Raw genomic sequence first — 144179 nt, 5'->3', positions numbered from 1 at the left:
TGCTTTTCTATTATATTTTTGATTACTTCAATTTCTAGTTTTGACAATATGTATTTGGGTATGATATTTAATTTTGATAGAAGCAAACTTTCCGCAATATTGTTAACATGATTAGTAAGAATGTCAATATTAAAACTTATACGATTTATATATTGTAACAGGTGGATTTCTTTATGTTCTTGTGACAGTTTTTTATAAACGTCTTTATTATGATTGTTGATATATTCGTTAATTGTTTCTTGTTCCCTATTTATGTGTTCAGTAATGTTTTTGAATCTAATGAAAACTTCGTCATTTATTTCAATCTGACGGCTTAATCTTTCGGATACTTCTAAGTTGGTCTTGTCTAATCCATTTAACTGGTTTTTAATTTCTCTATCATCTGTGGCATCCATGTTTCCTGTAATTATTTTAACTATACTTCCTAGGCCATTAATTAACCCCCTTCTTGCTCTATTTTTTGGAATCAAAGCTCCCAGTTTTTCCCATACCTGTTGTACCTTAGAGTTTAGGATGTGTACTGTTTCCCCTGAAAAGGTTATGGTTCTGAGATTATTTAATGCTAATTGGATTTTATCAATATTTTCCTGATAGTCTCTTAAGTCTACCACATGTGACAGTGTTTTTGATGTCTTGACAAGTGTAGCTTCCCCTAAGTTGATGTTAACAAGTGGCGTATCGGGTTGGAATTTTATCATTTTATATGACTGTGTCGTCACGTAGCATAGGGAGAGGCTGTAAGAGTTATAGGACAAGGTAATTGTTAAAAAGAGTCATTATTTTCATTGTGTATTCGTTTTTTAATTTTGGACTTATGTAATTTTTGACGTTTCTTAGTAATAAGAGTGTCTCCCAGATCTTCTAAAACAGTATGTTTTGTAAATCGTGCCGTTAATTTGTTTCGGCGATTTTCTTTTCTAAAAATAATGTCGTCCGGCTTTGTTTCTACGGGTTTGGCTCGGTTCAAATTTAGGTTTTGTGTTCTTGATGTTTTCTGCTCAATTGTGTCTTTCTGCACTTGAGCGTATAGTTTTTCCCTAAAGGCGTTAAGCTGTTGTAAGTAGTCGTGTTCGTTGTTAAATTTTATTTCCTTATTGAATGTGTGTGTTCTACCAGTGAAAAGTTCGTGTGGGGTGTGCTTGGTTGCTGAATGTATAGAATTGTTGTACGTTATAAATGTTTCCGTTAGTATGTCATCATGATCGACAGATAGGTTCTCTAGTTTTTTCTTGTTAAGGATTATTCTATTAATTTCCGTTAAGGAGGAATGAAGTCTCTCTACTGGAGAGTTACTTGAAGATTGCTGGAAGGATGTTACATGGATTTCCATGTTATATTGATTACAGAAATCCCTGAACAATTTTCCCGAAAATTCAGCACCTTGATCAAAAATAAGTTTTTGAGGAATACCATATGTGTTAATGAAACTTCGAAGTGACCTGGTTGTGTTAAGGCAGTCTCTTGTAGGGATTGTATATCCCGCTGCGAATCTTGAAAATTTATCAATTGCGGTTAAGATTGTCTTTCCATTTATCGTATATAGGTCTATGTGGACTATCGAAAGGGGTTTAGGTGGTGATTCGGTAATTGCATACTTTAGTTTTTGAGGTTGTCTATCGTATTTTAGCGTTTGGCAGATATCGCAATTGTTAGTAAACTTTGATATTGCTTGCCGCATTTTTGGAAAGTAGATAGTTCTTCTAAGATGATTAAAGGTCTCTTCAGCTCCTCTGTGATTGGATTTAATGTGATAATTTTTAATTTCTGCTTCCTGTTCTTCTTCTGTTAGAATATCCCTAAGAATTTCTTTACAGCGGACCACGTTATATTTGTTTGTTTTGGTGAAATGTTCTTTAATAATAGGTCGAATTAACTCAAAAATTTCGTCCGAAGTTAAGATTGCACAAGCTTTTTGTGGTCTTAACGTATCGTTGAGAATTTCTGATAGCTTTTCGGTGGTAAAATTCGGTTCTGCGTATGTTTTTCGTGTTTTATTTTCAAACAAGGTCTCGTCTTTTGTTGTTGAATTGGGGTTCATTAAAATGACAATTTGGATGTTAAATTCATTTAGTGGAGTTTCCGAGTTCTTTATCTCGTATTTCCCTACGTCTACACTATGGGTGTTAGCTTCTAAATTAACTCGACTTAATGCGTCTGCTACCAGATTTTGAGATCCTTTCTTATATTCGACCTCGTAGTCATATTCATTGAGTTGTAACTTCCAGCGGACCAATTTTGAGTTTGGTTCTTTGAAGTTCATTAACCACTTCAGTGGTTTGTGATCTGTCCGTATTTTAAATCTCTGTCCGAATAGGTATGGTCTAAAATATTTAGTAGCCCAGATAATGGCCAACATTTCTTTTTCGACTGTCGAGTAATTTAGTTCCGTGTCGGACAGGGTTCTGCTTGCGAATGAAACGGGCCTATCCGAGTTTTCGTTTCCCTGTGATAATACCGCACCAATGGCTACGTTACTAGCATCTGTTGTGAGTATGAAGGGTTTGGTAAAATCCGGGTAACGTAAAATTGGATCATTACACAATAAGGTTTTACACAATTCTACGGCTTCCGTAAACTCTGCTTCGATTTTTATCGGTGCTTTTCCTTTTAATTTCTGGGTTAGAGGCTTAGTCAGTTTCGCAAAATCTCTAATGAACTTCCTATAATACCCCAAAAGTCCGAGAAAAGATTTGATTTCCTTTCTAGATTTGGGAATAGGAAATGCCTTAATGGCTTCTATCTTCTTTGGGTTAGGTCGAACACCTTCATCCGTAACTACATGTCCTAGGTATTCGATTTCTTTCCTTAAAAATTCGGATTTTTCTGGTTGAAGTTTAAGTCTAGCTTTTGATAGTTTTTCGAAAATTTGGCTCAAGTGGGTCATGTGTTCCTGGAGAGAGGGTGAGAAAACAATTATGTCGTCTAGGTATATCAGACAGCATTTGCCGTTTAGGTCGGCTAATACGTTATCCATTACTCTTTGAAATGTGGCTGGGGCGTTAGTCAAGCCGAATGGCATCCGAATGAACTCAAAGTGGCCGCCTTCTGCTGAAAAGGCGGTTTTTTCAGTATCTTCGGGCTTCATTTCCACCTGGTGGTAACCACTTGCCAGATCTAGAGCTGTAAAGTATTTTGCTCTTCCTATTCTATCTAGTACCTCGTTTATATTTGGCATTGGATATTTGTCTTTAATTGTCTTCTCATTAAGTTTTCTGTAATCTACTACAAGTCTCCATTTCTTTTTGTTTGAAGCGTCCATTTTTTTTGAGACCAAAAAGACTGGAGCACTCCATGGGCTGTGGCTATGTTTGATCACTTTCTGTTCTAACATTTCGTTTATTTGTCTTCGCAGTTCCTGTGATTCTATGTGGCTGTACCTAAAAGGTTTAGTATATATTGGATTTTCGTCCGTTAGTTTAATTTTATGTTTTACAAGATTTGTAAAAGTAAGAGGGTCGCTTTGTTGATAGAAAAGATTGGGGAATTTCCTTGTTAGTTTCTTAAGTTCTGTCTTTTCTTCGTCGTTTAGATGGTCTGTCCTTAAGAGTTCGAAGCTATTTGACTTATAACTTTTCCCTTTAGTTATATAATCAAGAGTCGGTCTAGCTTCCAAATAATCAGATGGGGCGAATTCATTCACCTTTATTCGAGAATCTTAGTAAGAGGAACTGGCTAGTCGGGAGTAGGGACTTCAACTTATACAGTAAGCCATCGTGCCACACGCGGTCGAAAGCTTCCTTAACATCGAGAAAAATTGCAGAGCTGTATTGCTTGTTTTCAAAAGCATCTAAAATGTGCTGGACAACTCGATGCGCTTGCTCTGGGGTTCCATGATGATGCCTAAAACCAAACTGATGGTCGGGAATGGCATCCTGCACGCTTCTTACTCCCATGATTCTGCTAAGAAATATTCTTTCGAATATTTTAGAGAATGTGGGTAGCAAGCTTATCGGTCGGTAAGACTGAACAAGGTTCTCCGGTTTTCCTGGTTTTGGTATCATCGTTATCACAGCACACTTCCATTGAGAGGGAAAGTGGTGGATACGTAGCATTGAGTTAAACAAGAGAACAAGGAACAGGATTCCCTTTTTAGGCAAGGCCTTGGCGATTCTGCTATCAATGCCATCAAAGCCCGGCGCTTTTCTAGGATGAAGCTTTTGGATATGGAGATACACTTCTTCTGGGCTCACGTGTTGAATCGGCAAGGCATCCGGGGAAGGGGCATCAAGGAAGGCAAGAGTTTCTTCAACATCCGCGCGGCTCGCGAGTTCAAATGGCTGGAAGCGTCTTTCAAGTTCGTCTGCAAAAGCTAAAGAAATTTCTGAGTCGGACCTGCACCATGTGTCATCAGATTTCTTTATGGGGATCTTTCGTAGGGGCTGTCGTTTCATATTCCGTGTGCATTTCCAGAGGTTAAAGCCGTAAGGTTTGGTGGGGTCAGCATTCAGGAGCATCTCATCAAAGTATTTCCGTTTGGTTTCATAAAGAAGCTTTTTAAGATCATCCTCCGCTCGTCGATATGCACTTTTGTCGACAGGATCTTGAGATCTCATATATCTGCGACGTAGGGAGCGTTTCAGCCTTACCAGATCCATAATCTCAGGTTTTAAAGGAGCCTGAGGTGGACTGGAGGGGCTTGAGCTTGAGGTTGAGGACTCGGCAGCGATATGGATGTTCCGGACAAATAGCTCGACGGCGTCGTTGATGGCGTCAGGAGAGCGTAACACCATATTTAGGTTAACTAGCCGGTTGACTGCTTCTTGAAAGCGTGGGAGGCTCGCATTCCGAGGAAGGATGCAAGGCCTACGGGAAGTTTTTTGCGCAGCGACTCTTAGTTTCACTATCAATGGGATGTGATCAGAGCTTAGTTCAAGACTTTCTGAGATGGAGAGACTCTCGGGCCGAATCCCTCTGTAGACAGCAAAGTCAATGGCGGTTGGCGTTCTTTGACTATACGGATAGTGTGTAGGCCCTCCGGTTGCAAGGACCTGGACATTTGATCTTTGAATATAGTCAGCTAGTGCTCTCCCGCGGGTGCTTGAGTTACGGGATCCCCAGAGACGGTGGTGAGCGTTCCAGTCGCCTGCGATTATGAAATTTGTTCCCAGATCGTCGAAGAGTTTTTCAAAGTCGTCAGCAGTACATTGAAAATTTGGTGGACAATAGATAGACGCAATAGCTGTTTCACCAAGGTCTGTTTTAACTTTGACGGCGACACACTAAAAATCATTGCCAAAAGCTATCCAACTGCGTCAGATGTGGCCTACAACACGGTTTGGAGGCCTGCGTAAAGGATGTTCACCCAGTTAAGTGCGTAAACTGCGGCGGAAACCATACAGCAAGCTATAAAGGCTGTGTCGTCTATCAGCAAGTTGCATATCGACGAAAAAGTATCGCATCCCATCGTAGCACTGTTCCCCAACAGTCAAATAATTCGAATGTTCGGTCAAACTTTGTGGGTCAGAACTCCTACGCAAACGCCGTCCGTGGTCAAGTTAGTCGTCCCCAGCACCAACAAGCCCCTATGACTTTCCCACAGAGTCAACAGTTTCCTCCACTGGGCAGCAACAATCGAAAGCAAAGTCAGCTACACCATCAAGTAGTACCACCTCGGCAGCAGCAGCAGCTATCACAGCAACAACAAAGGCCTCAACAACAGCAACAACAGCCAAGTCACCAGCAGCAGTCTTCCCCCCAACAACCGCGACGCAGCTCGCAGCAGATGATCAACGACCAGCAATGGCAGCGCCAGGAGCAAATGTTTTTGCAATCTAACCAAAATCTGTCGGTCCTCGTCGCTCAGATGGACAAGCTGTTCCAAATGATGGTGTCTATGATGGGACTTGTCTCAAAACTTTTGCCTCTGAATTCTCCTGCAACTGCTCAAGCATTCGCTGAGCTTCTCCCAGTCAATGTTGCACAACCATGAGTCAAATCGGCCTCAACATTGGTGTGTGGAACGCTGACGGACTTGCCAACAAAGCCCTTGAGCTTGAGCTCTTTGTAAAATGTCATAATATTGACATTATGTTGGTTAGTGAAACACACTTCTGCTCGAGGTCGTACTACAAGTTGCAAGGATACGATATACATCAAGCAACCCATCCGGGTGATCGGAAACGCGGTGGCTCTGCAATTTTAATTAAATCCTGCCTTCAATGTTACCAGTTTTATAGTCTACAAAGCCCAAATGTTCAAATGTTCAGATCTGCCGTGTCCTAACAAGCCGGGCACGATTCTGGCTACATACGCTGACGACACGGCCTTTATTGCGAACGCCTCTTGCCCAATCGAAGCGTCAAGGATTACCCAGGAATTCCTCGACTCTTACGGGAAGTGGACAAATAGGTGGAACATATCCATAAATGGAAAAAAGTCGCAACACTGCAATTTCACCTTGAGAGGAAAGATCCTTCCCAGAGTAGAGCTTCTGGATATCACCATACCACAATCACCCCATGCGCAATATTTGGGTTTGATCCTGGACAAGCGGCTCACCTGGAAGCAGCACACTACCAAAGTAGCAGCTTCATGTAGAGCTAAGCTGAGAAAACTGAACTGGTTGCTTAAGCCAACGAGCAAGCTCAGCCTTGGCAACAAAGTCTTGCTGTTCAAAGCAATTGTGGTGCCCTCAATGACGTATTGCATCCAACTGTGGGGCATGGCTTCAGACTCGAACGTCATGAAAGTCCAAAGGGTCCAAAACCGTGCGCTGCGCATGATTGCAGACGCGCCGTGGTACATCAGGAATGACGCCCTAACAAATGACCTTCATGTTCCCTCAGTCAGGGAGCAGATAAACCGGCACTCTAGTCGGTACAATGATCGGCTCACTGCACACGAAAACCACCTAGCAGCTTCCTTGGCCCACCCAAGGACTAGAAGAAGATTAAAGCGAAGGCACCCCGGTGATCTCTGGACAAGAGGACGTCAGGTCTCTCGAGTCCTAAAGCAATAAAATTGTTTTTGTTCATTTATTGTAAATATTGTTAATCACCTTTTCTGTTATGTATCCACGTTATTATTTCTCTTCGTACACAACGTTTTATAGCCATTAGGTTGGCTGATCAACGTTAAATAAATGAAATTTGTTATACTAAATTTGTTATACTAAAAAATATTCGAGAATCTACAAATAGGTTTTGTTTTTCTTCAGAGTAGTTAACGATTTCCATTAAACTATATCCGTCTTTTGCTTGATATAAGCCCCCGTTTATGACTAAGTCTTTGTTAACGTCGATGTTGTCGCACAAAAATGTGCCATCGGTGACAGTAACTGGTAATCGAACGAGGGTTTTCGACTCCTCGTCGATTACGTGTACTCCGGTGGCCACATTCTGTTCTTGATATAATTTCAGGTTGCCGACTATTGATTGGAGTTGTAGTTTTGGAATATCAACAACTGCGTTAATCTGTTGTAAAATATCCATTCCTATAAGTCCTTGGAAGAAATCGTGGAAATGGAATATAAACATATCGAATTTTCTTTCCTCATTTGAATTGTTAAAAAGTTTGACTTCTGTTTTCTTTTCAATAAAATGGACTTTCAGTACTGTTTTGATTGGAATAGGGGTATTGAGTTTTTTTTGGTCTTTTTGCGGAATTATTAACATAGAGTAAGAATCTATATAGAGGTTTCAATTGCTCTGCCCGAACCTCTGCCCAACCTCTGCTAAGAGCCCATTCAAGGCCAAGTTTGAAGCTAACTTAGGTGCGAAGCAACAGCAATAGGGATTTCGATTAAAAACAAAAACAAAACAGTGAGCAAGAGCGGTGCAGAATGAGGTGGGAAGGAATTACAAGGTCGATCGAACTTGTCAAAAAGAGGGGAAATAAGCATTTTTCGCCTAGGTGGCATCATAGCCTCATTATCTAAAGAGAGCGGCAGAGCAATTGGCGCCTCTATATAGTTCATTACTCTATGTTATTAAGGGGTCTATGAAGGACATAGTTGCCCCAGTGTCTATTAAGAATTTCAATGGTGTGCCATCTTTGAATGGAGTTAGGACAATGTAGGGAAGTAGGCACCCATGGCTCACTTGGTTTAAGTATCCCGTTTGGACTTTGAGGCTCTGTCCCAAAAATTTGAATCTTCATCAATATTATGTACTTGATTATTCTCCTGTTTTTCCTGTTGTTTGTTTTCCTCAATGTTGTGTAATCTGGCAGTAGATCTAGTGTTAGGGTAGCTTGATCTACCGGTTGATTCCTGCTTCGGCATAATTGCCGGAACTTCCCTATTCCTGCCACTAGAATTGCTGCGTTCTGTGTTCCGTCCAGAGTATCGGTAGTTTCTGTTGTTATAACTTGTATATCGCCTTACCTCGTCTCTCCTACTATTTCTGTCGTTATATTGTAATCTATTGTTGTATTGGGGGTATCTTTCCCTAGGCTGATAATTATTACGTTGGTTAGTGTTGGTCTGTGTTCCCTGCAAAAATATGTTTCTCTCCTGTATTGCCCAATCGTATGCTTCCTGCAGATTGGTTGGTTTCATAGCCCTAATCGTCCCTCCTAGTTGGCCTCTCATACCCATCAAAAAGGTGTTTAGGCAAGTTCACGCAAATATCGATTTTTTTGCTCTAGCTAGGTTAGGGTCAGTTTCTTTAGTGTCAATAAGTTTGAAAAGGAGAGTTTTTATATCTATAATCTGGTCGAACAACTTTTGAACTGACAATTGTTTGTGTATCAGTCCGTGAAGTTGGATAGAAAGGGTGTGTTCATCCCTTTTGTCGGAACAATGCAAAATTAATGCCTCTTTAATTTCGTCCCAACTAAGGCCAGCCTCTGAGGCCGTTAGTATATCTTTGGCTTTCCCTACTATTTTGTTTTTAATGGACCGTAGCAAAAATTGTCCATACGGGGTCTGGTCTGTGCCCCTTATGAGCATTAAAATTTCTTCTACGTTATTAATAAAATCGCTTAGTAATTTCGAGTCCCCATTATATTCCGGTAAAAATTTAATTGCGTCCGGGATGCGTAAGGACGCATAAACCTCGGCCGAATTAATGCTGGTGTTAACCGTAGACGTGTCTGAGGAACTCATACTAACAGATGGAGGTCGTAAAATTATCTGATCAGCACTAATAGGTTCTTCCCTAATGTCTGGCAAACTTGTACTCTGTCTAGTTCTGATTCTGCTACCTGGAAGTATGTTTTTTACTTTATTGAGTTTCGACATCTACTCTTTACTTTCTTATTTCGGTAATTTCTTAGAAATTAATTTATCGCTTACGTATTAAGGTTTACTTATATCGTATTTGGTGATTGGTGGTGTGGAGGTGAAGATTCTCTGAAAAAATGTTGACTTTAGTTTTTATGGACTAGCAGTGTGGGCAAAAATAATGTGTAATTGTTTTTCTATATATATACTTGCAATCGTGTGAGTGTTATGTTGGTGTGTGTGTATATTTCCTCGACGTAGGGTAGTCGGACAGTGTGAGGGTCGAATTTCACCTATAAAGAGAACTTCTTTAATAGATTCCAGATATCGGATTTTCTTATATATTTGTTTATTCTTAATGCTCTTATTTAATTTACCATCACAACCGTAGCTGTAGAGATGTTAAATTACTGCACCCTTGTTTTTAATTTTTTATTTTTATTTTTAAATGATTTGGCTTTCATCACAAAATAATTGTAGAGATGATTTACCATTCACTTTTTGAACATAGCACTAAGTTCGCCCTGAACTTTTTGGGTTGTTTGCATTTTAATATTTATTCATCTTTGTTATTTCCGTGTTCGCACTGAACAACGGAAAAACTTCACTTTATATGTATTTTTATATATATTTTATTTCCTTTTTTTTTTTTTTTGTGTATTGCATATTTATATATATTGTTTTTCATACTGCACCATCACTGTTGTCTTTTGCTATCCATATTATTTTTCTTTTCACCTCCACACTTGTTCTATTTCTTTTTGGTGTATTTACTTATATTAACTTACACTAAAATTATCTTCATATTCCTGTGGGTTCTCCCTTCTGGTCTCCTGATCCTGGAAGGGCCGTTCGACTGCGCCAGTTAAGTATAGATGAGCGTAATGCCAAGTGTTTGGTTGTTTTCCGACAGAAAATAATAACGCTGCCGCTCAGTTTGAGTTTGAAATTCAGATTAAAGTTTATTACTCAGCTTGGGTTTATGTATACCCTTGCTGCACGAAAATGTCTTATTCAGCTAAATACAATGTTCGTAATTCTAAGAGTAAGTATATGTGTGTGTAAGTATGTGTGTGTCTTTGGTGTCGTCAACCGATGTTGCGACAGAGCTACATCCTGCTTGTTGTTGACGCTGCACTTTCTGGTTGTTATGGGCGGCCACTGACCGATCGTTGGCCGCCGTCCAGGGTAGCACGAGGTGGTTTGGTTGGGGGGTCCGTAGGGTAGGTAACTCGGGCAAGACCTTTGGGCATGTTACCCATAATAGCTGAACCTAAGATGCATTGTAAGGAAGCTAGGGCAGAAGATAAAGAGAATTTGGATAAAAATGCAAGAAGTGATAAAAGTAGAGTTGATCAAAATAAGGCAAAAATTGTGAAACATGGGATTGGCGATCATGTCTTGCTACGAAGTGAGGAACGGCATAAAACGAAATTGGATCTCAAGTTTAAAGGACTGGCTGTGGTAACAGAATTGCTGGAAGGTGATCGTTACCTATCGAAATCATTGACTAGTAAAAAAAGTTTTAAGTATCCGCATGAGAGCATGCGAAAATTGCCAGATAAACGAGTTAAATCTGAGTTGGTCGAAGAGAGTGATGGCGTTGAAATAGACACAGGAGATGACTTCAGACTTGTCACCTAAGAGGGGTGCACAGGACATCACACACAGAGGCTATATTTGATCTGATGAGAAATTGTGGCACTAAAGGTGCATATCGTCGCAAGTGGCGGCAAGAGCCTGTAATGTGTTGTGATAAATTGTAAGCCAAATGGTCGGGTTTTCGCAGAAGAGTACAAGCTAGCCGTGTCGAGTGAATTAATAATGATAATATTTAATGTAAAATAAAATAAATGAAACTGAGAGAAACCTGTCATTGGAAATAGCGTGGGTAGGTGGGAACTCACCTTAGCCGAGTGTGGCTCAATTGTTGTTCAATAAGCAGAGTAAAATTAAAGGTAGTAGAGAATAAACTAAAAATGAGAAGTGACTACAGAATGACAAGAACACGATAGAGTTGTGCAGAGTATTAGAGTGTTTAGGACTAATTCTTTCGAGAACCTTCGAACGGGCAACACGAACAATTGCGACTTGCTGCGCATCTTAGTAAGAAAACCCAAGTGAAAGTAAAATCATGACGGACGAATCACCGTGCGAAGCGGCGAAGAGACCCCTATTATAATAATTATTTAATATAGTTAATAGTATAACATAGATAAATCTTTAATAATATAATGGTAAATAATAAAATATTAAGAAAATGACTTATATAAAGGAATGGGGTGTAAGTATTATAATTATTATTCTTCTTTCTATTCTTTCATATTAATTTGTAATTTTTCATATTAGATTAATACAATTGTAATATTAATATTAACCAGTTTTGATTTTACCTTTTTTGTTTCTTTTTAAAAGTGAATATTAAAAACCTTTTAAATTTTTGTTAAATTATTTATTTTCAATATCGTACGGGATAATTACAAACATACATCGGGGATCTAGCATTGTATGGCCGATCACTCTGAACTCGGACCACTCTTGTGGGTTTACAACAGCGCCAGGGAGTCCTTACTCCTGTCCTCGATAGATGTCTCCCAGCGAAGTAATGGACGCCAAATTGGCTTTTCGATGTTACGTTTTATATGAAACATATCAAATTGAATCGAATTCATAACAACATAATACGAATTCATATCAAGATAACACGAGCTCATATCAATATGATACAAAATCATATCAATTACAAATGTTGATATGCATCCGTTTCATGTTGATATGAGTTCCTATTAATTTGATATGAAAAAAAGTGATATGTGAAAATTGAGCAGACAATATCAAGTGGCTATTATTCCGTTTTTTCTCTGTGTAGGCATAAAGGCAAAGATAATAATAAGTTAAAAAGATGTCAAAAAGAAAAAAAAGATTCTGCGCACAGTGTTTTAAAATGCAGCTTGGCTCCTTGTCAGGACCAGCTGAGTATGAAACGTCAATAGAGGACATTTTTTCCAAAACGACGGCTGTATATAATAGGGATACGGTGTAGCGGTGTTGTAGGGCTCAGAAGAATAAGTTGACTGGAAAAAGATGCAAGTAAGTTGGAAATCTCGGGACCCATTAGACCAATATAATCTGTTTTCCGAAAACATTTTATGGGACAAGTTGTTAAGGAGGGCAATTTGTAAGATTGGTTTTAAAGCTCAACAGATATAGATTAAGTTGGCTGATAATGATCTTCAAGAAATTGCGTTGACTCAAGAAACTGTTGCAAGAGCGGCGACACTATCGAACACGAGGTCCAAAAGTCTGTTTCGATTATTTTTAACAGAGTTGACTTGAGCGAGGGGCACTTTTGTTATCCCATCTATAAAATCATGACAAATGTTAAGCCTAGTACTCAGAGCGGCTAAGAGTTTCACTAGTCGAAAAATCTTATTCTTTGTAGTGTGACCGTAGTTTTCAAAGTTCACCCGCAATACATGTAGCATGTACTGACAAGCAGCTGGGTATGTTACCAAACGGAAAACCAATTAATTAGAAAAATTTTAAATGGATAAGTCTGCTTGTACACAAAGCAATTAAATTAAACGAATGTTATTATTTATGTAAATTAGTAGCTTAAAGCTTCGTTCTCGTCCCACGGATGCTCCGCCATCTTTACCGAGCCACCGCAGCCCAGCTCCGAGTCCCAATAGGCATATTGGACCTTGAGAAAGTGGGAGACCGATTGGGAACGGGGTTGATCCGCTGATGCTGCAGGAAGTCGCCCAGCATCCTGGCAGTGGCTGGCTATGGCTTATCCAACTGTTCCTTAGCGGGCGCCCTAATTTCCTCCTCCCTATAGAAGCCAGGGGGTCCTATAGCTCCGCTTAAGCTGCCAAGTAGGTGGTGGTGGTGAATATATTTTTCTTGTTAAAGACTTAAGCGGAGTTCTAAAAGAGGTAAAAGAAAAAGGCAGCAGGCAAAAACCCCGCATATAACGTCAAAGTGGATAAAAACGAAGTGCTGAAGGAAGGTGCAAAAGAGATGCAGGGAGAAGCGGCGATCGCGAAGAAAAATAATTAATCTCGCCAAGCAGAACAATCTCAAATTGTTGGCCGGAGAAATCATTTCTTTTTTTTGGTTATATGTAAGTAATTTTTTTATAGTTTTTTTTTAAAGTGAGCTTGTAGTTTGTCTAAAGCGTTTTGGTTTCCTTGTGAGCCGGCCGAAACTCCCGTATGGTTTCTCTCAGTGAAAGAAAAAGGGTTACCGCATATGGGACGGCCAATGGAAGGGTGGGCTGAACGCCGCCTCATTAACAGCTGAGGTGGAAATGCGCTAGACCCGATCGCAGGTGAAGAGGACTCTAGGCCCGACAATAGCCCAAGCGTAGGAGTGCTTTCTCTTCCCGGCTTAAGTTTTCGGTTCGAATTTTGTATTAACAATCGAATAGGCCCTGAAGGATTACAGCAAGAAAGGTAATTTGGTTTTTGTCCCTCTTTTTGTATAGGAAAATCCGAGGTTGGTCCACTGTTAGGCGAATTTCTTAAAACCTGTGGGTCTGATTTTATTGAAACATTCTAACAAGAATCTTGAATTAACGCCTGGCTTAGCGTGCATATTGGCACATCCTCTGTGAGTGTACCAGTTACAACAAGGAAGAACGCTATAGTCGAGTACCTCGACTATCAGATACCCGTTACTCAGCTAAATGGAGATGTGCAAGCAGCAAAGCGAGACTAAAATGCGCCACCTACCGGCGGTAGACAGATTTAAGCGTTATGGGCGTTAGAGTGGGCTTTGGATCAATCAATAGGTATTGACGAGACCAATACATATCAGTTAGAATTTTTTATCTAGGATGAAAATTGTGGGCGTCACAGGCTTGGGGGGTTTGTGGGCGTTAAAGTGGGCGTGGCAAACTTTTTTTTGGGTCAATTGATAGGTTTTGATGAGAACAATATATTTCAGTTAACATTTTTATTCTAGCATCAAAACTGTAGGAGCCACAGTTTTGGGCGGTTTGTGGGCGTTAGAGTGGGCGTGGTTGCGCTGCGTAAGAAGCTCAGGAATCTGCACGCCAAATCTCAATAGCCTAGCTCTTATAGTTTCCGAGATCTCAGCGTTCATCCGGACAGACAGACGGACAGACGGACATGGCTAGATCGACTCGGCTAGTGATCCTGATCAAGAATATATACACTTTATGGGGTCGGAAACGCTTCCTTCTGTATAATCTAGTATACCCTTTTACTGTACGAGTAACTTTCAACAACTTTCTGCTTTTAAACTTTTAAAACATATTAATTTTTGGAAAAGTGGCATTCAAAAAACGAGTCGGTCATACCCTACACTCCCCTACACTAAAAGTTAATAAAAAATATGTGTCCAAAATAAATCGGTCTTGTCGTAAACCAAAAAATTGGCTATCGAGGGATACAAAAACACATTAAGTTATGGCTTTTAGGTGGCAGCCCTGTTCCTAAAATCTGATGAGCTAGTAGGCCATTCGTTTTCCTGTGACAGCTGAATTATTGCAATCGGAACTTATCGACAACGTCAAGCTCTAGCGCCTTTCTATAAAAAGTAAAAAAATCTATACAATTTCGGCATATTCTGTTAGCCACAGCCATGGCCCCAAAGAAACGCATTTCGATGATCGCACCGGGGAGCGTGGTACGGGTAGTGCAGACGACCGAGACCGCGTCCCGGCGTTCAGTTGGCACCCAAACGAATGTCCTGGCAATGGGTCCGTCGAAGCGCAAGAAGATGAATGCCTTGCAGATACCGCCATCCCAACATTTGGCCACGCACCTGATGCCGGCGGTCAATCCGCAGGCAGAACCGTTGGCCGCTTCCATCCTGATATGTAAACAACCGGCGGCTTGCCCACCGTTTGTTCCCGATTTGAAAGAGAAGGCCCGCCAGGCGGTGGACGACGGTACTCTGGATTCAGCCGACCGTGTGATCATCCCGAATAAAGGCAAGCAACCGATTGAATATCTGCAGTCCCTGATGACCAATCGAAGCGAAAATACCAATAACTGGGATCGTAAACGTCTGGAAACTTTGATGACCCTAATCAACGACAATCCACCGCCGAATTGGCTTCTGGCGTCCCAAATGTGGCTGGAGGTCGACCAACTGGAGGAGCGTATAGAGGCCTACGATCAGAGGGAACTGCTCAATGCCAAGAAACATAAGATGGACGAGGAGCTGGCCAATGGTCAATACGGGGGGCAGAACGGGCAGCAGGGTGAGCAGCAGAACGAAGAGGTTCATCAGCCTTCACCAAAGACTTAGGAAATCGAGCCATATGTTCTATGCATAATTGTTCATATTACATCAGCAAAATAATATATAACACATCCATTAAATGTCTTATTGTCTTAAAGGAAGCGCAAGGGAGATGGAGAATGCAAGCAGCAAAGCGACTTTTTTCGAGATTTCAGGGAGCCACCTAGCGGTGATGACTTGAACAATTTTTAGGTAAATGGGCGAACAAAACTAAATCCCATTTTCACCTTTACAAAATCTTTAAGACGGTGGGGAACAGTCGGACTCAAGCGTTAATAGCGTTTGTGGGTGTACCAAACTTTTTCTAGGTCAATCGATAGGCACTCTTTTTCAAAACCGTACAGCTTATTACCTACACAGGTATATTATACAGCGGCGTGCCAAATGAGAAAAATTTAGAAAGTGAATTTTTTTAGTAGATCGTATAATACATTTTCGTCAAGAAAGTTGAGATTAGAACTTTTGTATGTTGAAGGTGCGAATGTTTGTTTTTGTTTGATATCACAAGTTTTTGAAAAGTGAAGCCCGTTACTCGTGGAGTAAAAGGGTATACTAGGTAAGCGTTGGAGCAAAATAAACTTGCGCTGCGCAAGAAGCTCAAGAATATACAGCGGTGCTCATAAACTTAATCCACAAGACTTTAACCAAAAATTTAAACGAAAATTAAGAAAAGTTTATATTTTACAGCTTCAATTTTTTGTGTCACATTAGTTCTATATATCAGTGTTCTAATAGAAGAATAACCAAGTTATAAAAATATATATTCAACGAAAAACTTAAAAAATCTGAGACCATCTCCAAAATGTCCTGCTCACATACTTAAGCCACCTGGAACATATTGGTTGAAAAAGTTAAAATTTTCCCAATATTCCTTGAACTTTTAATAAATTTACTTCAATATTGAGTGGGATGACCTTTCTGCTTAAGAAGAGCGGAGCAACGCTTTGGCATTGAGTCCACAAGACGTGCGCACTGTTGATGGGTGATTTTCTTCCACTCTTCTTGCAAAACTCGCCACAAATCGTTTTTATTTGCTGGTTTTTTTTGGCCAACGACTTGTTTAAGAATTCCCCACAAGTTCTCTATAGGGTTAAAGTCGGGGCTCTGCAAAACATTGATTAACGGGACATACGCCCGATGCGATGAAACAGCCCCAGACCATAATCGAAGCGCCACCATGTTTAACAGTCTTCTTCGTGTATTTGGGGTCCAATTGTTTCTTGGGAGAACGTCGTACATATGGTTTACCATCACTCCCAAAGACATTAAACTTGGACATTAAACTCGTCGCTCCAAACAATCATGTTCCAAAAATTGGGACCTTTTTGAATATGCTCTCTGGCGAATTGAAGGCGCTTTTTAACATTTTTAATTGACAGCAATGGTTTTTTTAGGCAATGCGTCCATATAACCCGAATTCATTTAGCCGTCTTCTTATGGTCTGAGTTGACACATTCACGCCATAATCTGCCACCATTTGACCCCTGATTTGCGTCCAAGTCAAGAACGGATCGGCTTTACTGATTTTGGAAATCCGTCTATCGTCGTTTAAAGTGGTTTTTTTTAGGCTTTTCACGTGGAACACTTTCCCAGGTTCCATATTTCTTATAAAATGCAATCGCATTTCTGACTTGGCCACGCGAAAAATGTAAAGTCTTACAAATTTGTAGAATATTTGTGTTTTTTTCGTAATATCCCATATTAGCTTTCTTTCGGCCGAATTTGAATTCTTATTTTTAGCCATAGCGGTCAAATTGTTTTGCGAAACGTATTTAGTATTCAATATTTTAGTTTAGAAATTAACTAGCACAACTTTCCCGGAAAAAACACAAGTTTGACGATTTTAGCTCAAGGTGGCTTAAGTATATGAGCAGAGCACAATACTCCTTTTTGACATTTAGTCAATTTTTTGGAATATTCCGAATACCTACTTGTCATTTTTTACTGTGATCAGATGCTTAAATAACAGTGTTGCAAAATGCAAAAATTTCAGGCCGAAATAAATATGTTCAAAAAAGTTATTAAGAAAACAGTTTATGGTAGTGGCAGTGGCTTACGTCTATGAGCACCACTGTACATGCCAAGACCCAACGTTCTAGCCTTTATAGTTTCCGAGATCTCAGCGTACGGACGGACCGACAGACGGACATGGAAAGATCGACTTGACTAGTAATCCTGATCAAGAATATATATTATTTATAGGGTTGGAAACTCTCCCTTCTACCTGTTACATACTTTCCGACGAATCCAGTATACCCTTTGACTTTTTACGGGTATAAATACTTTCAAAACGTGCTTTGGCTTTTTATATTCTTTTGTGCATACCTAAAAAACTTGAAAGTGAAATCGTTGTAAGATATACATATGCCAAATATAAATCCAATTTGTCTTCTAACTTTAAGTCGCTATAATAAGACTCAAGCGCGATCTAGGCGCATTCCAATAAACCTGAAGAGTTATTTTCTCTGAACTGAGTTCTACACTCAGACAAATAATGAACCAAATTTTAGGTCATGCATGCAATTTAAAATGGACTAAAAGTTCATTTTTAGGTCACGCACTGTCTAAAAATTTATATTTTTAGACTTTTTGCCCTACTTTTAAGGACACGAATGGTCCAATACTTTAAGTCATCGTGGGCATTATTTTTTATTGAATTTTAAATTCTTTTCTTGTTTTTAACTTATGTTCAATATTTTGCATTTATTTTTTGGTTAAGGGCTTTGTCCGCTCGTAGACACGTTCCCTGGCATGTAGAATATGCTGTTGCATTGCTCAACAATGTTCAGCTCCGTAGACATAAGACATTTACTAATAGTCATTTCTAAAAGAAACAAATATTATGAAATATGTGGAGAATCGTTGGATGCTCTCCGCAGTTACACGCCAAGTAATGTCCACAGCTAGTTTGCCCGTAAATAGCTATAAATAACACCAGTTAACAAAAAATAAGGAAGAACGCTATAGTCGAGTACCTCGACTATCGGATACCCGTTACTCAGCTACCGAGACTAAGGGGAAATGGAAATATGCAAGCAGCAAAGCAAGATTGAAATGCGCCACCTACCCGTGCTCTCAATATATGGTTATGTGGGCGGTAGACAGATTTAAGCATTATGCGCGTTAGAGTGGGTGTGGCAAATTTTTTTTGGATCAATCGATAGGTATTGACGAGACCCATACATTTCAGCTAACACTTTGTATCTAGCATGAAAATTGTGGGCGCCACAGGCGTGGTCGGTTTGTGGGCGTTAGAGTGGGCGTGGCATATTCGCGTAACAAACTTGCGCTGCGTACAAGGCTACGGAATCTAAATCTGGAAATCTGCATAACAACTTGCACCAAATTCTTACGTTCCCCAACACTGAAAATTTAAAATAATGCTTAATGGCCGCTGCTCCCGAATACCGAACTTGGGTATATACGTTTAAAAATGTGTAAAAAATTAATTTACCAACGGATTGTCGTGATCAATGGCGCATGTTCTCCTTCAAGGTTCAGCCTTCAAGAAAACAACATAAAACTAATTTAGGTTTTTAGGCGTTTATTTTTAATGAAGCCATTTATGCCAGCGTTTTTGAATTTTTTCAAACTTTTTCAACTTTGACGAAGGGTAGCTTCTAAACTTATGAATGGAACTCAATGATAAGTATAAAAAAGTTAAAGTTAAAATTACCTGTAAAATGAGTCTTTGATGACCGAATTCGGTTTATCAGAACTCAAGTTAGAAAATATTTAGAAAGTGCGAAAAACGTTTTTTACACTTAAAAAAAAATTGGTACCATAGAAAAAATTTTAAGTGCTCTTTTCTTAATCAGGGATATGTACCTTACGGGAAAACAAAGGTTTCCTTGAAGGCGTATTTCATCAATTTTTATACCCGTTACTCGTAGAGTAAAAGGGTATACTAGATTCGTCGGAAAGTATGTAACAGGCAGAAGGAAGCGTTTCCGACCCCACAAAGTATATATATTCTTGATCAGGAGCACTAGCCGAGTCGATCTAGCCATGTCCGTCTGTCCGTCTGTCTGTCCGGATGAACGCTGAGATCTCGGAAACTATGAGAGCTAGGCTATTGAGATTTGGCGAGCAGATTCCTGAGCTTCTTACGCAGCGCAAGTTTGTTTCAGTACAGTGCCACGCCCACTCTAACGCCCACAAACCGCCCAAAACTGTGGCTCCTACAGTTTTAGTGCTAGAGTAAAAATTTTAACTGAAATGTATTGTTCTTATCAATACATATCGATTGACCCAAAAAAAAAGTTTGCCACGCCCACTTTAACGCCCACAAACCGCCCAAGCCTGTGACGCCCACAATTTTCATCCTAGATAAAAAATTCTAACTGATATGTATTGGTCTCGTCAATACCTATTGATTGATCCAAAGCCCACTCTAACGCCCATAACGCTTAAATCTGTCTACCGCCGGTAGGTGGCGCATTTTAATTTCGCTTTGCTGCTTGCATATCTCCATTTCCCTTTGAGTAACGGGTATCTGATAGTCGAGGTACTCGACTATAGCGTTCTTCCTTGTTTGTAAACTGGTGTTAGCTATGAATTGTACCCTTGGAATTACTAATAGGAAGGCAGGCAAGACCTTTGGGCATGTTACCCATAATAGCTGAACATAAGATGCATTGTAAGGAAGCTAGGGCAGAAGATAAAGAGAATTTTGATAAAAATGCAAGAAGTGATAAAAGTAGAGTTAATCAAAATAAGGCAAAAATTGTGAAACATGGGATTGGCGATCATGTCTTGCTACGAAGTGAGGAACGGCATAAAACGAAATTGGATCTCAAGTTTAAAGGACTGTCTGTGGTAACAGAATTGCTGGAAGGTGATCGTTACCTATCGAAATCATTGACTAGTAAAAAAAGTTTTAAGTATCCGCATGAGAGCATGCGAAAATTGCCAGATAAACGAGTTAAATCTGAGTTGGTCGAAGAGAGTGATTGCGTTGAAATAGACACAGGAGATGACTTCAGACCTGTCACCTAAGAGGGGTGCACAGGACATCACACACAGAGGCTATATTTGATCTGATGAGAAATTGTGGCACTAAAGGTGCATATCGTCGCAAGTGGCGGCAAGAGCCTGTAATGTGTTGTGATAAATTGTAAGCCAAATGGTCGGGTTTTCGCAGAAGAGTACAAGCTAGCCGTGTCGAGTGAATTAATAATGATAATATTTAATGTAAAATAAAATAAATGAAACTGAGAGAAACCTGTCATTGGAAATAGCGTGGGTAGGTGGGAACTCACCTTAGCCGAGTGTGGCTCAATTGTTGTTCAATAAGCAGAGTAAAATTAAAGGTCGTAGAGAATAAACTAAAAATGAGAAGAGACTACAGAATGACAAGAACACGATAGAGTTGTGCAGAGTATTAGAGTGTTTAGGACTAATTCTTTCGAGAACCTTCGAACGGGCAACACGAACAATTGCGACTTGCTGCGCATCTTAGTAAGAAAACCCAAGTGAAAGTAAAATCATGACGGACGAATCACCGTGCGAAGCGGCGAAGAGACCCCTATTATAATAATTATTTAATATAGTTAATAGTATAACATAGATAAATCTTTAATAATATAATGGTAAATAATAAAATATTAAGAAAATGACTATATAAAGGAATGGGGTGTAAGTATTATAATTATTATTCTTCTTTCTATTCTTTCATATTAATTTGTAATTTTTCATATTAGATTAATACAATTGTAATGTTAGTATTAACCAGTTTTGATTTTACTTTTTTTGATTCTTTTTAAACGTGAATATTAAAAACCTTTTAAATTTTTATTAAATTATTAAATTTATATCTTTCGGGTCAATTACAAACATACATCGGGGATCTAGCATTGTATGGCCGATCACTCTGAACTCGGACCATTCATGTGGGCTTACAACAGCGCCAGGGAGTCCTTACTCCTGTCCTCGATAGATGTCTCCCAGCGAAGTAATGGACGCCAAATTGCCCAGCTCCTCATCCTGGCCAGCCATTAAAAGCACGTTGCGCAGGAATTCTGTCAAAAAATATATTTAATACCATAATAAATACCATAATTATGTTCCGTTTTATTTGAAACATATCAAATTGAATCGAATTCATAACAACATTATACGAATTCATATCAAGATAATACGGGCTCATATCAATATGATACAAAATCATATAAATTACAAATGTTGATATGCATCCGTGTCATGTTGATATGAGTTCCTATTAATTTGATATGAAAAAAAGTGATATGTGAAAATTGAGGAGACAATATCAAGTGGCTATTATTCCGTTTTTTCTCTGTGTAGGCATAAAGGCAAAGATAATAATAAGTTAAAAAGATGTCAAAAAGAAAAAAAAGATTCTGCGCACAGTGTTTTAAAATGCAGCTTGGCTCCTTGTCAGGACCAGCTGAGTATGAAACGTCAATAGAGGACATTCCTTCCAAAACGACGGCTGTATATAATAGGGATACGGTGTAGTGGTGTTGTAGGGCTCAGAAGAATAAGTTGACTGGAAAAAGATGCAAGTAAGTTGGAAATCTCGGGAGCAGAATTTTATGTTTTATTGAGATAGCGAAGGGTAGGAGGAAATGCGTTAGATTTTCGTTTAGAGTTAACAAAAGAGAAAAATTGTTCTGGATCGGTGCCAAAGCTTTCTTTGAACTGTGAAAGGTATTGCTTATAGGATTGCCCATTTTCAGTAAGGAATTGGGAGCGGATGGAGGACCCATTAGACCAATATAATCTGTTTTCCGAAAACATTTTATCGGACAAGTTGTTAAGAAGGGCAATTTGTAAGATTGGTTTTAAAGTTCAACAGATATAGATTAAGGTGGCTGATAATGATCTTCAAGAAATTGCGTTGACTCAAGAAACTGTTGCAAGAGCGGCAACACTATCGAACACGAGGTCCATCTATAAAATCATGACAAATGTTAAGCCTAGAACTCAGATCGGCTAAGAGTTTCACTAGTCGAAAAATCTTATTCTTTGTAGTGTGACCGTAGTTTTCAAAGTTCACCCGCAATACATGTAGTATGTACTGACAAGCAGCTGGGTATGTTACCAAACGGAAAACCAATTAATTAGAAAAATTTTAAATGGATAAGTCTGCTTGTACACAAAGCAATTAAATTAAACGAATGTTATTATTTATGTAAATTAGTAGCTTAAAGCTTCGTTCTCGTCCCACGGATGCTCCGCCATCTTTACCGAGCCACCGCAGCCCAGCTCCGAGTCCTAAGAGGCATATTGGACCTTGAGAAAGTGGGAGCCGGAATGGGAACGGGGTTGGTCCGCTGATGCTGCAGGAAGTCGCCCAGCATCCTGGCAGTGGCTGGCTATGGCTTCTCCAGCTGTTCCTTAGAGGGCGCCTTAATTTCCTCCCCCCTATAAAAGCCAGCGGGTCCTATAGTTCCGCTTAAGCTGCCAAGTCCTAATGGAGAGGTCGTCGGAGATCATATTATTAGTGGTTCTGCTAAAGATACTTCTATTAGTACAACGCAACAAAATTATTTTGGCCAGATCTTACTTGGTTTGCGAAGAAACGCCTGGCAGGATGTCCATGTAGAGAGCGAAGTCCCACTTGGCATGTTCCTTCCCACAGGGATTCTTCAGTGGATCTCCTCCAGCACTTCATTATTGCTTAATATTGCTTCCTGTCAGTGAAATCCCACAATAAAGGGCAACGGTTTGGACTAGGCGTCCTATTTCATCTGTACTAACCTTCTGCAGTAAATTTTGTGGTTTATTTCCATTTTTAATTTTAAGTTTCGCCTTTGCACGAACACCGCCAAAGATTACATTTCTTATTCTTTGGGCCGCGGCTAACGGCGTTTATCGAAATTCACTCGCTAAATCTGGTATTTTTCTGGTATTTCCTTAGCTTATCTGAGTACCGCGCTGAAAAGCAGACCCGACGAAAAGCGTTAGCTGCGTATTTGCCTCTCGCTCACTCCTATGGTTAGCTCGCGGTTTTCGTCGATGTGAGTACTAGGCTATTTGGTGAAACTGTGCGGCTTATGAGTGACATCGAAGAAGATCAAAATTTGGAGGACCTGCTCCAGGATTTTAAACTAATAAAATCCCTGCCGTATTTACAGGGTAAGTAAAATGATTTGGGTGAACTTTCGTTTAGCTCCAACGCCCGATTTCGTACAAACTTTCAATATCCACGTTATTTGGGGTCTTGACTACGGGAAAAATAGTCAAAGTTTGCGCAAATAGCGAGATCATGGAAAATAACGGTAAAAACTGTTTTACGTAAATATCTTCGAATATATTAACTTAATCGAAAAGTTTGCCAAAGAGAAATGAAAGCTATTAAAGAAATAAGTAATGTATGTTTTCCACAATTTTTCTGTAAAACTAATAGTTTTCGTTAAAAACGATAAGTAAGATCACATTTTCACAAGGTTTGAAAATAATAAGCCGTTGCACACTTGCGTCTTTTTGCCCGATATATCGTATGAATGCTTGCTGTTATATCTGCGTGTCGATATCGATATCGATGTTACACGTTGTTTTACTGATGGTAAGACCGAAACACGAGAACGGCATTAAAATTTTAAAGAATACGAAATTAAAATAATAAAGTCTAAATGAAAAGTATCAGCAAAATGTAAATGTTGGCAAGAGCATTTCAGTTGTCGTAGTTCAAAATAAAGGTAAGAAAACAAAATAAATAAATTCAAATTATATAACGGAAATGGAAAGTATTAACAAAAATTATATAATAAGCATTTCTAATGTCACAAGCAAAATTTTTTTTGCCGCGGTTTTGTTTAAAAAAATTTTTGTCTGCAGCGCTTTACTTACCCAGGTCACAGTACTATCTTCGGTATGTATATGTGTACCTTATTTTATTTCTTTACTTGTATATTTCGCTAAATGGAAAAAAGGAACACAAGCCCGATATATCGTAAAAAAAGTCGAAAAGGGTCCATCACCTAAAATGCTGTTATCGATTAATCGAAACTATCTATTTTTTTGCGGGATATTGCCATATTTTTAAATGTTCACCTCCTGTTTAAAATATTTCTTTTAGGTTTTTTTCGAAACCCAATAAGTTTTTGGAAAAAGTGATAATAACAAAAAAGATCAATTTTAAAAATATCTTTTATTTTTGTCTGAAACATTTTTTGATTTTCCTTATATTTTCGGAAAAAACAGCAAAAAACCAAAAATTTTATGGTTTTTTCCGTTATTTTCCAAGATTGTCTATTTTTTCGGTAATTAGGATCCAAAAACAAGACAAATTTGGCATTTAGAAAAATTAACCCTAAAAATATTTTCTATGGCGATTTTTCCTACACCTAGGACTATTTTCTTAATTTTAGGGCGATTTCATTTTTGGGTCTAATTTTCTAGTCTGTAAAAAAATAATTGTTTGAGTGTAGGGAGATTCTTGTTCAAACTTATTATAAACTAGCTATACCCGGCGCGACTTCGTTCGCTTAAAATTAGTTTGAGCTACGGTTTTAAGGACTATCTCATTTCCATTTAATGTGGTATCTCCAATTATATCCATTCCACTGAAACTGTCTTAGTTTAATTCTGTTAATTAATATGATTACTACAAAACCTCAGTGTAAACAACATTTTCAGAAGATTCTTTAGGAGCGAGAATCATAAGGCTACTGGCAGAACTAACTCTAGAGCATGTGACTTAAAAATGTCCATGAGAGAAGCAATCTTCTCTTAGATCTAGTCCAGCCAACTTCAAAGTCTGTCCCTGCGATTTATTTGTAGTTATTGCAAAGCAAACTTTTAGAGGAATTGTAGCCTTTTAAACTGAATCGGCAGACCGGACGGTATTAATGGGATCCTGGGTATAAACGCCGTTTCCCCCTGGTGATTCGATTACGTTCTTATTGAGACATTTTATCTGCAATCGTGTCCCATTGCATAACTTTGCTCCAATCTTAGGACAAAGACTATGCTATGCTATGCGATTCAAATAATTTTAAAATTCGTCATTATCAACATCAGTCGACCGATTTATAGGAGACTTCTAAACCATCAAATGAGTTAAGCAATAGTTTATTGATTCCGGTTGCTCTTTCATTTTTCGTTGTCAAAATGGCGCGCTCAGATAGCCAATCTAAGCTTTTACATAGTATGTTAGAAATTTCCGGATATGTTTTGGAGGTGAGGTCTTGAACGTTTTTCACTACATTTCCTAAGAGTGATGTTATTGCTATTTTTTCATCAACAGTTGGATGGACGCCAATTTCTATTTTTAAAAGTGTCTTGGATAAAATTCCTGCAGAACTATACTTTTCGTGAGCGCTTACTTTAAACAGTACGCAGATCCCCTAAGCCACCGATGTAACATATCTCAGCGTCCATCTCGACAGACGTCTAACCTGGAGGAAACACATTAAATGCAAGAAAGTACATCTCAAACTTAAAGCTAGCAGCCTACACTGGATTATAAATTCTCGATCACCCATATGTCTGGACCTTAAGGTTCTGCTCTACAAAGACGTAAATCCTCCCGAAAGACTCCGCGGCTATTATTTTTTTTGTTTATTTTTATAAAACGGACCCGCAAATTTGTTCATGATCGCGGTTTATTTATATGTATATATTCTGCTTTCTGAAGAATATAGCTCCCAGCTCACAGCTCACAGCACTCAGCGCCCAGTTTTACTAAAGTAAAAGATATATTGTGCTACAGTGAAATTTAAAAAAAAAGCTAAATCCGCGTTGATATTGTGTTCAAAGTATGCTGAGAGTGACGCGCATGAATGGCTTAACGACGGACGTGTGTTTATCGTGCTCCTCATTATTGTGGTAAGTCGGTGGATTTGAACACTAAAAAGCGTATTAAAATTTGCGGGACTTCTCTCGCGCTATCAGCTGTGCTAGCGGGAGTGTGCATCCGCTAAGTGGTTGCTGCGATGCTGCCAGATCGAAAGGAAAGCAAGGAAGAACGCTATAGTCGAGTACCTCGACTATCAGATACCCGTTACTCAGCTAAATAGAGATATGCAAGCAGCAAAGCGAGATTAAAATGCGCCACCTACCGGCGGTATACAGAATTAAGCGTTATGGGCGTTAGAGTGGGCGTGGCAAATTTTTTTTGGATCAATCAATAGGTATTGACGAGACCAATACATTTCAGTTAAAATTTTTATTCTAGCATCAAAACTGTAGGAGCCACAGTTTTGGGCGGTTTGTGGGCGTTAGAGTGGGCGTGGCACTTTGCTGAAACAAACTTGCGCTGCGTAAGAAGCTTAGGATTCTGCACGCCAAATCTTCCGAGATCTCAGCGTTCATCCGGACGGACAGACAGACGGACATGGCTAGATCGACTCGGCTTTGTGGGGTCGGAAACGCTTCCTTCTGCCTGTTACATACTTTCCGACGAATCTAGTATACCCTTTTACTCTACGAGTAACGGGTATAATAACTGTGTGAGTGGCTTTGCTAAGCATTATTTCTTAGTTAGAGAAGTTGCCGGTAAATGTCGCCTAGAATGGACGTTGTCGAGTCGGCGAAGAGTCGCAGCAGCAGCGTTAGTCGTCGCGGTAGAGGCCGTGCTAAGGGAAAACGCAGCCACCAGGCTGCAAGAGATACTTCGCGTGCCAAGGTATTATATATTTTTTATCAAACGTTTTCTTTGTTTAATTCGTAATCAACAACAATTCCCGAGGAATGGATGATATCTCTTTTGTTAATCTCATTATATTCATTATAATCTCATGTAGTTCTTAACTTTATTTAATTTATAATCAACTATATCAATATCATGTAATTCCCGAGGAACGGATGATCTCTCTTTTGTTAATTTCATTAAAATCATTATTATCTTAACTGGTTCTTAACTTTAATTTATAATCATGTTTTCGCTTATAATTATAATCAATAAAAAAACATGTTTATGAAATGTGCTTGGTTTTTCATTAATAGTTTTAATGTTCTCGATTTTAGCATCAGAAGGCAAACGATAATGGCTTATAACGACTTTTTAAAGCATACGAGAATTTTTAAGTTTTCTAACTTATGAATAAAAAAAAATATAAGTAATTATTATATACAAAATCTTTTAAATTTTTAACCTATTTGTTTTTATGTGTGTTTAATAGTTTAATACATTGTATATATCGATGGTTTGGACTATCACTATCGAAAACATCGAGTAGGGGCACTATCGATGTTTTTACAGCTCTACTGCCGGGCCTTGGTGCGCACTTATGCGTGCCATAGTTGCGTCGGTTTCGACCACAAGGTGTCCAGTTGTAGGATGAACGAGAAGAACAAGGTCTGCCGACAGTGCGGGCAGGCTGGCCACAATGCGCGAGGCTGCATCAATCCGGTGGACTGCCGGAGTTGCCGCTTCAAGGGCTACCCATCGACGCACCATATGCTGTCCCCCGGGTTCCCTGTGTATGCGGCGGTGCTGGCGCGGGTGACATTAACAATGTATAGCTTCATCCAAGCCACTTGTGGCAAAGGACGAGCTGCGACCATCGAGCTCGGAGTCTGATTGTGAGAGAGCAAGAGCCTGTTCGCACTGGTTCAGGAGCCATATGTGAACGACGGGAGGATGGATGAGCTGCCTGACGGTATAAGGAGTTTTACCGATCGAGGAGGAAAGGCGGCCATCCTAGTTAATCACCAGGATGTCACCTGCATGCAAATGGAGCTCCTCACCACGGAGTACGGCGTATGTGTGAGCATTAAAGGAAGATTTGGCTTAATCTTTCTATGCTCCGCATATTGTCAGTTTGAGGCCGACTTATCGCCGTACCTCGCGTACTTGGATGCGGTCCTGCTGCTGGCCAGCAGAACCCCCGCAATCCTTGGCCTCGATGCGAACGCAGCATCCCCCATGTGGTTTAGTAAGCTCCCTCCTCACGCTGAGGGACTTGCCAACTACAATCGGGGTGAGCTGCTGTCTCAGTGGATTGTGGAGAAGGAAGCCATGGTTCTAAACCAGCCAGGTTCGGTATACACGTTCGTTTCCAACAACGGACGTAGTGACATCGACGTGACGATCGCCAACGTTGCAGGATCTATGCTAGCCACATATGGGTGGAGAGTGGACGATTGGGAGTTGAGTGACCACAACATTATTACTGTTGTGGCCAACCCAACGACCGATACAGCCGTTGAGAGCCTAGCTCTCAATGCACCAATGCACGTTGGCGTTTGTTCGAGCAGGAAATGGTGAGAAGGGCAACCGAACTTCCGGAAGTCTTCTCAGAATCGCCGCTGGACCAACTGGTCTCTACCCTTCGCAGGATCGTCCACTAAGTGTGCGACCTTGTTCTGGGTAGGAGGACTGCAGGACCGCTGACCTTAGTGCGACAGGAGACTTAGGCGCCGACTTCAGGATGCCAGACGCCGTCGCTATGACGACGTGGCCGAGCTTGTTGTGCGCGAGCTGAGACAAGCCTCAGCCGCCTACAAGAAACTCATCCTGAGGACAAAGGAGGACAGCTGGAGACGCTTCGTGGGAGAGAACTCATACGATCCCTTGGGGCGTGTCTACAAGATGTGCCGAGGTCGCCAGAAACTGACGGAGATTGGGTGCCTTCGCGTAAATGGCGAGCTAGTCACCAACTGGAGTGACTGTGCGCGTGTTCTCCTCCGCAACTTTTTCCCAGTTGCGGAGTCCGATGCACCGATTGCCTCAGCGGAGGAATTCCCACCGGCCCTGGAAGTTTCTGAGGTTGGTGCTTGTGTCGCTAGGTTGAAGAGCAAACGCTCGCCTGGCATGGACGGCATCAACGGTACGATTTGCAAGGCTGTGTGGCGCGCCATACCTTAGCATCTTACGGCGATGTATTCCAGCTGTATCCGGTCGGGGTACTTCCCTGCAGAGTGGAAATGGCCACGTGTGGTGGCTCTGCTCAAGGGACCCGACAAGGACAGGTGTGAGCCATCGTCGTACCGCGGGATTTGCCTGCTTCCGGTTTTCGGAAAAGTGCTTGAGACCATCATGGTAGATCGTGTGAGAGAAGTTCTTTCGGAAGACTGCAGGTGGCAGTTCGGTTTTTCGCCAAGGACGTTGCGTGGAGGATGTTTGGATGCACGTGAAGAGCAGTATTCACGCCAGCCCGGCGAAATACGTGCTCGGGATTTTCGTGGACTGTAAGGGAGCCTTCGACAATGCTTACCGTACGTAAGCAGCTGCCGGTACCTTGGCATCACAGTCGGCGAAGGCTTAAGATTTCTCGAGCACGTCGGGAACCTTTGACAGCGTATGGCTAGAGTCGTTGCAGCATTGGCGCGTGCGCTTCGAGCAGACTGGGGTTTCAGTCCTCGAGCTAGGCGGACCATTTATGCCGAGCTCATGTTGCCCTGTGCGCTATTTGGTGCCTCGGTATGGCAAGACGCGGAAGACGTGTTCGGTATGCCGAACAGTGTCCACTGTGGCACTGCAGGTTCTTGCTGGCGTTCCCCCGTTTGATTTAGCTGCCATGCAAATGGTAGTTACATAAATACAAGCTTAAGCGTGGATACCGCTGGAGGAATACGATCTGCTGTATGCCGAAGACCTCATGAGTCTGAGCTGGGAAGAGAAGATGGTGCTTAGAGGTGGAGTAACATCGATGTTCACGGACATCGATGTTTTTGGCGAAAAATATATATGTTTCATCGATGTTTTGAACAAAAAAATAAGCAGTTTTTTTTGTGTATTTAAACTTTATTTTAATTCGTAAGGCTTAAAAATAAAAATCTAATTTTAACAAAAAATGATTTATTTTATTATTCGTTTTTTAAATAAAAACGAAAAGAAAAACAAATTAAAATAAAATTGTTCATTATATACATGGTCCACTTTTGTAGTATATTGTACTATCCTTACTTTGTAAATAAAAACTAAAAAAAAAACAAATTTAATATCAGTGTTCATTATGAACATGGTCCTTACTTTACTATCCCTAACTCTAGTATATATATTTACATATTTTTTACGTTTGTTCTTGTTTAAAAAGAGGAGCTTATCAACAACGGTCGATGATCTTACACGAAGAACGCAGAAGTATTTTTTAGCTTACGTTTTAAACGCGTCGCCATCTGTAGTCATATAAATATTATTTATACAATAAATGAATTGGTTAAATTAAATTACATATGTACCTACAATCCGTCAATCTTCCTCTATGTGCCTTAGAATTAGAAAAACATCGATTGACCCGGTAAACATCGATGTTGCCGATGTTTTGAAAACATCGATGTCATCGCTGTTGGCATCGATGTTTCTCCACCTCTATCCAGGCCAGTGTTGCCATATTAGCTTATTTTAAGCTAGATTTAGCATATTTTAACATCAAATAGCTTACAAAATAGTTCAAAATGTTTATGGCTTGAAATCTTAGTTATTTTAAATTTCATTTCGCTTATTTCCGCTTAAAAAAAATTAGAGCGAAGCAAGTTTTGTTTTATGATTGTATTGTCAGTTTTTTTTAATTTTATCGATTAATCGTACAGAAGTCATATTTGTTGCTCGTATTTTGGTAGTTTTTCGGCTATAAGTTTTGGTCACCCTGAAATTTTGAACAAATTAGAAATAATGCCGAAAGTACTTAAGCCTAGTACTCAGATCGGCTAAGAGATTCACTAGTCGAAAAATCTTATTCTTTGTAGTGTGACCGAAGTTTTCAAAGTTCACCCGCAATGCATGTAGCATGGTCTTTCCGTCAAGCAGCTGGGTTTGTGGACAAACGGAAATGAAATCAACTGGAGTAATTTAAAAAAGAAGAGTCTGCTGGTGCACAAGGAAAATAGCCAAAAATTAAATGGAATATTCAACGAAGGTTTTATTTATGTAAATTAGTAGTTTAAAGCTTTTTTTCTCGTCCCACGGATTCTTCGCCATCTTTCCATCTGCACTCCGGCTCCGAATCCCAATAAGCATATTGGACCTTGAGGAAGTGGGAGCCGGATTGGGAACGGGGTTGTTCCGCCTGATGCTGCATGAACTCGCCCAGCATCCTGATAATGGCTGGTGATGGTTCCTCCAGCTGTCCCTTAGCGGGCGACCTTAATTCCTCCTCCCTATAGAAGCCGCGTCCTCCATCTCCGCTTTAGCTGCCAAGTAGCTGGTGGAGGTGGAGTACGGTGGTTCCTCAATGGAGAGCTCCTCGGAGATCGAGCAAAGTCCCATTCGGCATGTTCCTTCCCACTGGGATTCTCTAGTGGATCTCCTCCAGCACTTCAACTATTCTGCCGACTTGAAATCCCACAATAATGGGCCACAGCTTGGATTAGGCGTCCTTTTTTATCTGCATTGACCTCCTTTAGGCGTTTTTGGGGTTTTTCTTCCATTCTAATTTTTTAAATTCCACGCCGCTTTTGCACGAACAACGCCAAAGATTACATTTTTTATTCTTTAGGCCGCGGCTAACGGCGTTCATCTAGCTCATCTGAGTACCGCGCTGAAAAACATTCCCGACCAAAAGCGTTAGCCGCAGTTTTCGTCGATGTGAGTACTAGGCTTAAAGACCGAATTCGGGGAAAAACATAAACTTTTCGTGTCATTCTAGGTGTAAGTCTCTAACAAAATGCCGAAGGGAACGGAGTTAAACGTTTCGCAAAAAAAAAATATTTTACACCTACAGTCCCGCACTTAAGTGCTGGCACACTTGCATTTTTTGACTTTAAATGTTATTTTCAGGCTTGTGTGTCATTTTTGTGATTCCATATTTCTTGTATTTGGTTAAATAATAGATTATTAACTGAATGGCACTATTAGTTTTTTATTTTTTATAAAGTGAATGAGTTCGGCATGCTTAGGTTTGAGGCACTTTTTTTAATGTTGTCCCTCAAAATATTGAGGTAATAAGTCTTGTCCATGATTCCTTCTATAAGTACCAACTGCCCAACACCCGCAGATGACATGCATCCCCACACCATGACTTTTCCGCCGCCGTGTTTCACTGTTGGTGCCAAATTTATTTTATCCAATGCAGTTTTTGGCTTTCTCCACTCGTTCTGACGGCCATCGGATCGAAAAATATTAAATTTGCTTTCGTAGGAAAACAACACCTGATCCCAATATACCTCAGCATCTGACGGCGATGTATTCCAGCTGTATCCGGTCGGGGTACTTCCCTGCAGAGTGGAAATGGCCACGTGTGGTGGCTCTGCTCAAGGGACCCGACAAGGACAGGTGTGAGCCATCGTCGTACCGCGGGATTTGCCTGCTTCCGGTTTTCGGAAAAGTGCTTGAGACCATCATGGTAGATCGTGTGAGAGAAGTTCTTTCGGAAGACTGCAGGTGGCAGTTCGGGTTTTCGCCAATGACGTTGTCTGGAGGATGCTTGGATGCACGTGAAGAGCAGTATTCACGCCAGCCCTGCGAAATACGTGCTCGGCATTTTCGTGGACTTTAAGGGAGCCTTCGACAATGTGGAATGGAGTGCTGCACTGCGCCGCTTGGCCGAGTTAGGATACCGAGAGATGGGCTTATGGCAGAGCTTCTTCTCAGGCAGAAGGTCAGTTATCCGAAGCAGTTACGAGGAAGTTGATGTCCCCGTAACTAGAGGCTGACCGCAGGGATCAATCAGCGGTCCATTTATTTGGGATCTGCTGATGGATGTACTGATCCGGCGCCTTGAGTCATACTGCACACTGAGTGCGTATGCGGATGATCTGCTGATTCTTGTCGAGGGAAACTCCCGACTCGCGCTGGAGACAAAAAGAGCGCAACTAATGTCCATCGTTGAAACGTGGGGGATGGAAGTCAGTGTTGACGTATCCACCAGTAAGACGGTAATTATGCTGCTTAAAGGAAGCGAACACTTTACGTCCAAGTCGCCCCCCTGCGCTAAAATTTAAACTATTTCTTTCAGGATTTTTTCGGTAACCATTAAGATTTCGGATTATAACAAAAAAGATCCGATTTATAAATATCTTTTGTTTTTGTCTGAAACAGTTTTTGATTTTCGTTATATTTTCGGAAAAAAACAAAAAATTTACGGATTTTACCGCTATTTTCCAAGATTCCGTTATTTGCGCCAACTTTGATTTTTTTTCCCGTAATCAGGACCCAAAAACACGTCGATATGGAAAGTTTGAACAATATTGGGCGTTGGAGCTAAACGGAAGTTTACCCCTTCGTCTTGTTTTTTTTTGGCATAAATGTGATTTTCACAAGTATTTCAAATTTCGATATATTGATGTTATCGAATTAAGAACAGATCAAAATGTCATGTTACATAACAGAAATGTTAATTTAACAGCCCACTGTTAAAATAACAGCTGTCAAACTCAGCTGCTACAAGCTGAAAGAACATGTTAGAACATGTTCTAACAATTTAATAATTTAGGGGGTAAAGTCTTCGTGTAACTTTTGGAACAAAATTTCAACTTTAAAGAAAGTTTTCAAAAAATGTTAAAATTTGTTGAGTAAGTGTCCTAGACCATGTTGTAGACTGATTAATTCCTATTTGAAAGAATCCAGACTTAAACTGCGATTTTTGCGACTTTTCGCGAAAATTAAATTTGTAGGTAGCAACCTCTCGATTGGAAATGCGGCCCTGTTAGATGTTTGGCGCACGCAAAAGTGCGGCCGTAACAACCAGAGTGCCGTATTCTTTTTAATTTGTGAGCACACCAACGACAGTTTCCTTCAAATGAATGAAACTTGTCTGAAGAAGAAAACACGAATGTTGTCGGTAAATTTATCAATACTATGGCAAAAATGCCATAGAAAAATGGACAAGTTCACAGTGAAATATTCAAATTGGATGGAAAGCAATCTAAGCTTAGGTTTAATTGGAAACGAAAGCAGAGCAAAGCCGAAAAGAAAATTAGCTGGACGCCCAAAATTGACATTATCTTTAAAAGGTACAAGAGGCCAGAAGAAGGATGCAGCAGCCTTCTCAACGGCGCAGAAATATAATTCAAAACAAGGAAGAACGCTATAGTCGAGTACCTCGACTATCAGATACCCGTTACTCAGCTATATGGAGATATGCAAGCAGCAAAGCGAGATTAAAATGCGCCACCTACCGGCGGTATACAGATTTAAGCGTTATGGGCGTTAGAGTGGGCGTGGAAAATTTTTTTTGGATCAATCGATAGGTATCGACGAGACCAATACATTTCAGTTAAAATTTTTTATCTAGCATGAAAATTGTGGGCGTCACAGGTTTTCGCGGTTTGTGGGCGTTAAAGTGGGCGTGGCAAACTTTTTTTTGGGTCAATCGATAGGTATTGATGAGAACAATACATTTCAGTTAAAATTTTTATTCTAGCATCAAAACTGTAGGAGCCACAGTTTTGGGCGGTTTGTGGGCGTTAGAGTGGGCGTGGCACTGTGCCGAAACAAACTTGCGCTGCGTAAGAAGCTCAGGAATCTGCACGCCAAATCTTAATAGCCTAGCTCCCATAGTTTCCGAGATCTCAGCGTTCATCCGGACGGACAGACAGACGGACAGACGGACAGACGGACATGGCTAGATCGACTCGGCTAGTGATCCTGATCAAGAATATATATACTTTGTGGGGTCGGAAACGCTTCCTTCTGCCTGTTACATACTTTCCGACGAATCTAGTATACCCTTTTACTCTACGAGTAACGGGTATAATTACTGATTTAAGCGACAAGCATAGCTTCTCGCAGACGGGGGCTCATCGATCTAGCTGCCGTCCTAAAAGTACTTCCCCTTAGTCCAACAAAAGCCAAAACTCTTAGGACATTTTTAAGCAATCCCGTACAAAACTATGTCCGTTGTACCGCTAAAAAGGCTTTGGCTTTAATTCTTGATCAAAGTTTCACAAAAGATCAATATTGCAATTCGAGAGGACGCAAGGACCAGAAATGCAGACATTTATACACACTATAAAATTGGAGCGGAAAAGAAAAAGCATTGCCGACCCGCCAATACTACAATAACAGATACCGTTGCAAAAGTTGCCCTGCAAGATCTTCTAGATCACGGTGAGAATAGTGGGTCATCAAGACTATTGTAACGTCTATAAAATACCAGAAAACAACCCTCTCATCGGCCGAACTAATATTGAGCTATGGGTTTGATGGCAGCACGGGACAAGCAAGTTACAACCAGGCATACAGTAACTGCCAGCCTAATACCGACGATTCATCACTGTTTGCTTCGACTGTTACTCCTCTTCTCCTAATAGATTCGGCTTGCAATGTTTTGTGGAATATTCGTACCCCGCAAAGCATATGATTTTGTCGACCCGTAAAACTGGAGTTTTTGAAAGAATCAAGAGATGTTATTACGAAAGAAAACTTACATATACAAGAGGAAATTAAAAATTTAATACCATGCAAGGTAATCCATGACAAGCAAATCATTGTTGTAAAGTTTAGTCTCTATCTAACAGTGATTGACGGCAAAGTACTCAATGCATTAACGAACACAAAATCATTCCAAGCTTGCCCCATTTACAATGCGACACCAAAAGATTTTCTGATGAACAACAATTTTAAATGCTTTCAGTTCGTACCTGTTTTGGACAATTTAAAACATGTGGTAAGTCCGCTGTACACCTAGATTCGATTTTTTGAATTTGTACTCCATACTGGTTACAAAATCAGCGTACGAAAGTGGAGAATTACGAGTCCAGAGAATAAAATTCTGGTTTCGCAAAGAAAAAAGTACATCCGGAAATTGTTTTCGGAGAGACTTACGTTAAAGGTGGATCAGCCAAATCAAGGCGGATTCGGAAGAATGAATGTTGGAAATACTGCTCGCCAAGCATTCAATAACGATAAAGTTTTTTCAGAAATTATAGGCGTTGTCATCCAAATACTTTTGCACATGAGGATAATCCTCATTAGCTTATCATGTGAATTACCATTAAGCCTAGACAAATTTGAAGAGCTTTGCCATAAAACTGGAGCACTCATTGTGGACAAATATCCCTGGCTTCCAATGACAGCGACAGTACACAAAATTTTAGTGCGCTCTAAACAACTATTAGAAAACACAGTTCTTCCAGCCGGGTATTTTGGAGAGAAGGCAGCAGAAGCGAGGAATAAAACTTACATGTCCGAAGACTTCATCATGCAAGGAAGCACAACGGATTTTGTGGATTCACAGATGTGTTTCAATTCATCTTTACATTTAAATAGGTGCATTCAAAAACATAAGCGATTTTCCCTTCCACATGAAGTCATTGCATTGCTATCATGCGACTTTAAACCTGCAAAGGAATTTGTAGACGGTGCAGATTATTATGAAGAAGACGATTATGACTTCTTTTATAATATTGAAATCGAAAATGAAGAACATAAATTTCGGCGACACGGGGGTGGTGTGTCCACCACTAGAAAAAAAATTATCAAAATGCCTTGCGTAGTTCAGGAGTTATTAATTTATGCCAAAAAAACAGGTCAAAGTCCCCATAGTGCGCTGTTTGCATGCACGCACAGTGCTACACGACAACCTCAAATGTACACATACATATGCGTATGCAATATATGTATATGTACATATGTAATAGATTATGATTGTTATTCGCAGCCATCTTAAGCACGACATAAATGTAAAATTATTTCTTGTTTTAGGTGCCGGGGCTTTTTACGAGTGCCTTCAATACATAAATGACGATGAAATTAAAGAGGCCATCCCACCGATTGGGCTCCGCGTGCTCTTCAGGTTCAGGTTGACGGGGTGGAAGAAAGCAAAGGTAAGAAATACAGATATTTTAAGTTAAATTTTTCTCTTTAAAATAATCTTACAGTCTCAAGTGCCGATCGCTGTTCCGAACAAGTATCGAGTGAATTTTTATATGGAATCTCACCTTATTTAAATTAACTTTTTCGGAAAACAAATTATGCAATATTTGCTAACAACAAATTTCATATATTTCAACAAAAAGTGTTGACGGAAAATCAAAGATATATTTTAACAAACATAACTATAGAAGAGATTTTCCGCAACATTATTGTTGTTCAAACCGCAGATTTTTCAAAGTTGTTGGACGAGATTTTTCTTTGTGAAGCGAAAAGCCGGGTAATACTTAAACCCCAATCAAAAACCACACAATTCTATTTTTACACAATCTGCTTTTATTTTATGGACTATTATTTTATTCCTCGGGGGAAAAAACATAGTAACATAGTAACATAGTGGAAAATCTTATTCTAAGTATAAGAACAGATGTCGCAAAGTTTTATCTGGCAAAGAACATGATGAAAATATTCCACACGATTTTGAAGACTACGACAAGGGACTATCACTCATCGGATTGGAGCAAAGTCTGTAGAAACTGGGAAAAAACTTATAAAATTAGCCAAGAAGATGTAAAATCGCTAAGCTATTTGGAATTCATGCAAGACTGGCCAAAATTAGGTCATTCTAAACTTTCTTCTTTGGTAATCTTACATACATACGTTTATTTGATTGTCTGTTTAGTTAGGTTTCTTAGTGGTGATTGTCTATTTTACTGTTTTCTTTTCAAAATTATAAGAGTGATTTATGTATTGTATATTTTTCCATAGATCGAGATTGATTTTGATTTCCTTTACCGAGGGAAGACACATCTCCTGTTCGATAGGTGGAATAGCTTAACGGACAAATTTCTGTTATATTTTAGACGGCACATCCACAACGATGACTGCAAGCGACAACTACTTGATGTAAAACACGCCAACGTTGGTAAGTTTTCTGTTTACGCAGAAAATGTTGTCATAACTACATAATTATTATTTCGGCTTTCAAGCTTGAATGACTATGAAGGTCGTATCAACAATATAGTCAGGTAAAAGTATTTAAAGGGATCAACCATACAGCCATCTATAATTATCGTATTCACGCACCGTCTGGGCTGGAGTTCTTAGATTTCTTTGTTTACTTTGACAAGTCGCTGGTAAAGTGTGACTCCTTCCTGAAAAGCATAGATTTGTGTTTTAAGTGTTTCATGTCTTACTCGTTGAGCTACCCGGAAGCCTCAGAGCAAGCTTGGTACGCAGTTCAAAAGATCATTTTCGAAATAGACACCGCTTATGACATTAGATCATCGAATTTACAGAATTTAATCGATTTCATAAATAAAAATTAATTATTCATAAATAAAAATTAACTATTTATCCTTCCTATGGAAGCTCAAGGATATAGTGGTACGATCTGGCCAATTTTTGTATTATTGTACCCGCTACTCGTAGAGTAAAATATATATATTATAAATTATAAATTATAGTTTATATATATTCTTGATCAGGATGACTAGCCTAGTTGATCTAACCATGTCCGTCTGTACGTATGTATGAACGCTGAGATCCCGGAATTTGTAAAAGCTAGAAAGTTGGGATTTGGCATGTAAATTCTTGACCTTTTCGCGCAGCCCAAGTTTATTTCAGCAGGGTGCCACGGCAGATGTTCCATGTCTTGGGAAAAAGTTAATGGGATTTTGCTTGTATATATCCATCACCCCTTAGCTGAGCTACGGGTATTTAATAGTCGATGGCATGGACTATAGCGTTCTCTCTTGTTTTGTGTTAAATACATAGTTAATTTTGGTGGCCAAAGCTGCAAAGTTGTGCTTTAAGCTGCAGCTTCTAGGGCAGCTGAATAATGCATCAATGTATTACAAGTTGAATTGGTTGTGGTCGCTCTATTTTCGGTGGACTCGGTCACACTTTTGGGAGCCAAATATAACACCTAGGTGGCGCCACCTGGCCGCTGGCTCCGGCGTGATTTATATGTCTGACAGTTATCGATTGTCAGTTAGCATTTATGAGCAACCTGAAGAGCACTTTGTGGGATTGCCGTATTCGAGGCTTAGGGCACCATTCCCGGTCATCCTGTTGCAAACTTTCTGCTTCCATAATTTTTTTTGCAGAAAAACTTTCGACCAAGTTGTGGACGAACATTTTAATTGAAAGGGTTGGTAACAAATTGAAACACGAATTAGGTCTGGACTTTTGTTTAGTTTGACTATATAGCTTATGTCGTCAACAGTTGCGACCGATTTTTCACTAACACAATTTTAACAAGAGAAAACGCTATAGTCGACGGCCTCGACTATCAGATACCCGTTACTCAGCTAACAAAAAAGCCCCATCTATCGTTCATTCCGATCGGCTGTTTACGAGATTTCACTAACACGCCACATAAAGTGAAACCTAGGTGGCGGTAGTAAAATTCCGTAAGCAGCTGATTTTCTGTACATACCCTTCAGTTCCAAAAAAAAAGTTTCACTTGTGAATCACCTTGTGAATCCCGTGGGACATGTCCTCTTGCACAAGTGAAGAACAAGTGACGCTCCATATAGAAAATTGTATGGGATGTCCGCATTTTCACAAGTGAAAATTCAAATGAAAATTTTTCGAAGTCCTACGGGATTTCACTTGTTCCTTATACTCATTTTTCGTATGGCCTGTCACGTGCCGGTGACTCGTCCCAAGTGAATCACTTGGGAAAATCAGAATTTTTCCTTGAGTTTTCACTTGTGAAATCACTTGCAAGGGACACGTCCCAAGTGAAACACTTGGGAAAATCAGAATTTTTCCTTGAGTTTTCACTTGTGAAATCACTTGCAAGGGACCCGTCCCAAGTGAATCACTTGTGAAAATCAGAATTTTTCCTTGAGTTTTCAATTAAAAAAATATAGAATTTAATTCATTTTATTTTAATTCATTTTAATTATATGGTACTATTTAGATTTTCAAAAATTGTACAATTATTGTTTCTGTTTTTTTGCTTCGTAAGCTTATTTTTAACGTTAGACATCGCCGTTCTTAAACCTTTGTCCGGGTCCTCTGAATCCTTGGCCAACGCTCCTGAAAAAACATATGTTTAAAAAATGCGTTTTATTTGTTTAATTGTATATTTACCTTTTATAGCTTGTTGCAGAATTTTTATTGGCACAAAACATTTCGTCATCCACTTTCGGCTAACGGAACCCATTGAATACCTTCAAAATTTACGTACTTTAAACTAAGATCAATGCACAACATCTTAAACTTAATGTAGCACTTACCTGTGTTTGTTATATTAACTAAACGATTAAAGTAACTCTGCTGCGCACCATTAAAATGGATGCTTCCCTTTCAATCACTCAAACAGAATGCACCAAGTCTTCTCACCCCTTTACTAGATTTCTTTTGTTTTCTCTTCGCTGTTGGCGCGTGCCACTGCACCTATACCCTTTCTAAAGTGAAATATATCCGACTATATAGTTTTTACTTCTTGAGTAAAAAATACAATACGATTTTTTTTTAAATGTTAATACTTAAATGTTTTAAATACTTAAATCAATTTTAACGGACTAAATTTCTATAACTTAACTATAAAATTATATTGTAATAAGAATGTATAATAAGTAAATATAACATTATAAGTAAATTCAATTTTCTAAATTTTACTATAATCAAATAGTTTACTTTTATAAAACAATATTAGTTGTTTTTTTCTATACACAATAATGCTCCTTAAATATTAGGGCATTCACATGTCGCTTCTCCACGAAAATTTTTCCGCCGAAATATTAGTCGCTAGCCGAACATAACGGAGAGACGCAAAAAAAAATAACGGACCAGCCGAAATTTGTCTCTGCGAGCGCGGAGTGCAGCAGATTATAAGACAAGAAAGAGAGGGAAATATCCGAATATCTGCCTCTCTTTGTTGCACGATCGTTTTCGTGGGCAGTCTTCTACGCTGCGCCGACTGCTCTGCTGACGTCAACAGCGGCACAGCGTTTTAGGCACAAAAAAAGCTTTTTGCCTTGAGCCATGTCACCGCGTCCCTACTGCAGAACTGAAGGGTATATATCTCCAGCCCTCTCGCAATCTATTGAGTTTGCTTATTATTAATTATGGTTTGGTTATATTGAATGGTCCGATTTTTGGCATGCAGATGGGTATTGATAATAAGAACAAAGTCGCTTTTAAATTTTTACAAAATTTAGAAAAATGTGTGCGCTAGACGGTTTAGGGTTATGGACGATTGTGGACTTTAAAGTAGGAGTGGCACCCTGAAGAACCAAACTTGCGCTGCGCATGAAGCCCAAGCGACTTCATGCCAAATCCTAACATTCTAGCTCTTGTAGTTTCCGAGATCTCAGCGTTCGTACAAACAGACGGACAGAGGGACGAACGGACGGACGGACATGGCTATATCGACTTGGCTAGTGATCCCGATCAAAAATATATGTATATACTATAATACATATTATAATCATATTTTAATACCATTGCAGAGGATATAATGATTTCAGTCAGAAGTTTGCAACGCAGTGAAGGAGACGTTTCCGACCCCATAAAGTAAGGTCAAATATTTTTGGGAATATCTAAGGCAATATACTAATACTATAAGTAGTCAGTGTCTTTTCTTTTTGTTTTTTAATAAATATTTTGGTACCTAAGCGTTTTGAAGAAATCACTGTGGACGGTAGTCCACGTAGTGACGGTTCGTGGTAGCAGCGTAGTGACAGGATAGTTTGCAAAGGCGACTACTATTATATACACGAAGAAATGAAAATCTACTGTGATGGTCCGATCGCAACAAGTGATACGCCTATCGAAAGGTGTCACAAAAAAATAAAAGGATTGCATAACAAGACTTAAGCCTAGTACTCAGATCGGCTAAGAGTTTCACTAGTCGAAAAATCTTTTTCTTTGTAGTGTGACCGAAGTTTTTAAAGTTCACACGCAATGCATGTAGCATGGGTTTACTGACAAGCAGCTGGGCTTGATGCCAAACGAAAAACAAATCAATTGGAGAAATTTAAAAAGGAGGTACACAAATAAATTAAATTAAAAATAAATGGAATGTTCAACGAATGTTTCTATTTATGAAAATAAGTAGTGTAAAGCCTCATTCTCGTCCCACGGATGCTTTGCCATCTTTCCCGCGCCATCTGTAGTACAGCTCCGAGTCCCAATAGGCTGGCTAATAATGGCCTCTAGCTGTCCCTTAGCGGGCGACCTTATTTTCTCCTCCCTATAGAAGCCTGCGCGTCCTCCATCTCCGCTTTAGCTGTCAAGTAGCTGGTGGAGGTGGAGTCCTCAATGGAGAGCTCGTCGGAGATTGAGCGATGTCCCGTGTTCCTTCCCACTGGGATTCTCTAGTGGATCTCGTCCAGCACTTCAACTATTCTGCGGATTTGCCTCGTTGTGGTATAGCTTCCTGTCGGTCAAGTCCCACAATAATGGGCAACAGCTTGGATAAGGCGTCCTTTTTCATCTGCACTGACCTCCTCTAGCCGTGTTTGGGGCTTTTCCTCCATTTTTAATTTTTAAATTCCCCACCGCTTCTGCACGAATACCGCCAAAGATAAAATTTCTTATTGTTTGAGCCGCGGCTAACGGCGTTCATCATTTTTTCTGGTATTTCCTTAGCTTATCTGAGTACCGCGCTGAAAAGCAGACCCGACGAAAAGCTTTAGCCGCGTTTTTGCCTCTCGCTCACTCCTATGGTTAGCTCTCGGTTTTCGTCAATGTGAGTACTAGGCTTTAAAAATAAAATAATTTTTTTTTATTTTAAAATAATAAGCTTGGGAGAAAGAGCAGGGAAGTGTAAAAAAAATGTAAGACATTTGATTTGTATGGGCGGTTTGGGATAAATGCCCCAGTTTATTAGTCTATCGCGGAAGGCACTATTAAGTGACTTCTAGAAGATGAAAACGATCGTCCTCGATATCGCATTCGGATCGCGGAAGTGACTCCCGTTGGGAAGAAATGTGCCACTTCGGCGATATTAAACAACTAATTATCTACCACTTTTTGAAAAACCAGCAATTTTTGAGAGAAAACATAAAACAAACATATAAATAGCTCAATTTGCATTCGTTCGATATTTTTTTCTCTTTTTCATACTACTTTTTTCTGACATTGTCACATTCAAACAAGGAAGAACGCTATAGTCGAGTACCTCGACTGTCATATATATATGCAAGCAGCAAAGCGAGATTGTAGTGCGTCACCTACCCTTGATACACAATATATGGTTATGTGGGCGGCAGACAGATTTAAGCGTAATCGGCGTTAGAGTGGGCGTGGCAAACTTTTTGGTCAATCGATAGGTACTGACGAGACTAATACATTTCAGTTAACATTTTTTTTCTAGCATGAGCGTTGTGGGTGCTACAGGCTTGAGCGGTTTGTGGGCGTTAGAGTGGGCGTGGCATATTCGCGTAACAAACTTGCGCTGCGCTACAAGGCTACGGAATCTAAATCTGAAATCCGAATTCTCTATCCTTGATAGTTTTCGAGATATCCGCGTTCATACTTACGATTTTTTGAAGTTTGTCGGCGGCTTGTGGGCGTGAGAACAATAATAATGATGAGAACAATACATTTTAGCTAAAATTTGTATTTTAGCATTAAAGCCTGGTACTCACATCGACGAAAACCGCGAGCTAACCATAGGAGTGAGCGAGTGGCGAATACGCGGCTAACGTTTTACGTCGGGTCTGTTTTTCAGCGCGGTACTCAGATGAGTTCAGGGAATACCAGAAAAAATACCAGACTTAGCGAGTGAATTTCGATGAACGCCGTTAGCCGCGGCCCAAAGAATAAGAAATTTAATCTTTGTCGGCGTTCGTGCAAAGGCGATATGGAAACTTAAAATCAAAAATGGAAAAAATCCACAAAATCGACTGCAGGAGGTTAGTGCAGATGAAATAGGATGCCTAGTCCAAGCCCTTTATTGTGGGATTTCACCCAGAGGAAGCAATAATGAAGTGCTGGAGGAGATCCACTAAAGAATCCCAGTGTGAAGGAACATGCCAAGTGGGACTTCGCTCTTTACATGGATATCCTGCCGGGCGTGTCTTCGCAAAACAAGTAAGATCTGGCCAGTAATATGATCTCCGACGACCTCTCCATTAGTACTCCGTTACCACCACCACCTACTTGGCAGCTTAAGCGGAGCTATAGGACCCCTGGCTTTTATAGGGAGGAGGAAATTAGGGCGCCCGCTAAGAAACAGTTGGAGAAGCCATAGCCAGCCACTGCCAGGATGCTGGGCGACTTCCTGCAGCATCAGCGGATCAATCCCGTTCCCATTCCGGCTCCCACTTTCTCAAGGTCCAATATGCCTATTGGGACTCGGAGCTGGGCTGCGGTGGCTCGGTAAAGATGGCGGAGCATCCGTGGGACGAGAACGAAGCTTTAAGCTACTAATTTATAATATTTATAATAAATTTAATTTATAATAATTATAATAAATAATAACATTCGTTTAATTTAATTGCTTTGTGTACAAGCAGACTTATCCTTTTTAAATTTTTCTAATTAATTGGTTTTCCGTTTGGTAACAAACCCAGCTGCTTGTCAGTAAGTCCATGCTACATGTATTGCGGGTGAACTTTGAAAACTACGGTCACTTTACAAAGAAAAAGATTTTTCGACCAGTGAAAATCTTAACCGATCTGAGTACTAGGCTTATACAAAGAAGTGAGTTTTCAGGCATATAGACGCCGCTTATCTCGATAACTTTGCGGTCATTTCAAGAGAGGAGTCTCTCTCCTCTCACTCTCATTTTTTATACGTCTTCCCCTCACGCCCCTCGTCAACAACCGCAGAACCGAGATTGATTTTAGTTCGGAATACTAAAATCGACATCGGTTCCGTCATGAAACCGAGAAGAAAAATGTGTGAAGACACAATACTAAAACCGAGAAGAACCGATCTCGGCTTTTTCCGTTCTCAATTTTTCTGGGTGTGGACACTTGAAAAATATATAAAAGTATAGTATGGAGAATGCTAATAAGAAAACACTTGACCTCTTAAACGAGAATCGCCAGTGGATTGACGGTGTGTGTAACGGTCCTGCTTTGGCCGAGATAGTTCAGCGGGATCCAGCAGTTCGATTTGTTTATGTCAGAAGTGGTTGCTGTAAGAGAATTCAACCCGATCCCAGAGTAAGACACGTACGAGCTTCAGTAAAATCAATATGCTTAGGCTTATTTGGTAAATTGGATACAGAGTTAAAGTATTGACGGCTGAGACCTGGCTCGCTAATTATCCGGGGAATCGACTCGGGAATCCGAGCGGCGACCCGGACAGCGACGGCGCTGGGTCGGGACGGAGGATCGGTGGTCACGAAATAACGGTTAACCCTTGGGGAAGGTGGATCGGCGGTCACAAGGTAACGGTGGACCTTCTGGAGGGAGGATCGGTTGTAACGGTTGACCAGTGAGGGAGGAGGGAAGGTAGCTAACTACAATGTATTCTGACCTGGTACCAGACCTGATCCTCAAAACTGACACCGCAGTGGACTCCCAGATCATAGAGTAGGAATCTATATAGAGACACCATTTGCTCTGCCGCTCTCTTTTGAGACTTTACCAATGATGCCACCCAGGCGAAAAACGATAATTTCTCTAGCCTTTAAAATGTTCGATGGGACCTTATAATTCGTTCCAGAGGTGAGTTTTATGGGAAATTATATTTCTGCACCGCTCTTACTCACTGTTTTGTTTTTGTAATTGATCCTCACCACTATTGCTGTTGCTTCGCACTTGTTGGGTGTGTTGAAAAATCAAAGTTAGCTTCAAATTTGACCTTGAATTGGCTCTCAGCAGAGGTTGGGCCATAGAGTAAGAATCTATATAGAGACACCATTTGCTCTGCCGAGTCTCTGCCCAACCTCTGCTGAGAGCCAATTCAAGGTCAAGTTTGAAGAGAGACTCAAAAATATAAATACAATTATTCTCAGTTTGTAAAAAGTATACTTATTATTATTAATTTTTTTTAAAAAAAACATTGTACAAAAATATTAATACTAAACTTAATATATAATAAAAAAAACATATAAATAACAAGGAAGAACGCTATAGTCGAGAACCCTGACTATCAGATACCCGTTACTCAGCTAAAGGGACAAAAGGGAAATGGAGATATGAAAGCAGAAAACCGAGACTGAAATGCGCCTCCTACCCCTGATCACAATATATGGTTATGTGAGCGGTAGACAGATTTAAGCATTATGGGTTTCAGTTAAAAATTTTTTTTCTAGCATGAAAATTGTGGGCGCCACAGGCTTGGGCGGTTTGTGGGCGTTAGAGAGGGCGTGGCAAACTTTTTTTTTAAATCAATCGATAGGTATTGACGAGACTAATACATTTCAGTTAAAATTTGTTATCTAGCTTGAAAATTGTGGGCGCCACAGGCTTGGGCGGTTCGTGGGCGTTAGAGTGGGCGTGGCATATTCGCTTAGCAAACTTGCGCTGCGTACAAGGCTACGGAATCTAAATCTATGATCCCAATTCTCTATCTTTGATAGTTTCCGAGATATCCGCCTTCATATTTACGATTTTTTGAAGTTTGTGGGCGTTAAAGTGGGCGTGGCAAAGTTTTTTTTGGGGCAATCGATAGGTACGGATGATAACAATTCTTTTCAGTTAAAATTTTTACTCTAGCATCAAAACTGTACGAGCCACAGTTTTGGGCGGTTTGTGAGCGTTAGAGTGGGCGTGGCACGCTGCTGAAACAAACTTGCGCTGCGTAAGAAGCTCAGGAATCTGCAAGCATAGAGTAAGAATCTATATAGAGACACCATACACACCATACTTTCCGACGAATCTAGTATACTCTTTTACTCCACGAATAAAGGGTATAAATACGACTAAAGCGAAAAATAAAAGAAGTATATTAGATTGAAAGATGCGTTGAACAAGCCAAAAACAAAAAATTGTAGTTGGAAATATTAATCATGAAAACGAACACAATAAGGGCTCTAATTGTTGGGCCTTCGAAATGTGGTAAGACTAATATTATGCTAAGTTTAATAGAAGATCCCAATCATTTAAAATTCGAAAACGTTTTTGTATTTTCAAAACGTTTATATCAACCTAAATATGAGTACTTGGATAAATTAATCAAACTGATTAAAGAAATGGGATATCATAACTTCTCCCATAATGATGGTGTACTAGACCCCAGTGATGCCAAAAACAATTCAATTATAATATTCGATGACGTAGCTTGTGAAAAACAAGATAGCATAAAATCTTATTTTTGGCCGACATAAAAATATCGATTCTTTTTATTTATATCCAACTTATGGTCATATACCGAAACACTTGATTCGTGACAATGTCAACTTTATTATAATGTTTAAGCAAGATGATTTAAATATGCGGCAAATATATCGGGAATATGTTAACACTGATATGAATTATGAAACATTTGTGAAAATTTGTCAAAAATGTTGGGAGGATACGCACGGCTTCTTATTAATATGCAAGGGTAACAAAATGGAAAACGGAAGGTACAGGAAAGGGTTTGATAAATTTACTATGATTTAAGGAGTGAGATTAATATAATGCTGGGTTAGATACTTTCAATCCCACAGTTTATTAAGAGATTTCAATAAGTCTAGATCACCTACTTTATCTTTGAGTGGAAATAGTTCCATTATAGATACAAACTTTTTTCACTTATCGACTTTAATACGTGTTATTTGATTCCAAGTATTGATGAAAAAATAATCTCTTTCACATCGGTGACAATGTTATTACAATTCCTACTGGATCATATGAATTGAATGATATCACCGATTTCATTTACAATAAACTAAAAGACTATAATCATGAAAAAACATTTAAAATTCAAAGTAACAAAAATAAACTTCAAGTTGAAATAACGACCATGCGAGAGTCAGTTTACTTTAATAAGGAAAAATCGGTTGGGCAACTGTTTGGTTTCCATCAAAAAGTACTACAACCACATCCTACAAAACTCTATCGATCACATCAGACTGAAAAAATTATAAAAATTAATGCAAATTAAAAATTAATTTGGGATGTAATATAATCAGCGGGTTATATGTACACAGAGAGAATTCTGACGTTCTGATCTGAGTTAAAAATGTTCTCAAACTGTTCTCTTTGTGATTGAATCAAGTTGAGTTTGTACTTAAAATTTGGTTAAACCAAAATGTTTCTCAAAACAAGAACGAAATGTTATACATTTATCACGTGGTTCTTAAATCAAATTCAATTTGCTCTCAGAAACCCAATTATCTTAAAATGTTCTTAAAGTAAGAACGGAAAGGACTAAAAATAGAACGAAAAGTGAGTTGCATTTCGACTTGAAATGGTGTGTTGCGGATTTTTTATAACGCGTTAGTATCTTTCGGTTAACAGTTAGCACGCGTTAGACCCTTCTTCATTGCTCTTCTTCATGTGAACCACTCGGCTGGCACATTTCATCAGCGTTTCGATTTGTCTGTGCCGCATATATTGCAAAAAGTTTAAAGTGATAGAAAGTGAAAGTGACGAGCAGTTGTTAAAGTTCCTGAAGAATATTGAAATGGAGTCCGTAAGAAAATTCAATGAAGGTTAGTATAAATTCCTTGGTACTTAGAGCTTTTAAATAAAACACACTTTTACAGCTATATTTATGTATGTACATATGTATGTGGGCAGTTCTTTTACAAACCGAGCACCTTTTTTAAGTTGACATTTTTGATTTGCCTGAAACTTTTTTTACATGTACTATTCAGTAAATAAGTAAACACATGTATCATGATTTGGCCGAGCAAAATTATTTTTTTAGTTAGAATTTTTTAAAGTTTGTTAGAAAAAGCTAGTTTTCAAAAAATACCCTCTGTTTGCAAGTCTATATCTCCATCTGTAGTTATCCGATTGATTTCATGTCTTTTGCATAAAATCCTCTGAAACCTCTACTTTTTGAATAAATTTTTTTTAACACAGAAAATTTTTAATTTCTTAAAAATAAAAACCAATTTTAATTTGAAAAATTTTTTTTACCATTGGCCCCACAAAAAATTATATTTTTTTAATTTTAAAATATGCCTCCATTTGTCACCTACAATCGGTTTTTTTTAAAGGTTGGAGCCATTTTTTGTTTTCAAGATATCGAATTTAATGTAATAAACCCTATAATATTTTCAGCAGCCATCTCGCTCGCTCTCATTAAAACCTTATGGCGTTTGTATTTCTGAGTTATTTAACAATCTGTTGATTCCGAGTTAGTTGAAAATTTGAGTGTCATATTTGATAGTATAAATTTAAAAAAATTTTTTTTTTGTTAAGTTCCCTAATATTGTTGTTGATCTTTCATATCAAAATAAATCAGTGAAAATTGGCCCAATTAATAGGAGAATTTCAATAGAGCTGAGGACACACAGTCATGAAAATACCAAAGCATATTGTCTCCTTTTACATGATCTGTTAGTTGAATATAACACAGTAAACTGATTAGTACAACAAGTTGTATATCATTAGGAAAATGTTGAAAGATACTGTTTCGATTGATGTTCAAGGTTTCTTTGATAACAATAATAGTTTTATTCTAAAGGAAGTTGGAATCGTATTTGAAAATGATCGAAACTTGAATAACAGTTTTTTAATAGAACCACCATATGATTTTACTTTGCTAAGTACAAAATCTCGAAAGAAAGAAATTTGATTAACCAATAAACATCATACAATTTTTTGAAGCAAAGGAGAAAACAGGGCATCCGAATTAGACCTCAAAATAAATCTTCTCGAAATGAGAAATGAATCAAAGAGTATTGGCAGTCAGCTACAGGCATAGTGGTTTCAAAGCTGTCGTCTTCTTGCACGGTCACACCGGCCAGCCTAACTTCCCGTGTAAGACGACAGCTTTGAAACCACATGATTTTGGTGGTGAGAGTTGTAGTAAGTTAAAGAAAGTTAGCGTCGGATGATTGCCATGGCTAAGCTATTTAAATTGTGGATCATGTCTTAGTATCCAATGGTTCAGTTTCTGGATTAAACGGTTTTCTCTAATCTTTGATTGAATTGCAAAATATTGATTATTATTTGGTTATAACTTGTTAATGACTGTTTCGATTTCAAAAATTTGTGTCATATAGATAGGTATTTATAATTAAAATTAACGCCCATTTTTTTCGTGCTGCGCAGGAAGCCAAAGAATCTACATGCCAAGTCCCAACACTCTAGCTCTTAAAGTTTCAGAGACCTCAGCGTTCATACGGACAGACGGACAAACGGGCATGGCTAGATCGACTCGGTTAGTAAACCTGTTCAAGAATATATACACTTTATTGGGTCGGAAACGCTTCCTTCTACCTGTTACATTCTTTTCGACGAATATAGTATACCCTTTTACTTTACGAGTAACTGGTGTAAAGAGCTACCGTGCTCGAAATTCCACCAATCCAGTTCCGTTGCGAACTGGCCGACGCTAATTTGACGGACATCTCTTGGTCCGCGCCCACTTTAACGCCCATAAACGCAACCACATTTTGTAATATTTTAGAAAAAAATAAATGAGATTTTGTCTTGATTATCAGGGTTTTATGTCTCTATCTCCCTCGCACTCCTTGAGTCCTTCCAGTACACTTAGCTGAGTAACGGGTATCTGATAGTCGATGGCATCGAATATAGCATTCTCTCTTGTTGATCTTAGATATTTTATTTTATTTAATTTTACATATGAGTTTATATATATACTTAATTTTAGGGATGTGAGGAACATTTTATTTTGTGTTTCTAGATATTGTGATATAATTGTGATTCTTTCAAACATTTCATTACTATTTCAATGTTCTCTTTTGACGGGTATACTGTATGGTGTTAATCTTTTTGAGGATACTTAGTTTTACTTAGGCTTCGGCGGGGCATGAATTACGAATGTGGTCCATAATAATTGGGGTGTGTGTAAGGCTCATTGTGCAGTTTCTTGGGGTGGTACGACCCAATTAATATTTATGGGTAAGGTTTCTGTGTCCCAAGCGCAGTAGAGTGAATTTAATTTGATCAAGGCGGGTTAATTGCTGTTGTGTTATGTTTGAGTTTTTTTTTTTTACTATTCATTTATTACCTACACGTATATACAGACTAAAAACAAGTACAAGCAACAAGAGTAGGGGGCCGTTGTTGCGCGGTATAACCGCAAGGTATTGCTTCGCGCAACAGTAGCCACCAATGCAATGGCGAGCGCTGCGTCGTCCGAGATCGTCCTGAAGGCACTCGATATTCTGACGGCACACAGGCGGTACGTCGAGTTGACCCCTCGCATGTAGCTGCTAACCGCCGTGGCCTCGACCCACACCGGAGCAGCGTACAACAACTGCGACTTGACAACGGTCGCGAGGAGCCTAAGTCTAGGCCCGCCACTGAGAGCCACTCCTCCACTGCTCTAATTGCGCAGTTTGCAGCTGCTTCCACAGCAGTAACTTCCTTGGCCACCACAACCAGCGTGACATCATCTGCAAAGCCAACTATATTGGTGCTGCTCGGCAGTGGGAGCTTCAGAACTCCGTCATACATCGTGTTCCAAAGTGGGCCCAGTACCGAGCCCTGAGGAATACCGGCTGTCACCTCGTAAGTCCTGGGGCCCACAGAGGTTTCTAGGACCAGCTCCCTTTTGCTGAGGTAGCTGTGCACTACATTCAACAGGTATTCCGGGATGTTGAACGACCGTAATGCCTCCAGTGTCATCCCTCAATCGGCTGAGTTGAATGCGTTCCCTATGTCCAGCGGGACCACTAGACAATACTTCTTCGTTCCACCCTTCCATCTGGTACAAGCGATGGCTTTAGCAGCAATGTTGGTGACCCTCTCTATCGCGTCCAGTGTCGCTTTCCCTTTCCGGAAACCGTATTGGTTGGATGAGAGTCCACCGGCATCCCCCATAGCAGCGTTAAGCCTTGTTGCTATGACCCTTTCGAAGACCTTGCCTAAAGTGTCCAGCAGGCAGATGGGTCTATAAGAAGAGGCTTCACCCGCTGGTTTCCCTGGCTTTGACAGGAGCAGGAGTTTTTGACACGTGTTGCAGAGCGATGCTACCGCTTCCGGATGGAGGGATAGCAGGGTCTTCACTGCACTGTTCGGAACCAAATCCGGTCCAGTTGCCTTCGTGTTCTTCAAGTTTCTTGCCACAGATAATATTTCCGTCTCCGTGACTGGACATATCGGGCTCCCAACTTGTCGCGTCCATCGGGGGATGGAATGGGGGCGACCTTCTGGAAACAGCACTTTGACAATACCTTCCAGGACAGCCGGGTCAGTAGGCGACCTATTGCCGGCATTCACACGTTTGACCACCGTCTTATAGGCTCTTCCCCATAGGTCGTTTTCCAGCTCGTCGCAGAGCTTGAGGTAGCTTTCCCTCTTGCTGTCCCGAATCGCCAGTTTGAGTGCCTTCTTTGCACTCCTAAAGCTCGAGTTGCAGGCTGAGACTAACCTCCTGGCTCAAAGGCAGGTCCTGCGCAAGCTAGCGATTTCCTCACTCCACCAGTACACTGGCGCGTGGTGCTTCCGATAGGTCTTACGTTTCTGCATGCTTTGGTCACAGGCTTCCTCCAGTCTGGCTGCCAATTTGTTCGCTGTTTCTCCTGCCGAGTCCAGCTCAGATACAGCCAATCCCTCCAGTGCACTGGCGAAGGTCTGTGGCCTAAAGGTGTCCTGGCGGTAGGCTTTTCTTGGCCCGGTCATCGGCTGGCTTTGGCACGGTGGACCGCCAACTGTCAGCAGGATGGCCTCATGGTCGCTGGCCGTGAACACCTCGCCTATCCTCCAGCGTGTGCTACGGGATAAGGAGCTGCTCGCGAACGTTAGGTCTATGATTGAACCGGCTCCTCGTTCAACAGGACGATGTCCAGCGACGCAATAGCTTCAAGGATGGTGCGCCCTGGCGTTGGTATAAAGGGAGCCCCATTCCTCGGCCCAGGCGTTAAATTCGCCTCCGATCACCACGTTGCTCCTTTCTCTCAGGTCGCTGATCAGCTCGTCCAGGATCCTGCTAAAGGACGTCAGTGATAGACTGGGGGCCAGGTAGCAGCTGTAGATCCATATGCCGCCTACGTTCGCTCGGACAAATCCCTCTGCTGCCCTCATGTTCCCCATGAGTGGTGCACCCACTCCGCAGAGCCACAGTGCCGCTTTGCCTGTGCGATCCGTGACCCAATCGTTAGTGCTCTCCACTCTGTAAGGCTCACTGAGTATCGCCACCTCTGAACCAAGTTCGCGCACCGTCTGCTTTAGGAGGTCCTGCGCGGCCCTGCAGTGGTTCAGGTTTAGCTGGATCAACTGCATGTCGGTCGAGGTCTCCCCGTCCCGCTGATTGTGGCTGAACAGAATCTGCTTCTTGCTTGGTCTCGTTCTTTCCTACCGCAGAGCAGATGAAGCATGAGGCTCCTTGCTGCACTTGGCTGCCTTGTGCCCTTGCTCACCACATCTTATGCAGCAATCGCTCCTATCCACTAGGCTCTTGCAGTTCAATGCAATATGCCCGTGTTCCAAGCATTTGAAGCATCTTGGGGGCCTGTTCTTTCCCGGATCCCGCATATGGTCCATCCAATCCGCACCTCGCCACGATGAAGGACGGCTTTCCCCAGGGAGTAGGGCAAACTGATCACTGCCGACTGCGACTCCGGGTAGCCTCGGCGCAGACTCCGGACTCTGATGCGCTCCGCATCCTGCTCCGTCGCGATGGAGTCGATGTCTCGTATCTCCAATACGAGCATTTTAGTCTCGTCCGACATGGCTCTCACTGACAGCTTCCCAGGTCCGACAATTGTTTGCCTTCCCTTCGAGTCACCATCATTGTATGATTTTCCGCTCGCCCGGACAACTACAGCGTCGGGTCTGGGGCAACGCGTGGCCCTCGGCTTTTTCTTGACCACCTCCCACCCGGCGACCGGAATTGCAGGGCTCACGATCTTACTGGCGCCAGCGTGCGTCGCCTCGCCTTCTTGTGGCCCTTTTGGAGGGATCATTCGGGTGCTCCTGGGAGCTTTGGCACTTTTCTGCTACGTTGGGCGCGTGGATGGTGGGGCCAGTTGAGCTGCGGATCCTCCAGCCACAGTCAGCTGGCTTATCCTTCGAAAAGGCTCCGTTTGCGCTGCAGCATCTTTCCTCCAAACAGGCGTTGTCTGCTGATCCTTGTCGGCGTTCTGCAAGCTTCGAGGGCATTTCGAGCACACGATTGCAGCATCCTGGCCATTCTCCCTGATGCTGTCGTCCTTGCCGCCCTCTGTTCGCCTCTAGGATGCTCACGTAAAGCGCCTTCATGCGCACGAACGTCTCCCCCGTGGCGACAGTCATATGGCGCGCCGTCTTGTCCATCATCTTGATGGATATCTCCTGCAGAAGCTTCCCCAGCTCCAAAAGATCCTCAAGGCAGGTTGCCTCGTGGGAGGCCTTGCTCCTTTTGGCCGGCGCTGAGCCAACCTCAATATACCTTGATAAAGAGTTTAGGGATTTGGCAGTATCCGACGTCGGACACAACGTAAAGGTACTTTAAGATGACAATGTTATAAATATTCCAGAAGATGCCAAAGTTCCACCTATAAGACTTCCTCCGATGGTATCTGACGATATCCTTTGCTCACTTACCCAGTATCTCAACTTTATTCAACGCCAGTATTACCCACGTTATACATAATGTATCAGCTAAAAAACATTTTATGAATGCGTTGATGGAGGGGCCGAAGTTAAAAGCAGAATGATTTCTACAATCTATCAGTCTATAACTTGGCGAGCAAATAAACTTCCTGGGTCAACAGTTTTTACTTTGTGCTCCTACTGGAAAAGCTGTCTTTGCGATTGAAGGACTAACACTTCATTCCGTTTTCACCCTTCCAGTAAATTAAACATCCGGCCCTTTGGGCCATTAAGCAATGACACTTTAAAAACGATGTTAATAGATATCCAACTAATTTTTATTGATGAGATATCAATGGTCAGTTGGAGATCGTTAGACATTGTTAGAAAATGCGACCAGTCCCAAAATTATACTAGCCGCTTCTGCTTTGCCTTTAAAAAATTTTTCTGAACCAACATGACAGATGCAGACGTAGAGCTTTTCAGGGCAAGAGTTCTTCCAGTAACCGATGTTGCTGACGATGCAATTCACTTATTCTGTTCTAATGCTGAGGTAAACCATTACAACTACCTAAAGCTTGCCCAAATTATGACGGAAAAATTTGTGTACACTGCAGTAGATACAGTTAAATCATCCAATATGTCTGAAAGAAATCGAGAAGCAACTCTTAGACATGCCCAAACCATGAAGATCTCGGAAACTCAAGGTCTGCAATATATTTTACACCTCAAGACAAATGCAAAATTAATTTTACACCTGAAGGCAACTGCAAAATATATTTTACACCTCAAGACAACTGAAAAATATATGGTTACCGTTAATATTGATACAAATGTTGGACTGGTAAATGGGGCAATAGGTCAATAAATGCGAATTGACAGTTTCATGGCTAACGGCTTCTTATTAGTTACTGGACTGTGGATCATGCTTTCAAATGCCGCCGTCGGGGCCATAGCTAGATTAAAAGTTTGAGTAAATTATCACCCAGACTAGACTCCAATTCATAAAACAGCCCGAGCATTTCAATGTGGTAACTCCGGACATTCAATAATTAATCGAAGGCAATTTCCTGTTGTTCCTGCAGATGCAATTACTATCCATAAAAGCCAAGGAGCTATTTACAACACTGCATCTTAAAAAAGGCATTAAGCGAGCTTCGCTTTACGTAAGTTGCAGCAGAGCAACTAGCGCATTTGTTATTTTCCTTTTAGGAGACTTTGTTCCTCCAACGAGATTTGGAGCTACAAATGTCCAGAAAGAAAGCTTAAGAAGGGAAAAGGTTTTAAATACGCAATATGAATTTTTGATCAATGAAAATGATGATATCCCATTATATTACTACAACGCTGAATCTCTTCGAGCTCATCGTGAAGACATTGCCAATGACCAAATTATTTATACTGCTAACTTTGTATGTATTGTTGAAACCTGGACTCTTCCGCAAGAAGAGTAAAATATAGGGAATTTTAACATTATAAGAAGAATAGATGGCATTCGTTTAAATGGTGTTGAAAAGAATGAAATACACAAAAAGTTTCGTCAAACAAAATTAAAAAAAACAAGGGAGAACGCTATAGTCGAGTACCTCGACTATCAGATACCCGTTACTCAGCTAAAGGGCCAAAGGGAAATCGAGATATGCAAGCAGTAAAGCGAGATTGAAATGCGCCACCTACCCGCGATCTCAATATATGGTTATGTGGGCGGTAGATAGATTAAGGCGTTATGTACGTTAGAGTGGGCGTGGCAAACTTTTTTTGGGATCAATCGATAGGTATTTTTATCTAGCATTAAAATTGTGGGCACCACAGATTTTGGCAGTTTTTGGGCGTTAAAGTGGGCGTGGCATCTTTGCATAACAAACTTGCTCTGCTTACAAGGCTACGGAATCTAAATCTCAAATCCCAATTCTCTATCTTCTATAGTTTCTGAGATATCCGCGTTCATATGTACGATTTTTTGAAGCTTATGGGCGGTTTGTGGGCGTTAAAGTGAGCGTGGCAAACTTTTTTTGGGTCAATCGATAGGTATTGATGAGAACAATACATTTCAGTTAAAAGTTTTATTCTAACATCAACACTGTAGGAGCCACTGTTGTGGGCGGTTTGTGGGCGTTAGAGTGGGCGTGGCACATTGCTGAAGCAAACTTGCGCTGCGTAAGAAACTCAGGAATCTGCATGCCAAATCTCAATAGCCTTGCTCTTATAGTTTCCGAGTTCACCTGGACAGACAGACAGACGGACATGGCTAGATCGACTCGGCTAGTGATCCTGATCAAGAATATGTATACTTTATGGGGTCGGAAACGCTTCCTTCTGCCTGTTACATACTTTCCGACGAATCTAGTATACCCTTTTACTGTACGAGTAACGGGTATAATTATATCTTCGGTGTTCTTCAACATATAACCTCCTACGCTTGGAAATAACATTTTTTAATTATTTTTGAATTTTGAATTTAGTTTTATCAAAATCGGACGACTATATCATATAGCTGCCATAGTAACGATCGGAAATTTGGTGGGAAATTATTCCAAAAATTTTGCATCAAGACTTGCAAAACTTTTTGCATCATGATTAGTTAAAAAGGAGCGTAAAAATAGATCGCTACCTTTTCTTGATACATGATACATTGGTGCTGGCGTGTATTGATGAGAGAAATATCGATAAGAATTAACAGAACAATTTTTAAAAAACCATGAACATAGTTAAATTCTTGACAACTGTTTAGGCCCTTTTGATATTTACGTGTCCACGATTGCTATGGGCAATGCAGTTCCGGTTTTAATTAAAAAAACTTTTGTTTATACCCAAAAAAAAAAATGGACTTGAAACCAAAATAATTGAAATAAATTAAGGTAATATGGACGAAATTTTGACCTAAGAAATTATAAACATATTTTTAGTCCATCACAATCAAGAATATGGTTATATGTTGGTAAGGTGTCTGTCCTTAAAGCGAGAGGACCCCGGTTCATGTCTCACTGGTGTAAAAGAGTCGGAATTTCTTTTGTTAGTTGTTAAATTCACTTAGCAATAATATTAAAATTTACAGATTAAAAAGAAAAACAAGTCTTGCACAGGTTTCTAATCCGGGTCAAAAAAACCGGGACCTGACAGAGTTCCGCTGGGCCACGCCCTTGTTATATTTTCGAGTGCCTAAATGCCTTTGTAAGTTTAGATGAAAACCTGGATGTTACAAATTTGTAATAATTTATATTACTATATTTAGAAGAATATTTATTTTGTTAAATTTAAGCACAAAATTAATATTAGAGCTTTTGTAAGTTCCTTACATCGTTAAGAAGTCTTTTTACTCGATATAACACCGACTCAAAACAAGTAGATCGCTATAGTCGAGTTCCTCGACTATCAGATACCCACGGCAATTCGATTAGCATGTACCGCCGTTAATAGAGCTACGGCACCTAGCGGTCGGCAGCGGTACTACTCGCCTTGCCAAAGCCTTTTTAACTTTGTTAGTCATATTATTAACAAAATAATGCGATTGGTATGATTCTCAGTAAAATGAGTTTTAATTTACACTGTAAGAATATCTAAAAAAAATATGGGCTCTAGACAGACTTTACCGTTATGGGCGTTTGTGGCCACCCCGCGCTTAAATTTAACTTTACAGCTTTTTATTTCGGTAGCTGCAGTTGTAAAAGCAATGTTTAAAGTTATCCATCCTGGCATAGACTCATTTCCATGACTCATTCTAAGTGCGTCTCTCCAACTTCTCCGATCGTATGCTTCGCCATGTATATGATTTAAAGGGAAGTGCAACTTTGGCAGGGTGGAGTAGGTGTGGAGAAGTTTTTCTTTCTACACGTACGTACATTTCGCAAACTACACTAAATTATGATGCGTTTCTTCTGTTCCCCCAATTTAAGCCCCATTTCCGCCTTATAGCCCCTTGCTTTTGCTTCCCTTCTCAGCAACGTTCACTCTCTGTTTAAAGTGTTGGCCCAGCTAAGCCAAAAAACAAACGTACACCTAACTTAATGACAAAGTTTTGCTAAAGCTCCCCCAAAACACACACATATAGAATTGGCCAGGGGGTGTTAAAGGGGTAATGGGGAGGTAAAAAGGTGGTTAAAAGGGGGCTGAAGAGACCGAAAAGTTGAATATACTGCGGAGCGGTAATATAAGGTAAACATTTCTTTCTATGCATATGCTAACAGCTTAAACAAGTGCCGCTATGTATGAGCTAAAGTTCTGTGAGTGTGTTACCACATGGACCTATGGGCTGGTCGACCACTTTTTGTAGGAATAATAAATAACTTAAAATCGAAGCAATAAGTTTTTTTTAAGAATTGAGCTTACAAAAATGTAGTGGTTTGATTTTTGAAATGTTGATGTCATCGACTATCAAATACCCGTTACTCAGCTAAGGGGAGTGCGTGGGAGATGGAGTTATTTAAGCTACTGTAACCAAGATTGCACACTTTATTTGTTTATAACTTTTAAATAAATCATCCGATCTGGACAATTTTTATAATGTAGATGGATACAAAAAAGTCTCTTTTAAATTAAAAATATTAAAAAATGGGGTTGCTAGACGGGTTTTAGCGTTATTCTGCGCACGAAGCTCAAGAATCTAGCTTTTATAGTTTCCGATACGGACTGACAGACAGACGGACAGACGGGGGATACTTTATCGGGTCGGAAACGCTTTCTTCTACCTTGTTTGTGCCTAACCGAAGTAGACACTTCTTGGTCACGCCGCGGGACAAGGGGGTAATGAGCACAAAAATTTTAACTGAAGTGTATTAGTCTCCTCAATACCTATCGATTGATCCAAAAAAAGATTGCTACGCCCACTCTAACGCGCACAAACCGACCAAACATGTGGCACATATAATTTTCATGCTAGATACAAAATTTTAACTGAAATGTATTGGTCTCATCAATACCTATCGATTGATCCAAATAAAGTTTAATACGCCCACTCTAACGCCCATAACGCTTAAATCGCAAAACCATATATTGAGATCACGGGAAGGTGGCGCATTTCAATCTCGCTTTGCTGCTTGCATATTTCCATTTTCCTTTGGTCACTTTTGCTGAGTAACGGCTATCTGATAGTCGGGGTACTCGACTATTGCGTTCTTCCTCGTTTTTACTGAACGTAATTTTTAGTAAAGGTTTTTTCGGAATTTTTAAAAAACTGGACAGTCTATTTTAAAAACATTCTCAGAAAACTCTGTGAAAAATTTTGTGAGTTTTGAAATTTAACCACGATTTGGACATCATGTGTCGAAAGTACACATCGAAATAAGCCAAAGCCCAGTTAGATTTCTCTGGCTTAGATCTCGTTTGGGTCTTATTATAGCGTCCTCAAGATAGAAGATGTCGGTATGGACAACAGGAACATGGAACATTTTTTTTTATTTTTATACCATTGCAGAGGGTTTCATGATTTCAGTCAGAAGTTTGCAACGCAGTGAAGCAGACGTTTCCGACCCCATAAAGTATATATATTCTTGATCAGCATGGCTAGACGACTCGATCTAGCCATGTGTCTGTCCGTCCGTTTCTACGCAAACTAGTCTCTCAGTTTTAAAGCTATCGGGCTGAAACTTTCCCAAAAGTCTTATATATTTTGGAGGTAGTATATAAGTCGGAACCAGCCGGACCAGACACCTATATCTTAAAGCTCCCATAGGAATAAACGGAAAAAAAATTAAAAAAATGATATTTTTGGTGATTTTTAACATATAACCTCCTAAGCTTGGAAACAACATTTCTGAATTAGTTTTGAATTTCGAATTAAATTTAAACAAAATCGGACTACTATATCATATAGCTGCCATAGTAACGATCGGAAAATTGGTGGGAAAATAATATGAAACAAATTATAGCTTCGGTGTTTTTAAACATATAACCTCCTACGCTTGGAAATAACATTTTTTAATTAGTTCTGAATTTCGAATTTAATTTTATCAAAATCGGACGACTATATCATATAACTGCCATAGGAACGAATTATAGCTTCGGTGTTTTCTGACATATTATCTTATACTATTGGGAATATAATTTTTTGTATTTTTAAATTTAATAATTATATCTGCAAGGGTATACAAACTTAAGCTTGCCGAAGTTAAATTCCTTTCTTGTTTTCTATTAAATTCTGATACATATGTTTACATAATTGCTGAATAGTATTCATGCATAAGGTTTCAGGCAATGCAAATGTGAAATCCGTTCGGCTTGAAAGATAACGGCCTTTTGATGTGACTAAAAACCGCGATAGATGACAAACATAGCAAAAATGATTGAATCTGAATACGAAATCTTTGGACTTACTTCATTATTATAGAAGTTTACGGGCGAACTTAAAAATTAATCGTATTACATTTCTCTGTCTGTATAAAATATGAATCTTATAATAGTTTTCTTCCTGAGAACTCTGAAAAATAAAGATTATTTTAATCCAGAACTCAGGAAATGTATGTAGATGTGTCTTTACAAATCTATTCGTACAAAAAGCATAACACTAATAGAAAAACATCTAAGAATGTTTAGAAAAATAATCTATTTATTCAAAACAAAAGTGCGATTTTATACAAATATTTTGTCGCTTAAAAACTAAGAACAATTTGACACAATTTCGCTTAAGAACTATTAGAGAAATATACTGCGAAAAATAAACGACGGAGAGTTGATATATAAAGGCAGCAGCTCATTATTGCATCAAAATGACTGGCACATGTGTGCTAAATTAATGAGAGTACAGTAAAAAAAATAAGAAATAAGGCATATAAAAATAGTTGAATCGCCGTAGTTTAGTGCCTCTACTATCTAATACCTGTTACTCCTTTGACCAAATTCAAAATAAATATGCCTGTGCATATTGTTTTGGCTCGGTAAACACAATTGGTGCGAGCGCCACAAATATAAATGCATTTTACTTCACTTGAATTTAATCAACCTCAAAGTCGTTGTCGCCACAGAAATTGAGATTTGTGGGCGTTTTAATGGCCGAGTCAAATTTTTTAGATACATTTTGAGATGAATTTTAATTTCCAGCTTGAGAACTTAGTGCTATAATTGCTAGCGTAGGAAGAAAGTGTCTCCAGACATGAAACATAGGGGAGCATATGTAGTACCGGGCCTGATCTCACACCGGTGATTTGTTTTTATTGGGCTTTTTACGTTTGATCTTTTAAAATGGCTTATAAGCTGATGGACACATAATAACCGACAGAATCCATTTGATTTCCAACATTTGCGTTTAATATGAACCGATTGGTGCTGTAAATAATTTTCTCAATTTGAAAGAAATACCCTTTTACTTTACGAGTAATGGGTATAATATTAGCGATAAAGAGGAATAAAGAGTAAAGGGACAGGCTCTTTTCTATTGAGAATCGTCTTCTGGTTCAGTATTCGAGCCACTGCCACTAAATATATAATTATCCCGACCAGCGATACCCGTTCCGCCAGCATCGCCCAGCCAGGGATAGACATTGGGGCATTCCCGGCAGGTCTCCATATAGCGCGTATCCGTCAGATTCTGTTCGGGGATCTTAAAGGGTAGCGCACACGTTTGCCAGATATTGCAGGGCTTTGGTGCCACCGCCACGCTCTTGTCGCATTTCCACGCCTCGATTTGGTTAACGTCGCGCAGCTCCTTAGGGTCGGTCATGTATTGGAGCATCTGAGTGACTGTCAGGATGTAGACGTCAGGTCTGGAGAAACAAAAGATAAATATTTGTTATCAAAATGCCAAGTTTTTAGGGAAAATCTACTTAAAGAAAATTTGTAGAACAATAAGAGATGCTATAATCGGTTGCTCGACTATCAGATACCCGTTACTCTGTTTAAAAAAGCAAATAAAATATAATTCCAGGGGCGCTGCACTTACAACGGATGCTAGCGCCACGGCACCTACCGGCCTGTAGCGGTACTAATGACCATGCCAAGGGTTGTTTAACTTAGTTAGTGCTGTGATTAATTTCAAATAACACTGAAACTAAATTTTTAAAACGGTGGGTGTCAGAAAGACTTTAGAGTTATGGGTGTTTGTGAGCGTCGAAGTAGGTGTGACACTCCGCTGAAACAAACTTAGCCTGCTTAAGATCCTCTAGAATCTGTATACTTATTTTCTACTTTAGGGTGCTAGTGATTCTGATCAAGAATATACAAATGTAATTTAAAGGGTCGAAAACGCTTTCGTCTACCTCTTACGTACTTCCCGAACAATACAATATACCCTATTTTTACTGTAAATTACTAAAGCGCTCTGATATATTTTGTTAAAATGCTCTTATGCCCTCAAAATGCTTTAGCTACGTCTGCTTTTTAAATAAAATACATATTAAGCATCGAGAGACCGCCTTCGCTTAAAAAGATTTTAAAAGGTAATAATACTCATACATTATTAGCACATCATTATATATTAACTAAACAAAAGTACATGTGATGGGCCGCAGTGGGCGGGAAAAATAGTGGCGTGGATAAGAGACTGAGCAAGTTCATGCAAAAGACAACTTTACTGCATTCTCTTGCGCTGCTCGACAGAGTGGTACGAATTTTCAGGAATATTATGGAAGCAGTACATTTCGCCCTCCGTTCAAGGTTCCACATTCCCCCATTATACATTTCCCGCTCTCCACTTTTCCAGTTCCCGTGAAGGCAAAGCATCAGCTCCAGATCCACCTTCATGTTCAGTTTGAGCCTGGTCCGAACGGCAACGCAATGTTGAAAGTCATTCACACTAATTAAAAACTTCGTACAATTGTTCGAGAAATAGTTTCGCAGCAGCTGCTCTTTCAGTTGTCCCCTCTTTTATCCCCATTTTATCCACCGAACGGGTCAGATCTTTATAGTTTTTAACTTCTCTCTCTCAGTTTGCCGTAAACTAGTGAATGAGGTGCCAAAAAGGTGAGCGGAAAAGGGGGCGGGTGGGTCGAGATATGTGCCGGCATTCAGTCGAAAATTTAGTTAAAATTTCTTTAGTTTTGAAAATGGCAACACTTAAAAGTTTCAGTTTTTACTGCCATAAAATGCGTTTTCCAATGTCTGTTATTAAAGGGCTAACACTAGAAGCGATCGAAGTTCTGTAAATTTTCTGAGAACTGCTAAAATAAATAGCGTAGATCCAAGTAATTTTTGTTTAAAATAAAATGAATTTTGTATCAATTCCTTAGGAATAATTGTATTGCATAACTACTACTACTACTTGGCATAATTCGATCCTAATTCCATGACTATGCAACCAACTTTGTTGGCAAGCGCACTAAGATGCTTGAAATAAGAAGCCTGTTCCTCAGCGATGATCACTAGAAAGCTACATTGGACTTTTGCCTATCGGAATCCATTGATTAATGCTTTATTCCTCCGAGGTCACATCACTTTGGTGATCTTTGGGAAGCGGCTGTGAAGATTGCTAAGCATCATTTCTATCACGGTGTTGGCCGTTTGTTCAAGCTATTAATGAGTTGCGGACCCTAATGTGCCCTCTTTCTGCAGTAGTTAATTCTTGACCCGTAGTCTCGATTTCACAAAACTCTGCTGACCTGGATGTGGTAACAGCTCACTTTTTAAATGGTGACCAGTCCTAACTTCAATCGCCTAGATGGGTAGCAACGCGTGGCTTACATGCAGCAGATCTTCTGGGCCCGATGGAAGGCAGAATACTTGACACTGCTGCAACAGCGCTCCAAGTGGCCACACCAAGGCCTGGCCTGATCGTCGATGACTTAGTCCTGGTCAAAGGGGGGGGTCAAGGATGAAAACTTGCCTCCCATGAAGTGGCTAACTCTTGTAAAGTAGTACGAATTTGCTCGCGACATGAAACACACTCCTTTCTCGCCTATTGACATCTTTCGCTTATAATATGTTAACCAATACTTAAACCAAGCCAAGATTTTCGTATTTCTTTAATTTCATAACAGCTAATAAAAAAGATTATTAGCTAAGCAACGGCCTTATGCATAAAATCTTATCATTACTGCCAGATAACACTCAAAAATTACTTCAGTCGTACCCCTACCACAGAGCATTCGCGGTGAGATGCAATGCAACAACATCCAACCAGTCTAACATTGAAACTGGAGTTCCACAAGAAGGCGCAATGGGCCCTACTCTGTAAATTTGTACACAGCATAAATTACTACAAACGAATAGCTAATTACTTCCATAATTGCTAACGACACCGCAATCCTGAACCGCTCGAGTTGCCCAACTAGAGCAACAGCTCAACTAGCGGATCATCTGGTGGTAGTTTAGAAGTGGCAATCAGACTGGAAAATAAAAATGAATGTACAAAAATGTAAACATATAACATTTTCTCTTAACAGACAATCGTGCCCCCCGATACAGGTAACATATCTTGGTCTCTACTTCGACACACGTCTAACACATTGAATACATCTCAAACTTAAGGGTAGCAGCCCACACTGGATTATAAATTCTCGATCTCTCCTGTGTCTGGACCTTTAGGCTCTGCTCTACAATTCCACTCTGAACGCCATTTGGACTCACAGCTCCCAGCTTTAGGAGAACGCAAGCAACAGCAACATTGATAATTTACAGAGCTCACAATTGAAAATCTTGCGAACAATCACTGGGTCACTATAGTGGGTTTGGACCGAAAACATCCACAGGTAACTTGGCATACCGCCGCTTAAAGATAAAATATCAAAGCAGATAGCGTCTTACCATAACAAACTTACACTGCACCCAAAAAATCTCACAAAGAACCTAAAACGGTTCTCGAAACGATCTGCCAGCCCAGTAATAAGGGCCCTTGCAGAGAGTATTATAATTTCAGTCAGAAGTTTGCAACGCAGTGAAGGAGACGTTTCCGACCCCACAAAGTGTATATATTCTTGATCAGCATCACTAGATGAGTCGATCTAGCCATGTGCGTCTGTCCGTCCGTTTCTACGCAAACTAATCTCTCGGTTTTAAAGCTATCGGGCTGAAACTTTTCCAAAAGTCTTCCTTCTTTTGCAGGTAGTATATAAGTCGGAACCAGCCGGAGCGGACAACTATATCTGATAGCTCCCTTAGGAATAATCGGAAAAAAAATTTAAAAAATTATTTCTTTGGTGTTTTTTAACAAGCTATGCTTGGAAGTAACATTTTTTAATTAGTTTTGAATTTAGAATTTCATTTTATCAAGATCGGTCGACTATATCATATAGCTGCCACAGGAACGATCGGAAAATTGGTGGAAAAATAATGTAAAACAAATTATAGCTTCGGTGTTTTTTGACATATTATCTTATACTATTGGGAAAATCATTTTTTGTATTTTTCAGAATTTCGAATTAAATTTAGTAATTATAACTGCAAGGGTATTCAAACATGCCGAAGTTAACTTCCTTTCTTGTTTAATTTGAGACTGTACACTCAGGAAAAAATCCACCGTGCTAAAATCAAGTACAAACAGCCATAATTTAAGAACGATTTCATGCTTACCATTTAAGAACGTTTGTGTTGAAAAAGTTCTCACATTGAGCACATTTTGGATTTCACTATCTGTCAACTCTAATAATTCTGAACTCTTTATTCTGAAAGGGTTCGGTATATAAGGCGCATAAATTACTCAGCGCTTATGACCGTGAGCGGCAAGTCGTAAAATATTAATATTATTTGGGTACATCTCGTTTATTTCAGTATCCAATACTTATTTCTTTTACTAGCATAAGGATGCAATTCAAATTTACAATGTATGTATATTGATTTAATAAATATTCGTCCTTAAATCATGCCTGCAACTTTCATACTTTGTTATTAAATCGTTCTTGTTTTTATTGCAAATATGACTAGATTTAAGAATTATTCATACTTGATTGTTCTAAAACCTAGTATTTTTGGTCTTGAATATTTGTGCTTGAAAGCTGAATTTTGCTCTCGGGTTCTGTATTTTTCACGCTTGGCGAAGTTTCGACACCGAAAGTACTTGGTTCAAGCACGAAATACTTCATTTTTTGTGTATAATGCTTGAGAATCCTCAATTTTCCAAATATAACTCATTGTCCTAAATAGTCACGTTAAATAGATAGGTAGATTCAAAAACTAAAACTTTTTTGTAAGAACAACTAACGGTGCACGCTGCAATTTTGCCGAAAAGTAGGCATCACCGATTTGGCAATGAAAACATTATAACAATTTTTGTAAATAATAAAAATGAATTTTAAATTTAAATTAAATTGAATCTAATAGTCTCAATTAGACAAATTTGAGCTAAATGGTTCCTTAGCAATATATAAAAATATAGGCAGATAAATGAAATATCAATCGTTCGAATAGTATTTTCAGGTAAAATAATTTAAGAAATTAATGGATTTTTCAAAAACTTCTGATATCAAACAAAAAACCATTAAACGAGATTAAAAAAAACAAGGAAGAACGCTATAGTCGAGTACCTCGACTATCAGATACCCGTTACTCAGCTATATGGAGATATGCAAGCAGCAAAGCGAGATTAAAATGCGCCACCTACCGGCGGTATACAGATTTAAGCGTTATGGGCGTTAGAGTGGGCGCGGCAAATTTTTTTTGGAAAAATCGATAGGTATCGACGAGACCAATACATTTCAGTTAAAATTTTTTATCTAGCATGAAAATTGTGGGCGTCACAGGTTTTCGCGGTTTGTGGGCGTTAAAGTGGGCGTGGCAAACTTTTTTTTGGGTCAATCGATAGGTATTGATGAGAACAATACATTTCAGTTAAAATTTTTATTCTAGCATCAAAACTGTAGGAGCCACAGTTTTGGGCGGTTTGTGGGCGTTAGAGTGGGCGTGGCACTGTGCCGAAACAAACTTGCGCTGCGTAAGAAGCTCAGGAATCTGCACGCCAAATCTCAATAGCCTAGCTCCCATAGTTTCCGAGATCTCAGCGTTCATCCGGACGGACAGACAGACGGACAGACGGACAGACGGACAGACGGACAGACGGACAGACGGACAGACGGACATGGCTAGATCGACTCGGCTAGTGATCCTGATCAAGAATATATATACTTTGTGGGGTCGGAAACGCTTCCTTCTGCCTGTTACATACTTTCCGACGAATCTAGTATACCCTTTTACTCTACGAGTAACGGGTATAACTAGTGCTGATCGCACCATAAACATACAAAAATGTATCTACTAAATATACATACTTTCTAAATTTTTCTCATTCGGTATGCTTCATTAAAATCGTACAGCTAATTGCCTTAACCAGCATACTGTATTGCGGCGTGATGAATGAGAAAAATGTTGAAAGTGTTCGAAATTTCGCAAGCGCCACCTAGGCTTCACGTTTTGTGGCGTGTTAGTGAAATCTTGTAAGCAGCCGATGGGAATGAACGAATAGGTGGCGCTTTTTGGCTAAGTGAGTAATGGGCATCTGATAGTCGAGGCCGTCGACTACAGTGTTCTCTCTTGTTTAGAAACTATAAGCGTTTCAAATCTAGCTTTCTTGAATTTCCCGTTAAACTAGCGAGTTTTTCCAAAACTCGTTGAAAACACCAAAAAGGATTCATACAAACCCACAAACAAAGCGACAAACATTTTGATTATGGAAAGTCTCCAAAAATATTGTTTTTGGAATAACCTCTGAACATCGGATTCTAACAACTTAGGTGTCATTCGACGCGTATTTTCAGTAAGAATAAAACTAGGCTAATAACATGAGGCATTTATCGGCTATACCACAGCTCAAATGTTATAAATTTTCACTTTTACACTTTCACCGCTCTTTCCCCCAAACCAATTAAGATTTCTAAGGTTTTTGTGATACCTTTCGATTAGTGCATCATTCGTTACGATCACAACAGATTTTCAATTCTGCGGCTATCCGTCAAACGGTCAACCAGGACCGAAATAAAAAAATCTTCATAATCATCGTATTTTTTGCGTACTTTCGTAAATAAATGGCCATATTTTCATAAAACAGTGGAACCATTGTCAATTTCATTTGTTTTTGAAGAAATTTCCATGAAAACTGAAAAAATTTACTTTTTATAATTTTTAGCTACATTTTTTAAGGCATTTTACGTTCGCGACCCGTTCGTTTGGTACCGCTACTTAATTCAATAAAAAAAAGGAGATATTTCCTTGGAAATAGACTCGATAGAAACCTACATGAATCCATTTTAAAAGTAAAGTTATTGCTTTAGAATATTCCGTCACAATTCGCAGATTTTTGCATTTTACTAGATTAAGCCCAAGTCGACTTCCATTTTGCGTACGTTCGCGACCGCATGTTTTTTGCCAATATTATCAAAATTATCGCTCAATAAACCCCATCATTTACACTAAGCAAAGAGCTAAAAAAATGCTATCGATCAGCAAAAAAAACAAGGAAGAACGCTATAGTCGAGTACCTCGACTATCAGATACCCCATACTCAGCTAAAGGAACCAAAGGGAAACGGAGATATTCAAGCAGAAAAGCGAGGTTGAAATGCGCCACCTACCGGCGGTAGACAGATTTATGGGGTCGGAAACGCTTCCTTCTGCCTGTTACATACTTTCCGACGAATCTAGTATACCCTTTTACTCTACGAGTAACGGGTATAAAAATCACAAAACGTTTGTTTTCTTTTTAATGTATGTAAATGTATTGTTCTCATCAACACCTATCGATTGACCCAAAAAAAAGTTTGCCACGCCCACCTTAACGCCCACAAACCGCCCAAACCTGTGACGCCCTTAATTTTCATGCTGGATAACAAATTTTAACTGAAATGTATTGGTCTCATCAATACCTATCGATTGACCCAACAAAAATTTGCCACGCCCACTCTAACGCCCATTACGCTTAAATCTGTATACCGCTGGTAGGTGGCGCATTTTAATCTCGCTTTGCTGCTTGCATATCTCCATTTCCCTTTGGTCCCTTTATCTGAGTAACGGGTATCTGATAGTCGACGTACTCGACTATAGCGTTCTTCTTGTTTTATTTGCACTAACTGCGTACGAACGTACGTTCGCGATCCGTGGAAATGCCCATATAGTAGTCGCCTTTGCACACTCTCCTCTCACAAAAGATGAAAAGTTGCAGAGGGTATAATTATTTCAGTCAGACGTTTCCGTCCCCATAAGGAATATACATATTCTTGATTAGCATCAGTAGACGAGTAGATCTAGCCCGTCTGTCTGTTCATCATCATTATGTGTTCAATATACTTGAATTGGTTCTTGAAATGTAATGTTCCCAAAAACGTAAATTATACTTCGAACTATGCTTCGTTTACGAACTAAAACAACATAACCAAAGTAGCAATTTTATCAAAATTTATAGATATCCAAGGTGGAACATGCCACACGCAAACCTATATAGCAGGTAAAATGGCTAAAGTACACACTCGCAGAAAAGACGCTCACACGGGCGTTTCCGATGACAAAGTGCGATTATACCTGCATAACTTCATTAGGTAAGTTCTGTTCCACTTTCGCTTGCCTGCTACTAGCCACTATGGGGCCAACGAACCTTTTTTTATACCCGTAACTCGTATAGTAAAATGGTATATTGTATTGTTTGGAAAGTATGTAACAAGTTGAAGCAAACGTTGCCGACCACATAAAGTATATATATTCTTGATCAGGATCACTAGCCGAGTCGTTTTAGCCATGTATGTCTGTCTGTGAACGATGTGAACCCGAAAACTAGAAGATCTCGAGAGTTTTTATTTCAGATTTAGATTCCGTAGCTTTCATTCTAATGGTCACAATCGCTTTCAACGGTTTGTAAGGATTGTCTTGCGCATGCATTGTAAAAGTTTAAATAAGATTCTGTTTTGCATATTAATATCCATCTACTCGTTAAATTCATCAAAAAACAAGGAAGAACGCTAAAGTCGAGTACCTCGACTATCAGATACCCGTTACTCAGCTAAATAGAGATATGCAAGTAGCAAAGCGAGATTAAAATGCGCCACCTACCGGCGGTATACAGATTTAAGCGTTATGGGCGTTAGAGTGGGCGTGGCAATTTTTTTTGGACCAATCGATAGGTATTGTCGAGACCAATACATTTCAGTTAAAATTTTATCTAGCATAAAAATTGTGGGCGTCACAGGTTTTCGCGGTTTGTGGGCGTTAGAGTGGGCGTGGCATATTCGCGTAACAAACTTGCGCTGCGTATAAGGCTACGGAATCTAAATCTGAAATCCCAATTCTCTATCTTTGATAGTTTTCGAGATATCCACGTTCATATTTACGATTTTTTGAAGTTTGTGGGCAGTTTATGGGCGTTAGGGTGGGCGTGGCAAACTTTTTTTTGGGTCAATCGATATGTATTGATAAGAACAATACATTTCAGTTAAAATTTTTACTCTAGCATCAAAACTGTAGGAGCCACAGTTTTGGGCAGTTTGTGGGCGTTCGAGTGGGCGTGGCACTTTACTGAAACAAACTTGCGCTGCGTAAGAAGCTCAGGAATCTGCACGCCTAATCTCAATAGCCTAGCTCTTATAGTTTCCGAGATCTCAGCGTTCATCCGGATAAAAACCTATCGATTGGTCCAAAAAAAATTTGCCACGCCCACTCTAACGCCCATAACGCTTAAATCTGTATACCGCCGGTAGGTCGCGCATTTTAATCTCGCTTTTCTACTTGCATATCTCTATTTAGCTGAGTAACGGGTATCTGATAGTCGAGGTACTCGACTATAGCGTTCTTCCTTGTGTTATAATGTAGACAATAACCTGAAGTATAGAAAATCCCTCTAGTGTGCACTGGCAGTTAAGGATTGTAAGGATTATTCTTGTATAAATCAAAATAGAAGTCCCCCACATATATATATATGTATAGGCAAAGATTCAAGTTTATATCTGTTAAAGTGAGTGAATAATTAAATTTGGCCAACATAAGAGCAGTTGGCCCCATAGTGTTATGACTGGCTCTACGCGTACTACTCTATTGACAGCATGCATTCTGTGCCTTGTCTCTCTCTTTGGCAAACTTGTGTTGTTTTTGAGCTTTTTAACAGTGGTTTTAAGTTAGCCACGACCCCTACTACCGATGTCCTGTTTTGGCTTTTTGTTTGTCTTCCTCATAGCCCTCCGCTTTTGCCGTTCTCTTTGTACATCCCTCTCCTTTCTTGACCTGCGCTTGCACTGATATTTTTCAAAATGAAACTTTAACAAAATTAAACTTTTCTCATTAAAACGTGCGATTTTTTCTTTCCTTATCCTTATCCAAGCTACTGCTCTTATTCCTGCTGATGATTTTTTTAAACGCTGACCGCAGCGTCGCCATTGTAAGCTGGCCAAAAGAGCGACGGAAAGGGAGAAAGTATATGGGCGAAAGTGGCAGAATGTACGGCCAGAGGATTCCGTTGAGAGTAGTGCATATGGTTGAGTGAGTGTCAGCAGAATTGGCAACATGCACAGGACAAAAAGAAAAGGAAATAGTTTCTTAAGAACTAAATATATCGAGGGAAACATAAAAACACTTCAAAATAAAGATATGTATAAAAGAATTCCACAGTATAGCTTGAAGTTGGAAAACAGGCAAAGTCATTCTGAAGTCATCGACAACTGTTATAAGGGGTTTCCAAACCCTAAATTTTTGTGAAACCCTCAATAATTTCTATCCGTTGCCTAAAGTTCAATTTATAAAGATGGCTATAATATTTATACTGCCTTGTCGGGTATTTAATTCTTGTTCTTATAAGTGTTATCTTAAGGTTCAATTTCAAGCACTGCCTAAAGTTCAACTTATGCAGATGGCGAAAATATTTATACTGCGTTGTCGGGTATTCAATTCTTGTTCTTATAAGTGTTCTCTTAAGGTTCAATTTCAAGCACTTTTTCTTAAATTTAGCTTGTAGGCAGTGGTCAGCACGCAATATAATGATATTTTCGGCTTACGCTTTTTTCTTAAATTCTTCAAAATAAGGTTTAACATTATAAGCCCAACTTAAAAAAATTTTAAAATTAGCATTTTGTAAATTTGAAATGCCTCAATAAGAAGGCAGCATACAGTTATAATGTAATTTATTTAAATTTGTATGTAAACATTATTATGAATATACTACAGATGAAGTATGTAGGGTACGCATTCTAGATTGATCGGCCTTACCAGAGGCCTTATCGGCCTTACATTCGGATAACAAATTTGCGCATAATCAGAAACCAGGCAATCTCAATCTGAAATCCAAACTGTCTAGCCTTTATAGATTCCGAGATCATAGCGTTCACAGGTCATTTGAACATCCTAAATTTTTAAATTTTTTTTCTTCGGTGCATATTTTAACGGAGGTGTTGTTTGCAGAGGGTTTTGAAGGGTTTGTGAACTTCAGCTCAACCTGTCGACGGACGGGCAACATGTGCCGCCGCTTCTACATACAAGCATTTTTTTAACAATTGCCAATTTTGCTGCCTCTGCTTTTTCCTGCCCTTGTACCTTATTCCGTCTCCCAGGCTCCCATCTCGCTCATCTCTTTTGGCTTTTTTTAATTGAATATAAAACTTGCTAGCGGCAATCGGAAGTGCACTGCAGGAAACGCCAGCTGCCCATGTGTCTGAGTGGGAGCATAGAAAGAGAGAGCATGACGTAGAGAGCCTGTTCGAAAGTTGGCTTTCAATTATAAAAAAGCCAACAACAAAAATAAACTATACATGAATCCAAAAACAGAAAGAGCTAAAAAGATAAACTTATTGAAAATCGAGAGCACAGTGTGCATATAGCAGAATTGGTTAAAACGCCTTCCACACATTCAAAAACATTAGGAAAAAGGACATGTCAAGACAGAATATCTCCCAAAAATATTCAAAAAAAGGTATTGACTATTACTTGGCTATAACTTTGGGGCTTAGAGTGGGGGTGGCACCCTGCCGAGACAACTTGCGCTGCGCAAGAAGCTCAAGAATCTACATGCCAAATCCCAACTTCCTAGCTATTATAGTTTCCGAGATCTCACAGACGAACATGGCTAGATCGACTCGGCTAGTGATCCTGATCAAGAATATATATACTTCATGGGGTCGGAAACGCTTCCTCCTAACTGTTACATACTTTCAGACGAATGTAGTTTACCCTTTTACTCTACGAGTAACGGGTATAACAAATGGCTTGCGAACGGGTAAGGAATATTTTTTTAAAATTGTTAAATATAAGCAAGGAAGAACTTTATAGTCGAGTGCCTCGACTATCAGATACCCGTTACTTAGCTAAAGGAAGTTAGAAAACGTTATATTTCAAGACAACAATGTTTATAAAAGTTTTTTCTAGCTTTAAAAGTTTACAGGACGCCACCCATGGCAATTACATTACGTCGGCAAACATTTTTAATGAGTAGTCCGATTTGAACAATCGTGGGTAAGTATTGATAAACAAAAAAATCTAGCTTTTATAGTTTAGAAGACCATATCGTTCACACGGACAGACGGACATGGGGGGATATATATATACTTTAAAAGTCGAAAACGCTTCTTCCTACTTGTACATACTTTCCGACGAACACAATATACCCCTTTACTCAACAAGTAGCAAGAATTCAATTTTTAACGCGATATAATTTTATTGCAGTGCATTTCTTTCGGCTCCCTAAAGAACACCTTCCTTTAAATATACATCTTTGGACGCTTTCAAAATAATTTGTAATCCTGTAAAAGTTATCGCCAGAATAGGAAAAAATAATAATAATACTCTAACATCTAGTCACAACAACAATTTGACCAAGATACTTACAATTCGAGGGCCCAGTCGAGGAACTTGTGTAGACCGTTCTCCAGCGGCTTGGTCTGGAACCAATTGGTATGGAAGGGCATCATGTAGGGAGCCTTATTCTGTTCGTAGTAGCGCGAGAAGTCCTCCTGCAGCCACTGCAGGACCTCCTCCTCGTCGAGGTTGTGCAGGACACACTGGTCCAAGTAGGGACAGTGGCCGCCCTCGTATCCCTCCACGTAGTGGGTGTTAAGGGGCACCTCCCAAACACCGGGGAAGGTGCGCGACGGACATGTGCCGCTCTTGCACTCGTGCGAAATCTTGTAATCGAGGGTGTACGGCCACACTGGTACTGCCACCGGCGGAACGGTGATCGAACTGTCGTAGATGTACCCAAAGTCCTCCAGAACCTGATGGTATAAATATAATGTATTTGGATTGCTTTTTACTGTAGAAATGTTAAGAAAAACAAGGAAGTACGCTAAAGTCGAGCACCTCGACTATCAGATACCCGTTACTCAGCTAAAGGGACCAAAGGGAGATGGAGATATGCAAGCAGCAAAGCGAGCTTGTAATGCGCCACCTACCCGCGATCTCAGGGCGGCAGACAAATTTAAGCGTTATGGGCGTTAGAGTGGGCGTGGCAATCTTTTTTTGGATCAATCGATAGGTATTGACGATACCAATACATTTCAGTTAAAATTTTTTATCTAGCATGAAAATTGTGGGCGTCACAGGCTTGGGCGGTTTGTGGGCGTTTAATTGAGCGTAGCAAACTTTGCATGCAGAATCTCAATAGCCTACCTCTTATAGTTCCGAGATCTCAGCGTTCATCCGGACAGACGGACAGATGGACATGGCTAGATCGATTCGGCTAGTGATCCTGATCAAGAATATATATGCTTTATGGGGTCGGAAACGCTTCCTTCTGCCTGTTACATACTTTCCGACGAATTTAGTATACCCTTTTACTCTACGAGTAACGGATATAAAAAGAAATTAGAACAGCGAAACCAAGAGAGTGGTCCAGGTTTGTGGGCGCCACAGTTACGTACGGTTTGCGGGCGTTAGAGTGGGCGTGGCAAATTTGCGTAACAAACTTGCGCTGCGTACAAAGCTACGGAATCTAAATCTGAAGTCCCAGTTCTCTATCTTTAATAGTTTCCGAGATATCCGCGCTCATATTTAAGATTTTTTGAAGTTTGTGTGCGGCTTGTAGGCGTTAAAGTGGGCGTGGCAAACTTCTTTTGGGTCAATCAATAGGTATTGATGAGAACAATACATTTCAGTTAAAATGTTTATTCTAGCATAAAAACTGTAGGAGCCACCGTTTTGACGGTTTGTGGGCATTAGAGAGGGCGTGGCACGCTGATGAAACAAACTTGCAATGCGCAAGAAACTCAGGAATCTGTATGCCAAATCTAAATAGCTAGTTTCCGAGATCTTAGCGTTCATACGGACAGACGGACATGGCTAGATCATCTCGGCTAGTGATTCTGATCAAGAATATATATACTTTATGGGGTCGGAAACGCTTCCTTCTGCCTGTTACATACTTTCCGACGAATCTAGAATACCCTTTTACGCTACGAGTAACGGGTATAATCAGACGGCTTTATCATATACAGACAAGTATATATAGTCTAACAAGGAAAATTTTATTCAAAAGTGTGTACAAAAACAAAAAGTTCAATGCGTTTTTAAAAGTAAGATAAGTATGTTAACAAATTCGGGAAACAAACTTAATTATTTTAAATTCCAAAAATATAAACAACTTTATTTTTGAAAAGGAGCACCAAATCATCTGCTTACATAAATAGCCCATTTGACAAAAAAAAATGTTAATTCATTTAAATAAAGGTAAACTCATCAATTTTTTGTGCTATAACCAGAGTTAAGGATACCCGCATCACATCTACGTGGCACACTTTCAACCAGCTTTTGACATCTATTCTTCGGGATAGAAGTCCAAGCCTCTAGGATTCCTGCCCACAAGTCATTTAAGTTCTTAAATTTCTGTTTGAAAATTTGAACTTTGTCATCATTCCATAAATTGTTTAGTCCTCCAGCCACTTGTTAACCACCTTAGTCGTGTGCTTAGGATCGTTATCCTGCTGAAAGATCCATTTTATGGGCATATTTTAAAAAACAAATGGTTACATTTTTTTTTTCAATATGTCCAAATACTGAAACCGATCCATTGTCCCGTCGATACGGACTATTGGGCCAACCACATACCAGGAAAAGGCAACCCACACTATTATTTTTCCTCCTCTGTGTTTTATAGACTTGGTAGTGAACCTAGGATTTAAAACCTGGTCCTTTAGACGCCGAACAAAGGTTTTCCCATCAGTTCCAACTCTGTTAATCTTATTTTCATCCGTACAGAGGAGGTTTTTCCAAAAATTTAAGGATTTGTGCCTGTGGGCTTTTGCACACGTAATTCTGTTTGTGCAATGGCGTTTGCTTATGCGACCGAAGAGTGATGCCTCTCTTTGCCTTCTTGATACCAGTGATCTGTATACATTCATCATTTATTTCGTGCACAATCTCCCGAGAAGATAAAAAAGGGTTTTCCCGTTTTTCGTGGACGTTTCTCGCGATCTTTGTTTTTTTTATATTCTTCCCCTTTTTCCCTAAATAAAGTGCATTGTACACCATTTTACGCAAACATTCCATTATAGTCCTTATTTCACTAGGTTTTTTTCCAGATCCATTAAGTTGGTAAATGAGTGTCCATTTTTCGGGAGTGCAATGATTTCCGCGGACCATTTTTGGCAAAAATGTTTAAATTGAGTTTAAACTTTTCTAAATAATGCCACAACGAGACATTAATTAGCAAATTACTCGAATAAGCTCCTGACTAAGCTGTGATATTTATGTGACCACGCAATTTCAAAGTTGATAAGAACAAATAATAAGACAAGGAAGAACGCTATAGTCGCGTTACAAACTTGCGCTGCGTGCAAGCCTACGGAATCTAAGTCTGAGATCCCAATTCTCTATCTTTCATAGTTTCCGAGATATCGACGTTCATATTAACGATTTTTTTAGGTTTGTGGGCGGTTTGTGGGCGTTAGTGGGCGTGGCAAACTTTTTTTTGGGTCAATCGATAGGTATTGACGAGAACACTACATTTCAGTTAAAATGTTTATTCCAGCATCAAAACTGTAGGAGCCACAGTTTTGGGTGGTTTGTGGGCGTTCGAGTGGGCGTGGCACTCTGCTGAAACAAACTTGCGCTGCGCAGGAATTTCAGGAATCTGCGTGCCTTATCCCAGTATTGTAGCTCGTATAGTTTCCGAGATTCCAGCGTTCATACGGACAAACGGACAGACGGACATGGCTAGATCGACTCGGTTAGTGATCCTGATCAAGAATATATGGGGTCGGAAACGCTTCCTTCTGCCTGTTACATACTTTCTGACGAATCTAGTATACCCTTTTACTCTACGAGTAATTTAACTAATGCTCGAATTTAACTAATGTTTAAATTCGATCAGCAATCAAGTTAGGTGTATATTGGAATTCAATTCTTCAAACTTAGTACTCCAGGGGACGGGGAAAAATTGGACTACATTTTTTCCCCCATTTGTGCTATTTATGTGATCATCGCTGTAGGTGCCATAGGAACGATCGGATAATTACTGTCAAAATAATACAAAGACAGTTTTCGGTAAACACATTCTGTAGTAAATTGAAAAAAAAAGTCTAAAAACCTTCTATAAAAAGACTTTTATTAAAAAAGTCATCAAATATTTTTATACCCGTTACTCGCAGAGTAAAAGGGTATACTAGATTCGTCGGAAAGTATGTAACAGGCAGAAGGAAGCGTTTCCGACCCCATAAAGTATATATATTCTTGATCAGGATCACTAGCCGAGTCGATCTAGCCATGTCCGTCTGTCCGTCTGTCCGTCTGACCGTCTGTCCGTCTGTCCGTCTGTCTGTCCGGATGAACGCTGAGATCTCGAAAACTATGAGAGTTAGGCTATTGAGATTTGGCGTACAGATTCCTGAGCTTCTTACGCAGCGCAAGTTTGTTTCAGTAGACTGCCACGCCCACTCTAACGCCCACAAACCGCCCAAAACTGAAACTCCTACTGAAATGTATTGTTCTCATCAATACCTATCGATTGACCTAAAAAAAAGTTTGCCACGCCCACTTAAACGCCCACAAACCGCGAAAACCTGTGACGCCCACAATTTGGATGCTAGATGAAAAATTTGAACTGAAATGTATTGGTGTCGTCAATACCTATCGATTGATCCAAAAATAAATTTGCCACGCCCACTCTAACGCCCATAACGCTTAAATCTGTCTACCGCCGGTAGGTGGCGCATTTTAATTTCGCTTTGCTGCTTGCATATCTCCATTTCCCTTTGAGTAACGGGTATCTGATAGTCGAGGTACTCGACTATAGCGTTCTTCCTTGTTTTTTATGTGGAGACCGAAAGTATAAAAGTTCTTAATATTTGTAGCTTGTATGACACAGAAAACTGATTTGTTGGAACTCGGCAGGAATTTTTACTTTTTACTACTACTAAAATGTAAACTGCTCGGGCCTAACATTTCGGGTTAGTTCTTTTTTCTTGCTTTGGCAGGACTGTTGGTGACATCTGGGCCAAGTTTCATGACAATGTCATGATCAGAAATAGATTTACGATTGTGTTTACCAAACGACCAGAGTGCATTTTTCGATTTGCACAAAAGAAGTCGCGTAAATGCATGATTAGTGACATGCATCAAATACATGATTACGGGAGATAATACTAGGATTTATACTTACGACCCTGAAACAGCCGACCAAGCAAGCTAATATCGTGCTAGAGGCGAGGCCATACCGAAAAGAGCACGTCAAAGTCGTTCAAAAATCAAGGTTATGATGTCAGAATTTTTAGATTTCGTGGTTTGAGGAGATAAAAGCTGAATCGAAGAAGGCGCTGATGGCTACACCGGAAAGGGACTATTTAGCATGTTTCGAGGATTGGAAAAAACGACATAAGTGTATTTCATTACTTTGAAAGGTAAAGTTGATTTAGAAGAATAAATAAAGGTTTTTCATATTACAAACGAATTCACCCTTCTTTTTGCCTACAGTAATAAATAATTTTGTAACTGTCTCAAAACCGGATTATTAATAAGTAAATGAAATAATTTAAGACTTTTTTTTAAAAGTCATTGAATAAAAGTTACGGTAATTATTCCTTCGGAAAATAAATGTTATTTTCTGGCTTTTATGTAAATGGTGATGAATAACGACTTAAGAATTATTTTTAAAGTACAAGTTATAACTGTTACGGTCCCTGTTTTAAGCAACTCATTTAGTTGTACAATATTGAGACTGTAGATTTAGAAGCTTAGAAAAATTGTATAACCGCCCAGTGCAAAATTTCAATAAATGCTAATTTTTCTTTCCTCGTGGACTGTGACCTTGTCATGGTGTGGGTCTGAACGCGTAATTTTTTTTTAAACATCACAATCAATTAAAAATAGTGAAACTAAAATTGGCTATTTCTTATAACTGCAAGGGTATATGTACATACATATGTATACAAAAGCTTCGGATTGCCGATGTCAACTTCGATTCGTGTTGAATACAACAACGACGTGCTGTCATGTCGCACACACCCTTTTACGCACACCCATTATTTGCATAAAAAGATTTAACATTGATATAATTTAAAATGCGTGAATGGGCCAAAGATTCTGATCGAGATTTCGGGGTGAAAGGAATGGTGTCGCATAATGGCGCTCTTGAACCGTTTTGTACGTAAATGTGTTGTGACATTGATGTCAGTCCTGTCATGACTCGACTTGTCAAGTCCTGTCAACCAGAAACTTTCGCTATAGGCAAAGCTTACATACATATTTGTATATTTGTTTGGTGGCTTGAGGTTACGGTTTTGTTGTCATTGCCTCATCGGATTTTCTACCAAGCTAAATTTTAATATAATGCCAATACGAGGTCAATTCTACGAGTTACATACATCAACACAAGTAAATATGTACAATGTACAATAGGGCGGTCAAAAAAATGAAATCTTGTTCTCACCCCTCACGTGGTTTATTAAAGTTTGCAAAAAATGTACTCAAAAATTAAAATTTTTTTGGTTGAAAAAAAAAAATTACTCATACGAAATGTATACCAGCCATAACTTTTTTCAAAAAGATCGATGAGGAGGGGAACACAACTTTATCAATCAAAATGTTTTTGGAGGGAAAAGTAAGGTCAGAATAGACACAACGGACTTTCCATCCAAGTCAGGGCCACCAATATGAAAATAATATATTTGATCAACCTCAACAGTGCCTATGAGTTATATACTTTGAAAGCAATTCGCAGACACTATAGCACGTTTTTTTTGAAAAATGTTGGTATACCTTAAATACCTCGATGCGCACCTTATAGGCAGATGAGAGTAGGACCTTAAACATTTCCATACAAATGTGGACCACCCTAATGTGCATACATCGTACATATGTACAAATGTATTTATTTCTATCTAAATGCAAAAGTTCATTAGTCTAGTTGTATTCTCACTTAAAATACCTCATTTGTTAAAATTCTATGCTTCGTTCAAAAATTTTACGCAAATCAAGATTTTGGGGGACTTTTCAATATTAAACGTTAAAACGTTATTTTGGGGTTCTGAAAATTCTACACGAAGTTAGACAGCTTAATATAAGAACCTTTAGTTCTTACACTTTTCGATAAACTTGTTAGTCTGGCGGGAAAACACCTTTACATAGCTAACTTTCGTACACCCGTAACTTGTGATTTAAGTTACAGGCTTGTGCTATATGGAGTTAGAGAGGTATTTCAAAATACTTTGTACGCCTTTTTAACATAGTTTGCCCAAATATCACCGTTTAAAAATTATAAACAAAAGTTTCTTATGCCCTTGTAGAGAGTATTATGATTTCAGTCAGAAGTTTGCAACGCAGTGAAGGAGACGTTTCCGACCCCATAAAGTATATATATTCTTGGTCAGGATCACTAGCCGAGTCGATCTAACCATGTCCGTCTGTCCGTCCGTATGAACGCTGCAACCTCGGAGACTATTAGAGCTGGGCTATTTGGATTTGGCATGCGGACTCCTGAGCTTCTTACGCAGCACAAGTTTGTTTCAGCAAGGTGCCACGCCCACTCTAACGCACACAACTGCGGCTCCTACAGTTTTGATGCTAGAATATTAATTTTAACTGAAATGTATTGTTCTCATAAATATCTATCGATTGACCCTAAAAAAGTTTGCCACGCCCACTTTAACACCCACAAGCCGCCCACAAACTTCAAAAAATCGCAAATATGAACGCGGATACCTCGGAAACTATCAAAGATAGAGAATCGGGATTTTAGATTTGGATTCCGTAGCCTTGTACGCAGCGCAAGTTTGTTACGCAAATATGCCACGCCCACTCTAACGCCCACAAACCGCCTAAACCTGTGGTGCCCACAATATTCATGCTAGATAAACAATTTAAACTTAAATGTATTAGTCTCGTCAATACCTATTGATTGACCCAAAAAAGTTTGCAACGCCCACTCTAACGCCCACAACGCTTAAATCTGTCTACCGCCCACATAACCATATATTAAGAATACGGGTAGGTGGCGTATTCTTAAGCTAAGTAACGGGTATCTGATAGTCGAGGTACCGGACTATAGTGTTCTTCCTGGTTTTTTTGTATTCGTTGAAATGTACCAGTATATATTAATTTCGAAAATTATAAATTATAATTTGGAAAATTGGTGATTGGCGTTTAAAGTTAACGGAAACAACAGGACTTTATATGTAAATAATAATACGCTGTTTTCCCAACATCCAATAAATATAAAATCAAACACTCGGCGGATTTTGGCGAGAGGGTTTTGTTAGATTGCCTAAAGTTTGACCTTTAACGAGAAGCAATAAAATTAAGTCGGTGTTTTTGCGTATAGTTTTCAAAAAGTTATTATGCCTGCGTCACCTGAATTTTACCAATTTATTTACATTTTATCGGTCTCAAGCCTCTATATTAACTCTTGAAATTTAATATTGTATTTGACAAAGTTAAAGAGCGTTAATAGTTAAATATATTTACAGATAATTGCTAACTAGTCCAGGAAAGCTATAATCATGATTGCTTTCAGTTGTTTTTCTGCTTGTAAACTTATATTTATCTAGAAACAAGAGCCATGGTTTTTTGATTTTTATATCCGTAAGAGGTCGAATGTTGGGTTTTGGCATGTAGTTTGTTTAAGCAGGGTGCCTCGCCCACTCTAACGCCCATACCGCTAGAACCCGTCTAGCACCCACATTTCGTAATATTTTTGCATAATTTAAATGAGATTTTGTTCTTATTATCAATACCCATCTACACGCTAATTATTATTGAAATCGGACCATTAAGTAAAAATGTATAACCAAGTAATAGTCAATATTTTGCAAATTCATTCGAAATTGCACACCACATGCAGCAAATCAGCTGTTTTCACTAATAAGCGACAAAGCCGCTAGGGGCGCTATGGACTAGTTGGTGTTATGGACTGGGTTGCGCTAGGTGGCGCTAGCCATAAGCAAGCATATCTCCATCCTTGTCGCACTCACTTTAGCTGAGTAGCCACACTTCCTGGATCCAAGCCGTCCCCATTTCCGTTGTCATCAAAATTTTACAAATTATGGCGTTAAGCGACAAGATATTTGAATAAATTAAATAAACAAATTAAATAATTATAACAAGACTTAAATTTTGTATTTGGTTTTGGATAACCCGGGTTCACCGAATAGCACTTAAAAACGATTTAGGATTTAGAATCGTCCCCAAACCATCCGTCCATCTCTCTGGCTTAATTCAAAATATCACACTTGACAATTGCATGACAATTGATGTTCTCATTGTTTGCACATCTTTTGTGCAGAGCAGCTGCCACTGCCATCCACCTGCAATAACAAATACCACTCACCTTATATTGGGTGTTGCGGCCAGGCTTGAGGAAGGGAGCTCGCATGCCGACCACATCATTGGCGGACACATTTGCGAAGTGTCGCAGGATTTCTCGCATGCCAATCATCTCGCCAACCCACTCCTCGTAGCCCTTGTCCTGCAGTCCCTGCTGCTGGGAGATGCTCTCCGTCCCGATTTCGTGCCCATAGTATCCCAGGTGCTGGATCTGCTGGTAGTTGCTGCAATTGGGGATTGGGAAAAGATCAAGGGTCAATATGAAAACAAGAGAGAACGCTATAGTCGATGCCATCGACTATCAGATACCCGTAACTCAGCTAAGTGTACTGGGAGCACTCAGGGAGTGCGAGGGAGGTAGATACATGCAAGTAGATATACAGACGCTTTCTGTTTCCACTGATAATCAAAACAAAATCTCATTTAAATTGTTCAAAAATATTCAAAAATGTGGGTGCTAGATGCTAGGTTTTAGCGATATGGGCGTTAGAGAGGACGTGGCACCCTGCTGAATCAAACTTGCGCAAGAAGCTCAAGAATCTACATGTCAAGTCCCAACTTTCTAGCTTTTATACTTTCCGAGATCTCAGCGTTCAAACGGAAGGACGGACGGACGGACAGACGGACGGACAGACGGACGGACAGACGGACTGATGGACGGACATGGCTAGCTCGACTTGTCTGGTGAACCTGGTCAAGTATATACTTTTTAGGGCAGGAAACGCTTCCTTCTACCTGTTACATACTTTTCGTCGAATCTAGTATTCCCTTTGCCTCTACGAGTAGCGGGTATAATTAATTGACCATATTGGCTTGAAATCGGGACCTTTGCGGGCTAATAATGTTTCTTTAAGGACCGGACTGTCCAAAGGAGTTTCTTAATAATAGGAACGTAAGCTATAACATAGGCAAACGGATAATGTTATCATAAAATTGTAAAAAAATATAAAAAACAAGACAGCTATGATTTTTGTTATCATAGGCAAGTTAGATTTGTATTTAGCTTCGAAATAACAAAATAAACCATCCTAATTGGCGTGAGGTATTATGAAAAGTTTCCATTTTTTCAATATAAACTCAGAAATAACCAGTTCGAATAGTCTTTTTATCTCCAAGTGCTGGCAAATCATTTTCACACTTGTTGGCTTAATAGAATGAACAGCACATACACATCTGAACAAGTGAACATTCGAATCTGACTGACGAAGATGAACACAGAATCTCTCACACTACTGGTTTTTGGCAATTAGAACAATTTTCAAACAGCCAAACTGAAATGGAATGGGGGAGAACATTTTCAGGAGTTGAGGGAGAAGTCTTCTTCGAATAAAAAATGCTCTAGCAATACATAAATGGACAGAAACAAATTGGTCTCGAAATTATTAGATTTAATTCCAGTTTAAGCTCGAACTATGATATATTTTGAAAACATAGTAGTATTAGTAGTGTTATCTTCAAGATAATATTTTAGCGTGAAAGCCTTGCAACACAAGGCATATTCTGTTATAATTAATAACAAATAGGGACCAAATTAATTTAAAATTGTTTTGTACTTAAATCTTTCAAAACAGAAAATTCGTACCACCAAAAGCTTTCAAAAGTGTGCATCACCAATTGCTAAAGTACCAAAATATATGTGTGAAATTTATTTACTCAAAGGGTGCCAAAAAGATGGTTTCAAAAGTGGGTTGGCATGGCGAAGCTTGGCGAAGCTGCTAACGAATAATGCATAGTTTTCCGTGCTGCTTGAAAAGCACAAATAGTAAAGAAAAGCACAGAGCGGCGGACAAAATAATCAAAAAAATGAAATAAAATTATGAATGTATTCAGCTGTTTTTGCATTGTCTTTTCATTTTCTGTTAGCCTTCCTTCTTTCCTCTGCTAACTCGATTCATGCAACAGCAGCAACAATAAGCAAGAATGTTGCACGAGTGTATATATTTATTAAACATTTCACTAGAAGAGCCTTTCTCATTCTCCCTATGTGTATGTGTGTGTCTGAAAATAGTTTGCAATAAAATTACGCCCTAAAGTCAAACTTTTGGGCCAAACAGGCCCAACCAACCCCTTGTGCCCATTGAGAAACGAAAACGAGAAGTAAAAATTATAATGAATGCTATGAGTTTTGGTTGTTGTTGCTTTTGCACAAAAAAAAAATAAGCTTGTTAAGAATAATAAATTTGCAGATAATTATTTAGATTTAAATTTAAAATATAAGATGCAATATAACTTTAGTTATTTCCAATTGCTTTAAACGATACTTTGAATTTTTCGAAAATTCTGACAGTTTTTTAAATAATTAAACAACATTTTCTTACGTGGTGGTAGTAGTGCTGATGACGCACTTGATGCGCCGTAGGCTTCGCAGCCACGCCCATTGCAAAGGGGGGCCTGTATCTACCCCCTTAATTTATCCTCCCACCGCCTCTGCCATCCTGGCCCCTGCTGCACTTCCAAACAATAGCGCACGGGCATAAAACTATCTGACATCGTCAAAAAGTTCATGCAAAAATGTGGAAATGTGAAAAGTTGTTGAAAAGCCTGGGCCTTAGGATGTGTGTGTGTGCGTGGGTGCATCCTCTGGTGCGTGTGTGTGGGGTAGATTTATTGCATGACATTTCAATTGTTAGACAAACAGCTGGACGAAGAATTAGAAGCCGGCGGAGGGGCAACAGCACTTGAAGCCAAGGCCAAATGCGGAAAACGGAGGAAAATATGTAAAAAAAAGCCCGGAGACGAAACGAAACCCGAATAAGGCCAAGCATTCTGACAAACAGTGTTGCCAAAGCAATGTGACACAAAAAGGGTTGTCGATGGCGACGCGAGGAATGATTTGACAGATAGCGTGACAAACAAATTCACTGTTTGGAAACCAAATCGACTCCTTTTCATAAACTCTTTTAAAATATTTTAAATTTAAGGGTGATAAAATCACTTTTTCAAACATTGTCGTAGTTGCATTCTAACAGATTTTTTGAAATAAAATAATAAAATATATTTAGTTTTACTTAAAAGTCTAACAAATGTTTAACGGTCACCCAGTAAAATACATTATTTGCGAGCATTTAATGGAAACCTTGATGCTTCACAAATTATCCAGACCCTCTCAAAACTGATCCCCAAAGCACTATAGGCTGCATGACCACTTCTTGTGGCAACAGTTTATAGGGAAACATGAGTTATTTTTTGAGCAAGCATACTCTTTGAGTAATATAATTCTTAGATATAATTTGTTCATATATTCCAAAAATCCTTACAAATAAAGTTAGTCCTCTTAAATAATTATGTTACAATTACAAAAACAAATCTTTGTCATTTCTTAAAGATTTCATCGTAATTTAAATTTAATTTGAAGTTCTACCTTGAGTACTTAAAACAAAGTGCACAAAAGGTTATTTGAAGATTACATTATTATGAAAAAAAATTGAATTCCCAACAAACCAACACAATGTAAGTATAAAGACCACTCTGGGCATTACAAATGTTGTTTTAAAATCTTTGTAAATAGCTCTTGTAAACACTTTAAATGTTTTCGTATTTTTAATACCGATTTTCTAACAGTACTAACAGTGTGATGTTATCCGAACATTGACGTCGTCAGATCTTAATTTCAACAACTTTTGATAAATGGGTTTTGGCCACAAAATTTGGTGATCCCGCCTATAGTGCAAAGGCTTCAGATAACGGCATATGAGAAGTGGTAACAGAAGGCCAAAAGGAGGTGGACAACGTGGTGGAGGTGACAAATGTCAGCAGCAATTAACAGAACCACCGAGGCAAGGCAAAAATAGTCAAATGACGCCACAAAGAAAAACTGACAAACAAGGCTAAGTGGCTGGGCTGGGGTGGAAGGGGGGTGGTCCTTCAAGGGGACCAAGTCTGTGGTGGAAGTGCATCACATTCAGTAACATTTGATGAATTTCCTTTGGCCTTGTCGAGAGCGGCCGAATAGAAACGGCAGCCATTGTTTATGCCAGGAGTGCTCAAAACTGTCTTGTGGCCACGCGTTTACAAACACAATTGGAAGAAAATCGCACGCACGCGTGGAACGACTCATGGAAGAGATCAAAGCAATTTACATTTGGATCAGATAAGATGGTAAAAGCTCAATGTAATTATTGTTCCTGGGCTCGCTATTTTCGCATACTTTGGGTAATTTCAAAACATATTTGATCGTGTGCCTATAACTTTAGCGTCCCTGGTGTTTTTTGACATATTATCTTCTGCTCTTGGCAATATCATTCTTTTAATATTTCAGAATTTCGAACAAATCTGGCGCCTTTATCATGTAGCTGCAATAGTACCGGTCGGCTTATTTCGTTTTTGGTAAACATATACGGTAGTAAATTTCAATGGAACATTATAATAAAACTTATGAAATTATTTTAAGTTTTCAAAAATCGGAAAGCTCTGTACATACAATGCTCCCACGGGAACGACTTTCAAGGGTATAGATACTTCGGCTTGTCGAAGCTAGCTTACTTTCTTGTCTTTCTATGGAAGCTATGAAATATATGTAGTTTTCCGATCCGGCTCGTTCCGACCTATATACTACCTGCAATAAAAATTAGACTTTAGGGAAGGTTTCATCCCGAAAGCTTTACAACTGAGAGACTAGTTTGCGTCTAATGATAATAATGCTGATCAAAAATATTGTACTTTATGGGGTCGGAAACGTCACCTTAACTGCGTTGCAAACTTCTGTCTGAAATCATAATATTCTCTGCAAGGATATAAAAATGTCATCGCCTGTTACATTTTCTAGCTAGGAAATACTTCCCCCAGCCCTCTGCTCGAATTTTGCGTGAGTTAACAAGTTGAATTTGCATTTAAAAATGTAAAAACACATGTTATCTGAACGATTAGAAATTGTAAGACTACACACATTTACTTGAGTGGGAGGGTGGTGGGAAAGTCTCAGGAAAATCTGAAGCCAAAGATAGGAGGAAAAATGTGATTTTACTTGTAATTGAATTGAGGGATTTGTCAGATCGATTTAAATTAAAATAAATATTCTAGGAAGGGGAAAGCAAGAGTAAATTGATTTAAAGGTCTCTCAGAAACTACCTCAGCTACCAAATACCCACTCGGCGGCGGGATACATTCGTTTAACGCCAATAGCACTCAATATTACACTAAGAAAAAATGCGTCCGGAACGCTCAAAATTCAAGCACAAACGGGGTCAAAAAGTGCATAAGCCTGTTTGTTGACAATTCATGAACTTTCGCTCATAAAATTTGAGGGTTGGGCACCAAACTAGTGGGAGGAGCTTAAAACGCAATATAAACAGAGCTACCAAATTTTGTTTTCGACTATTTTTGAACACCAATTGATTTATTATTTAAGCCAGGCCAATGCGACCTTTTTCCAAATGATTAAAAATTTTTTAACGGAGGTGTTAGCAAACGATGACGTGACCTTAAACTACGTTTTTGGCTTTTTACCTTACTACATAAAAAGTAACCACAAAGTAGATTTTTATTGTAAGTTCGCTGGCACTCGACAATGTAAATATCTTAAAACACATACTTGTTTTACCTTGAAGCGACCAAAGGCGACTTACTTACCAATCAATTGTCACCTAAATTTAAATTGATTTCATTTTTTTATTGCCTAGTATTCGAATTCTAAAAAATCTAGAGCCAAGCTCCTAATACTATTTAACCGACCCGTGCAGCTGAATTTTCCGGCACACACGTATTTTTCTTTAATCTGGGCCCGTCTCAAAGTCAAGCAATTTCTTTTAATGTGCTTTTAAAAGCCAAATCTACAGGTTCCCTTGGCCATGGCTTTTTGGTCCAGGAAATTTTTTCATAGCAATTAGATTTCTGTTGTTTTTCCTACGCCCAGCACCAAAAACTAACTTCATTTGCATGGCGAACATCTTGTGCATGTGTGGGGTGTAAATGTTTAGCATGAGTGTGTGTCAGGACCATGGCTAACGAGCTAGCCTGACTTCGGCAAAGGCATAAAAACAATAAGATCTCCCCTTTCGCCACGATTTCAATAAAGCTCTTCGACAGCGCTCTACACACTCATAAAAAAAATTACCAAAGAAAAAAGAGAGTAAAAACAGACAAAAGCCAAACAGAAAACTAAGAAAAAGAAAGCAGAATGCTAAATGCAGAAAGGGAAAATCTGCAAAAATGGGGGCGACTCTGTTCACATGGAAAAATTTATGGATGGCTTGCTGACTTCCTTTCCTTTCTCTTCTTCCTTCTTCCGTGATCATCGTTATTATCAACACCAGTTAGGCAATAACAGTTGAAAAACCAGGGTAGAAAATGGGTATAGTTAGTGGGTGGCCTTAGTGATTACAAGAGCGGACTAATAAAAACAGACAACCAAATACATAGGGAAAAATGGAAAGTACTTTTCCGGCACGCAAGCATACACGAAATCCCTGAAAAAATGTAGCACAGGTATCTCTAGAAATAAAGAAATGGTTGACAAAATAGTTAAAATAATGTTATACACAATTAAATCGCAGTTTAAAGCAACATACATATGTACACATTTTTATTTTTGTTGGAAAGTATGCAACGCAAAAAAAGAAGGGTTTCCAATCCTAATAAGTGAACATATGTTCTTTATCAGGATCTTTACCCGAGTCGATCTAAAGATTTTGCAAAAGTGTTAATGGGATTTTTTATGGTTTATCAAAAGCAATCAGCATGCCCAAATGGCAAATTTTTAAAATCGGGACATCCAGTTCACGAAATCGGAAACCGCTTGCGTAGCTCGCTCACACATTCTTTAGCTGAGTAATGGGTATCTGATAGTCGACACACTCGACTACAGCGTTCCCTAGTTACTTTAGGATCAAAGCAGAGTCCCTTGACTTTAAATTGTAAATAGCACTATCAGTAGATCAACGTCAACTTTTTGTAGGCTAGTGTAAATAGTTTTGACGAAATAAACCTTATAAAGGGACAAAGTAAAATGTTAAATTAGTACTACTATAACAAAAATGTTGCAAAGAAATTTAGCGAGGTACTACTGCACGACGCTGGAAAAAAGGAAAAATCAGCAGAGTGGAGCAAGGTCTAGTGCACATGGAGTGCACTTTGCATATACACAAAGATGCAGATATCCATGTGTGCCTCTATCCACAAAACTTTGAAACGGAAAAGGGAATTAACCGATACTCAGCCCTAGTCAGTCCAGTCTTATATTTGGGTTTTCGGAGCCTTTATTTAAGGCAATCAAATTATTGCATTGAATATTTTCCAAAAGGAACTTAAAGAAACGTTGAGATAAAATTATCAAAACATCCATGTTTCAGATACCACTCCGTCCCATTATTTTTATATATTATACTATAATATATATTTTTAAATATTTTATACTCTGGTGAGGGGATAATTTTTGGCCAGCTCTTCCCTAGTGCCGTCCCCACGCCCATCTGCAAACCCCAGAAGATCTGGCCCGAAAGTTAATATACCCCAACAGCTTCCCTGCAGTTCCAAAATTGAGTTAAGCGCCCAATCATCACGAAGCCGACTGCGACGTCGGCAGATAAGCCAGCGATGCCGGCAGAGCTGAGCGCAACGGCGGCAAAGCGACGCGCTCTCAGTCGGGTCCGCAAAGAGAACGCACAAAAAAGTAATTTTGGGCTCTCCCTCTCTCGTCAAGTCTCAGACGAAAAAGTGCGCGTGAAGGGAACGAGGCCCAGCAACTAAAATATATAGACCTTTGTGCACCCTTGCCTTTTGAATAATGCGACATTTGTTCGTAAATGTTAAAATAACGATTTAAAATAATAGGTTTCTGTTTTAAAATATTTGTATTTCTTAAACAAATTTATATGTTTATTAATATAATTTAATAATATGTAAAGTTTTAAAAATATATTTTTATAAACCGATTTGCATAGTCGAATATGTCTATAAATACCCTGCTTTTATGTGCAAGATGCATAGACCAAACGGGACATGCAAAAAAAACAACAACGGCTTAGCGGAACCGTTGTTGTTGTTGCTTGTTGTTTTTCTGGAAGGCACGCGCCTTTTTTCGTCTTTTCACTTGCGTTTACTTTAGTGAAGGAGTTAGAAGTTGAAGCAAACATACCAGCAATTTACTAAATTAAATTAAATTAGTGCCTTAAAAGTGAAAAAAGAAACGATTCCCAGGTAAGTCTGTCGCAGACTAATAATATTGAAAACAGTGAGAGTAAAAAACAAGATAATCTATATTAAAAATAAGGGAAATACAAGATTCCCAAAATAACACGTGGCGGAAAAAAAATAGCTGTGAAAAATATTAATTTTTGACGTGAAAAGCAACAAATGGTGCATATAATAAACAAATCTGTGAAAGAATTTAAAAATCTTATTGAGTGCAAAGTTTCTAGGGACAAAAAATAAGAGATGTTTGTTTTTAAAACTTATATTTGTGGTTAAAATTCGATAAAAATGAATATTAATAACATTTAACAACAATTCTTACTTTTGTGTACGTATTTAAATAAAAATCTCAAACATCTCCAATTTTCAGTTCCTGGAAAAGTGTTATTTTTTTTCCGCAACTGCAAAATAAATAAATGTTTTAATAAATAATATAAAATACATAAATAATGTGTGGTTTATTTTTCGTAATAATTGTTTACAACAAAATAAAATAAATCAAGTGACCGAAAACAAAAGTTTGCTAATTTCTTCTCGATATTTTTTGCATTTTCTTATATTTTTAGACAAGGCTGAAGGTAAATCTATAAAAAAATGGAAGGCTAAATCGTTCCATCTTAAGCATATTATCCGAGGAACTTGTTCTGTCCCACAACTTACTTATTAAGTAAGTTTTTATTGAGGCTGAAAGTAACTATTGTTTGTAAGTTTAATTTTTAAAAGACTTCTGGGATTTTTACATTGAATGCCAAAGATAACATTTCTTTTATTATAAATAAATCTTACAAATAACGATTACTTTCGGTCACTCGTTTTTATTCTCGTCTTGTTTTATTTTTAAAACTAATTTTTTTCTAATACTAGATGCAATCGCCCTGGTCGATCCCTCGGAGCCTCCCGAAAAGGCGCTGCAGAAGGCAATGCGGTGCGTTAAAAACTAGATGCTGAGGAGGAGGTGCCAGCGACCCCGATAACACCGGAAACCCCCGAGCTCAATTTTTAAAATAAACAAATAAAAATAAAAATTACAACTGAAATTTTTTTTGCTGTCAAGCGCTCAACGTGCGCTGAAAGTGCGCTTTTTCGCTGCTTGAATGAGCGCTCAACGTGTGCTGAATGAGTGCTTTTATCGCTGCTCAATCGAGCGCTCAACATGTGCTGAACGTGCGCTTTTTCAGCTGCTCCATCGAGCGCTCAACATGTGCTGAACGTGTGCTTTTTCAGCTGCTCAAAAAAGCGCTCAAAAGGGTGCTCAAAAAAGCGCTCAATGAGTGCTATTTTTTGAGCACTGATGAACCCTAGGACATGCCTATGTTAATTTCAGCACATAGCTCCATACAAATTGTGCGCTCATTGAGCGCTGAGTGATGAGCTTTTTGCAGTGATTGAGTGCTCAATAAGCGCTGAATGGTACTGCAGGGTTTTGAGTCGAATAAAGCACACGGACAGACACGTGCACGTGTGTGTGGACAGCTACACACACCCACACACTCGCTCGGGAAGGCACCTGCAAGAGCTGTTAAAGTGTCATTGGGTTGTTGTCATAGTCATTGTCAACGTTGTCGTTATCTTTATTTCACATCAACGACATAGTCATCATCATCATCATCATCTTTATCGTCGTTCGTTGGAATCTCTTCGGGTGCAGTCTGCCACATTGTCCGAGTCGTTTTGCCCATCTAGCTATTTTTTGGAACAGATTCTGGGATTTTCAAACCTAGTTTTATTTAATTTATTTTTAGAAAAGGAAAATAACGTTCTTTAAGAACAATTAAATATTTTTTAATGCAATTTGGTAGGGGAAAATGTTACAAATTTTATTGTTTATGTATGTTAAGTTATATACATAATAATACTTTTAAATTTACTCACACAGGAAAAAAAAGGTGAACAATACCAGTTTGCTATTTATTGTCTCCCCAATTTTCTCATATCACTTTTTTCATATCAAATTGAAACGAATTCATATCATCAATATGGTACGAAATCATATCAACTACTAGTGTTGACAAGAATCCGTACCTTATTGATATGAATTCCTATCATATTGTTATAATTTCGTATCAATTTGATATGTTTTTCATATCAAACGTAAAGCCTAGTACTCATATCGACAAAAACCGCAAGCTAACCATAGGAGTAAGCGAGTGGCAAATAAGCGGCTAACGCTTTTCGTCGGGTATGTTTTTCAGCGCGGTACTCAGATGAGCCAAGGAAATACCAGAAAAATACCTGATTTCGCTAGTGAATTTCGGTGAACGCCGTTAGCAGCGGCCCAAAGAATAAGGAATGTAATCTTTGGCGATGTTCGTGCATAAGCGGTGTGGAAACTAAAAATTAAAAATATAAGAAAATCCCCAAAAACGCCTCCAGGAGGTCATTGTAGATGAAAAAGGACGCCTAATCCAAGCTGTGCCCATTATTGTGGGACTTCACCGACAGGAAGCAATACCACACAGGGCAAATCCGTGGAATATTTGAAGTGCTGGATGAGATCCACTAGAGAGACCCAGTGGGAAGGAACATGGACTTCGCTCCCTACATCGACATCCTGCCCGGTGAGTCCTCGCAAAGAAAGTAAGTTCTGGCCAAAAGAATTCGGTTGCCTTGTAATGTTAGAAGTATCTTTTTAGCAGAACCACCAGAACGATCTCCGACGAGCTCTCCATTGGGGAACCACAGGACTCAGCTTCCACCGGCTACTTGGCAGCTAAAGCGGAGATGGCTTCTATAGGGAAAAGCAGCTGCTTGACAGTAAGACCATGCTACATGCATTGCGAGTGAACTTTGAAAACTTCGGTCGCACTACAAAGAATAAAATTTTTTGATTACTGAAACCTTTAGCCGATCTGAGTACTAAGCTTAACAGCAAAAACAAAAAAAGTATGACTGTGCTTTCCTATTTTTTTTCCGTACTTCTGGAATTTACTATGGTGTTAAACATTTTTTAGACTGAATTTTTTTTATATAAAAGTAGAACATTTTGCGTCCTTTATTGGCTTTTGCAAATGGTTGGTATCTCAAATATAATTGTATTTACTTGGTGTTTGTTTAATTCGAATTTATTTACTTCTTGGACACCACAACGTGCTTTTCGGTAGATGGACTACACATACTGCACTAAAACAAATTCAAATGGCTGGTCAGGATGACGAGCTGGGCAATTTGGTGTCCACCACTTTGCTGGAAGACATCTATCGAGACTCCCTGGCGCTGTTGTAAACCCACATGAGTGGTCCGAGTTCAGAGTGATCAGGCATACATTGCTAAGTCCCCGAAATATGTTTGTAATGTACCCGTTATTCATTGAAAATAAATAATTTAAGCAAATTTAATGGTCTTAATATTTATTTTTATACAAGAAGCAAAAAAGTAAAATCAAAACTGGTTATTATTTATATTTCAAACATCGATCTAATATGATTATTACAAATTACAATAAATTACAAATTGATATAAAAGAATATTAGTTTGATATAAAAGCATATCAGATTGATATTTAACATCAGAAAACGCTAATGTCGATGTCCCCGACTTTTAAATATCCGTTACTCAGCTTAAGGGAACTCTGCTTTGTTCACTAACACACCTAGCCTTAAGCGCCACCTATCTTCTTCTTCTATACCTACCTTCCACTAGCCTTTAGCGCCCCTAGCGGCTTGGTGGCGTATTAGTGAACACAGCTTATTTTCTCCATAGGGTGTGTAACCTCGATTGAATTGCAAAATATTGATTATTATTTAATTATATCTTTTTAATGACTGGATCGATTTCAATATTTTTTGGCATGAAGATAGGTATTGATAATAAGATTAAGCTCTCAAATAAAATATAATTAAATTTTTACACAGTATTAAAATATGTGGGAGCTAGACGCGTTTTAGCGATATAGGCGTTAGAGTGGGCGTGGCACCCTGCTGAAACAAACTTGCGCTGCGCAGGAACCTCAAGAATCTGAGTCAATAGATTAGCATTTCCTTATAACTATTGATCAATTAGAAGTGAAATTAAAGAGGACAAACAATTAATGGATTCGACTAGCCAGAAACATGTTTTAAGATGTTCGCAAGTGCATTTAGACTTTCACTTAAATTAAAGTGGTTACATTTGGATACATATATCATATTATTAAAATCTCCGTATATGTGTAGTTTGAGTGAATTCATTTTTTTGTTGAGTTTTGAACATACATAGGGAGAAAAATGTATAATTAGACAAGCAACGATGATTTCCACTTCGATTCAGAGAATTTTAATTTACCCCTACTACCTTTCATAGCATTAAGTGGACAGCACTGGGTGCGAGAGTCGAAACTCCTGACCAGGACTCTTCCTGTACCCGTTTCCAAGGCCTTAACCGAATCGTTCCAGGAGTTGGTCCAAGGCTCATCATCATTGTCGACAACAGCAATGCTGACAACAAACAACAATGCCGGCAATAACAAGAACAACAACAAGCGGGCCCTCATCAACAATTTGCAGTAAGAAAAACAGGAAAAGCGACCACTCACACACACACGGACATGTCACCCACAGACGAACACACACCGATACAGAAACCATTAGCCAGCGAACAGCATCTACATATTAACGTTACGGATATTTTCCTACCAAATTGCAAACACGGAGAGAGAACGTTCGTTGCACAGCTCAGTGATCTAAACCAATTGCCAGGACCAAAGAGCCGGGTTCCAAGGAGGGCGGTGGAATGGCTAAAGGAAGGAAAGATGGGAACTCTGATGCCCACTTCATTGCATTTGCCGGAAATCTCATGAGCAGAGCGCACAAATGTATGGAGGCCATGGAAATAAGATTAATTGGAGCTTCTAAAATGGATTTTAATTGTTATTTAACAAAGGTTACCTAGCTTAACGATCTGTGAATGCCATAATGCCCTGAAAGAAAGATAGGGATACGATTTTGAAAAGCCTATTCGCAATCATTAGCTCAAAGGTGAAAAAAGAGAAAACGCACATTTGCTCCACCCGAATGGTTTTTGGCATGTAGAAGGGTATTGGTAATCAAAGCAGAATACAATTCTTGAGTGGTCGTGTCACTCGGCTGTAACAGAATCTGTCAGGTAAATTTCCACTCCCTTGCTTTTATAGTTTCCGAGAGTTAAGCGTTCATACGGACAGACGGATATTTCAAGTTCGAAGGTCGACCAGGGTTTCAGGTAATGCGGGGAAGTAGTTTTTTTTGCCATATTTTTATACCCGTTACTCATAGAGAAAGAGGGTATACTAGCCGGGTCGATCTAGCCATGTCCGTCTGTCCGTATGACCGCTGAGATCTCGGAAACTATAAGAGCTACAATAATGGGATTATGCATGCAGATTCCTGAGATTCCTGCGCAGCGCATGTTTGTTTCAGCAGAGTGCCACGCCCACTCTAACGCCCACAAACCGCCCAAAACTGTGGATTCTGGTGCTAGAATAAAAATTTTAACTGAAATGCATTGTTCTCATTAATACCTATCGATTTACCCAAAAAAAAGTTTGCCACGCCCACTCTAACGCCCACAAACCGCCCACAAACTTCAAAAAGTCGTAAATATGAACGCGGATATCTCGGAAACTATCAAAGATAGAGAATTGTGATCGCAGGTTTAGATTCCGTAGCCTTGTACGTAGCGCATGCTTGTTACGCGAATATGCAACGCCCACTCTAACGCCCACACGCCGCCCAAACCTGTGGTGCCCACAATTTTCATGCTAGATACAAAATTTTCACTGAAATGTATTAGTCTTGTCAATACCTATCGATTTATCCAAAAAAAAGATTGACACGCTTATTCTAACGCCCACAAACCGCCCAAAACTGTGGCGCCCACAATTTTCGTGCTAGATAAAAGTTTTTAGCTGAAATATATTGGTCTTGTCAATACCTATCGATTGATCCAAAACCACGCCCATAACGCTTTAATCTGTCTACCGCCCACATAACCGTATATTAAGATCACGGGTAGGTGGCGCATTTCAATCTCGCTTTGCTGCTTGCATATCTCCATTTCCTTTGGTCCCTTTAGCTGAGTAACGGGTATCTGATAGTCGAGGTGTATAGCGTTCTTCCTTGTTGGTTTAAGGGTCTTCGGGACTTTATACGTGTATTACGGAGCTGGAGATAGAAAACGTTTGTTCTACGACTCTTGAAAAACCCCGCTAGTTTGGCGGGAAGTCCAAAAAAAAAGTGTGTTCTCTTTGTTGAAAGGATCTATGCACCAAGAAAAGTCAAAAAATGATGTACCTTTCATCATTTGCCAGTGGTTAACTATGGACCTCCGAAAGTATCCATTTTTCGTTCAGCTACTTTACAGATCTCTTCCATTCTCATTTTCACTTTTCATCCTACTGACTCCGTCTAATGACACAGTTGAAGTGCTGAAACATTGACGAATCCCTTTCTTTAATTAAAAGCCAGCACTACGTATACTCCCTATGCGCCCATGGCTTAAATAAAATAGCCAACGTTGAAGCAAATTAAAGCCCCCTCGAACTCCTCCTCGATTGAGTTTTACGCTGCCTTTTTAATGGCAACTTAAAACTTGTAAACCTCGCCAGACAGCTGCTCAGAAGTTGTTCAGGTCATTTAGAAAGTTTAAAGCTAAAGATGTCGGGCTTGCTGTTGTTTCTTGTGTTGCTTTTTTGTTGTTTCTAGACTTTTTCGTATTGCTGTGGATGTTTTTGCCTTTGGCATCATGGGCAGGGCCACGTCAACATTAGCATCAAAGTCAGGCGAAACCGCCCGCCGCTAGGCATAGAAAATTTCTCCAGCAGCTGGAAAAAGTCAAGGTGCAAATTACGCCACTTAAAAAAATATAGAGTTTGTCACAGTGGGTTGGAGTGGTAAAAAATTGATTTAACATTAAAGAAATAGGAGCCTCGTTGTTCTTAAAAAACCTTAACTAACGAAGAAAGTTAAATGCATCGGAGGTGGGTCATAAATATTGTTAAAAGTATAAGTTACTCACACATTTGCAAATACAATATAAGTCAGTTGCCCGACGACCTCTGCTATAAAATCAAAACCATAAAAAAGATTTGTCACACAATTATTAGACTCACATACAAGGAGTTCAAAAGTAGGCAACAATATTTTTAAGTTCAATATAATATCACAGTTGAAATCAGCTACGTTGACAATGATTGATTGATATAATTTAAAATGAAACATTTCGAGTTGCATCCGTTTTTGTATATAAATAGGTATTTAAGAAAGGAATTTTAAAACACAATTGTACCACTTTAAGAATAAAGTTATGAAAAGCAAAAAATAAAAATTTACAAAGCGATTTAAGCTTTAAAATCGAATTTTACCGCCACGTATTTGCCCCACTTTGATTCTCCAGCGCCTTGACACAATATGGTCACCCTCGAGGTCGGGGGCTGTAAGTGAGCTCGGCAGCTAGGTTAGGAGTGGGATATACAACCGCCACTCGATGTTATTAATATTAAGTCGCTGAAACGGGACCAGAATGAAAATGAAAAGCGAACTTTTGACGAAAATGTGTGTATGGTAAGCCAGGACATGAAAATTGCTTAGATGGCACCAGGATGCTAAGCAGATTTCGGCTATTCCTACAACGAATGCTGAGGTGTTGATTACGCGTGTCAAAGTTCACTTTTGGTAATTGCCAACGGCTCTCAACAGCATGTACCTTCCGCATGTGCGTGTGGTGAGGTCGAACGATGGCAAACAATTGATGAAATGCAATATCAAAGAGCACATCGACTCAGACGCACGAAAGGCAATTATTTGCCTTTACCCAAATACATCTATACACTGAGAGAACAGGTAAAACATGCAAATATTGGCAGTTATACTGGAATAGAGATTTAACATCGAAAAGTGATAGTCCAATAACATTTATTTGGCACTTTAAACTATTTTAGAAACACTTAAAAATGTTTGCCATGTAATTAAAATTGAAAATGTAGTATCTCATATCACTAATTGCTAAGGCCACTAAAATTTCCCGAAGTGCGTCTAGAAGATGGAAGTGAGCAACTTGAATCTGGCACAATGTCTAGGCGAAGTTGGGCTTGCGGCTGGATCTTGTGTTTTATTGATTCTATTATAAATGCCACTTAATCGATATGTGGCAGCAGGCAATTGGGATTGGGCATATGACGACATTAAATATGCAGCAAGGAAATGCTTTTGCATTGCCACACACAAAGCAGTTAATGGATTTGATTTCGATACCAATGAACTCAACCAGTTAATGGAATATTCTGTCAAACGCACAAACATGAATAACAATCAAAAAAATTAACTGAAAATCCCCTGGCTCTCTTAACATGGTTTTTTGTTTGTTGCAGAAGTGTTGGCTTAAAATAAGTTTAATTTATATTTTAAAAAGGTTGTATAAATGTTGTTATTCGGTGTACATCTAATTTTGGGAATTCTTTGGAAATATTTCCTTGTTCGTATTTTACATACTAATGAATTTACTATTTTATCTCAAGCAATGAATCGTTTATAAGGATTTAATGACGCCGCAACATGGTTTGATTGGCCAATTTCTTGTTCTTGGTCTTAATGCTAGTTCTAGGTAGCTGAAAAGAATTTTAACTTTAACCAATGGCCACGCCCTTCGAGCCCAAACACTTGACTACCTTTTCCCGCTTTTCCCTGTCAGATTGCTCGGGCAATTCTCCAAAGATGAGAGGGAAAACGATTTAAAATAAATAATTACATAGTTAAACCAGCTGCTGCTGGAAGTTGGCTGGGCAGCTGCCAGGTGGCCACGCCCACTGGGCCGGCAATAAAAGTTTATTCCTCAGCTATGACGGAACATAACGCGGACTCGATTTCAATCCTCTGGTTTGTGCGGAAAGAGTCTCGCTCATGTTTATTCAGTCGGTTTTTGCGCACCCCTCCGTTTTCTCCACACGAAAAAAATGTTTGTGAAGTTTTGTATACATGTATGTATAAAAATGTATTTATTTGTTTTCAAAAATATTCGTCCAATGCAATATTTTTTGTGTATGTTATTTCTGTTAAAGACAGTACAAGCGATATTTTTTGGATAAATATTTTTTAAAGCTTTTGTGGAGCCTACAACTGAAAAACTAGTAATACAATTACAACAGCTCGAGAAACGTTATCGTCAAAATGTCCCACATAGATCCCTTTGGATTGCAGGAGACGCTGATTGAATTGGATTTTAAAAAATACACAAATAAATATATTGCTCATACTTAAAAATGACACGGAGACAACATTCCGAACATTCCAACATTACACTGATTTGATATTAATTACTTAAGCTTGGGAAAACTGTGATTTTTAGTTCGTTTCTTTGTAAACAGCTGTAATACCCATGTTAAGTGCCGCTTACAGATGTTAACGGAAACAACACAGATCTAAAAGATACAAGTAACGGATACAACAGAGATCTAAAAGATACAAATGTCCGGGGGTTTACCCAACTTATATCTGCACATATAAAATCGATCGGTTGGTGGATTTTCGAGCTTAAGGTTTTGCTGGTTTGCTTAAGGTTTTATTTTCAAGTACACTGCAATACAACAAACTGATACTTTGGACTGTTTTTATTGAATTGGTTTCATGGATAGGCAGTCGAGCTCCTTCGAACCAAGTCTATTCCGCAGTGCATTGATAATTGTTAGTGTTTGTTAGCAGGGAAAATAAAACGTAAATGTTACGAAATTAGATTTTGCCCCAAAGTCGCTTTTGTTTAGTTGGCTTAGTCTGGCCTTTGCCACTCTATCTTTTCCCCTCTATTTCGATGTCCCCCCTGCCCCCACCGCTTTCTTTGTGCTTTTTATACATATACAGTACGTGTGTGTGTGCGTTCAGTGAGGTGTTGCCTAGTTTTCGGCTTGTTAGTTAGTTAAAAGTTTTTGCGTGCAATTAAAATGCTGCGCAAAAACTTTCCTTCAACATTGTTCTTAATTTTTTCCTTGGTTTTTGCAGTTTGCCAAAGCCAAATACAAATGAACAACTATTGTCTCAGCCCCGTGTGTGTGTGGGTGTGCGTCTGTGTTAGCCTGCAGTCGGGAAAGTGTGCAAAGTCCTGTGGCAATTGTCTGATTGTTTTCTTAGCCGCAGCAGAAGGAGCAGCATTCGATGGCAAGAAAGTTCGTTATCAGTGACATTTCGGCGTATAAATAGCAAACACTGAGCAGTCAGCAGTGAGCACTCCCCAGAAGCTCCCGGAACTCCCCTGCGAGACGCTAACCAGCTCGCCAGCCATTCCCAGTTAGTATTTGCTGCACTGAGGGAAAACACCCTGGCGGATGGCACATTCAGATCTAAGAGGTTTTCCTGGGAGAATGGGGCACTGGTGTCCAAAGAGGTAGTGTTTTTTGGAAAAACACACAAAATGGTATTGGTGAAATGGACCATTATAATAGTTATATGGGCCTGATCGATCACATTGTCAATTTGACCTATATTCTAACAACTTAATATTGTATCAAGCTTTGTGTTAATATCTTGTGCTATATTATGGTTTATATAAAATATATTATTTAATTCGGATTTTTTAAAAGCAAGTTTAAAGTTCTTTCGCACTGTATTCTTAGTTTTAGCAGTTAGCAGTTAACAGTTCCCAGTTGCCGTGGCGAACGTGCTGGCAATGTCAATTGAAATGAATATTCTAAGCAGCTGGGCCACAAGCTCCTCGAAGAGCAGAGATTTGGAGGACCAAATAACCAGATCCCCAGTCCCGGCACAGTGTTTGCCCTTCGTCGATGGCGATGTCGAGCAATTAGGAAGTGAATCACAACGCTTTAGTTCTGTGGCACGCAATTTGGCAAATAGAAAGAATGCAAATAAAATATTGGGATTGCCTCAAGCTCAGCAATAAAAATTGTGCACTTCGACGGTTCGATGATGTTACTTAAAGTTTCCTTGATCCTTTTAGGTGCTTTCAAGTATAGTTATTTTAGGATTTGATTTATAGGTTTTCAATTTAATATTGTTTGAAATCTGATTGTCACATGATATAAATGTAGGTATATATATGCTTGGTGCTTTAATTGGCAGACATAAAATTTGACATGCGAGTGTCACTCCTGGGATGTTGCACTCTCCGCGAAATTAAATCAATTGCCGACAGCAAAATCGTATGCAAAAAATCTTCGGCAAATATGATTCATCTGGATGTGTGTGGCCAAAGGAACCGCACAGCCCGATGACGGAGAGTATGCATTTTCCCCGCCGCCCCTAATGAAAAAATGGATTCCTTGGGAAACTGACAAAACTAATTGCCTCGGCGGACGTAAACAAAAAAGGAAATTTCGCTGCATACTTTGCGGCAGTCAGCGAAGCGAATTGAAAATAAAAATCTTAACAAAATAAGCTAAAAGCTGAAGAGTTGCCGAGCACATTAAATCATTTCCGCTCTGCAGAGCAGGCAGATTCTTTTGGCTTGTTCTTATGTGGAAAGTCGCAAGTTGCAGGCAGTTGCAGTTTACCACTATTTATGGGCTGCTGCTGGGGAAAAAGATGAAAAGTGTGTCTCCACTCCTTCATCTCCCTCGGTGGCAGAAAAATGATTCGCCCGAAAAAAGGAAAAGTCCTCGCTTATATACTGTATGTATATATACTGGCACTCACACAGTGAGTCGTCCGATTAGCGCATTCATGTGTGTGCATGTGTAGCATATTCAGGCAATTACTGCCATTCAGCGCATTTCAATTCAACTTCAAAACTGCCTCCCGTTGCCTCCCCCAGGTTTTTCTTGAATTCTGGGCCTTCCCCAAAGTTCTACCAGCCCTGTAGCCCTGTGTTGTTGCAAAAGTAGAAAAAAGCTTTTAAACTTCACTCAAGATTTTTGCCGTTTACGCTCGGCTGTCAAATTTTTTGACTGTCCCTGCTCACTTAGTTTTCCATTTCTCGCCAACCGCCAGAATTCTGCAGCACGAAAGAAGGATGCGATTCTTTCCAATGAAGAAACCGAAACGAACAGTTTCTAAAAAATGTTTCATTGTTTGTTGGAAACAAATTTCAAATAAATAAATAAATAATATAAGAGTGTAGCCTTAAAATAAAAAAAGTAAATAAAAATTTCATGAATTGATTTTCTCGACTGTTGAACCTTCCTAATATTTGGGCATGCAGCTGACTGCTTTATTTGGAGCTCTTATGTTTCTTTTTTATCAATATAAAAATTCTGTTGTATATAACATAAGAATATTTATTAGATTTTTCATTTTACTTTCTTCGTTTTATAGCCATTATTTTATGAAATAATTTTCCTCTTCTTTAGTTTTGATCTGAACTGTATGCACACATGTACTTCTGGAACTGCTACTTTTCCCCTATACTTTTCTTTCACTTCATTTTGCTGTTGCCATTTTACTTTGTTGCCTGTGCGAGTTTGTGTGTCTGCCGTTTTTATAAGTCTGTCAAAATGTAGTTTATATATTTTGGCGAAAATTCATTTTGCAGTTGACATAACTTTGTCAGCCCCAATTTATCAACAACAATTAGCAGAGCAGAGCGGACCCCACTGACTTGTCTGACAACTGTGTGTGTGTGTTATGTGTGGGGCATGGCAAGTATGTGACAAGTATTTTGAACAAAAACTTTGTCTGCCAAACAGACTCTCACTTGACTCACTTAACTTTCTGGCCCCGAGAATTTTGAAAACAGCTCGAGAGACGCACCCGGTTGCTGCCTGCGTACACGACGTATGCGTAATATTGTAATGCCAAAATAATGTGCATTTGGAAAATGGAAAATGGCTGTCACCCCAGTAAAACGAGAAACAGCACAGGTAACGGTAACAGCACACATCAATTGTCAAATGTCAGCTCAGCCAGCTGGCTTATTAAACTACAATTTGCCACCTGAGCTGACAACTCACCTGTACTCGTGGGACATGAAGAAGGTGCCCCGAATCAGACAGCCGTTGGGATTCTTGCGCTTGCCGTCGAATATCTTTTGGTAGTGCTGGTAGTTATTCAGATTCACCGCCCCATCGAAGGTGAGCATTATGATTTGTGGGATCTGCAAACAGGAAAGGAAAAGATTAGCATAATCATCATTGTTATTACGGTTAAAACTCTTTTGCCACTTTTTTGGCTATCATCCGGAAACGGCAACGATTTTTGGTTTAACTTCTCGCTGCATGAAATGATTCGAATGACCCGACTATCATATACCCGTTAATCAGCTGAACAATTTAACTTGTTAAGTATCGGCCCAATTTAAGCAGTTTTGGCACACCGATAGGTATTGAAAAATAACATAAAAATATTAATTACAATGACAATACATCTTTAAAAATGTGGGCGCCACAAACATTTGCGGTTTGTGGGCGTAATTGCTCATAACTTTTAAGTACATGGTCCGATTTTGCGATTGATTGCAACATTAATGGGTGTTGATAGAAATTACTTAATTTTTTTACCCTTGCGGACGGTTTTATGATTTCAGTCAGAGGTTTGCAACTCAGTGAAGGAGACGTTTCCGACCTCATAAAGTGTACATATTCTTGATCAGCATCACTAGACGAGTCGATCTTGCCATGTCCGTCTGTCCCTTTCTACGCAAACTAGTCTTTCAGTTTTAAACCTTCCCAAAATTTTTTTTCCAGGTAGATTATATGTCTGAACGAGACGGATCGGACAACTATATCCTACAGGAATGATCAAAACAATCTCTTTTTTTTAATGTAAGAAAATGTATAACTTCGGTGTTTTTTGACATATTAACTTCTGCTCTTGAGAATATCATTCTTTAAATATGTTAGAACTTGGAATAAAAATTTAAAACAAATCGGACGGCTTTATCATATAGCTAGATCAACTCGATAGTTAGTCTGACCAAGAATATATACATATATGTACGTTATACGGTCGGAAACGCATTCCTTTTACCTCAATGAGTAACGGGCATAAAAACTTAATTTTACCAAAAAGGAAATGAGGAAATCTGTACTTAAATTTCCAATCTGAGAATAAATGAATTCGAGATTATCATAGAAACTTCCTAAAATGCTGGCCCAGGAAGCATGTATGTGTCCCTGGGCATTCGTCTCAAACAATTTTCACTGTGGACGGCACTACACGTAGTGACGAAGCGCACAAGGAGAGTGACCTAAGGCGAAAACTATATATACAGGAAGAAATGAAAATGTACTGTGTTCATCCGATAGTTACGAGTGATACATTCATCTAAAGGTATCGCAAAAACTAATTGCATACCAAGACATTAAAAAAATCAGTTGGTTTGGGAAAAAAAGTGGTGAAAGTGTAATAGTAAAAGTTTAGAACATTTAATCTGTTGGGGCCGTTGGGGATTAGTGCACAAGATCATTAGTCATATTTAGTTGTTTTCTAATTTGTTACATTCGGATGTTTCATTCCAAAGAAATAGGTACAACAACATTTTGGGGGGACTTCTCAAAATGAAATTTTATTTGTTTTGTTAGTTTGTTCCAAAACGTTATTTTATGGTCCTGAAAATTTTGGATGATGCTAGACAGATTAATAGAAGAAACTTTAGTTCTACCGTTTTTGAAATAACTCGATAGTTTGGCGGGAGATCGGCTATAAATAGCTACATTTCGTGCACTCGTTGTTGTGAACAACTAAGGCTTGCGTTATATGTCGTTAGAAATGTATCTCGAAATACTTTGTACGCCTTTCTAACATGATTAGTCTAAGTACCACCAAGTAAAAATTATTGGCAAACGATTTTTTATTCTTATTTTAAAAGCTTTTTTTTTTATTTCTCAAAACAGCTCTAACGATTTTGGGGTTGATCCTCAAAGTGTAGAGCCCTTGAGATTCCCCAACTTGTGATATACGACACGATGTTGTAAAAAGTCACTTTTTAAAGTTATTAATTAACAAAAATTGGCACATGACAATGGCAATGATAAAAATTTAGAAAGTTTATTTATTTAGTAGATCGTATAGTAAAATTTCGTCACAAAAGTTGATATCAGAACTTTTGATTGTTGAAGGTGCGATCGTCACAAATTAAGAAGTGTTTTTGTTTGATATTGTTTATAAACTTAAATATACATATATCCCTACAGTTCTGATATTCAAAGTTGTGACGAAAAGTTCTTGTATTTTCTAAAATGTTCTCTTTCGACATGCTGCTACAAAATATGCCTTTGTAGGCGGGAAGCATCGATATTTCGCTACAGCGGGCACAATGAAATCATGTTATAACTCGTGCTTTTTGGGTTTATGATTTCAGAATTTCGAATACAATTGGTTTTTAATCGGACGACTATGTCATGAAGATTTTATAGGAACCATCGCTGTATATACATATATACAAATCTTTCAAAAACACGGTTTCTGCAATACACGTGATATGCATGATATGGTTAAGCCTCACGGGAACATCAACTTTAGCTTGCCGGAGCCATCTTCCATCCTATCTGCTTCGAGAAATATGCTGTGAAACGATTCCTTTTGTTTCCCGTCCCCCAAGTGATTGAATCGCCAACCCAAAGGCAAATCCCTTAATTATGCGATTTGACGCTGCTGTGTCTCCACATAAATATAAGTACTTGCAGCCACATGAGTCGGGGTGCGAAGGCTGTGCGAAGAGGGGCCATACATGAGTGGGTGGGCGTTTGAGCCCAATTAGAGGATTGCCGACCTCAAAATCAGCCGGGCATACGATGGCATTGGAAGCCGCAGCAGAAACTCTAATTGAAGGTTTTGCATTTTGCATTTGTTTTTCCTGTCTGGGTTGCGCCTGGTTGCGCATTTCCCGACTACCTCCAGCCACCCAGCCACCCAAAAACACCCACTAAGCCCCACTTTCGGCTTGGAACAACTTGCAGCTTGAGCATTAAACTTAATTAGTGGGCATGTGGGCAACCGTCGGAGAGAGCGCAACAAGCTACCTGCTACTTGCAACCGGCAACTGGCAACCAATTCACGAAACCAAATTAATTTCAAATAATGCCCGACTATCAATAACACCCAGAAGCAACATCCGCACAGCGAATTCCATTACAAAATTGCCACCCAAAAATATGGACAACGAAATGGGAATCAACCAAAGCCAAAACCAAGCCCTACCCAAACGAAAACCCTGCAGTTGTAGCTTTTGATGTTTTTGTTGCGCTTGCAACACTTTAAGTGCAATTCCATAACCAAAGACCACCGAGTGCAGTCGAAAAAGAATGAGCGAGGGAAAAGTAATAATAATGCTATAGAAATGACGCTCTGCAAAAACATGAGAAAACAGCAGTGGGAAAATCCCTTTAAACCTGTGAATACTCTAGAAAACGTTCCTAGATTTTTAGTAAATTGCCGCGAAGTAAAATGTTTTTTTACTAGGAATAAGATTGAAACAACGAAAATACCTTTTAAACTAGTAGTATTGATATTGGTTGCTTCCTCCAAATCAATTATTTTTTCGTTTTCCAGTTCTTTAGGCAGCAACTTTTTGCAAATGTTAGGTCAACAGTCAACGATTTTTAGGAGCGCAAACTCAAGTGGTTTTCTGGATCACCTTCACTTAAAGCATATCCAAAATGTAAATTCAAAGTCTATAATGAAACCAACTTACTCCCTTAGAAACCTGAGTCCGGAGGGGCAGGGAAAAGAGAAGGCGGGTAAAATGGTGGCTGCAGCAAAATCGGAAATGCATTTCGCATTTGGTCCGAGATCTGGCCATAAAGGCGGTTGGCACGGCAGCAGGAACGCACTTAGCGCTCATTGTAGGACACATAAAAAGGATTATTGTAGAAATTCAATATTAATGCGGTCGAAGGAAGGAGATGACTATGACTATGACTACGACGATGACGACGACAATGGCAATGGCGATGAAGATACTCGCACCCACCCAAACTGAGCTGGCAAAATTATGCAGGGGCGTGAAACACTCGGTGGTCAGTTTAAGTGTGGCTTAAATAACAAGTCTGCATTGAATTGAAATTGAAATTTCTCTTCGATTTGACAGCTTTTCATATTCCTTCCTTTTTTCGCACTTTTCCTCCATCTTTCCATTACGCCTTATTGCCCTTCGCTTGGTGGCCGGCTTTATTGAAAGGCATATTTCAAATGCGCGTTTCCGCAAAATGAGTGCAAATCAACTGCAACTTTTCCCCTCTTCGCTGAATTATAAAGTAAAAATATTATTGCAAATATAATGAATGTGGGGGCTAAGGGAAAGCGAGAAATGGAGCTAAAGCAATTCATAAATTTCAAGCTTGGACCAAGTTTTCGTGGAAAAGGTGAGCAAAAAAGTGTGCCAGCCATTGTGGGACGATGGAACATTATGCGATTGTCGTTTTTACTGAATAAGCGATTACCTATCGTTCCAAACCCAATTGCGTTTCAAGTTCCCAAGCTCTTCAAATCAAAAGTCTGGCCGAATAACAGTTATTCTCTTTAAAAATTTCAGTAGCACTTTTTGAAGTCGCTGGGTTCTGGAGATTTAGAAACTTGGATCCGGATCCTTCCTTTAATTTTAATGGAAAACGACTACTAGTTGTCTAGATATATACAATAATAGTTTTTAAAAGTTGTCTATAAATCATTGTGCATATATAAAAATATATAAGAGAGTAAAATATCGCTGCTTAACAGTGTTTTTGGTGCAGACCTATGGGCATTAAATTTGTCCATATAGACGTGTATTGGCATATATGCATACCTAGTTTTTTATCCTAAAGTCGCGGCTTGAATAAAATATCAACATTTAATGTTTTGAATAAAGATATCTCCGAGAGTTTGTAATCAATTTTACTGATATGTATGCCAACAAATTGCTTATATGCCCTACTACAGATTTGCGTTTAAGGTTTTATCATATCATTAGTCGATCACAAATTGTGGTCATTTAAGTAATCTGTTCACCTCATCAAGGAAAAATATGGGCCTCAAAATATTTTACATTTATTTAGAGGCGTCTTTTCCTGAATTTTTTAAACACTAACCACCTTTGAACGTCAAAGGATGGAATTTATATAATTTTTTTCTAGACTCATAAAAAGTAACGGGTCATAAAATAGGAACTAGAAATTTTTCTTTAAGAATATGAAAAGGGATTCCGAGTGAAAAAATCCGATTGATATTCTGTAAAAATATATCTTGTGCAACTTAAAAGCCTTTAAAAAGATTTGTTTAAGAAAAAGTGGCCAAAACCTAATTTATCTTCTTACATGAAATAACTCATTTAATGTTATACAATTGTACCTTTAAATTTAATACTTTTAATGCGATGTACTATTAATTATTGGCGAAAATTCATATGACACCTAAAATCGTTTTATTATTAATATTTTTATTTTATTTGAGTTTTACTATAAGACTTCTTTTAACTTATTATATTTTTTAAAATAATTTTTAAAGTTTTACCAATTAGAAAGAATTGTAATTCTGAAGAGCCGTACTTTCGATACCATTCGTCAGACCTAGTGAGGAGGCCAAAAGTTCAGCTCTTTCCTTTTACAGATCAAGGTCCCGTACAAGATCATTTATGTCATTTTGCGAGATAATCTTTACCGTCATCGCACTTGACTTGGTTTAAAAAGCACAGGCACCTAGACCCTTAAACTTACTCAAATTCGGTCAATAGTTTGCTTAGTTTCTAACCCGTTACTTTTTAGCATTCTAGAAAAAAATGCTTGCACCTTTTAAAAAAGTCAGTTTTGTTGTCCAGTGTAATAATTAGAAATTGGAATTTGGTAAGCGCCTGTGTGTTGGTTATAAATAAAATAATGAGTGTAAAAACAAATGAAAACGAAATGTACACAAATATGAAATGTATTCAATTATCACTTAAAGAGTTTGTATTCAACTTTTTAGAGGTCTTAAAGTTTTGAAAACTGGAACTATGTGGCCTGGGCAAATAGTAGACGAACGTGCCGGAATATTTCCCTTTTGCACTTCTGTGTGCGTTGATAATTTTTGCCTAATGCGACTCAAGTTTGCACTTTAGTCTTTCAGCAAATATGGCAGTCGAAGAGTTGGGGGCAGGAGCACCCATCCTGATGGCGGGGAATCGCAAGGGCAGCGGAGTGGGCCAGAAGTTTCATCCGTCGCCGAGGATTGCAAAGTGTTCGAAAGAGACGGGGGTCTCGCAAATTTGCATAGCTCAGTTGCTCAATCGCAGCGACAATTGAGCGGCTCATTGATTGCACCACCCATTTGCCATTATCCGTTCGCCATCAGCCTCACTCACTACTCACCACTTATCCAGCAATCGGGGCATCAACAAACTTCTTGTTGACACTGTTCCTTCTTTTCATTTCATTTTCCAAATCAAATTCAATTCCCATTCAAATTGAGCAAAAGCGGTTTATTTAACGCCTCGCCTTGGCCCGATTTTTAATCTTTTAATCATTTATAATAAAAGTGAAAATTTAACAAATTGCAGCTGGTGAGGTTATTACTGAGAATACGCGTCGAATGATACCTCATTTGTTAAAATACAATGCTGCGTTCAAAAGATATTCCAAAAACAAGATTTTGTGGGACTTTCCAAAATAAAAACGTTTGTCCCTTGTTTGTGGGCTTGTATGAATCCCTTTTTGGTCTAAGAATAAGTATTATGAAGCTCGAGATAGAAAACTTTTGTTCTACAACTTGTGGAAAAACGCGCTAGGTTAGAGGGGAATCCAAAAGGAATCAAATACGTGCTATATGTAGCTGAAAATGTCATTTAATATGCTAATCACGGTGCCTTTGAGTAATTTCTCTAATGACAATAGATTTAAAGTTATAGCAAAAAGGTTTTATTTTACCACTTTTGCTTATCTTCCCAAAATTGGTTTGAACGAGTTCTTTCAAATTTCAATTTGTATAGCCCTTGAGATTCCCCAACTTTTGATCTACAACACAATCAAATAAATAAATAAAAAAAAAAATTCACTTACACTTTTTGTCATAAAAATTACTGTTTGCAAGTTATTGAGCGAAAAAAAGTACCTTGAATACCCAAAACTATGCATCTTTCATTTAATGGCACACAATTGTTAGAAGATATTTTTAAAGTAAAAGAAAAACATTTTCAAGTTTATAGTCGACTAAAACTTTTCGTATTAAACAAATTATTAAAAGCCCGAAAAGTGTTGTAGGTTGAATTTCCGATGTCTACCTACACATAATTTATTTAAGTTCCTAAAAAATATTTCTATAATAAAGTACGGGGTACGATACGATGTCTAACTACACGAAATGTTCAGTTGTGACGCCGTGCCGAAAATGCTCTATACGGCTGTCATAGTAAGAGGGTCTCTTGGGAGTACACATAGAGAAATATCCAAGAACATTGTTCTTGACTTGAGAACATTCGTTCTTAAAAACCGTGTAAGTACATTTTGGTATCAATGTTCTCAATATTAGAACAAAATTGAGAGAAGAGAAAAGTTAGATCGAGTTTATTTACTTTTAAGTATAAACTACGGACTAAACTAATAGTTTATTTGTTGAGATATACAATGTACAAAAATACCGCCAATTCAACTTGATTCGAGCAAAATAAAAACATTTTCAACTTAAAAATGTCGTTCTATTTTTAAGAACATTTTCAACTCAGATGAGAACGTCAGAATTTTCTCTGTGTAGTCAAACGACTGAAGTTCAAATATAACAGTTTAACCTCTAATTCATTAGCTTATAATGTGTACACTTCACTGCTGGTCATTAATTAACTTTATACAAAACGGGTCGCAATGGACAGAAAAGTAAAAGTGTGATGATATGGTTCCGGTCGCTGAAGCTAGTGTTCTCTCCTTTCTTCTCGCAACTTCTGTGGAAAATGTACCATTTTTCTCAATAGTCAACTATTTATCCTGATTGGAGAGTATAATACGACCATTCGCAGCCCAAAGTTTTGCTTCCATTGTGGAATTGGTACCACATTGTGAAATTGAGCGATACGATAATTGAAAGACGTAAGAAATTATAAAAAGGGGTGAACTGAATGATTGTCGGGATGAGGGGGGAACAAGATGAACAGCGACAGAGCTGAGGGCCTATGGCCCACACGGCGTATTCGTTATGTGGGAACCCAACTCAAAGGAACTTTTTGGCATGCACAAATTAACCGCTTGTTTGCGGTTAATTGAGATGATATTAATTATAATTACGCCCGCGCACTCACAAATGACGTACACACACTCACACATAGATAAAGATTCAGTTAGCAAATGGAATTATTTTGGGGCTGCGTTACTGCGAACACATGTAACTTACATGATGTAAGCGCTAATAACACTTAAATAAGCACCGACAAACACATTCACCCGCCCCCACACAGACACACACTAATGCACGACCATACACACACATGCACACCCACAAACAGGACAAAACGGATGGGGAGGACAAACATACATTTCAATTTCGAAATTAAGTGGCTCACTTGCCTTGTTTGTATTTGAATGCATGTATTTGTCTGTCTGCGTGTGTGTGTGTCCGTGTCTGTGTTGATGCATCCGCGAGATTGTGTATGTGTGTGCGGATTAGTTTGTTTGTCTGCGATTTGCGTATATGTTTGTGTGTGTGCTTTGCCACATAAACATCCGCTTTGCTTTCAACTTATACATATATGTTTGCTTTTTTTTCCCGCCAAGCTATACTCTTTATGCGAGGGGCACATAATTCAGGATCTGTCAAAGGACGATCACTAATTTGTTTCGTTAGTTCTAGCACGGGTGTAAAAAATAATGTTAAAATGGATTAAAAAGAAACCTGAAGAAATATGTTTTTATATCTTTGTATTACTATACGGTAGTATTCTAGATAATTTATATTTATCCTCACTAAAATTCCAAGCATACGCATGACGTTGCCAAAAAGAAGCAAAAAACAATAAACGCCTTTAAGGGAATTATACATAGAAAGTTCAGTAGACGGTAGTATAATATACTATTTCTTGGTTCACAATCTTAAAATATAAATGCACATGGTAAGACAACTTTTTCAAGTCCCTTTGCCAGAAATACGACAGATCAGAAGAAAAAAATTAAATCTCTACCCATATTAATAAGTGCTCAAATCCTTCGAAGAGCATTCTCGTTTCGTTAGTTAACTAATTGTCTCTTTATTATTATGCAAGCGAAACCACAACTAATGTGCTCTGCAAACTGTCTGTCAATTTGCTAGAAGAGGGGCCCCAATGCAAAGGGCAAAATGGGGTCATCTGTGAGTTAACAGGTTTGTATACCCTTGCAGAGGGTATTATGATTTCAGTCAGAATGTTTGCAACGCTATAAAGAATATATATACTTGATTAGTATAACTAGTAAAGTCGCTACGGCCATGTCTTTTCGTCTATACGTGTGTCCTTTTCCAAGCAATCTAGTCTCTCAGTTTCAAGGATATCAGGTTGAAATGTGTTTACACGGTTTTCAAGAAGGAATGTTTTCAATTCAGGAAAAATGTTCTGGAACATTTTTGTCGCTGTATGTCATTTTAGTTGCATGATATGGCCTGAGCTTCAAGGGTATATCAACTTCAGCATGCTGAAGCTACCTTCCTTTCTTGTTACTTTTAGGTGCAAAAACTATAGCAAGGGAAATATTTAACAAATAATTTAAGCACTGCGATTTAAATTAACTCTCTTTTAGGTGCAATAACTATAGCAAGGGAAATATTTAACAAATAATTTAAGCACTGCGAACAAAGTAATATATTTTGTTAAGTCTTAGCTAAAGAGATAGCTGCATTAAGGTAACAGCTTTAAGCACTTACAGTTTTTGGAACAATTTTAAGGGTTTTCCGTCTTGCTGTTTCCATTTCTATTTATACCGTGAGCGCATAACTCTTGGCCAAATAAACAAAGCGTAGTTATTAAACAGGATATTCGAATCAACAGGAACACCAGGAGCAACAGCAACAAATACAATAACTGACAACAATAAGGGAAGGACTACAGCAAAAACAACAGATGGCAAAAAGAACAAGAGCACAATTTCCTTATGCAAAGCGACGATAAGAGCAAACCGAATGCAAATACATAGATTTATAGTCACAGAACACGGAGAACTGGAGCCCAGAGGCAAACTGGATTCCAGAAACCTACATATATCTCATCCAAAGCGCTACGATCCACAGCTGCCATAGCCCCAGTTCTGTGTCGTAAAAATAAAAGCTGTCAATACACTGGAAATTTATCGCTCTGCAAATTAACACTTAAACGCAAAATGGAAAAATGGGAAGCCAGCAAGTAGCCAAGTTCGATCTATGCAAAATTCGACTGGACAATATCCTACACTCTGCCAGTCTAAGCAATTACAGGGGTTTTACATGAACAATTACTTAACTTATAGAGTTTTGCGTTTAATTTTGTGTGATAATTGCATTTATGCATGGAGCAAGTTTTGAAAATGTGTGCAGGAAAAGTTAGATTGATGAAAGTTTGCTGAATGCACTTAACTGGGCATAGGTGTTGATTTGTGAAAAAATGTTAACGTTTTATGATGTATTAGCACAATAGGTTTTTAGATAAAGCAATACAACTCGCTTGCGTTTAGATGAAGGTTTAGACATTGAGATATTGTTGTTGATCATGATCAATATAAATTTTACTTAGCCGCTCAATTTATTTTTCAAGCTAAATAACAACCACTAATTAATAATTAATATTTTATACATTTTTCAATTTTTGATGCTTAAATAACACTTGTTAAGTTTTTGGATTTTTGCTTGCTCATTTTTGACCCGATTGCATAACACTGGGATATAAATAACAGTTGGAGATATCATCGAAATTAAGTTGGACTAACATAACTTTTAAATTCCACAGTAAATTGATTTTTATATGCATTTTTTCCATAAGCGGATTGTTTGATTCGCCAGGATGTCAACTAAAACTTAAGACCCATAAATTTTCAACGGATTTATTTCGAGTTTTTACGACTTGAACAGTCGGCATGAACAATCGTCTTAAACTCACATTTTTCATCTTTCAGAAGCTCCTGCGCTGAAGCTACATACGTGTCCAATTAAATCATGTACATATAAAGGAACATGACATAAAAACTGGTCAGATTGATTGGATATAAGAAAGAAAACTGAAGAAAATTGCGAAATATTTAATTTTTGTCTTTAAAAATTCTATTAAAAAAGTAGGGGTCCACCCGAAACTGCCAGCAAGGGCTTAGGAGCATTTTATGGAACTTACTTCGTAAGCTAGTGTAATACAGAGAGTAGTAATTTAAAAGAGAAATATGGTTGAGTGTCAACGTTGATATCCCTAAGCTAACAAATATCCCCCGTTCGAATACCCTGGCGGCAATCGGCGGAATCCCCGGCCACCCTACCACCCGGTTTTTCAACCACCGTCCAGCGTTACTTACCTTTTCAGCCTCCAGGTCGCCGGGAATCTGGGTGCCGTCCTTGGAGCAGAAGCAGTAGGGCAGGGCGCAGTCCTCCGTGTTGCACCTCTGGGCGGTGTCAGCCGGGGCCTCCGTGGCAGGGGCGGGCGCTGAAAGGGCGCAAATCAGTTTGGAAATTATTTAAAATCTATTTCGTTATGCGGGATCCAATCCCAGATGCTGGGGGGTCGAGAGTCAACAAGTCAGCCGGCACAATGACGGATGAAATGTCAATAAGCAGGCAATCCAAGGCGAGTGTGTGCAAGAAACGAGTTAAAAGAAAGTTAACAACGGGCGGGCGAGTGGGGGGATCAAAGCCAAATAACCTTAAGCCAAATTCCAGGCTCTCTCCTCTCTCAAAAGCTATTTGCATATGTGGGCGGTGCTGGGCGTGGTATCTGGATGTGATGTGATTGCGAGCCGAGCCGAAACTCAATCGAATTCAATTGCTTTTTTCTCCACAGTGCCTCATCCTCAGTGGCAATCAGTTGTTCGGGCTTGTTTTGTTTTGTTTTGCGATCGAGTAAACAAATTCACTTAAAGTTCACAAGACAAAAGGTGAGGCCAAGTCAGAAACCCTGGCAAATATTAAAGGCATATCCGGAGCATCCGGCAGATGCACAAACCGAATTAGCACTAGCCATGGATATGGATGCACCATCGAAAGTCGTCCCCGGAGGCATTGATTTGATTTGATTTTGAGCTTCACTCGAAGTTTGATATGCGGGGGCTTAGCGAACTTCCCAGTGACTTTCCAAAGGTTAAAGTGCAAATGTAGAGGCCACAAAAATAAGTCACTTGCTGGAGAGCAGTTGAAGCCCCTTCGGAATATTTTTTTAAATTCTGTCCGAAAGCATATTTGATTATCTAGAGATACAAATTTCCTAACACTTATTTGAAATTCAATAAATATCATCGTCAAGGCTTTAATTTTAATAATAGCTATATTTATGACTAGAATTTTAACTTACTTTTAGATCAATCGATAGGTATTAACGGGAGTTAAACATTTCTGTTAAAATTAGTTTTCTATCACGAAAACTGTAGATGCCCTATCCAAAACTTTGTTAAGATTTAAGAATTTTTGCAGAAAGTTCCTCCTATATTTTTCCTCCTGTAAAGCTTTTATCTCATGGTAATTAATCAATCAAAATGAAAATGTTAACTACTCCATTTATCCGATATCCGTTTTCACAGAAGCCAATTTCCTCCTGCAAAAAGTTGTCATTGAAACTAAATTGTGAAATGGCGATTGGTCCTAATTCCCGGGGACACATCATCAATCAAATAAATTTTATTTCCATTTCGCATTTATTATATTTCTTCCTTGGAGATATGGCAAGTGTAGAGAATTGGACCGAAGGAAACTTTTCATTTCATTTTAGACTTTCGCCAATGCGAAACTTAAATTACTTAGCTTTAATGGTATGCACATGAAAACTCATGACAGCCTCCATAGTTTTCATTCATTAGGTTCATTCAGTATATCCCCTTTTTTACCCGTTACCCGTTTAAAAGTGTATATGGCACTCGGGGAAAGAAGAAGAAAGCGTTTCCGAACTTATAAAGTATAAATATTCTTTCTCAGGACCGTCGCTCTGGCGATCACACTTCGAAAGCCAGACAGTTAAAATGTTTTAAATAGATTGTACGCTGCGCCGATAACGCTAAAATATTTCATTGTAAATTTAATATTATGTCTTTATATCGGCAAATGACTTAATAAGTTAAATGGCCGAGTCACTCGACTATTTCTTCTCTTCTTTTAAATGCCTTTGTACCTCCAGTTCAAACTGTATTATGGAGAGTCGTATTGTAATGAAAGATAAGATGATGACATTTTTTACCGATTGACTGGTACTTTGGTAAGGACTAAGAAATATTATGCATTTGGTCCACTCTTTCCGCAGCTCCAGTTTTCTAAGCTTAACTTTTTCCGAAATTTCCTGCCTTCCGAAAAGTCTTAGTACGAAAATTTTAAGAGATTATTATTAGTATTATCGGACTATCGTGGAACATTTACTAATTTGCGGGTACAGTTAGCCTTCTCGCGCTCACTCCCCGTGCGATTCGTCACTACGAAGACTGCCGCCAACAGTTATACTACACAATATACATGTGTAAGTTTTCATTTAGAAGTTCTTAAAATATTAACATAGCATTTTTGATCAGATTTCCGGGCGAAATGGCAAAATAAATAAAAGTAAAACCGGAAAGGAAAACCAAAATAAATGCTTGTGGCATATCAATGCCTTTTGAAAAATATTTGTGGTCACATCATAAATAACGGCAATGAAAATGAAATGCTTGGCAATTAATTGGCCAGGACACAAATACATACACACATACAGGACACACAGGACAAACAGAGGACAGGACTGCAATCAACATAAATTCTCTGGAGCTGGAAAACCGAACTCTTTGCCAACCATCCTGTCCTGCATTTCCAGCAGAAAGTAAATGCATAAAATTTTATTATTTCAAAAAGAAACTTCAAGAAATCCTACGCTCCCTTTCTCTGTCTGACTCTGTCATGCCGACTAGTGCCGTCTCGCTCCAAACTTGTGCTAAGTTATTGAATAAAATGTAATAAACACTTTTAGTAACTTTGTCTTATGCATTTTGTCGTCGGTGGACGGAAAACGATTCACATCTTCACACACGATGCGTATAAGTAATATTCGGCTACTGCCACTCCATCCAGCAGCTGCTGTCCTCTATCCCTTGTGTTTTGTGGTACAGTGAACCCCCGTAGCAGTGAACTAACACAAGTCAAAACAAATCAAGATCAATTGAATATGTGTGCATTACAGTTTTGCGTCACTGTAATGCAATTTTACAACGAGTACGAGTACTTTGGCTAGCCCATTGAACATAGGAAATTACGTTCGATCAATACCACTGGGGTTTTTCGAATCAATAGCTATTAACCCATAAACGGTAATAAATGAATGGTGATGATCAAGCTTCAAAACCGTCTCCTTTTCTGCTTTCAAAACTTCCAAACAAAATGCTAGCATCCTCTGCAAAGGTATTGAATTGAATAATAATGATAAATACGCAAATCGATTCTATGATTAACACAAGAAAATACCTTTTATATTATAAATGACGAAATCCATGACTGTTGATATTGAACAATGGAGTATGGGAGAAATTTAATGATTTAACCGTTCACTGAACATACAACATATAAACAATTTGGAATACTTTATTTAAACAGAGCAAGTGACCACTTTCTCGAGATATCCCTGTATTTTCTTTAAGGTTTTTCTTATTATTTTTAGTAGTTATTTTTTGTTGTTCGTGTGTGCGTGTCTTACTGCTCCTGTTGTTGTTGTGTAAGCAATATTGAAATGCTGTCATTGAGCGTGCTCACTGAATTATGAAATTGAAAACTATTCAGTGCAAAACATTTTTCTTTGCATTTTATCAGCTCAGCTGCGTGTTGTGCTGGCGTGTGTGTGTGGAAATGGATGTAGGTGGAAAATCAGCTTGTCATTTCCCTGGACATACTGCCTATCAAGCGTTCTAACCCTTGCCAAAATACGACTCCCTTTAAAAAAGTGGCTTAAATATTTTAATTTGCGTCTCGCCTTGGTCAAATCAAATCGAAATAAAATAAAACGAGTTCGTATTTATATGCAAAGTGTATTGCATATATTTCAGGGCACATACATGCCGCTTTTTGCTTATTTATTTTGGGGACATGTTGCCGTCACAATTTCAAATTCAGTTGAAGCTCGTTGCGTATACGCAATTCGTCAGTTGAGATTTGTGGCAAGTATTCGGCAGAGAAAGCAGGGGACCGAGAAGATGCGGATGCAGGGGAGGAAGTCTTTCGGCTGGCAGAGCTCCTAATCCTCAGATGGCTTAGGCAGTTGGCAGATGGCAAGAAAATTAAAGTGCCCGACGATTAGAGCCAATCAGTTAGTTCGCTTCACTCATTTTCATGAAATTGCTTTAAATTATATAACAGCATGCATTTACAGGCTAGGTGGGAATATCTAAATCGATATATGAAATTTCGTTTTATTTATGCTATATAACTATTGAACTGAAACAATAGTTTAAAAGTTTGCACTCGAATTGAACGTTAACTGTCTGTTTTGTAATCTCACCTCTGACTAATAATACTTTTTAAGAAACGGTCTACAATAAACTGCAATTCAAAATGATTTTGTATGCAGAATTAATTTGGAGTTCGTTCATTAATTTCATGTAACATCTTTTAATTATATATATTTATATATTTCAGCTACTTTTGAAACCAGAACTTGCTTTGGCAGCTTGTGTGAATTCTAATTCTAAGCAATTAAGTCGTTTACTAAAAATATTTTACAATCTCAGGGAATAAAATGATGTAGATCATTACTGAAATTCAAATTTTTAAATAATTACAAAATTTTTAAATCCAATAAACCTTTTTAACCACGGATTTTGTAAAAAAAATAGCTGCCTTAGTTCGTTTGGACGGCACCTTTAAAATTAAACATGTATCTTATTTTTCGGATGTTTTTGGAGTTTTTACGATATAAACAAACGTCTTACAGTCACTTCTAAAAAAATTAACACATTTACCAAATTTTAAACATATGGGCGCCAGTCAAATTTTACAATTATGTGGGCGTTTGACATGGACATGGCTATTTCGACTCGACTATTGATCCTAATCAAGAATATATGTACCTTATTGGGTCGGAAATGGTTTCTGTTTTTTTGGGTGTGGATTAGTTATTTACACTGGCCAGCAATGCACTATGGGGAATTGGACCACATTTTTGGCAATACCCCATTTTTTAAAAGTCGTTAAAAATAGACTGTTTTTATTTCAACGAGATGGCAGCGCTGGTAAATAGCCAATTATTTTTAAAAAAGTGTCAAAAAGTGTAAAACTAAACAAAGTACTGCAGTTTTTGAAATACCATCCAATCAGAGGACCTTGTAACTTGAGTTTGCGACCTCAAGAAAACAAAAATTTTAAGTTAAATTTAGATTTTAAATTTTTTTTTGTTAAGAATTATAATGGTAATAAAATATAAAATTAAAATTTTTCTTAAAAAATGGGAAACAAAAAAGCCATTTTTTTTTAAATTAAGTTTGGTCTTTTCATAAAAAAATAAAGAAAATATTTTTTTTATTTGACTAACAAAAAATACTTTTTTTCTTTCAAAGAAAGGCGGAACCACACTCATCTTTTTTATTTTAGTTCCTGTAAATTGTATATACTTAATTCAAAAAACAAAACACTTAAATATTGCTTCGTTTTTAAGTTATTAATTAATGTCACAAAAAGTGGTCAAATTCCCCATAGTGCAATGTTTGGGAAAAAGCTAATTCTGATCAATTTTACACAAAAAAAAAGATATATGGGGCCAGAACTAAAAAAAATATATATACAATGTTACATATGTATGTATATGTGCCAGCAGAAAGGAAGCTGAAAAACTTTTTATGCACAGAGCTTTGACCTAAACTCAGCTGCAATATTTCCTCGAACTCCCCGTCTGCGTGTGTGTGGGGAAATGTAATAACATAAATGACACACACACACAGAGCTATTTATATGATACAATATTCAAGTCGGTATTACGCAAATCCCCAAACGCTTTAGCTGTCGCAGCTTTCTTCCAAGCGGTTGCCTTTAGACCCACGACCAACGACCAACGACCGTCGACCGACGGACCAGGATCAGCTTCCATACCCGTAAAACGGAAAACTCTTGCCGTACTCCCCCGACCTCTACCATCTATTCTCCGTATCCAAAAAAGCAGTCCTATTCGCAGTTGCAACCGGAATGGAAACTACTGCAAAAGTGCGTGTTTGCAGGCGAGCGATATGTCACTCCGCATGTGGAGTAGTGTGTTCAACCCTTTTCCCGTGCCACCCACCCCTTATCACCGTTTTGCAATCCCGTGCCAAAATCTTCGTGACCTTCTGACCCCATCTCCTCCACATTTTTCAACTGCACATTGGGTAGAAGGTCCTAAGTACTTAACTATCTGCATATGCTTAATTTAAGTCAGCATCTCAAGCCATTTTTCTGGGATTTCATTTTATTTCTTATTTTCGAGTTGGAATAAATAGAAACTTCGGGTCTTAAATATTCTTCCTTAATAAAATCATTTCCTTCAAATATAACTCATTGACTCAAAACCCAATATGCGCGGCTAACCACCTTTTTCGTTACACTCAGGAAAAGACTTCAGAATATCCTTGATATCGTTCTTGAATTTTTTTAAAGGCTTTTCTAATTTGCTGTCTTGTTTTAAAGACGACCTTTGTTTCGGGATATTTTTCTGGAAAAATGTCCGCTGAGCAAAAAATGGTTGGTTACTAAAAAAAATTAGAACAAATTTTATAAATGTTCCTATTGGAAAATATTTGAGAAAGCCGAATGTCCCAAATAACACACCGTCCGAACTTAAAGAACTTTCCCCTTTTACAAAATGTATAATTTTACAATTTTGCTTCCAGCTTTTTAATTGCTGTTTTAATAAATATTAACTTTACAATTTTGTTTTAATTGTTAATTTTAATAGTATCGGGTAACTACAGCCAATAAATAGAACAATGTAACCAATATTTAAAAAAAAATTTTTATATTATACTCTCGATCAATCTATTTTGTGAGACTTCACACAATTTATAAAAATAAAAATAAAATACTTTACACAATTTCAATCGCCTTTCAGCATACTGACCACATATGTACACATATGTAGGTGTAATGCTTGGGAACACCAAAGGGTTCAGTCAACTTGCTCTTGGGGCAAGGCAAAAAAAATGTTTCAAGTCTATGCAAAATAAAAATGCGATAGTGGAGAAAATTGCGCAGGAAAACGACGTAAAGTCTGAGACTGAAGCGGAGTCTGCCGTAAAACTAAAAAGTAAATCGTAAATGTAAGCTTTAATGGCCCACACACGCTTGTATAGCAATGGTCAAGATTATAAAACTATGAATGGCTTCCAATAAATTAAAATTGAAATAAAGAAATGTACTTCGTCTTTTAAGCAACAAAGTATGAGTATGGTCGATCCATAATATATACAAATTCTAAATTAAGTTATCAGATGAGGCAAAAAACTTTAAAACTTCAGTCACAAATTTTTTCACCGGTTAATCAACAACCCATCAATTTAACATAAAAAGGGAAAAAAGCTAGCTTCGGCAAACTGAAGTTTATATACCCTTGCAGGTCGTACCGGTGGGAGCAGTGTACATATATGTACATAATCACAGAAATACCAAGATAATGTTACGTTCAAATTTACTAGCGTATACGTTTTTGGTTTTTTTAGACAATAAATTTGAGATCCTTCCTATGGCAGATATATGAAATAGTAGTCCTATTCTTATTAAAATTTTGTTGTAGTTCTGAAATAAAGAAAAAATTGTATATACTGGAGTAAAAGAGAATATGATAAAAAGTAACGAAGCTAAAATTATTTGCCTATTATTTAGCCGATCGTTCCTATGGTTAGAAATTCTGAAATATTAAACAAATTTGGCTTCCTAAGAGTATAATATGTCATAAAACACCGAAGCTACAATTTTAAACAATTTTTTTCAATATTTTTCCAACTATTCCTATAGGTGCTATTGCTCGTTCCGACCTTTATACTATCTGCAATAGAAATACGACTTTTGGGAAGGTTTCATTAAAACTTAAAACTGTGACTGACATCATTATACCAAAGAACTTTAGTCCAAAGAAAAATCGACTAAAAGTGGACTTATGTCCACGTGGACTCCGACTTGTTTAACCAACTTTCTGTTAATATATTTGTAAAAGTGTTAAACAAATGGGATTGCGAAGATAAGTTAAATCACATCCACTGTATTACTTGAAGAAATATCTACAAATATGCAGAAATGCAGTAAAATATTATGGCCTTCAAGTTTCCTTGCTATTCCAATGACCCACAGTGTATAGATACATGGAAGGCGAAAGACAGACTTGGATGTTCTTAAGCGGTCGCGTTTGTGCCTCATTTGAAGTGCACTCAATGTTGTGGGTGGTCGGGGGGTTTTCCAAAGTACTTGGCATTCATCTTGGCTATTGCTTAACCTCCGCTCCTCCCCTTTTCCAACCCATATCCCAACCGCCCTTTCCCTGCGGCAAGGTGGCCCTTTGGGCAGCGTCGTTAGGCAAGTCAATAGAGCGGACAATGTTTGGAATTGTGTCCCCGGAGTGGTGGCCACCATTTGCTCATTGCTTTTGTCATCGGGCACATTTCGATTTCGATTTTGGTTACGTTTCAGTTTGGTTTTGCCTAACTCAAACACAATACTACATGCACACGAATTTTGCAACCATAAATGAGTTATGCGACATTTACTCAAAATTGCTTCCTAATGCACAACATAGGGCCCGAGAAATGTTCTCCTTTAGTCTCTCCGTGCTTGTACACTGAGAAAAACATTATAAACTTCTAGGCATCTATTTACAAATAGCTTTTAACTTCAGTTTGACTTCTGACAAAAAACATGTAAGCTATACATTAATTTCAAATGTTTTTTTTTAATATTGTTTTGTCTAAAGGGCATTTTACAAAAACAAGTTCACGTCGTCTTTACGAAGATTTTAATGTTTACTATTGAACATTACGAATTTGCAAAAAATCGGTGTGCGGATTCTGAGTCTTATCAAACAACTTTTTTTGGGCAACGATTTGGAGGAAACTGACCTCAGAAAACCGCTGCTTTTGACCATTTTTGAATATTTTTCCATGGAATTGGAAGAGCTCTCAATATTTTTGATTTGTTTAATTAAGACAAACGGTCGAGTACACGCTTAGCCTGTGCCAGTGTTTGGCACTCTTTGTTTACTGTTGAATTTAAATTATTTTGAAAACTGTGTATAGAACTTTTCGTCTTTTGGCCAAGTTTATAAAGGGCAAATATTTTGTTTAATATATGGGTATATTTCCTGCATGTTCAGTCTGCCAAAATTATATTTGAAAATTCCAATAAATTTTATGCTCCCAGCTTAGCCTGGCAATTGTTTCGGCCCAAAGTTCGCTTATACAGTCCCAGCCGGTCTTTTGGGTCTGGGGTCTTTGTGTCCCTCTTAAAACTTCAAATCGTTTAGCAGCCGAGACAGACAGATGGAGGGAAAACCTGCCCAAGAAATGGTGACCACAGTTAGAGTGCACTTACAGTTACCCCACTTTCTTTCGCACTGATTTATGCTGCACTTTCTTTCAAAATTTTTGAGACTTTCCTAATTACTTACTTGTTGGTAGAGGACCGCATTTGGCCTCATCCTTGAATGTGCAGTACTTTTGCAGATCATCGAAAAAGAGTCCTGATGGACAGCGGTTTAAATACGGATATCCATCGACGCACTGAAAGAGGAAAAATACCATTAATTGTCTTATGAGAGAAAACAAGAGAAAACGCTATAGTCGACGCCCCCGACTATCAGATACCCTGTACTCAGCTAAAGGGAGTGCTAGATTGCACATCGTCTGGACAGCCGATTTGCTGCATGAATCTCCATCCCTCTCTCTCTTTATTTAATTTGCTTATTATTTATAACTAATTGGCTACAACTGTAATAAACCATTTTTGGCATGTAGATGGGTATTGATAATAAGAAAAAAAATGCCATATAAATTTTTACACATTATTAAAAAATGTGGGCGCTAGACGGGTTTTAGCGTTATGGGCGTTTGAGGGCTTGACACCCTGCTTCAACAAACTTGCGCTGCGCAGGAAGCCCAAGAATCTGTGCTTAACCCCAACATTCCGAGATCTCAGCGTTCATACGGACATTGACTAGCCTAATGTTCCTGATCAAGAATATATATCCTTTATGGGATTGATAAGGCTTCCTTCTCCCGTTACATACTTTCCGACTTTCCGATTTTAATATAATCTTTAACTCTACGAGTAACGGGTATAAAAATGTAAGATTAGCACTTACCTGGTAAAAACGACGACATGTCGCCGGATCAGCGTAGTTGCCATTGGCAATATGTGAGGGGCACTGGAACTCCTCCTTCTCCTTTCCCTGGCCTGCAAATAGTCAAGAAAGTTGAAAGTTATCGTTCAATTTGATAAATGGAAAATAAGTGATTCATGAACTTTAAAATTAACTTTTTTTTTTGGTTCTGGCTAGAATCTGTCGACATATTTTACATTAGGGCGGGTCGATTTGGGTGCCTAAAAAATCGTATGGGGGAACGTATTTTTAAAAGCATTGTAAACAAATTTGACAAGTGAAGCGCTATAAGCAATGGCCTCGACTATAAGACACCCGTTACTCAGCTAAAAGGAGTGCGAGAGGGATGGAGATATGCTTGCAACCAATCGGCTGTTTTTACTAACACGCCACATAGTCTATAGAGCCACCTAGCCTATAGCGCCCCCTGCATGCCGATTTTATGCATGTACACTCAAAAAAAAATCACCATAAATATTAGAAAATCGCCCGTGATTTCAAAACGCCATTGAATTAAGAAATATTTTCTTGATTATAGAAAAAATGCCTACAATTTAAGGAATTCGCCATAATTTTTTTTTTTTTTTGTAATGAAGAAGAGGAAGAATCCCATTTTTTCCTTCAATTAATGGCGAATTTTTCTTGATTTTTTTTCTTGAAATAATGGTAAATTCTTACTTAAATTTAGGAAAGAAATACCCATATTTTAAGAGAAAGTGACTTTTTTTTATACATTTTGATGGTGGTCTAGCTGGTAAAGACGTCCGGTCAATAAACAATCGAACAAAAGTACCTGGTTCGAGCCCACGCCACGGCAAGTGTACCCTTTGTTTATTTATTTTTCTTTTTTTTTTTTAATTTATGTAATTTTTATTCTTATTAGTTTCACTTTTCTATTTACCAAATTGTTTAAACGGTTGTTAAAAAGGTTTAGATTAGAATAAACGTTATTTGTATGCTTAAAGCTGGACCAAAAGCACCTTAGCCCTCTTTAGTCATTGTATGACAAGAAGCACGCGTGGCCGAATGGTTAAGACGTCTGGCTATGGTGTGTGAGCAGTTGCGGGTTCGAGTTCACGCCGGGGTTGTCTGAGGTAAGGATTTTTCCATTTGTTATATTTATTTATATGTTTATAAAAAGTATTTATATAAAATAAATCTTTAATAAATTCAGGTAAATATAAAAATTTTCAGACTGTAGTATTCCCATGTAATAATTGCCATTAAAATTAGAAACGGTTTTATCCATTTAAAATTCAACATTGGTATACAAAACCAACCAAATTACTCAAATGTAAGGTGTAAAATGTAAAATGATGTAATCTTACATCATAAATATTTTTTTTCTAATTTTAATAAATTTTTCCTTAATTTTAAGGTTTATTACCATACATTTAAGAAAAATTTGTCATTATTTCCAGAAATGGCAAACCATAAATTCAAGAAAATTATTTATTTAAAATAAAGGTGAGTCGCCGTTGGATGAAAATCATAGGCGATTTTCTTGATTTAAAGGCGAATTTCTTGATTTAAGGGCGATTTTTTTTTTGGGTGTAGAGTGCAATCTCCATTGAATATGCTATTTTTAATGAATGACATGTAGATGGGTATGAATAATAAGGTATTGACGAGACCAATACATTACAGATACAATTTTTTCTAGCATCAAAACCGTATGCACCACAGCTTTGGGCGGTTGGTGGGCGTTAGAGCGGGCGTGGATAATATTTGTAGGTCAATCGATTGGTATTGGTATATTTAAAAATGAGATCTCAATGGGTTTTGTGAAGTTTTAATGGAGCCGAAAAATACGTCTGCACACAGCCACTTAAAATCGCTGTTGCAATTTAAGGCGTATTCTTGTTCACATAAAGAATCGCTGAATCGAACATCTGATCGGCATAAGCAAGCCGTATCCAAAGGGAGAGGACGTGCAAGTTCAGTTGTTCAAAAAAATGGAAAATAACGGAAAGCTAAATACAATTTGAAATCTAGCTTGTGGAATGTTCTCTGCGCCAAATAATTATTTCATTGCTATTAGCAAATGGATCAAGGAGAAGATTTCCATTTAAGCAAGTGAAGTGAAAATTGAATAGGGACTCTTGTGGGCCAACACGGACGCCACGAGAATTTTTACAAGTTAAAACCGTTTGGACCCTCTTAAGTATTTATAACACCTTCCTCGCATACGGTTCTTTGACTATATACATTTGTAAGCAACAATTTTGGAAGCTGGATGCGCCTTATTAAAGTATCTGTTGGTCAATTATGGTCAAGTTAGTTCTTCAGTAATCAAATTCGCAGGTGTGGTAGGCCCTCTATAAACACAATACAAGTTTTTCTCGAATTTGTTGGCAAGAATGAAAAGCCTGTATACTACTGTGGGCAAAAGGTAGATGCATTTATTTGCAAAAATCAAAATATTTATTTATTCTTTTAAATCAATCTCATCCCCGTTAAAGTATTCCGTTCCCGATAAAATACACGTATGCCAACGTTTTTTCCTATCCAGGAAACATGACAATCAGTCCCTCTTCGGTATAGCCATTAGCGCCTTCTTCGATTTTTTGTATCCTTTTTTCATCAGGCGAATTCGGTGATTGCGGAACAATATGCGTCGATTTTTTGGCGAAATGATCACGAAGAACAAGTGAAATGTGAGCCAGTGCATTAAAGTGATGCAAAAACCAAAACTTGTTGTTGTCCATAATTCTGGTCTTTTTAGACAAATTAATTCATGGAAACGACGCGTAATGCTCGTATAATAATAATAATAATCGTATAATAATCCTTATTAACAGTTCGGCCGGGTGGAAGGAGTTCACTCCACGAAAACAAATTTACCTTACTTTTTGCCCACAGAGGTATATTTTAAGAGCAAATATAGAAAATTCCACTTAATTTTTTAAACAAATCACGCAACTTTAAAAATTAATTTTCAAGAGAACCATGATTTTTCCGTAAACACTTTGGCACGATAATTTTGAGGACTTAACACCTTTAAAATGAATAAACAAATGTCAAATTTAAATATGAAACACCTTCAAAACTGATTTCCCATATAGCATGCAAATTTGCTGGTATATCCGACGGATCCATCCGTTCTTTATAGAGTTAAGTTGCGCGTGCAATTTAAATATCCGGCAATATATTGCAAAGCAGACTTCATACTTTATGAACGCCTTCATGTGTAACGCATTCAATTTATTCGTACATGTATGCAGGAATGACCGGCATTATTAATACAAACTATTATCGCTTAATACATATTTATGTATAAGGATTTCACAGACTAAATATACACACATATTTTTTTAATGAGGCAAATCTAAGCTTAAAAGGCTTGGCGGCTTGACATTTACAAAAAACCGCAAAATGGGATGAGAGATAAGCGAATGTAACCAATAAATAAATAGATAACAGAAAAATTATAATTAAATGTCCATAAACTTTTTGATCATGTAGAAAAAATGCAGAAAAATGAAAGCGAGAAAAACTAATTAATAAATCAAACTCTAACTTTATATCCAACGACTGTTTTGTTGCGGTTTAGGACAAGTTTAACTTTAATGAATATAAATTGACTACAGCATTAGATTAACAGAGGGCTAAAACTACAAACAGCAGAAGTCCAACACAGTTCACATTTCCTAAATCCGTTTTTCGATGAGATCTAGCGGCGTTTATAATTACGCCCACTATCCCGGTTGACTGCCGCTTAAATTATTCATAAAACATATCCATTTTGGAGCTAAATGTTAATTAAATGAAAACTATTATTGGACACAATTGCATTAAGTATACGCGTCGTGGGCTGCGTGTATTTCTCATTATAAGTATAATTATATGTCAGTTTTATGATTTTTCATTGTTGCTATGCCACGAAAATGGCAATTAATTGATAGCTAAGACCGAAAACCCAAAATAGCAAAATTGAATTTAACGAATACATGCGAAGTTGATAATGTTCTTGATAATTTATTGCCGAAAATAAATATATTTAGCTGGCGATTAGCTTGAATAATTCACTCCTCTTAAAATAGTTTTCTTTGGTTCTAGAAATGAAATTAATGAGATTAATGACAATTATTTAAAAAATTATAATTGCAGATAAATTATGAACTTTAATTACAAGCGTATTACATATCAAAATATCAGTTGTATTGATTATATATTATACATTGTATTGAATAAATATAATTATTTTTATCCCTATAGCGTATCGCAAGCGTGTTCTTGCATTTTATTTATTAAGTTTTGTGAACGACAAGCCAAAATGGCCGAACGATAACTTTAAATTAAGTCAAGGAGAGTTTATTAAAATTCTTAAAATGACACTCGGAAAAGATTATGTCGGGAGACACTCTTTGCAGAGTTCTGGCACACGATATAAATAAACTTCGCAAATATTTTTCGTTAAACTTAGTACTATATTACGTCGGCAGAACATATGACGAATATATACTCCTTTGTTCTACGTCTTCCGTGCGTCTTTTCACTAAGCAACTCAATAGAAAATGAAATTATTTTGTGCTTGACTGACAGTTTGGACTATTACCTTTCCAACGATATATAATATTGATATATTTCTTTCATGGGCGCCACTCCTAACCGGTTCGGTTCGGCACTCATCCAGTGTTTGCTATTGGGTTGGGCATGCAAAACTGCACCTTATTCCCAACCTTTTTTAACTTTTGCCATTTAATGTTGCACTTTTAGTGGTATTTGCAGTTTATTTTTGGCATTAACATTTTCTGTATTTTCCCCTTTTTATTTTGGTTTTATTTTCGATAGCGATTAACAATAAGTATATTTTAAAGGGAACAACAAAAACATACATTAAACCTATGCATATTTTCCTAAAACATTTGAGTGTTGGTATTTGGTCAATTTATGTGTATAGTTATCCAGCAACAACAACGACGCGGGAAAAAAAGTGGCAAAATAGACAGTTAATTTAAATGGAATGTGAAAAATAAACAATAACAAAGCAATACCAGAATAAATAACAAAATCAATGGGACAATAGGAAAGTGTGGCGAGAAACATGTTCATATAATTATTATAGCTAATTAATATTTATTATCCGAAACCAAGCCAACATCCATGTCCATAAACTCTGGCCGAGCCCCTGGCAGGAGACCAAAAGTCATGGCTAATGAGGCGACGTCCTATAAGCGGCTTAATACCCCCTTTCACTCCTGATAGTTGAGCTGAAGCACAACTCTTAAATGAACCAATTCAACTATCATGGGGGAGATACTTAAAGCCAAGTCAACATTTTTCAAATAATAAAGCTATTGGGGCAATTCTAAGTGGATGTGCACTGAGAAAGGAAATGCATTTCAGGGCGTTTGTGTACGTTAGGGTAGGCGTGCCACTTGGGTAAAATTAGGTCGCGGTACGCAAGGATCCCTAGAATCTACATGCTAAATCCCAACATTCCAGATCTCTGCCTTTATACGGACAGACTGGTGGCTTTGACAATTTCGACTCCGCTTTACATCCTGAGAAGGAGTATATATGCTTTATGGGGTCGGAAATGCATCCTATTACCTGATACAAACGGCTATTATAAATCAACTAATTGCGTCTCTTTTTTATGATGCATATTTATTTAGTGTCTTAAAAGACGTTTAAATAATAAATAAATAATTCGTTTGTGATTTCATACATAAATTGTTCATTATCCCTCACAATAACTTTCAATTTTAAGAATTTTTCCACTGAGTTATATCGAAAAAAAAATATCAATCAGTTCGAACTTTTACGGCCCTGACGACAATAAAAAGACGAAAAATAATAATAACAATTTTATTGCACATTTATTTAAAAGTCATAAGGCCAATTACATGGAAACCGTTTTTTGTTCTTTGCCCTTAATTAAGAAATTGCCAATGCGGAAAATAATAATTAAAAATAAGCCGAGAACCGTAACGTTCAAAAGGATACATTTCCCACTCTGTCGGTCTCAACGTTGCCTGTGTCTTGCTCTGGCAAATTAAATGTGCGCGAGAAAATAAATAAAATTGGAGAACAAAAAGGGGTAAAACCTGCTAAAGAGCTGGAAAAATCTTTATTTTTTGCACATCATGCGATATGTTTTCGTGTTTAATTTTGCTGTAATTTTTTCCGTTGATGCTTTCCTGGGCATTGTCGCATTGTGATTTTTTCTTCCTCTGACCATAATTTATATAACGTTTTTACGAAAAAGTTTAAGGGTGAATATCGAACAATTTGCAAATTAAATACAATTTTCGTAGGAAATGTCGTTAGGCTGACCTCAACTACCAAAATAATTTTAAATGTTTTTTTATCCGAAAAGTAATGACAAGGAAAGGAAGGGTAAGCCGCTAAGTCGATTACCTGTACTATCATATATCCGTAACGCATCTAACCAATTTGATTTAATATATTGACAACAAATAAAATTAAATCTACATTGAAATACAAATGGAGTGTTATAGTCTAGTTCTCGTTGCGTTAGAGTGTGCGAGGGACTTGGCTGAAATAAACATGGGCTTCTTGGGCACTACTAGAATCTACATGCGACATTTTAACTTTAGCCTTGTTGGCGTTAGAATGGGCGTGTTAAATTTAGATAGCAAACTTGCGCTAAATCAGAAGCTAAGGAGTCTGAATCTGAAATCTCAACCCTCTAGCCATGGCTGGATGGACTCGGATAGTGATCCTGACCAAGAACATATATACCTTATAGAATCTACCTATAACGAATACAATGTACCCCTTTACAGATTTACTTTATCAGTATGTGGTTGATTAAAGGTAACCTTAGCAAAATTAATATTTTACAGAAGAAAATATTTTCGTTTTATTACTAAAAAGTAGGAAAACTTTGATTGTATTGATTTGAAGTAGTTTGATTGAAATAGGTTTGAAGGCCAGCGCGATGAAATGTAATAGTAGATATACTGATAAGTCAGAGAATAAGGTATAGAATACTCAGATACGTAATATACTTCCTCAGCAACGAATACTCAGAGAGCGAACCTTTCCACAAGGATCGCCTCTATCAGTGATACTTTTCCTTTTTGCGAACAATAAATTGCTGCCTCGCTGTCAGGAACTTCTTTGGCGTGTCCCGCCGTAAGCGCGTTTCATCAATTGGGAATTAAGCAGGTCCTGGCGCGACTAGCCATGAAGGACGAGGGGTCGATCGACTGTGGTTTCAAGAGGCGTAGTCCTGGAGAGCCCAGCGGTTTTCCGGCGGAGTCCCGGAGCGGCAGCTGACCGACACCCCGAGTGTCAGAGACCACGCTACGTGCAACCAAGCAGCAAGCACATCCAAGAGCAGAGCGCAGGATATCGCAGGGAGCACACATCGTCAGCAGCAAACGTCGCCGGCAGAAACATCCCGACGGAGAAGGCATCGAACAACGCAGGGACGTCAGGGACAACCAGCAATAGGTTGGGGCTAGGGTGGAAGGTTCGTTTACACTAGGCGTAGAGCAAAGTGAACTACTGGGCTACCAGGGAGCCCCCTGGCGTAAACCTTGGGTGTCAGCGCGAACTGAGCAAAGCCCTAGTGGGACCTGCCGGATAAAGCAAGGGACAGGAGCTGGTGGCTTCGAAAGGGGCTGTCCTGAAGAGCACGGCACCTGTTTACCCTCGTCCTAAGCGGTCAGTACACACACAAAGTTAGTCCCCAAAATCCATCAGAATCGACTGCGCCAATGAAATCACCAAGGCCATAAAACAATAGCAATAACAACAATAACAATAACAGCAAATGAAACCTATATAATAGTAAATATTAATTATAAACAAAAACTATACTTTAGAATAAAAAAAAAATCTCCTATCTTAAAGTCTCAAATGCCCCAAAAAACACCTGAGCGAATTTGGATACACGCTCGTTAGCCGACGGGCTAAGAATAAAAACATAATTTTTCAATGTGCTTATACAGAAGCTGTGTCGAAACAAAAATGTAAAAATGGAATGAAACCCCCAAGAATCGCGGAAAAAACGACATAGAAGTTCAGTGCAGATGAAAAAGCGCGCCTAATCCAATCTATGAAGGGTCGGCCAGAACTGCGGGACCCACAGGAAGCGTTTCCAATTACAAGTAACACAACAGGAGGAGATCCACTGGAGAAGGAGTGGGACTTCGCTTCCTAATTGGACTTCCTGCCGGAATGTCCTCACAGAGAATGTAGGTTCTGGCCAAAAGCATATGGTCTGGACAAACGTAAGGTGTACCAATGTAAGTATCTTTTTAGCAGAATCACCAGTTATGCGGTCTCCGACAAGCTCTGCGTTGAAAAGTCGGTGAACTCCACCACCATCAGCAACTTGCCAGCAAAGGCGAAGCTGGAGGACGCGCTGAGGAAAGAGGTACCATAGGAACTATATATAATATTATTATCGTTACATGTGAACTTCATGAGGGAGGAAGAAAAAAGAGATCCCGCTACGCAGGGAAAGCTGGATGAGCCTTTACCAACCATTCCCAGGATGCTGGCTGACTTCCTGCAGTACCAGCAGAACAACCCAGTTCTCAATTCGGCTCCCTTTCCTTTAAGGTTGGCATATTGGGATTTTGGAGCTGATCAGCATTCAAGCTGATGCGTTGCGGATGAATTCTGAAAGCATCGGTCAAACTACAAAGAATACGATTGTTCAACTATTAAAACTATTTTTCTATATAGGCTTTGTACTTTTAGGAATGCGTACAAGAAAAATCGTTTCGATATCTGAAGTAGCTCTCGAGCTATAGGTGAATGTGTCGACCAGTCTCCGAGCTCGAAATACTGCGCAAATTAACTTTAAATTCGCTTTTCTCAAAAGCGTGTCAAATCTATTTAAAATTTTTGTTTGTTTTTTTTTTAGGTGAAAAGAGTTTGTTTTTTAAGTTGCTGGACGAAAATCGTTCTATAAGTGGTAAATGATGATAAGTAAGATTAAGCGCAGACTAAAAAAAATATTTCTTCTTCTTGGTATTAAACTACGGTAGGTCGGTCAAATTATCTGAACAAAATCTAGCAAAAAATGGAAACACGAAAAAATATTTTGTCACCATCACAAGAGCGATTAAGGGCTTACTATATTTATAATTAAACATTTTTTGACCCCTCTTCAAACTATACACCAAAATATTAGCATAAAGCAGTGTTGGCCAACTGAAGCTGAGTGAGAACGACATGTTAAAATCTGTTCGTACGAGTGATTTGCTCTGCGAAACTTGTCGAAGTGTTAGTGCTGACCGCTCTTCTGTTCTGTGTGTGTGAACTGATCAGTGGCAGTTCTTCAGAAGCAGTGGCAGAGGGATTCGTGCAAGCCCGCGGGCCGAGAGCGCTGCTTCTGCTTTTACTGTACGAGCAACGCGTATAATTAATAGCCTGCTTCTAACTGTAAAATACATTTTTTTGTTATAAATTTATTAAATAACATTAAGTCCCTGGAATAATTTTATATCCTTAAAGCAGAGTTTAAAGCAAGTTTTCCTTTTGCTGACACACTTCCATTCAGTTGTTTATGTACAGATATTCACTTAACACATTTTACACTCGGCGCCGCTCCATAGCTGTCTCTCTCATGTGCATCTGTTTTTATTCCTCTTATTTGTAAAGCGTTTTCAGTTGTTATTTTTTGTAGCTTATCCATTGGTATTTTCAAGTAATTTTTCACGCATTTCTGTGGCTGCTTTGCGCCTCATTTTTCACGCCTGTCCATGTGTCTGTAAGTGTTTATGTCTGTTGTGTGTGTGCGTGTTAAGCTGCTTAAATGATTTTGTCGCTTCCTTTTGCAACATTTGCCATTTTTTCGTGCTGTGTGCTCGTGTTTCAGTCGCTGCTTTTCTGCATTTACGACACTTAAATTGTAAATAATGCCGATTTGGTTAGCTCAGCATGAAAGAGACGGCTACAGGAACTGTCGAAAGAGACGGGCGATTGGAAGCCCCAGTGTTCACTTCTCGAGTGTGCAATGGCCAAAGCCACTTGCCTTCGTGAACAAATTTGCATTAAAACGGCTTATGTGCCCAATTTTTCCTCCCTTTCCATCATATTGTCCACTCCACCCTTTGTTTAAATGTATTTTTAAATTAAGTTGATTTCGTTTTCATTAAGTGAGCGGCATAAACAAAATTGTAAAAGCAAGAGAAAACGCGTAATAGTCCCCTTACTTAGCTAAAGGGAGTTCGAGAAGGATGGAGATATATTTGCTGCAAATATGCTTTTTTCATTTACACTCCGCCCCTAGCGGCTTGGTGGTGTAATAGTGAATGAATGAATTGCAAAATATTAATTATTCTTTGCTTATATTTGTGGGCGTTACAGTGGGCGTCGCACCCTGTTGAAACTTGCGATGCGCAGGAAGCCCAAGAATCTGCATGCCAAGTCCCAGCATTCTAGCACTTATAATTTCCGAGATTTAAGCGTTTATACGGACAGACGGACATGGCTAAATTGACTCGGCTTGTGATCCTGACCGAGAACATATATACTTTATGGTATCAGAAACGCTTCCTTCCACATGTTACACACTTTCCGACGAATCTAGTATATTCTTTTACTGTACGATTAACTGGTATAAATACCGGGATTGGTAGAATGTGTTTTTTTCTCAAAAGAAATATGACTTAAAATAAATAAATATGTCTGGATTGATAGTGAAGTATTCCTTATCTCCTGATTGACTTTCTTTTAGGAAAATGAGACTTGGACTTTTTACTTCAGCAATGCTAGGTTTATCAATATTCATTTTCCTAAGCGCAGCGGTTGCAACTGCTAAACAAGGCACTGCAGTTTTTGAAATACGATCCAATCAGAGAGGTTTATATTTTGTGTTATAACTTTTCTACCTAATACTGTATATTTCCCGCATTTTTGTCTGGTAAATGCCAGTTTCGAAGTTATCTTCAAAAAAACAGTGTGCAATTATCTTTATTATACATAATAATTAATTTAAAATTACTTTACAAAATACATTTTTTTTGTTAAGAATTATAATGATAATAAAATATAAAATTACAATTTCACTTAACAAATGAAAAACAAAAAACTGGAATATTTGTTAAAATTAAATTTGGTCTTTTATAATAAAAAAGTTAAGAAATTTTTTTTTTTATTTTATTGACAGTACAAAAAATATTTTTTAGAAGGGCGGGTCCACATCTTTTTTTTATTTTAATTCCTATAAGTTTTACATAACTAATTCAAAAAATATAACATTTAAATGTTGCTTCGTTTTTAAGTTATAAATTAATGCCACAAAAAGTGGTCAAATTTTCCATAGTGTGTTGGTAGCTACCAATTAGCGAAAAACACACATCAGCTGCCCTGTGGAAACTACTCAAACAATTAAAGACAAACTTTCATATACATGCCAAATTTTATAGCAATAAAGCCAATTCTTCAATGATCTTTAAATTAAACTTCGGTAGTAGAACACAAAGTAACCACCTTGTTTTGGATTTATATTTTAATTATATATGCGAAAGATACAAATTCATAAAATAATTAATTTATTAACGTGAAGTAACTTTTTTGGTCATAAGTGCGCCCAAAGTAAGTACGTTCTTTTATATGATAAAAGCCAACAATGTGACAAGCAAATATTTCATTAGTTCACCTATGCATGTCAGAAAATAGTCATAAATAAAAGTACCTTTTGTAACAAAAGTTTTAATTTAATACACTTTCATTAAAATCATTGGGTAATATTTCTTTTCAAACGATTTCACAAAGCGAGGAAAAAAACGTTGCACCGTTTATATATATTTTTCCACCTATGTTATAGCGCGCTGATGAAAGGGCAGGGTTTTTTGTTTTAAGCTAAACTTTTTGGCTTATTTTTCATCACACAGCAAAACCAATTATGCAACGCGTTTGGCGATGACCAACAAATATAAGACAAAAGTAAAATCAATGTCACAATCAAGTTCCATAAATAAAGCACAGCATCTGTTCAATGCTTCCAGCAGGTAAAAATTAAAATCGATTGGTATTTCCAATTCCCGCTATTTATACGTTTTATTTTTTACATTTTACATCTACTCTTACTTAATGCACTGCAATGTGCACCTCTTTGGAAACAAGTTTTTCGTCTACCGCTAAGCACTCAAAAGTGAAATCGAATGAAGAAACTTTACAAATGGTGGTGATGTCGCATAGATGCTTGAAAAGAGTATGGGCCTTTAGAAGAGAAGTATAACAATAAAGTGAGCTTGAAATGAAAGCGAAAGTTGACCATGAAATCTGTACAGAAATTCTACACGATTTGCATTTTTATGAATTTTGCGAAGTACACAGTAAGAAAGGGGCAATAATAAAAATAACTAAATTTCCAAAGCAAATACGATTTCCGCTTAAATTAAGTATAAAACTTAATGTATTTATGAAACTGAAAATACTTTTGTTTGTTTGGGTCATCGCCGCGTAAGAACAAGCGTAACCGAGTGGTAAGGGGGGTTAAAATCTAAACCTTTTTATAAATTGTAAATATACCTTCCATAAAATATGTAGCTATAAGGATTTTTCAATATCCAATGTCGTTCGAAAGCTACAGCGTTCAAAAGGAATGCCCGGCAGAGCTCTCAAAGGAGAACTTTAACTTTCAAACGCGCTTTTCTAAGAACCACGTCTTTTCAACTGGTAGCCACGATATCTCATCGCTTTCATATTTATAGAATGTTCAGCAAACATGTGGCTATCGTATGAACTAAAACAATTGGAATAAGCCACGTAATTGTTTTTAATTTAAGAAAAGAAACAAATTGGCTTAAAACTGGTTGCAGTAAATTTATTACTCAATTAAGGTATAATTTATTCTTGGTTTAAGTTTATTGAATACTTGATTTCGCTCCAATTTTTTCTTAACGTTCTTAGTTAAGGAATTCACAAGGGGCCCAGTGTGGCCTAAGTGAGGGGATTAGTTATCTAGTCTCCAACCACACCTACCTAGTTAAGGAATTTCGTGCAAAAAAATTACTTTCTGCGTGATTTTTTGCTGTGTAGTATGTAAATATATGCCGAAGGCAGGCTTTGTGGCTAAGTTGCTAATTATCATGAGCCACTAGCCAAGCGAGAGTTTTTAAAATTGCCGCTAATCAAGTTGGAGGTCAGATCGGCAGTTGTCGGCTGTCAGTTGGCAGACTTTGTGTTACGCAACTGGGAAGAGTGTAGTCGCCCCAAACTGGATGGTCCACCAACCAGTTTCCCCGACAGGATAGCTGACCTTGCAAGCCGACAGGGTGAAAACCAGTTGGGAAAACCGCTGGTGGTATTACCTAATTCAAGCAGGAAGCGAAGTAAGTAGTCGGTTTCTTATTTTTTTAGCACTCAGTCCAATGAAAAAATACTCAGGAAGAGGCTATCCAATCTCTGGTGCTCTGATTTCTTTCACTCGCACGAACCACAGTAACAAAAATTGCATAAAAAAAACCATATGTTTTTACCTATATGGCGAATGCGGAAGTTATATATATTTCTGGTGGATCGTTCGTCGTTTGACCAGAAACTTACCGTTAACACCAGCTATAACTAGCAGCACGGCCACCAAACTCTGCCACAACATCTTGATTCTGACAACGTGTACGGATTTAATTATATATATGCCGATTCCGGAACGAGATACTACGAGAGTGTGGGAGAGAGATAAAGAGATCGGTGCGGGCGAGACGTCCACCACGCGCAAATGCAAGCTGCCAACTGATCAAACCCCACGGCTGAGAAATTGCAAGAAGCCAACTCGACCCAGCTCTCTACCAACTCTCGGGCCAAAACCACTCGATCGGTCGTGGCCGACTGCTCAGTGGTTCACATTGCTGAACAAAGTATTCAGGAAAAAAGTAAAAAACACGAAACGAAATTGGTTGAAGAAGGGTGACAAAAAAGGCAACAGATTGGTTGGTGTTACCGAATTCCCATTACATATAGCCCTTGAATATTACCCAACTTATAACTTCCTGTATCAGAATAAAAATGTATGTAAGAAGACAATGCAATGAGCTGGAATTCTGATTGATATCCTATTATTTGCTCAATGCACATTGTGTAATAAGAGTAAAATGGAGGATTTAGTTTTGAATTGTGTAATGAAATTAGTAACTTAATGTGCTCCCTGGCTCAAAACCAATACCTGTACCTCGGCTTGTCCGTTTTGCTTTAGAGATCTGCAATACCTGGGTAGCGCCCACAAAGAAACTGACCTTTAGTTATTTCGCCTGTTTCTCTTATGAACCTAGTGTGCCCTTAAGCGTAACAGGAGGCAACCTGGCCAAACGTTTATCCTGGTTCCCTGAAATGCCGCGAGTTCGATTCTTCTGTTCTTAATTCATGATCAATGGTTCTTTGTTTAAGTATTTTTATACCCGTTACTTAAGGAGTACAAGGGTATATTGTAGTTGGGGAAAAGTGTGTTACAGGTTCTTTAAAACTAAAAAATAAATAATTTAACCTGTTCTGAGCAAGTACTTGAGTTTTAGACCTGACATATATATTATTTCTCGAGTTCTGTACCAAGTCTAGAATGACCAACCCTGGTTTCTAAGCACTGTTGTGCGGACGCCCTAAAACTATGGATTATAGGCTCCATTATTTGTTCGCTCAGTAAACAATCTCAAACTCAATCCCAAACTCAATTCACTTTCGTTTGAACTGGTTGTCGGATGATTCAACTCGACTCAGTCGAGCGGAATCGAGTGTATTCGAAAACGAAACAAAAGCCGGTTTTGGGAGGCAGAGAAGTCCGCGCATGCGTGCGCATTTCAATTAGCCCGTGGGCGAAACAATAGTTTTTTGAATGTGTGGATGTAGCGGTGACAGGGACCGATTTCAAATTATGCATATTGGCCATCCCATTATGCTGACCATCCATATGCACGACAGCCATTCGACCAACCTGCCCAAACAGTCGTCCCAGCCAACTAAACAACTTCTCGATTACCAGACGCGCTCGCATACTAATGAACTGTTAGTCGCCGAGTTCTCTTATTAGATAAGTGTACGGAAATCATATGTTGAAAATTATAAAATTCAAGGCACATCCGCGGGGTCGAAAGGATTTAATGTACACCAACATTGCATTCATCAAAGAATCTTAAGAACCACAAAATTAAAACGGCTAAAACAGAGGAAACTCTGAATGTTTTGAGTATTTGTGTTGTCAATTTTAGGGTTTACTGTTTTTCAGTACAAATTTGTGAAGAACCTATCATTGGGTATAAATTGAACCAGTGTCGGGTTCAGAACTTGGTTGTGAGAGGATATAAAAAAAATTTGGTTAAGTAGTATCAAATATTGGGAATACAATTTATATTACTTATACTTTTTAGTCCGAGTGGGGGCATTTATCCCCCAAAACTTCACCAAGCATCGAAAATCCCGATCTCGGGAACAAACTGCAGCTTTCAAGTACGAATTTTCGAAACAGAAAATATTCGATTTCAGCAAGATTCCAGAACCTTTTAGTCTACAATCAAGTATGTGTTTTTTTTAAATATAGTCATATTTTGATTTAAAATAAGTTGCAGGCATGGTTTAAGGACGAATAATTCTTCAATCAATATACATAGAGTACATTTAAATTTCATGTGAATTATTGACATTACACAATAGTCCCATTGGTGATCTAGAAAGATAAATAAGAAATATGGAAATTAAATTATTCTTGTATGTTTAGAATTTTTAGAGTTGATCGTTATTGAAATCCAAAGAGTGCTCAATTCAACCCTTTGCAGTACGAACTTCCCTAAAATGTTAAGCATGAAATCGGTTTTAAACTAAGACTTCTTATACCCTAAGCTGATTTCAGTCAGAAGATTGAATTGCAGTGAAGGAGACTTTTCCGACTCCATAAGTATATATATTCTTGACCGGGATCACTTGTCTAATCGATATAGCCATGACTGTTTGTCTGTCCGTTCGTATAAACGCACGCTGAAATAGAAAAGGTCTTTGATGCTAGAAGCTTAAATATTTTGCTGAAGCGGACAGAATACAAAATTTTAGAAAGTGTATTTATTTAGTCGAATGTACAAGTATTTTCCGTCAACAAATTTGATTTGATATATTGTTATTCTTGATCGGGATCACTTGTCTAATCGATCTAGCCATGACCGTTTGTCTGTCCGTTCGTATAAACGCACGCTGAAATAGAAAAGGTCTTTGATGCTAGAAGCTTAAATATTTTGCTGAAGCGGACAGAATAAAAAATTTTAGGAAGTGTATTTATTTAGTCGAATGTACAAGCATTTTCCGTCAACAAATTTGATATGATATATTGTTATTCTTGATCGGGATCACTTGTCTAAACGATCTAGCCATGACCGTTTGTCTGTCCGTTCGTATAAACGCACGCTGAAATAGAAAAGGTCTTTGATGCTAGAAGCTTAAATATTTTGCTGAAGCGGACAGAATAAAAAATTTTAGGAAGTGTATTTATTTAGTCGAATGTACAAGCATTTTCCGTCAACAAATTTGATATGATATATTGTTATTCTTGATCGGGATCACTTGTCTAAACGATCTAGCCATGACCGTTTGTCTGTCCGTTCGTATAAACGCACGCTGAAATAGAAAAGGTCTTTGATGCTAGAAGCTTAAATATTTTGCTGAAGCGGACAGAATAAAAAATTTTAGAAAGTGTATTTATTTAGTCGAATGTACAAGCATTTTCCATCAACAAATTTACAAATTTACTTTTGAATGTTGATGGTGCGATCGCATCGACCTCTTACTTTGTTAAGATGTGTTTTTGCTTGATACTTTATAGAGTACATTCCGACGAGTCTAGTATACCCTCTTACTCTTCGAGACACGATCAGGATCACTAGCCGAGCCGATCTAGCCATACCCGTCTGTCCGTATGAACGCTGTGATCTCGGAGACTATATAAGCTGCAATGCTGGGATTAGGCATGTAGATTCTATGCGTATGTTTGTTTCGTCAGTGTGCCACGCCCACTTTAGAGCCACAAGCCGCCCAAAACTGTGGCTCCTACAGTTTTAATGCTAGAATAAAAAATTTAGCTGCATTGTATTGTTCTGATCAATACCTATCGTAGCTGGCGCATTAGAATCTCCCCTTGGTCCCTTTAGCTGAGTAACGATTTCTCTTTTTTTTTGTGTTATTCATTCTTGGTGATATTTTGCAAGAACTTAAAACACTCCCTGTAGAGCAAGGATAGTTGAAAGTTATATTTGATAGTACGGATTTGGTTGAAGTTCTATACATAGTTGGCACCATGAAGCCAGTGATGCTGCCAGTGGTTATTGCACCTGTTGACGAGAGCTCGATGAACCCAAGATGAAATTAATACTAAATGTAACGGTTCAAAGCGCGGTCGGGGACGCCCAAAATAAAACTTGACGCATCCGAATTTTCAGGGTATAATAATATTCTGTAGATCAATAAAGAACAAAATTGAAACAACATAAATATTGTCCACCGCGTCAGAAAGCTATAGCCGGAAATTTATATCATGAAGAAAGGTTTAAAAAAAAACGAAAAAATCTATTCCATTTGAGATGAAAAGATTGGTGTCCAAAAACTCTAATCAAATTAAAACAAATTTTTTTTCTTTACCATTTACAGCGAAAGTAAATTTATAACTACTTTTAGCCCAATACTGGGGCAAGGATGGTTTAAAAAGTATTTTTACATTTTACAACATTTATCGAAGGCCTTGAAATTGACTTTAAAATAATATAGAAAAAAAGGTTAGGCCAAAATATCAGGCCTTCCAATAATACCACTTCAATGTGGTGACTCTTTATTTATAGCTGCTATGTTCAACTAAACTTTTCTCACTTTCCTTACCCCATTCTCCCCATAACAAATTTTCGTCACAAAATTTGATATCAGTAGCTTAGCATGTTGAAGGTTTTGTTTTTGTTTGACATAGTACACACAAAATAATTTGGTTGGTAAAATTGACCAATGCAGATAGTTTAGTAACTATAAAAAAATGTTTTTTACTATTTAAAAAGGTTTTATATGTATTTATTTTTGCTTTGCTTACCATTTAACAGTTAAGCTAATATTAACATAGTTACGTTCACGTTGTAGTTCATGTTGTTATTGCAATAGTAAATAGTTAATTAACTATCAAAAATAGCTTTTTTAACGTAATATTTTCCACTCAAAAGTATGCAACAAAAAATTTAATAATTTAGTTCAATGTGTTGTTTATAATTCAGAACTGGGTCTAGCGCCTCGTACACCTAGAGTCCCAAGCCAAACTCTGAAAAGTTAAGACTATACTTATTGCATATATTCTCTAAAGTCTTCAACATACTTCCTCACCAGCTGGAAGTCACTTTTAGAAAGGCCAAATTAAAAATTACATTTTTTTTATTCTGCTTAAAAATTACCATGCTACGAGACGTATTTATGAGAGTAATTAATAATTAATAATTTTATGGATATTTATTTGCCCTAAAAAATTTAATTAATTATATTTTATGGGCTGGGTAACTATTTAAAAAGCTTTTAAACTACAATCCATTGGTTGTGTCCATTATACTCATTTTTGGTAGATACATAACTTTTTTTTTAGTAACCCTTACTTTTACATTTTACGTAAGAGTAACTATTTGATAGGAAAATTGAGAATTCTATAGTTGGGGCCGTTG

At 38.5% G+C, this 144179-nt stretch overlaps 2 protein-coding genes and 2 long non-coding RNA genes across 5 annotated transcripts; 2 read left to right on the top strand and 2 right to left on the bottom strand.

The window, feature by feature from the left end:
* Window positions 1-14773: 14773 nt before the first annotated feature.
* On the top strand, window positions 14774-15445 carry LOC108017029 (uncharacterized). The gene has a single exon (XM_017083984.3). The coding sequence runs from the start codon at window positions 14774-14776 to the stop codon at window positions 15443-15445; it is 672 nt and encodes a 223-aa protein (XP_016939473.3).
* Window positions 15446-39979: 24534 nt separating this feature from the next.
* Window positions 39980-41136, bottom strand: LOC139353465 (uncharacterized). Of its 2 annotated transcripts, XR_011604754.1 has the most exons (4): window positions 40755-41136; window positions 40352-40522; window positions 40206-40285; window positions 39980-40151 (listed from the first exon to the last, which is right to left on the bottom strand). It is a non-coding gene; the product is annotated as an uncharacterized lncRNA (long non-coding RNA). The 2 variants fall into 2 exon arrangements; XR_011604753.1 differs by lacking the exon at window positions 40755-41136 and having other exon boundaries at window positions 40352-40698.
* Window positions 41137-61177: 20041 nt separating this feature from the next.
* On the bottom strand, window positions 61178-139262 carry Cda4 (chitin deacetylase Cda4). Its single transcript, XM_017071649.4, has 8 exons — window positions 139069-139262; window positions 125566-125657; window positions 124873-124984; window positions 115616-115743; window positions 104192-104334; window positions 83228-83447; window positions 74302-74687; window positions 61178-62352 (listed from the first exon to the last, which is right to left on the bottom strand). The coding sequence occupies exons 1-8, from the start codon at window positions 139118-139120 to the stop codon at window positions 62022-62024; spliced, it is 1464 nt and encodes a 487-aa protein (XP_016927138.2). The 5' UTR covers window positions 139121-139262; the 3' UTR covers window positions 61178-62021.
* Window positions 90729-92375, top strand: LOC139353485 (uncharacterized). Its single transcript, XR_011604788.1, has 3 exons — window positions 90729-91678; window positions 91917-92017; window positions 92215-92375. It is a non-coding gene; the product is annotated as an uncharacterized lncRNA (long non-coding RNA).
* Window positions 139263-144179: the final 4917 nt, after the last annotated feature.

This window comes from Drosophila suzukii, chromosome X (genome assembly GCF_043229965.1).
Source record: "Drosophila suzukii chromosome X, CBGP_Dsuzu_IsoJpt1.0, whole genome shotgun sequence".
Classification (NCBI taxonomy): Eukaryota; Metazoa; Arthropoda; class Insecta; order Diptera; family Drosophilidae; genus Drosophila; species Drosophila suzukii.
Note: the sequence above shows the minus strand (reverse complement) of the source record. Positions and strands in the feature narration are given on the sequence as shown.

Excerpts from the sequence above, each read along its gene's own strand:
- LOC108017029 (XM_017083984.3), top strand. The coding sequence starts at position 14,774 with ATGGCCCCAAAGAAACGCATTTCGATGATCGCACCGGGGAGCGTGGTA.
- Cda4 (XM_017071649.4), bottom strand. The coding sequence starts at position 139,120 with ATGTTGTGGCAGAGTTTGGTGGCCGTGCTGCTAGTTATAGCTGGTGTT. Across the intron at positions 104,335-115,615 it reads GCGACCTGGAGGCTGAAAAG|ATCCCACAAATCATAATGCT; the intron begins GTAAGTAACGCT and ends TCCTGTTTGCAG. Across the intron at positions 62,353-74,301 it reads CTCGACTGGGCCCTCGAATT|ACCTGACGTCTACATCCTGA; the intron begins GTAAGTATCTTG and ends TTGTTTCTCCAG.